General features: G+C 45.2%; 32 non-coding genes across 32 annotated transcripts; 19 read left to right on the top strand and 13 right to left on the bottom strand.

Moving 5' to 3' along the window:
- Positions 1-22,114: 22,114 nt before the first annotated feature.
- On the bottom strand, positions 22,115-22,204 carry trnar-ucg (transfer RNA arginine (anticodon UCG)). The gene is given in 2 exon segments: positions 22,115-22,150; positions 22,168-22,204. It is a non-coding gene; the product is annotated as a tRNA-Arg (tRNA).
- A 6,407-nt stretch (positions 22,205-28,611) lies between these two features.
- On the top strand, positions 28,612-28,701 carry trnap-agg (transfer RNA proline (anticodon AGG)). Its single transcript is given in 2 exon segments — positions 28,612-28,647; positions 28,666-28,701. It is a non-coding gene; the product is annotated as a tRNA-Pro (tRNA).
- Positions 28,702-29,974: 1,273 nt separating this feature from the next.
- Positions 29,975-30,064, bottom strand: trnar-ucg (transfer RNA arginine (anticodon UCG)). The gene is given in 2 exon segments: positions 29,975-30,010; positions 30,028-30,064. It is a non-coding gene; the product is annotated as a tRNA-Arg (tRNA).
- A 1,811-nt stretch (positions 30,065-31,875) lies between these two features.
- On the top strand, positions 31,876-31,965 carry trnap-agg (transfer RNA proline (anticodon AGG)). The gene is given in 2 exon segments: positions 31,876-31,911; positions 31,930-31,965. It is a non-coding gene; the product is annotated as a tRNA-Pro (tRNA).
- Positions 31,966-35,137: 3,172 nt separating this feature from the next.
- On the top strand, positions 35,138-35,227 carry trnap-agg (transfer RNA proline (anticodon AGG)). The gene is given in 2 exon segments: positions 35,138-35,173; positions 35,192-35,227. It is a non-coding gene; the product is annotated as a tRNA-Pro (tRNA).
- Positions 35,228-45,479: 10,252 nt separating this feature from the next.
- On the top strand, positions 45,480-45,569 carry trnap-agg (transfer RNA proline (anticodon AGG)). Its single transcript is given in 2 exon segments — positions 45,480-45,515; positions 45,534-45,569. It is a non-coding gene; the product is annotated as a tRNA-Pro (tRNA).
- A 1,266-nt stretch (positions 45,570-46,835) lies between these two features.
- On the bottom strand, positions 46,836-46,925 carry trnar-ucg (transfer RNA arginine (anticodon UCG)). Its single transcript is given in 2 exon segments — positions 46,836-46,871; positions 46,889-46,925. It is a non-coding gene; the product is annotated as a tRNA-Arg (tRNA).
- A 1,542-nt stretch (positions 46,926-48,467) lies between these two features.
- trnar-ucg (transfer RNA arginine (anticodon UCG)) lies at positions 48,468-48,557 on the bottom strand. Its single transcript is given in 2 exon segments — positions 48,468-48,503; positions 48,521-48,557. It is a non-coding gene; the product is annotated as a tRNA-Arg (tRNA).
- A 1,811-nt stretch (positions 48,558-50,368) lies between these two features.
- Positions 50,369-50,458, top strand: trnap-agg (transfer RNA proline (anticodon AGG)). Its single transcript is given in 2 exon segments — positions 50,369-50,404; positions 50,423-50,458. It is a non-coding gene; the product is annotated as a tRNA-Pro (tRNA).
- A 4,804-nt stretch (positions 50,459-55,262) lies between these two features.
- On the top strand, positions 55,263-55,352 carry trnap-agg (transfer RNA proline (anticodon AGG)). The gene is given in 2 exon segments: positions 55,263-55,298; positions 55,317-55,352. It is a non-coding gene; the product is annotated as a tRNA-Pro (tRNA).
- Positions 55,353-58,526: 3,174 nt separating this feature from the next.
- Positions 58,527-58,616, top strand: trnap-agg (transfer RNA proline (anticodon AGG)). The gene is given in 2 exon segments: positions 58,527-58,562; positions 58,581-58,616. It is a non-coding gene; the product is annotated as a tRNA-Pro (tRNA).
- A 1,543-nt stretch (positions 58,617-60,159) lies between these two features.
- Positions 60,160-60,249, top strand: trnap-agg (transfer RNA proline (anticodon AGG)). The gene is given in 2 exon segments: positions 60,160-60,195; positions 60,214-60,249. It is a non-coding gene; the product is annotated as a tRNA-Pro (tRNA).
- Positions 60,250-61,790: 1,541 nt separating this feature from the next.
- trnap-agg (transfer RNA proline (anticodon AGG)) lies at positions 61,791-61,880 on the top strand. The gene is given in 2 exon segments: positions 61,791-61,826; positions 61,845-61,880. It is a non-coding gene; the product is annotated as a tRNA-Pro (tRNA).
- A 1,272-nt stretch (positions 61,881-63,152) lies between these two features.
- Positions 63,153-63,242, bottom strand: trnar-ucg (transfer RNA arginine (anticodon UCG)). Its single transcript is given in 2 exon segments — positions 63,153-63,188; positions 63,206-63,242. It is a non-coding gene; the product is annotated as a tRNA-Arg (tRNA).
- Positions 63,243-65,052: 1,810 nt separating this feature from the next.
- trnap-agg (transfer RNA proline (anticodon AGG)) lies at positions 65,053-65,142 on the top strand. The gene is given in 2 exon segments: positions 65,053-65,088; positions 65,107-65,142. It is a non-coding gene; the product is annotated as a tRNA-Pro (tRNA).
- A 1,272-nt stretch (positions 65,143-66,414) lies between these two features.
- On the bottom strand, positions 66,415-66,504 carry trnar-ucg (transfer RNA arginine (anticodon UCG)). The gene is given in 2 exon segments: positions 66,415-66,450; positions 66,468-66,504. It is a non-coding gene; the product is annotated as a tRNA-Arg (tRNA).
- Positions 66,505-69,677: 3,173 nt separating this feature from the next.
- Positions 69,678-69,767, bottom strand: trnar-ucg (transfer RNA arginine (anticodon UCG)). Its single transcript is given in 2 exon segments — positions 69,678-69,713; positions 69,731-69,767. It is a non-coding gene; the product is annotated as a tRNA-Arg (tRNA).
- Positions 69,768-71,586: 1,819 nt separating this feature from the next.
- On the top strand, positions 71,587-71,676 carry trnap-agg (transfer RNA proline (anticodon AGG)). Its single transcript is given in 2 exon segments — positions 71,587-71,622; positions 71,641-71,676. It is a non-coding gene; the product is annotated as a tRNA-Pro (tRNA).
- A 6,438-nt stretch (positions 71,677-78,114) lies between these two features.
- On the top strand, positions 78,115-78,204 carry trnap-agg (transfer RNA proline (anticodon AGG)). Its single transcript is given in 2 exon segments — positions 78,115-78,150; positions 78,169-78,204. It is a non-coding gene; the product is annotated as a tRNA-Pro (tRNA).
- A 1,272-nt stretch (positions 78,205-79,476) lies between these two features.
- Positions 79,477-79,566, bottom strand: trnar-ucg (transfer RNA arginine (anticodon UCG)). Its single transcript is given in 2 exon segments — positions 79,477-79,512; positions 79,530-79,566. It is a non-coding gene; the product is annotated as a tRNA-Arg (tRNA).
- A 3,174-nt stretch (positions 79,567-82,740) lies between these two features.
- On the bottom strand, positions 82,741-82,830 carry trnar-ucg (transfer RNA arginine (anticodon UCG)). Its single transcript is given in 2 exon segments — positions 82,741-82,776; positions 82,794-82,830. It is a non-coding gene; the product is annotated as a tRNA-Arg (tRNA).
- A 1,811-nt stretch (positions 82,831-84,641) lies between these two features.
- Positions 84,642-84,731, top strand: trnap-agg (transfer RNA proline (anticodon AGG)). Its single transcript is given in 2 exon segments — positions 84,642-84,677; positions 84,696-84,731. It is a non-coding gene; the product is annotated as a tRNA-Pro (tRNA).
- Positions 84,732-86,273: 1,542 nt separating this feature from the next.
- Positions 86,274-86,363, top strand: trnap-agg (transfer RNA proline (anticodon AGG)). The gene is given in 2 exon segments: positions 86,274-86,309; positions 86,328-86,363. It is a non-coding gene; the product is annotated as a tRNA-Pro (tRNA).
- A 1,272-nt stretch (positions 86,364-87,635) lies between these two features.
- Positions 87,636-87,725, bottom strand: trnar-ucg (transfer RNA arginine (anticodon UCG)). Its single transcript is given in 2 exon segments — positions 87,636-87,671; positions 87,689-87,725. It is a non-coding gene; the product is annotated as a tRNA-Arg (tRNA).
- Positions 87,726-89,536: 1,811 nt separating this feature from the next.
- On the top strand, positions 89,537-89,626 carry trnap-agg (transfer RNA proline (anticodon AGG)). Its single transcript is given in 2 exon segments — positions 89,537-89,572; positions 89,591-89,626. It is a non-coding gene; the product is annotated as a tRNA-Pro (tRNA).
- Positions 89,627-92,530: 2,904 nt separating this feature from the next.
- Positions 92,531-92,620, bottom strand: trnar-ucg (transfer RNA arginine (anticodon UCG)). The gene is given in 2 exon segments: positions 92,531-92,566; positions 92,584-92,620. It is a non-coding gene; the product is annotated as a tRNA-Arg (tRNA).
- A 1,810-nt stretch (positions 92,621-94,430) lies between these two features.
- trnap-agg (transfer RNA proline (anticodon AGG)) lies at positions 94,431-94,520 on the top strand. The gene is given in 2 exon segments: positions 94,431-94,466; positions 94,485-94,520. It is a non-coding gene; the product is annotated as a tRNA-Pro (tRNA).
- A 1,272-nt stretch (positions 94,521-95,792) lies between these two features.
- trnar-ucg (transfer RNA arginine (anticodon UCG)) lies at positions 95,793-95,882 on the bottom strand. The gene is given in 2 exon segments: positions 95,793-95,828; positions 95,846-95,882. It is a non-coding gene; the product is annotated as a tRNA-Arg (tRNA).
- A 1,811-nt stretch (positions 95,883-97,693) lies between these two features.
- Positions 97,694-97,784, top strand: trnap-agg (transfer RNA proline (anticodon AGG)). Its single transcript is given in 2 exon segments — positions 97,694-97,729; positions 97,749-97,784. It is a non-coding gene; the product is annotated as a tRNA-Pro (tRNA).
- A 1,272-nt stretch (positions 97,785-99,056) lies between these two features.
- On the bottom strand, positions 99,057-99,146 carry trnar-ucg (transfer RNA arginine (anticodon UCG)). Its single transcript is given in 2 exon segments — positions 99,057-99,092; positions 99,110-99,146. It is a non-coding gene; the product is annotated as a tRNA-Arg (tRNA).
- Positions 99,147-100,957: 1,811 nt separating this feature from the next.
- Positions 100,958-101,047, top strand: trnap-agg (transfer RNA proline (anticodon AGG)). Its single transcript is given in 2 exon segments — positions 100,958-100,993; positions 101,012-101,047. It is a non-coding gene; the product is annotated as a tRNA-Pro (tRNA).
- Positions 101,048-104,220: 3,173 nt separating this feature from the next.
- trnap-agg (transfer RNA proline (anticodon AGG)) lies at positions 104,221-104,311 on the top strand. The gene is given in 2 exon segments: positions 104,221-104,257; positions 104,276-104,311. It is a non-coding gene; the product is annotated as a tRNA-Pro (tRNA).
- The last annotated feature ends 37,641 nt before the right edge of the window (positions 104,312-141,952 follow it).

Here is a 141,952-nt window from a genome sequence, read left to right as displayed (position 1 = left end):
GAGAACTTGCACTCCTATAGCAACTTTCACGACCTTGGGACGTCCTAATGCTCACCAATGCTCAGTTTGAGTCCCGACAGGACCATTAGTTTCCAGACCTCATTACAGCCTTGATCCTAACATGGACAAAGGAGCTGGATTCTAAAGGCGAGGTGAGAGTGATTGTTCTTCGCAGCAAAACAGCATTAGACCAAGTGTTGCATCAAGGAGCCCGAGTAAAATTGAAGTCAATGGAACCTGTGGGTGGACACGGGGGAAAGTCCACTGTTAGAGACATACCTAGCATAAAGGAAGATGCTTGTGGTTGTTGGAGGTCAATCATGTCAGCACCAGGACATCACTGCAGGAGTTAATCTTCACCTGCTTCATCAATGACCTTCCCTCTATCATAAGGTCAGACGTGGGGATGTTCAGCGATGATCGCAAAGTGTTCAGTTCCATTCTCATCTCATCAGATAATGAAGCAATCCTGGCCTGCATGCAGAAAGACCTGCACAACATTCCGGCTTGGGCTGATATGTGGAAAGTAAATATCGCGCTGCACAAGTGCCAAAGCTTCTTCCACAGCACCTCCCAAAACCGCGACCTGTACCTCCTAGAAGGTCAAGAGCAGTTTGCGCATGGGAACACCACCACCTGTAAGTTCCCCTCCAAGGCATGCACCATCCTGACTTGTAAATATATCGTCATTCCTTCATTGTCGCTGGGTCAAAATCCGGGACATCCTTCCCTAACAGCACTCTGGGTCCCTTCACCTCACGGACTGCAGTGGTTCAAAAAGGGGCTCATCACCACCCTCTCAAGGGCAAGTGGGATTGTGCAATAAATGCTGATATTGGTAGCGACATCCACATCCCATGAATGGTGATTTTTGTTTAAATTGCTTTACAGAAAATGAAGTACTTTTTGAAGCGTAGTCACTGCTTATAATATAAGAAAATACGGCGGCCGATTTCTACACAGAAAGATCCCACTGTGATGTTGTTCCTGTCCCTGTTTGGGCGCTGTTTTATGGCGCCGATGAAGATGGCTGCCGTCCTTGCGGGCTCCGTGTGTACCAGGTAGCAAAGTGTCCTTGCTGCTTGGTGCGCTCGGTTTGTTAAGGAAAAAGCATTTCACTTACTGGATTTCACTTGTTGTATTTGGTTACGTGACAAATAAAATTGAAATTGAATTGATGTTGGCTGTCGGACACAGCTATGCCCAGGGCACCTAGGAAAATCAGTACCTGTTAGAATCATAGAATCTTTGAAATTTGCAGCACAGAAGGAGGGTCATCGGCTCTGGTCGAAAGAGCTATCCAGCCTAATCCCACTTTCAAGCTATTGGTCCATAGCCTTGCAGTTTACGGCACATCAAGTACATATCCAAGTACTTCTCAAATATGATGAGGGTTTCTGCCTCTACCACCATTTCAGGTAGTGAGTTACAGACCCCGCCACCCTTTGGGTGATAAAAGTTCTCCTCAACTTCCCTCTAATTCTTCTACCAATTACTTTAAATCTATTCCTCCTTGTTATTGGCCTCTCTGCTAACTAAAATGGGTGCTTCCTATCCACTATAGTTCGGCCGCTCATAATTTTATACACTTCAATTAAGCCTCCCCTCCGCCTCCTCTGTTCCAAAGAAAGCAACTCCAGCCTCTCCAATCTTTCCTTAGAGTCAAAATCCTCCACTCCTGGCAACACCCAGACGACAACAGACGACATCGAATTGGAAAAGATCCAGAGGGGAGATGAGGAGATTTTCTTTTTTACATTACAAGTTATTATCATCTTAATGCTCTGCCTGAAATGGTGGAGGAAGCAGATTCAATAGTAACTTTCAAAAGGGAATTGGATAAATACTTGAATTGGAAAAATTTGCAGGGGTATGGGGAACGAACTGGGAATAATTGGATTGCTCTTCCAAGAGCACGACGGGGCAAATGGCCTCCTTCTGTGATGTAGGATTCTCTGATTCTCTGAAAGGTTTTATGAAAAGATTCATCTAAATGAGGCGGTTATTTGCTGGCTCCACCATCTCATTTTATTCCTGTATACAAGTGTCTGTTCTGCCTTCCCTCAACCTCAAGGCAAAGGCTGATGTACGGCGTGGTGGCCAGGTGGTAAGGCCATCTGTCACATAAGCCGAATATCATGGGTTCGACCCCCAACTGCGCCTGGGTGGATTTTATCATATTTTTTTAACATTTTTAAGGTTTCTCCTTTTTTATCTCTATCAAAACCATTCATAATTTTGAATATTTCTATCAAATCTCCTCTTGACATTCACTGCTCTAAGAAGAAAAATCCCAGCTTCTCCAGTCTCTTCCCATAAATGAGGTCCCCCATCCCTGGTACCATTCCAGTAACTCTAGTCTGCACTCTCTCCAAGGCCTTGACTTCTTTCCTAATATGTGGTGCCCAGAATTGAACGCAATACACCAGTGCTTTATAAATGTTTAGCATAATTTCCTTGCTTTTATGCTCTATTCATCTATTAATAAAAGAAAGGAACCCTAATCATTTTTAACATCCTTCTCACCTTGTCCTCCCACCTTCAAAGATTTGTGTGCACACAGCCAATGTCTCCCTGTTCCTGCACCCTCTTTAAAATTGAACCATTTAGAGCTGGTTAATAAATTGCAGGGGAGAGCATTGTGAGCAGTTTCGGGGCCAGTGATCTCCAGAGGGAGCCGATAAAAGGAAATAATCGGCCCCATTAAATTAGTACCATTTAGTTTACATTGCCTCTCCTCATTCTTCCGACCAAAATATATCACTTTGCACTTCTCTGCGTTAACTTTCATCTGCCATGTGTCTGCCCATTTCACCAGTCTCTTTCTGTTCATACTCCCTCTTTGTAGCTATTACTATCTGCTCTTACTCTCTGTTCTTTGTATCTTTCCCATTCGCCAGGATCTGTGCTATGTTTAGCATTTTTGTATGCTTTTTATTTTATTTTAACGCTGTCTGTCTCTTACCTCTTTAGTCGTCCATGCCTGTTTTTTTGTCCAGTAGAGTTCTTGCCCCACAGGGATATAAACTGATTCCGTACCATGTTAAATTTATTTTGAACACCTCCCGCTGATCTTCTGTCATTTTACCTATTAACAGATTTGCCCAGTTTAATGTGGACAGTCTCTTCCTCATCCGTTGAAGTCGGCCCCACCCAAATCTAGAATCTTAGTAGTTGTGTCGCGTTTCTCCCTTTCAAACACTACGTTGAACTTGATCATGTTATGATCACTATTAAATAAATGTTCATGCACCTTTAGTCTGTTGAATAAATCTGACTCATTACTCATTCCTAAATCAAATATGGCCTGCCCGTGTGTTGTTTCTAAGGCATATTGTTGTCGAAAACTATTCCGGATGCACTCAATAAATTAACTTTCTGATAGGTGCTAGTCTGCTTATCCCTATCTATATGAAAATTTACATCCTCCATTAAAACCACTCTGCTTTTCCTACACGCTTGTCTAATTTCTGCTTTTACTAGAACTAGGGGGCATAATCTTAAAATAATGGGCTGCTCATTCAAAACTGAGATGAGGAGAAACTTCTTCACTCAGAGGGTGGTAGGTTTGTGGAATTTGCTGCCCCAGAAAGCTGTGGAAGCTACATCATTAAATAAATTTAAAACAGAAATAGATAGTTTCCTAGAAGTAAAGGGAATTAAGGGTTACGGGGAGCGGGCAGGAAATTGGACATGAGTCTAGGTTCGGAATGGTCATGGCCCTGTGGGTAGTCGAGTGGGCCCAGGGGCCGTGTAGCCTTGTTCTGCACCTACTGTGCTCTAATTCTGTGTTAGATTTCAGGAGATGGTTTTATTCCTGTTCCTGGCTGGGGTGGAGATCGCCTTTACAGAAGGTAAGTACTGTAGAAAATATAGGGACAGAGTGATCTCCTGGAAGAATTTCGATCGCCTAGATGGGTCGGAGAGGAATTTCCCAGATTTTTTTCTCCCAAATTGGCCATTGGGTCTTTATCTGGTTTTTCGCCTCACATGGGTTCGGGTGGATGCAGAGTGATAGAAGATTTGAGGTTAGGATCAGATCAGCCATGATCTTATTGAATGGTGGAGCAGGCTCGAGGGGCCGATTGGCCTACTCCTGCTCCTATTTCTTATGTTCTTATGTTCTTTATAAAATCTAGCACTTCACAGCTGCGATCAGAGGGCCTCTACTCAACTCCCACTGCAGTCTTAAATTTTTCCTAGCTCTTAATTCTAACCATAAAGTCTCCATTGCCTGCTTGTCTCTCATTATAGTCTCTCTTATGATTGAAGTCATTTCACACTTAGTCACTAAGACTACTGCTCCCCCCTGTACCATTTCCCTATCTTTCCTGTAGACGTCCAGCAGACCTTCCACCACTCTGTATTACTGCCAACTTGAGATGAAGGCTACAATTCCATGAACCTTTCATCTTCTTTTGTACCTGTCCAGCAGTTTGAAGTAATTAATGTACGTAGACTTTTAACACTTTCTGCTCCTCCACGGTTCCTAAATTCTCACCTTTTTGAATATACTCTGATCTATATTTCTCAGGTCTAAAGTGGATGATCTCACGGTTCTCCACTTTGAACTCAATCGGCCACAGTTTTGCCCACTCATTTAATCTATCAATGTTCCTTTGGAACTTTCTGCTCCCACCTACACTACTTACTTTGCCGCCTAACTTAATGCCATCAGCAAACTTGGTTATAGGGTGGACGTCATCGAAATTTGAAAAAGGGCTGGGAATGGGAATAGATCAGCGGGCTGAGCTGACAGGGCATTGGAATTCGGAATGTATAAAATGCAGTCTCCAATGCTCCGCTTATCTGCATCAGACTGAAAGTAATTTGTAATACATCATCGATCCATACTGGTCGCTGTAATCTGAGGTTGTAGCTCGGTGTTTCAGTTTGGAAAGGGTTGGGTCTCGTTGGCACAATCGGTTGACAAGGTCAGCTGTCAGCTCAAATAACTGATGGTTCCATTAACGATCGAGTAATCTTTACCTTATTGTCTCACTGTTTCAGGTTTCAACGAATGAACACAAATGTGCTGCAAACATTGCCAGCTGGGCCCGGCTGATATTCCCAACATTTACCCTGCGGTCGGATAGCAAGCACATCAAAAATATATAAAAGCCTGAGACTGGCTTCACGGAAATCAGAATTCATCTTAGCAGACTAGGCCCCGAAAGGACGGATGGGAGGCCGCACTGGTTGCAGGAGAGCTGGTTCACTGTGACATGGATATTTCCGCAGTGAGCCACACCAGACTCTCTCCATGTTTCCACAATGAATGTCACACCGTTTATTTTAGAAAAGCAAAATGATATTCACATCCTCACTGGCTTCAGTTGATTTGTGAGAGATCATTATAAGATCCTGCAGGGCTGCCTCGGTTAATAACAACTGTTTTAATCTACATTTCAGACACGGCAACAAATCTATCGTTTGGTTGCTGTTTTCTAGAGCCTGGAATGAGTGAGGCCGCGAAAGCAGCTCTCTTCAATAACCCGCTGCTGGCAAATAGCAGCGAATGTGGCCTCAGACAGCGCATTACAGCCCATTTCTGGGGAACAAGATACCACTGAAGCAGAGTTCTGCAGAGCTTTGCATCTCTCGCCTATAGGTGACACCATGGAGATCGATAACATAGAATCATAGAATATTACAGCACAGTAGGGGGCATTCGGCCCATCGAGCCTTTGTAAGAGTGAACCAATTAGTCCCACTCCCCTGCGGGTTCCCCATAGTCCAGCATATTTTTTTTATTTCCAAGTGTTTATCTAATTACCTTTTAAATGTTAGTATTGAATCAGCTCTGCACCTAACTGAAGTCTTTCATCACTGGTACCATTCCAGTAAATCTCCACTGCACACTCTCTGAGGGCTTGACATGATTCCTCACTGTGGAGCCCAGAATTGGCCACAATACTCCAGCTTGTGCCTAATTAGTATTTTATGAAGTTTGAACATAAATTCCTTGCTTTTTCCTCAATTCCTCGATTTATAAAGTCATGGACTGCGAATGCCCTCCTTACAGCCTTCTCAACTTGTCCCACCACCTGCAAATACATGTGAACGTACACCCCCAGGTCGCTCTGTTCCTGCCCCCACTTTAAATGAAACACGTGGTTTATTTTGACTCTCCTGATACTTCCTACCAAACTTAATTAATTTGACAAATTTCCTCTGCCATGACCATTTCGCCGGTCTGTCTATGTCCTCCTGAAATCTGCCAATAACATACTCACTACTTATTACGTTGCCAACACATCCACAAACTTTGAAATTTGACTCGCTATACCCAACTCCAGGTCATTTATATATAACAAGAAAAGAAATAATCCGAATACCCATCGCTGGGGGACCCACTGCAGCGAAAGCAGCGCATTACTGCCAGTGAAGCAAGATACCACATGGCCCAGCGAGGCCTCCTCATACACAGAACACATTGACAGTGAAATCCCAGGGCCTTCCAGCAACAGTTCGCGTTTTGTTTACCTCAGTGTGTAACTGCAGGGTCATTAGGTTTTGAATCAGGAGGTCAGAATGACCGAATGGTCTAAGGCGCTCTGTTTAGGTTGTAATTTCCTTTCGAGGCGAGTGTTCGAATTCCACTTCTGACAATTTGTCCTTTACTTATACAGAACGATTTTATCTAGATTTTTTGGAGGTAATTTTTCAGCCCAGTTGATTTATTCCTTCCAGAAAACGAAGCCCACTTCCATCCAAGGCAGGTTTGTTTCATTGGTTGTAAGTATGTATTGTGTTGGCAGTCAGCAGAACAGGGCAAGTGGAATCAATCCATTGTGCTTCAAACTTGCAGTTCCACATCATAAATTATCAGATAGGGCCCATATCATTCCACAGCAATCTCCAGTGGCTTTGGAAGAAGGCTAATGTAAACTAGCATATTTACTTCAGGACTTAAAGACACTCAATTAAAGTCTTTTTTTAGCAATCAATAACCTGTGATCCTTTTAAATATATTTAGGTGTGCCCATGTTAGATACACGTGTATTTGCGAGTTGCTAATGTGTTGAATGTAACTGATTTTGCGTCTCTGTTATTTACTAATATAGTTAGATGTGTCTGTATTATTATTTTTGTATTGGGTGGGGGATCTGTGTCAGTAATAAATGTAATAAATGTATATCTGAGCGCTGCAAATGTCCAGTCCGACACCATTCTATCTTCCCATTGTCCCTGTTATGTTCATTAATAAATAGACATTCTTATTATGAACACAGCTAGCTTTTGCTAGTTACTTTATTGAGCTCATGTGGACTGGTACAGTATCTGTAGAGGCTTCCATCTTGACTGCTGCCTTGTGGGTAGCCTAGTGCCTCATGGGTAATGTAGTCTTAATATATATACAGCTGAGTAGTGTAGTCTTATATACAGCTCTACACAGCTCTACGGCTCCACCTAGTGTCCACTATAGAATGACATGTTATTGATCGTTACATCCCTCTTTCTTTGAGGTTTAACAAAATCAATATCAATCATCTTTCAAGAAAACAATTAAGATAATATAAGTAACACTTTTGTTAGTGCTCTATAAACATAAACATTTTCAAAACAGTCAGCCCTATTCAAAGCTTTACATTGTACTCAAAGATTAAGTCTATCAGGCTCTTTTACTTCACGTGTGGATCTTCTCAACACGGGTAAGTCTGATGTGTCTTCATGAGATTGTTCTGGAGGTGAATGACAAGATGCAGTTGCGGCATTCTCATCAATCTGGTCTTGAATAGATCGAGGTCTCCTTGCAATCTTTGCTTGGAGAGGGTTTCAGTGTTTCCTTCACTCTTCATGCCATAACTCTCAATGTAGTCAATGCACTCTCGAAAAACTGCTGGCAGCTGGATCCCATCATACAGCATAGTCCTCTCAGCAGCCTCGGCTAATGGAACACCAAAGATTGGCCTGAGGGAAGAATGAGTATCGCCCGGAACTGCTTCCTGCTCTGGTGCAGGCTTCTTCTTTTTCTTTTTCTCTTTCCACTGCTTAACAACATCTGCTGCGGTTATATCTTTGGACTTTTTCTCCTTTTGTTTTCCTCTTTGTGCTTTTCTTCCTTTGGCTTCTCTTTGACCATAAAGTATTTTTCCTTCTTCTTGGAGAAACTAGGCTTTTTGAAGACATGGATACCTTTCGCCTTTTCATCCTTGATGGGCTCTCTGCTTCATCACCTGAGTCATCTGGTCTGCTTATGGCACAGTTTATACGGTAGTCTCTCTTGACCAGTTCTAAGTCTTCACAAGCTTTGTCACCTAGTATCGAATCAAGTCGATCAGCCACAACAGAAAACAAGAGATGATGCACTTTTGTAGTGTCCGTGTGTAGATAAAGACACTGAAGACAGGAGTTGGTTCATAGGTATTTACTAAGCAAGTCTGGGGGGGGTTCTAAAGGATATACACAATACACAGGCTTATATAGCCCAAGTGGCAATTACCGGCATTGCGCACACCTGGGGCTCTTAAAGGCACATACACCACAATTGCTTTTAAAGGCACATACACCACAATTCCTCCCCTTCTAGCTAACTAGTACATCATATTTTAAGTAATTATTAATTACATGTTATATGCAAAATAATATACATTGCTGTATTAATTAATTATAAGTTAGTCTCTCAGGAGGCTTCCTGACTCGGTCCGGATAACGCCTCGGGGGTGTAGTCGTTTCTGGTGGTGTAGTAGGTTCTTCTGGTAAGGCTGATTCAGCTTGAAGGCCAGTGTCGGGTTCATCGGGTTCCGGTATCACCGGATCGGAGGTAGATATGGGTATCTCTACTTCATCGTTAGATGTATAGCGTGGTGGTGTAGGTTGTCCCTTTTCGGATGACTTGATGATTTGGTCAGCATGGTGCCTTATTATGCTTTCTCCGATGTCCACGGTATACATCAATGGTCCTAGTCGTGTGCAGATAGTTCCAGGCTGCCATTTCTCGGTACGGTAGTCCCGGGCCAAAACCGGTTGGCCTATCTGGAAGGCCCTAGTTGGCCTTTCATTCATGCCCTGAAACTGCCGGTTCTCCACGTCCCTTCGGATGTTGGGCTTGACCAAATCCAGCCGGCATCTTAGGTTTCTATTGTAGAACATCATGGCGGGAGTTTGGTTTGTAACCATATGTGTTGCATTCCTATATGCAAATAAGAAGTTATCCACCTTGTGCTGAAGTTTTATTTTTTCATTACCCATGGCCTTTATGGCCTTCTTAAAGGTCTGGACAAACCTTTCAGCCAATCCATTGGTGGCGGGATGGTATGGGGCGGACGTGTAGTGCTTTACCCCATTGTTCTTTAAGAACTTTCTGAATTCTTCGGACACAAATTGCGGTCCATTATCAGAACATATCTGTTCCGGCAGCCCATTCCTGGCAAATATGGTCCTTAATACTGTGATGGTTTTTTCCGTGGTGGTGGAGGACATCTTTATTACCTCCGGCCACTTGGAGTGTGCATCAACTGCGATTAAGAACATTGAGTCCATAAATGGACCAGCAAAGTCGATGTGCACCCTTTGCCAGGGAGATGAGGGCCACTCCCATGGATGTAGAGGGGCCTGTGGCGGAGCATTTTGGACCTTCTGGCATCCTAGGCAGCTCTTGGTCATGTCTTCGATGTCTCCATCGATACCTGGCCACCATACAAACGCCCTAGCTAGGTTCTTCATTTTCACTCCACCCAGATGCCCCTCGTGAAGCTCCTTTAGCACTTTATCCTGGAGTTTGGGTGGAATCACCACTCTGGATCCACACATCAAGGTTCCTCGGCACACTGACAGCTGTTCTCTTCTTTGCGAGAATGCTGGCAACAGTGGTTCGCCGTGTGCTGGCCATCCCTTCATTGTTAAATCGTAGACCCGTGAGAGAGTAGGGTCATTTCTGGTCTCCCTTTCAATGGCAGACTTTGTCACCGGTAGACATTCCACTATGGTAGAGTGGAATATCTCTACTGGGTCTACTGTAGGTGCCTCTTCTATCGTTGGCAACGGCAGGCGCGATAAACCGTCAGCATTCCCATGCTGTTTTGACCCTTTGTATTCAATGTTGTATTGGTGTGCCCCTAGAAAAAGGGACCACCTCTGGAGTCTTTGTGCCGTCATAATGGGGACACCTTTCTTAGGGTTGAATATGGAGATGAGGGGTTGATGGTCAGTCAGCAAGGTAAATTTTTGTCCGTGTAGGTAATGGTTGAATTTCTTCACTCCCCATACCAGGCTGAGGGCTTCCCTGTCTATCTGGGAATAGTTACGCTCAGCTGAGTTCAATGAGCGTGACGCAAAAGCTATCGGCCGTTCCGAGCCATCAGGGAATCTATGGGACAATACCGCTCCTATGCCGTAAGGGGATGCATCGCACGCCAGTCTGATTGGTAGTGATGGGTTGTAATGAGCCAAAACTTTCTCGGATGTGATTAAGTCTTTACATTTATGGAAGGCACGTTTACAGTCTTCGTTCCATTTCCAAATCACTCCTGTGCGTAGAAGATCATTAAGAGGGTGTAGAATAGTTGATAAGTTCGGTAAAAATTTATGATAGTAATTTATTAATCCCAGGAATGACCTCAATTGTGAAACATTTTCAGGTGCTGGGGCTTTTATAACTGCTTCAATTTTTTCAGGTGACTTATGCAACGCTTCCTTATTAATTATGTGGCCACAATACGATATCTGATTTTGGAAAAATTCGCACTTGTGGCGATTTGCTCGTAGGCCCCGTTCTTTCAGCCTAGTGAGCACCTGCTCCAAATTGGCAAGGTGCTCGTTGTCGTTTTCTCCTGTTATAAGGATGTCGTCTAGGTAACACTGAGTCCCCGGAATCCCTTGCAGGACTTGCTCCATAGCTCTTTGCCAGATAGCTGGAGCTGATGCTACTCCAAAAACCAGTCGATTGTACTGGTACAGGCCTTTGTGTGTGTTTATTGTGAGATACTTTTTAGAGGTCTCCTCAACCTCCATCTGTAGATATGCCTGGGCCAAGTCAATTTTTGTGAAACGTTTTCCTCCGGATAGTGAGGTGAAAAAATCTTCTATCCTCGGAAGAGGATACTGTACCGTGTGAAGGACCGGGTTTACAGTCACCTTAAAGTCCCCACAGATGCGAATTTTTCTCTGTTCTTCAGAGTTATTTTTCAATGCTTTTTTCATGACTGGAACGATGGGCGTTGCCCATTCGCTCCAATCTATTTTGGATAATACGCCTGCCTTTTCCAAATTCTCCAGCTCTGCCTCGACTGCCGGACGTATTGCGTATGGCACCGGTCTTGCCTTAAAAATTTTTGGTATTGCTGCATCTTCCACTTTTATTGAGGCGGTGATGCCTTTCAAGGTTCCTAGTTTCTCTTGAAACACTTCTTTGGCGTTGGCCAAGATGTCTTTTAATCGTTCAGGTATGATGTCATCATTGTTTTTTTCCTTACTGGTCACCGTCAGTGCCTGAATGGAGTGCCAGTCTAAACGTATCTTCCTTATCCATTCACGTCCCAACAACGGTGGACCACCATCTTGTAGAATGTATAAATACAACTTTTGTATTTCTTTGCCGTTGTATACCACAGGCACCTTTATTTTTCCTTTGGGGTATACTTTCTGCCCCGTATATGTTTTTAAGATAATGGATGTGTCTTTTAGAGGTATATGCGAAAATAGCCTCTCGTAATCTCGTCGATTTATTACGGTTAGAGCTGATCCTGTATCTAGCTCCATTTTAACTGGGGACCCTGCTATTATGAGGGTAACCCAAATGGTCTGGTAATCTTCATTGGCAATTACATTATGTAATTTGAGAGAGCTTAGTCTCTTGTTCCCGGAGTCGCTATCGCTCTTCTGGTCTTTGAAGCTACTGTCCATCATCATTTGTACCTTTCTGTGCTTTTCCTTATTGACTCTTTTCCCATTAGTGGATTTTTTATTTTCAGATCGGCATACACGTGGAATGTGTCCCATCTTTCCGCATCGCCTGCATGCTTTTTCTTTGAACCAGCAATCCCTCTGGTCATGGTTGGATCTGCCGCAGCGATAACATCTCTTGAAACCCCGTGTCATTTCATGGGTGCCGAAGTCCTGTGGCCTTTGCTGTATCTTTGCCGCTCCTATTGCACTGAAAGCCTTGTCCAGTGTTAAATCTTTTCCAGAAGATACCTTTTTTTGTGTTTCTACACTTAGGGGATCGCAGATGAATTTGTCTTTCAGAGAATCTGCCAGTCCTGCCTCGAATTGGCAGTGTAGGGTATCAACAATCTCCTCAAAATTCTTGTCCATCGGTTCGGCTGGAGTGATTAAGTTGCGTAACAGCTTGTATGTTTCTGCGCCCATTAGATCCAGAAGCACTGAAGCTTTTTTTTCATCTTCTATTCCATTTGCGGTGCAAAACACCTCCACTCTTTCTACATATGTGGTCCAATCCTCTATCTTGTTATCAAAAACATCAATATTGCCAAAGTTAGGCTCTGTTTCGTTATCAAAAGCATCAATATTGCCAGACTTAGGCATTTCAAAAAAAAGATATGGCGCTTCCCGCGCTTTTTTTTTTCTCTCTGTAGCAACGATATGGCACTTCCTGCGCTTTCCCGTCGCTGCTACCGATAACAATGCTGTTTTACTGTGGTTTCCGTTTATTCACTGTTGGAGACTCGTTCCCGATGGAGGTCTAAACACTGACCTGCTTGCCGCGCCGGCCGTCTCCCGAGTGCACCCTCCCAGTCCGTTATTGCTTGCCTCCGATTTCGCTGCCTGTCTCAGCTGTAGAGCCCGCCGCTGGAGCCCCAGCCTGATGCCCAGGAAGGATTAGCGCAGTACCTGCCACCAGCTTGGCCAGCTGGTGAAACCACAGTTTCTATTACTTCCTTGAGTCTTCTGGACGCTGGAGGAATCGATGTCCTTGAAGTGCTGCCGAATTGCAGGTAAGTCCGTTTCCACTTCGTCGCCACTGTAGTGTCCGTGTGTAGATAAAGACACTGAAGACAGGAGTTGGTTCATAGGTATTTACTAAGCAAGTCTGGGGGGGGTTCTAAAGGATATACACAATACACAGGCTTATATAGCCCAAGTGGCAATTACCGGCATTGCGCACACCTGGGGCTCTTAAAGGCACATACACCACAATTGCTTTTAAAGGCACATACACCACAACTTTGTCTTTGACTGTCACTTTAAGTCTGCATACACCTAAGCTATCTATGTTCTGTCCGTTATAGCTCTTCAGTAGTACTGACTTTTTCTGTATTTTCGGCTTTTCTTTCATATTTTTTATGTCACTCATACTGATTAAGTTTGCTTTTGCCCCAGTGTCCAGTATCAATGTAACTAATGCTCCATTTATCTGCAGTGGGCTCATCCATTTGTCCCCTTTTACTGCATTGACTTTATGTTCAGCATTGTCCATTTCTGAGGGCTGCACATTTTCTGTATTTTTTTTGATATCGTCACATGACACCATTCCTACAAAAAATGTCTCACTTAAATCATAAGAACATAAGAACATAAGAAATAGGAGCAGGAGTAGGCCAATCGGCCCCTCGAGCCTGCTCCACCATTCAATAAGTAATGGCTGATCTGATCCTAACCGCCAATCCACTATCACAGAACCATCTCCTGAATCTAACAGAATTAGACACACGAAATAGGAGCAGTATCAGGCTACACGGCCCCTGGGCCCGCTCCGCTACCCACAGGGCCATGACCGATTCGAACATAGACTCATGTCCAAATTCCTGCCCGCTCCCCGTAACCCTTAATTCCCTTTACTTCTAGGAAACTGTCTATTTCTGTTTTAAATTTAAGTAATGATGTAGCTTCTACAGCTTTTTGGGGCAGCATATTCCATGGACCTACCACCGTCTGAGTGAAGTAGTTCCTCCTCATCTCAGTTTTGAAAGAGCAGCCCCTTATTCTAAGACTATGCCCCCTAGTTCTAGTTTCACCCATCATCGGCAACATCTTCCCCGCATCCACCCGATCCAACCCCTTCACAATCTTATATGTTTCAATAAGATCGCCTCTCATTCTTCTGAACTCCAATGAGTAGAGTCCCAATCTACTCAACCTCTCCTCATATGTCCATCCCCTCATCCCTGGGATTAACCGAGTGAACTTTCTTTGTATTGACTCGAGAGCAAGTATGTCCTTTCTTAAGTATGGACACCAAAACTGTACACAGTATTCCAGGTGCGGTCTCACCAATACCTTGTACAACTGAAGCAATACCTCCCTATTTTTATATTCTATTCCCCTAGCAATGAAAGCCAACATTCCATTGGCCTTCTTAATCCCTTGCTGCACCTGCATACTAACCTTTTGAGTTTCGTGCATCAGGACGCCCAGATCCCTTTGTATTTCAGTACTTTCCAGTTTCTTGCCATTAAGATAATAACTTGCTCTACGATTTTTCCTGCCAAAATGCATAACCTCACACTTTCCAGTATTGTATTCCATCTGCCAAATCTCTGCCCACTTACTTAGCCTGTCGATGTCCCCTTGCAGGTTGTTTATGTCCTCCTCGCTCACTACTTTCCCTCCCATCTTAGTATCATCTGCAAACTTTGATATGTTACACTCGGTCCCCTCCTCCAAATCGTTAATATAGATTGTAAAGAGCTGGGGCCCCAGCACTGACCCCTGCGGAACACCACTAGTTACTGATTGCCAGTCTGAGAATGAACCATTTATCCCAACTCTCTGCCTTCTGTTAGATAGCCAATCCTCTATCCATGCCAGAATATTACCCTCAATCCCGTGATTTTTTATCTTAAGCAATAATCTTTTGTGTGGCACCTTGTCAAATGCCTTTTGGAAGTCTAAATACACTACGTCCACTGGTTCCCCTTTATCCACCCTATATGTTACTTCCTCAAAGAACTCCAGCAAATTTGTCAAACATGACTTCCCCTTCATATAACCATGCTGACTTTGTCCTATTAAATTATGATATTCTAAATGTCCTGTTACTGTCTCCTTAATAATGGACTCCAAAACTTTACCTACCACAGATGTTAGGCTAACCGGTCTATAGTTTCCAGCCTTCTGTCTACTGCCATTTTTAAATAAGGGTGTTACATTAGCAGTTTTCCAGTCTGCCGGGACCTTTGCCGAGTCCAGGGAGTTTTGGAAAATTATTACCAATGCATCCACAATCCCTACCGCCACTTCCTTCAAGACCCTAGGATGTAAGCCATCAGGTCCAGATGATTTATCCACCTTGAGTCCCATTATTTTACCGTGTACCACTTCCTTAGTGATTTTGATCGTGTTTAGCTCATCCCCCCCTTTAGCCCCCTATTTATCCAGTGTTGGGATATTCTTAGTGTCTTCTACTGTAAAGGCTGATGTAAAATATTCATTCAGTGTTTTTGCCATCTCCATATTTCCCACCATTAATTTCCCGGTCTCATCCTCTAAGGGACCAACATTTACTTTAGCCACCCTTTTTCTTTTTGTATAACTATAAAAACTCTTACTATCTGTTTTTATATTTTATGCTAATTTACTTTCATAATCTATCTTCCCTTTCTTAATCAATCTTTTTGTTATTTTTTGCTGTCTTTTAAAGTTTTCCCAATCCTCTATCCTCCCAATAGATTTGGCTACCTTATATGCCCTTGTTTTTAGTCGAATGCTATCCTTAATTTCTTTACTTAGCCACGGATGGCTGTCTTTTCTTTTACACTCTTTTCTTCTCAGTGGAATATATTTGTTTTGGAAGTTGTAAAATAACTCCTTAAATGTACACCACTGATCATGTATCGTCTTACCCTTTAATCTATTGTCCCAATCCACTCTACTCAATCTGCTCTCATACCTTCATAGTCTCCTTTATTCAAGCTTAGCACGCTTGTTTGAGATCCAACCTTCTCACCCTCTAATTGAATATGGAATTCAAGCATGTTATGGTCACTCATTCCAAGGGGATCCTTTACTAGGACATTTTTAATTAATCCCATCTCGTTACACAGGACCAGATCTAAGGTTGCTTGCCCCCTGGTCGGTTCAGTTACATACTGCTCAAGAAACCCATCCCTAATACACTCAATGAACTCATCCTCAAGGCAGCCCTGCCCAATTTGATTTGTCCAATTAATATGATATTTTAAATCCCCCATAATTATAGATGTTCCCTTATTACAAGCCTCAACTATTTCCTGATTGATACGCCATCCAACAGAGTTGCCACTGTTCGGAGGCCTATAGACTACGCCCACTAGTGTTTTTTCCCCTTATTATTCCTTACCTCCACCCAAACTGTTTCATTATCCTGATCTTTTGACCCAATATCATTTCTCTCTATTACAGTGATTCCTTCCTTTATTATCATAGCCACCCCACCTCCCCTTCCTTCCTGCCTGTCCTTCCTGATCGTTAAATAACGTGGTATGTTTAATTCCCAGGCATTGTCACCCTGCAGCCATGTTTCTGTAATGGCCACAAGATCATACCCATATGTAGTTATTTGTGCCATTAACTCGTCTATTTTGTTACAAATGCTACGTGCATTCAGATAGAGAACTTTCAAAGATGTTTTGTGACACTTAGTTCCTGCTTTTCCCCTTTTTAGTTCTTTACCTTTTACTGCATACCTTCTGCCCCTTCCTGACACGCTCTGATTTTTAATTTCCCCACTGCAACCTAAGTCTATGACCTTCTCTGTTGTCATTTTTATTATTTGCTCTCTAGGAATCTCCCCCCCACTAGTTAGTTTAAAGCCCTCTCTACAACCCTAGTTATATGATCCGCCAGGACTCTAGTCCCAGCACTGGCCAAGTGAAGCCCATCCCAATGGAACAGCTCCCTCCTGCCCCAGTACTGGTGCCAGTGCCCCAGGAAGCAAAACCCATTTCTCCCACACCTGTCTTTGAGCCACGCATTTAACTCTCTAATTTTATTTGTCCTAGCCAAATTCGCTCGTGGCTCAGGTAATAATCCAGAGATTATTACCCTTGTGGTTCTGCTTTTTAATTTGACCCCTAGCTGCTCAAACTCCCTCAGCAGTACGTCCTTCCTTGTCCTATCTATGTCGTTGGCACCAACATGGACCACGACAACTGGATCCTCCCCCTCCCACTCCAAGTTTCTCTCCAGTCCAGAGGCGATGTCCTTAACCCTGGCACCGGGCAGGCAACACAGCCTTCGGGACTCTCGCTCTCGGCTGCAAAGAACTCTATCTATCCCCCTAACGATACTATCCCCTACCACTACAACATTTATTTTAACTCCCCCCAATTGAATGGCCCCCTGTCCACGGTGCTGTGGCCAGGTTGCTCATCCTCCCTGCAGTTCCTGCTCCTGTCCCCACAGGGAGTAAGAGCCTCGAACCTGTTGGACAAGTGCAAGGGCTGCGGCTCCTCCAACACTACCTCCTTGGTCCCCGCACCTGCCTCACTTCTAGTCACACCATCCTGACCCTGGCCACGGACTACATCTGAATTAATTAATCTAATTGGTGTGACTACCTCGTGATACACAGAGTCCAGGTAACTCTCCCCCTCCCTGATGTGTCTCAGTGTTTGAAGCTCGGACTCCAGCTCTTCAACACGGAGCCGGAGTTCCTCGAGCAGCCAACACTTACTGCAAATGTGATCACTTTGAGCATCAATGTCCTCAATCACATTAACTTGATGCCCTTTCGTTGTTTTTACTTTTGAAAAGCATTGCTTGGCAAAGTGATTCTTTCCATTACACTTTGTGCACATTTTTCCAATCGCTGGGCATTGTCTTAACTGGTGTTTGTAACCACAGCGTTTACAATTAAAAATTTCATCCTCCGATTGCTTTTCATTTCTGTTCTGCCCACGTTTCTTCCCCTTGTAGTCCACAGCACCGACAGCAGCATTATCACTCATTGCAATCGCATCATTATTGATTTCACTGAAAGTCTTCGTGTGCTTTCGAGCTAGCTTGCTGGCTTGGCATATTTTCACCGCATTTTCCAAATTTAGTTTGGTTTCTCTCAACAGAGGTTCCCTGACTTTTTTATCATGAATACCAAACACAATCTGGTCACGAATCATGGATGCTTTGAGCTCAGAGAAATTACATGTCTGTGCTTTCAGTTTCAGATCAGTTATAAAGCTAGCAAAAGTCTCATTTTGTTGCTGTGTCCGAGAACGGAAGATGTATCTTTCATACGTCTCATTCCTTTTGGGAGCGCAAAGTGCATCAAATTTTTTTAGCACATCTCCTCATTTTTCTCTGTTCTCCACTGGATTAAATACAAATGTATTAAATACCTCTATCACCTGTGGGCCTGCAACCGTAAGCAGCAATTCTATCTTCCTTGCGTCTGGCTTCGTACCGAATCCGATGGCTGCAATGCAGAGTTCGAATTACTGTTTAAAAGTCTGCCAATTGTAGTCGATTTTTTCTGTGAGATTCAAACGCTCTGGTGGCTTCAAATTCTCCATGTCGCTTTTCACAATTTTCAGCAGATCTTCACCATCCTGGTACCATGTTATGTTCATTAATAAATAGACATTCTTATTATGAACACAGCTAGCTTTTGTTAGTTACTTTGTTGAGCACATGTGGACTGGTACAGTATCTGTAGAGGCTTCCATCTTGACTGCTTCCTTGTGGGTAGCCTAGTGCCTCATGGGTAATGTAGTCTTAATATATATACAGCTGGGTAGTGCAGTCTTATATACAGCTCTACACAGCTGTACGGCTCCACCTAGTGTCCACTATAGAATGACATGTTATTGATCGTTACAGTCCCCACTTAGGACACGGCAGACCAGCTGTTACATTCGGATTCAACTTTGCTTTCATTAACCATGTTGATATTTAGACAATGTGAAGTTTACACGATAAAAACTCATGTTCCACCAGACTCACTGCTACCACCTAAGCGTTCCTCAATCTTTCTGATAAAACCTGAGTGTTCATTTCTCACTCTGATATCTCCAGAGTATTGCTTACTCTCACTGATAGCTCCTCAGCGTCCCATACCCTCTTCGATACATTCTGAGCGCCCCTTACACACTCTCATACCTCCCGAGCGCTCATTAAACCTCTCTGATACCGCCTGAGTTCCCTTTCCCTCTATAATACCTTCTGAGTGTCCGTTACTCTCTCTGGTATCCATTTAGAGCCCTCATACCCACGTGATACTATCTCAGAAACCCTTCAATTCCCTCACAGCTTCTGAGCTCCCCATTGCTCTGGCAATCCCCTCTGAGAAACTCTGAGACTCCCTGATGCCAGGAGCAACGTGTGTTTGGAATGTTGCGGTGCAGGAGAAAGTGGGCAGAAACAGCTGCCTTTACATCGTGTGCGGGGAAAGGTAAGTAGATCTTGTATGTGAGAAGAGCGCAGAAACGTTTTGCCTGAAACTGCGCCCTTGAGGCAAGTTTTGTGTTGTCGGGTAAACTGCTACAGTGAAAGCACAAAATTAAAACAGAACATATTGGAAATATTCAATAGATCAGGCAGCATCTGAAGAGAAATTTTCCTTTTACCAGACGTCACTGTCCACTTTCAATTACACTTCACGTAACTTATAGCTTACAATTTCAACTCCTCCGTGCAAGAAAAAGTTTGGGCTGAAACGAGGACTTTGCTGATTTGTGCAAATAGAGTGAGGCAGCAAAACAAAACTTCCCACTGCGGATTGGGCAAGGAAAGGACTCAGGAGTCTTGGATGCTTTGAAAAAGATCTAGTCTTAAATACAATAACGGTAGAATTCAAAACAATGCGTGTAGAGCACAGATGATTAGCGACCCACCGCCTTAACCCCTCAACCACCTCGCTCCATAAACAGAGCTCAGAAAGCTCTTTGTTTCCTTCTTTCTCAATGCAAAGCCCTTGACTCAATGCCGACTTTCAATTATCAGTCACCAGTATCAGAAATAAAATCGCAGGAGAGTGGTAGCGTGGCCGAGCAGTCTAAGACACTGAATTTAAAACTCCATTCTTTTCGGGGGCGTGGATTCGAAACCCACTCCTGTCATAAAATTGTATTGATTTTGTTGTTGCCCGAAGAAATGCTCGCTGCAAAGTTCAAAATAAAAAATATATGATGGAGCGAACGTTGATCAGGTCAAGTAGCATCTAGTGAAACAGGCACTTCATCAACAATCCCTTTATTAAGCAACATCATGCGCGAAAAAACTGTTCTTTTTATTCCTTCCTGGAACGTGGGCCTCGCTGGCAATCCCTATCAAACGTAATAACGACGAGGATGGGATCCAGAACCCACGCGTACAGAGCCCAATAGATTAACAGTCCATCGCCTTAATCTCTCGGCCACCTCGTCTCCACCATACACTGCTGTCAGCCATTCCATTTCCGGCTTTTTGCTTTTAAGCAGAAATACCCTGAAAGAAAGTTCACTTCACCGCTTATTCTGCCCGTGCACACAGATCTACAATGTTGAAAATGTGCAATCAGCTTAGTGTAAGCAAAAGGCCTTCCGCTGCTTCAGTTGAGGGACTGTCAAAAATGGTCGGTTTGCAGCCAGATTCAGAAAAGAAAAAGCGTCTCCCAGTTAATTAAACGACCGCGGCAGGACTCCAACCTGCAATTTTCGATAACTGAAAAACTCGCAACCGAATTCAGACGCCTTATCCATTAGGCCACGCGGCCGCTGAAGCTGCGGAGCCTCTTTTTATGGGGAGAATTGTGAGCAGATTCAAGGAAACTGCTCGCAAAAACAAGCGGATTGAGGAAAAGATAAACATATTTTAACTGAATGAACAGGACTTCTGCGAGCTGGGTTTGCACCAGCGCAGGGAATCGCAATGCAACTTAAACCATAACATCGGCGGCTCGTTGGTCTAGGGGTATGATTCTCGCTGAGGGAATTTCTGTGGTTTAAAATGCGAGAGGTCCCGGTTCAAATCCCCGACAAGCCTAGTCACATTTAGTTAAACTCAACACCTCAGTCATGAAAGCTGAAATCGCTCTACTTTTAAAAAAAACGGAATGATCCGGCACTGTGAGCTCTGGCATTTTAAACAGACACAGAATGATCCGGGACTGTGAGCACTCCCGGTTTAAACAGACCCAGAGTGATTAACAACTGACCACGACCCATTCCATTAAAGACAGGCCTGATTTTCAATGCTTATGAAATCGATGGCAACATATATCGGACTGTTTCTATAACAGGCGGCCGATTACGATGCCCGCTTTTCTGTTGGGTGACAAATTGAAGGTTTACTCCATTGTAATTTTCCCTTTATCTCCGTCATTTCTCTCCAGCCAAATGAACTGAGTCTAGGTGTCAGCCGTGGCTCAGCGGCAGCAAAGTCAAGCACCACTCCAGAGACTTGAGCACATAATCCAGGCTGACACTCCAGTGCAGTAATGACGTAGTGCTGCACTGTTGGTGCCTCCGTCTTTCTAGTAAGACGTTAAACCGGGCCCTCCGATCCCATGAGAGTATGCCGAAAAGAACGAGGATGTCTCGCCCATTATTTATATCTCAACCAAAGACACTAAAGCAGAAAATCTCGTCATTAAGGTTGATAAATATTTTTGAAATTACATTGCCTCCTAAAGGAGAAATTTATGTTTCTGCTCCCTAATCATTTGGCTCTGGTCCCGTTACTCTTTAATTCGGTGACAATCTCAGCAGAAGAAAGGAGGAGTTCGACAATCTCCGAATCGCGATCACTGCTCCAACTTCATTCAAGAAGTTGAAGAATTGCAGTGGTCTCTTTTAATTTTAACAAGATATGAGTAATGCATGGGGCACAGGCCAGGAGCACCAGAGCGCCTCTGCCGAAATTGCATTTGAAAGCTTATTTTAGGCAAGATTCAGTTAAATGCTCGGAAAGTGTACCAGTATCAAACGTAATAACGACGAGGATGGGAGCTGAACCCTCGCGTACAGATCGGCAATAGATTAACTGTCTATCGCCTTAACCTTTCGGCCACCTCGACTCAACCAAATACTGCTCTCAGCCATTTCATTTCCTGCTTTTTGCATCTAAGCAGAAATACCCTGAAAGAAAGTCCACTTCACCGCTTATCCTGCCCGTGCACCCAGATCTACAATGTTGAAAATGTACAATCAGCTTAATGTAAGCAAAAGGCCTTCCACTGCTTCAGTTGAGGGACTGTCAAAAATGGTCGGTTTGAAACCAGATTCGGAACAGAAAAAGTGTCGCCCAGTTAATTAAACGACTGCGGCAGGACTCGAACCTGCAATCTTCTGATGACTAAATAATTCATAACCGAAGTCAGACGCCTTATCCATTAGGCCACGCAGCCGCTGATACTGCTGGGTGTCTTTTTATGGGGAGAATTGTGAGCAGATTCAAGGAAACTGCTCGCAAATAAGCGGATTGAGGAAAAGTTAAACATTTTAACTGAATGAATAGGACTTCTGCGAGCTGGGTTTGCACCAGCGCAGGGAATCACAATGCAACTTGAAGCAGAGCATCGGTGGTTCGTTGGTCTAGGGGTATGACTCTCGCTTAGAGAATTTCTCGTGGCTTATAAATGCGAGACGTCCCGGGTTCAAATCCCGGACTGAGCCCCGCCGCATTTAGTTAAACTCAACACCTCGGTCATGAAAGCTGAAACCGCTCTACTTTAAAAAATACGGAATTAATCGGGACTGTGAACTCTGCCATTTTAAACAGAAACAGAATGATCCGGGACTGTAAGCACTCCCGGTTTAAATAGACCCAGAGTGATTAACAACTGACCACGACCCATTCCATTATGGACAGGCCTGATTTTCAATGCTTATGAAATCGATGGCAACATAAATCGGACTGTTTCTATAACAGGCGGCCGATTACGATGCCCGCTTTTCTGTTGGGTGACAAATTGAAAGTTTACTCCATTGTAATTTTTCCCTTTATCTCCGTCATTTCTCTCCAGCCAAATGAACTGAGTCTAGGTGTCAGCCGTGGCTCAGCGGCAGCAAAGTCAAGCACCACTCCAGAGACTTGAGCAGATAATCCAGGCAGACACCCCAGTGCAGTAATGAGGTAGTGCTGCACTGTTGGTGCCTCCGTCTTTCTAGTAAGACGTTAAACCGGGTCCTCCGATCCCATGAGAGTATGCCGAAAAGAACGAGGATGTCTCGCCCCTTATTTATATCTCAACCAAAGACACTAAAACAGAAAATCTCGTCATTAAGGTTGATAAATATTTTTGAAATTACATTGCCTCCTAAAGGAGAAATTTATGTTTCTGCTCTCTAATCATTTGCCTCTGGTCCCGCTACTCTTTCATTCGGTGACAATCTCAGCAGAAGAAAGGAGGAGTTCGACAATCTCCGAATCGCGATCACTGCTCCAACTTCATTCAAGAAGTTGAAGAATTGCAGTGGTCTCTTTTAATTTTAACAAGATATGAGTAATGCATGGGGCACAGACCAGGAGCACCAGAGCGACTCTGACGAAATTGCATTTGAAAGCTTATTTTAGGCAAGATTCAGTTAAATGCTCGGAAATTGTACCAGTATCAAACGTAATAATGACGAGAATGGGAGCTGAACCCTCGCGTACAGATCGGCAATAGATTAACAGTCTATCGCTGTGGTAAACCACTTTATCGTTACACTATATTTATCACTGTTGTATTGTTATCACCGTTGTATCACGATACGAGGTCGCCTCTTGTCGCGCTGTTATACCTGGGCTGACCACCTCCGACTCCGCCCATGGCTCCACCTACCTGCCCAGGTATAAAGGTAGTCGACTGGCTGGTATTCCTCCTTGTTGGACCCGATCACCCACGAGGGTGGGCTCTGTTATTTAGTCAATAAAAACCTTTAGTTACGTTCCTAACTCGTCGCCTTTTATTGGACGAATTGATACGTATATCAATTTTATTGACTAAATTTTAAAGATGTCTACTACTGGCCAGCCAGAAGCCCTCCCAGAAGCACAGCCACACCAGCCGGCTTGGCTGCAAGCCCTCAAACCACCGTACCTGGATCTAAACCCACAGGCAGCAAACGCAGCCCTCAACTTCAAACACTGGCTGGACTGCTTCGAATCCTACCTGGAAGAATCCGGCGCCCCGCAGAGATCCAAACTAAGACTTCTGAATGCCCAAGCGAGCCCGAGAGTATACGCACTCATACAGGACACGACTACGTACGAGGCCGCTATCAACCTACTGAAACAGCAGTACCGCAGCCCGGTAAATTACATGTACACCAGGCACCTCCTAAGATCCCGCCCGCAACAGCCAGGAGAGTCTGTAGCTGAATTTTTACGGGCGCTAAGAGCACTCGGCAGGAACTGTGACTTTAAAGCGGTGACGGCTGTTGAAAATACGGGAGATAATATCCGCGATGCCTTTGTGAAAGGCCTACGGTCCGACTACTCACGGCAAAGACTGCTTGAAGCTAAAGACCTCGACCTGGACAAAGCTGAAGCCCTCGCTCTCTCCCTGGAAGTGGCCCATCAGGACCAGGAGGCGTTTTCCAGGTACTGCTCGCGACCCTGGGACTCGGGCCCGACCCCTACCGCAATACCCTTCGCAGCGCCGCCCCCGGGACCTACCTCAGCGTCGGCGTCCCGGACCCGACCGGGCCCGCCACCCCCGGTACCGGCTCCGACATCGGGCACCCGCGATCGGGCCGCCGGCTGCTTCTTTTGCGGCCAGGAGAAGCACCCGAGGTCGCGCTGCCCAGCCAGGAACTCTACCTGCACAACCTGCAGGAAGAAAGGCCATTTCTCTAAGGCCTGCAGGAGCGGATCTTCAGAGGCCAGCAGTGCCTCATGCGAACTGTGGGGGCGGCCATCTTCTTTCACGGCAACTGAGGCCAGTATCCCCACACGTGAGTCATGGGGGCGGCCATCTTTGATCAAGGCAACCGACCCCAATAGTGCCTCATGTGAGTTATGGGGGCAGCCATCTTCTCCGCCATTTTGTCCTACCTCGTGGGAGACGCCATTTTACCCACCACGCCCGACTGCCACCGGGCCCCCGGACCCGACGACCGCCTCGCCCGCAGACGACAACGACTCGCTTACCTACACGCTAGCCTCCGTCACTCTGGATCAAGCCCGCCCACACCACCTGTCCAAGTCGATGATGGACATCAAAGTAAACGGCCACGCCACGACCTGCCTGTTCGACAGCGGAAGCACGGAGAGCTTCATCCACCCAGACACGGTGAGCCACTACTCCCTCCCTGTCCTGCCAACGCGCAACCGAATCTCGATGGCATCGAGGTCCCACGCCACGGACATTAACGGCTACTGTGCTGTGACCTTGTCGGTTAAGGGTACAGAGTATAAAAACTTTAAACTCCTCGTCCTCCCCCAGCTCTGCGCTGCCGTCCTACTAGGGCTGGACTTCCAATCCCACCTCCAAAGTGTAACCCTAGCATACGGTGGACCCCTCCCCCCACTCACAGTCGACAACCAGCAAAGGTTAAACCGCCCACCGTGTAACACCTGCAGCCTATCCACCCTCAAGGTGCCGCCACCTTCCCTGTTCGCTAACCTCACCCCCGACTTCAAACCCGTCGCTACCAAGAGCAGGCGGTACAGCGCTGGGGACAGAGCTTTCATTTGCTCTGAGGTGCAGCGTCTCCTGAAGGAGGGCATCATCGAGGGGAGCAACAGCCCCTGGCGTGCCCAGGTCGTGGTCGTTAAGACCGGCGATAAAAATCGCCTGGTCATCGACTACAGCCAGACCATAAACAGATACACCCAGCTGGACGCATACCCCCTTCCCCGCATATCTGACATGGTCAATCAGATTGCACAATACCGCGTATTCTCGACCATCGACCTTAAGTCGGCCTACCACCAACTCCCTATCCACCCCGAGGACCGCCAGTACACCGCCTTCGAGGCGAATGGGCGCCTATACCACTTCCTTAGGGTCCCCTTCGGTGTCACCAACGGGGTCTCGGTCTTCCAAAGGGAGATGGACCGGATGGTTGACCAGAACGGACTGCAGGCCACATTCCCCTACCTAGATAACGTCACCATCTGCGGCCGCGACCGGCAGGACCACGACGTGAATCTGGAGAAATTCCTCCGTACAGCCCAACGGCTGAACCTCACCTACAATAAGGAGAAATGTGTGTTTAACACCTCGCGCCTTGCCATCCTTGGCTGTGTAGTAGAGAACGGACTCATTGGCCCCGACCCCGAAAGAATGCGCCCCCTCATGGAGCTACCCCTCCCCCGCTGCCCTAAGGCACTTAAGAGAACCCTGGGGCTCTTCGCCTACTATGCCCAATGGGTGCCCAATTATGCGGACAAAGCCAGACCCCTCATGAAGTCCACATCCTTCCCCCTTACGGAGGAAGTGTGCGCAGCCTTCTCCCTCATTAAGGGAGACATTGCCAAGGCCACTATGCACGCAGTGGATGAGTCCATCCCCTTCCAAGTCGAGAGCGATGCATCCGACTTCGCCCTAGCCGCCACCCTTAACCAGGAGGGGAGACCGGTGGCCTTCTTCTCAAGGACCCTACAGGGCCCTGAGATCCGACACTCGTCGGTCGAGAAGGAGGCTCAGGCGATTGTGGAGGCGGTACGACGCTGGAGGCACTACCTGGCAGGCAAACGATTTACCCTCCTTACCGACCAACGTTCGGTCGCTTTTATGTTTAATAACAAGCTGAGGGGCAAAATCAAGAATGACAAGATCTTGAGGTGGAGAATCGAGCTCTCCACCTACGATTATGATATCTTGTACCGGCCAGGTAAGCTGAACGAACCCCCCGATGCTCTGTCACGAATTACATGCGCCAGCGCGCAAAGTGATAGACTTCAGACCCTCCACAACGACCTCTGCCACCCCGGGGTCACCAGACTTTACCACTTCATTAAGGCCCGCAACCTGCCCTACTCCATCGAGGAGGTCAGGACCATAACCAGGAACTGCCAGACCTGCGCCGAGTGCAAACCGCACTTCTTTAGGCCGGACAGAGCAAGCCTGATCAAGGCCACCCGCCCCTTCGAGCGCCTGAGCATCGACTTTAAGGGGCCCCTCCCGTCCTCTGACCGTAATGTGTACTTCCTCAACATTGTTGATGAGTACTCCCGTTTCCCCTTTGCCTTCCCCTGCCCAGACATGACCAGTACCACGGTCATTAAATGCCTGAACGACCTCTTCGCCTTGTTCGGGTTCCCAAACTATATACATAGTGACCGGGGCTCCTCTTTCATGAGCGAGGAACTCCGTCAGTTCCTACTAGCGAGAGGTATTGCAGCAAGTAGGACCACCAGCTACAACCCCCAAGGGAACGGCCAGGTGGAAAGAGAGAACGCGACGGTATGGAAGGCCGTCCTCTTAGCCTTAAAGTCTAAGGGCCTCCCAACCTCCCGCTGGCAGGAAGTCCTCCCGACAGCGCTGCACTCCATCCGGTCACTACTTTGCACTGCCGTTAACGCCACCCCCCATGAACGAATGTTTGTTTTCCCCAGGAAGTCGACTACGGGAACCACTCTACCAACCTGGCTGACCTCTCCGGGGCCCGTCTTGCTGCGAAAGCACGTGAGGGCCCATAAAACAGACCCCCTGGTCGAAAGGGTGAACCTCCTGCACGCCAACCCCCAGTACGCCTACGTGGCTTACCCAGACGGGCGGGAGGACACTGTCTCCTTACGAGACCTCGCACCCTCGGGCACTCCGGAGACACCACCTTTACCCCCCCCACCACCCCCCCAATTCCAGCCCAGGTAGACGGCATGCCGGAACCCCACGAGCCTTCGCCGACCACGCAGACACCAGCACTAACACCGGATAATGCAGCACCGCCGCTGCGACGATCGGAGAGGCTTACGAGGCCTCCGGACAGACTGACATACCAGAACTGGTAGTACACTTCACCCCGCCGGACTCAAATCTAAACAAGGGGTGAATGTGGTAAACCACTTTATCGTTACACTATAGTTATCACTGTTGTATTGTTATCACCGTTGTATCACGATACGAGGTCGCCTCTTGTCGCGCTGTTATACCTGGGCTGACCACCTCCGACTCCGCCCATGGCTCCACCTACCTGCCCAGGTATAAAGGTAGTCGACTGGCTGGTATTCCTCCTTGTTGGACCCGATCACCCACGAGGGTGGGCTCTGTTATTTAGTCAATAAAAACCTTTAGTTACGTTCCTAACTCGTCGCCTTTTATTGGACGAATTGATAGGTATATCAATCGCCTTAACCTTTCGGCCACCTCGACTCAACCATATACTGCTCTCAGCCATTCCATTTCCTGCTTTTTGCATCTAAGCAGAAATACCCTGAAAGAAAGTCCACTTCACCGCTTATCCTGCCCGTGCACCCAGATCTACAATGTTGAAAATGTACAATCAGCTTAATGTAAGCAAAAGGCCTTCCACTGCTTCAGTTGAGGGACTGTCAAAAATTGTCGGTTTGAAGCCAGATTCGGAACAGAAGAAGTGTCGCCCAGTTAATTAAACGACCGCAGCAGGACTCGAACCTGCAATCTTCTGGTAACTGAAAAACTCGCTAACCAAATTCAGACGCCTTACCCATTAGGCCACGCAGCCGCAGATGCTGCTGAGTTTCTTTTTATGGGGAGAATTGTGAGCAGATTCAAGGAAACTGCTCGCAAAAAGAAGCGGATTGAGGAAAAGTTAAACATTTTAACTGAATGAACAGGACTTCTGCGAGCTGGGTTTGCACCAGCGCAGGGAGTCGCAATGCAACTTAAAACATAACATCGGCGGCTCGTTGGTCTAGGGGTATGATTCTCGCTTAGGGAATTTCCATGGCTTAAATTGCGAGAGGTCCCGGGTTCAAATCCCGGACGAGCCCCGCCACATTTAGTTGAATTCAACACCTCGGTCATGAAAACTGAAATCGTTCTCCTTTTAAAAAAAACGGAATGATCCGGGACTGTGAGCTCTGCCATTTCAAACAGAAACAGAATGATCCGGGACTGTGAGCACTCTCTTTTTAAACAGACCCAGAGTGATTAACAACTGACCACGACCCATTCCATTATAGACAGGCCTGATTTTCAATGCTTATGAAATCGATGGCAACATATATCGGACTGTTTCTATAACAGGCGGCCGATTACGATGCCCGCTTTTCTGTTGGGTGACAAATTGAAAGTTTACTCCATTGTAATTATCCCTTTATCTCCGTCATTTCTCTCCAGCCAAATGAACTGAGTCTAGGTGTCAGCCGTGGCTCAGCGGCAGCAAAGTCAAGCACCACTCCAGAGACTTGAGCAGATAATCCAGGCAGACACTCCAGTGCAGTAATGAGGTAGTGCTGCACTGTTGGTGCCTCCGTCTTTCTAGTAAGACGTTAAACCGGGCCCTCGGATCCCATGAGAATATGCCGAAAAGAACGAGGATGTCTCGCCCATTAGTTGTATCTCAACCAAAGACACTAAAGCAGAAAATCTCGTCATTAAGGTTGATAAATATTTCTGAAATTACATTGCCTCCTAAAGGAGAAATTTATGTTTCTGCTCCCTAAACATTTGGCTCTGGTCCCGCTACTCTTTAATTCGGTGACAATCTCAGCAGAAGAAAGGAGGAGTTCGACAATCTCCGAATCGCGATCACTGCTCCAACTTCATTCAAGAAGTTGAAGAATTGCAGTGGTCTCTCTTAATTTTAACAAGATATGAGTAATGCATGGGGCACAGACCAGGAGCACCAGAGCGCCTCTGACGAAATTGCATTTGAAAGCTTATTTTAGACAAGATTCAGTTAAATGCTCGGAAAGTGTACCAGTATCAAACGTAATAACGACGAGGATGGGACTTGAACCCTCGCGTACAGATCGGCAATAGATTAACTGTCTATCGCCTTAACCTTTCGGCCACCTCGACTCAACCATATACTGCTCTCAGCCATTTCATTTCCTGCTTTTTGCATCTAAGCAGAAATACCCTGAAAGAAAGTCCACTTCACCGCTTATCCTGCCCGTGCACCCAGATCAACAATGTTGAAAATGTACAATCAGCTTAATGTAAGCAAAAGGCCTTCCACTGCTTCAGTTGAGGGACTGTCAAAAATGGTCGGTTTGAAGCCAGATTGGGAACAGAAAAAGTGTCGCCCAGTTAATTAAACGACTGCGGCAGGACTCGAACCTGCAATCTTCTGATGACTGAATAACTCATAACCGAAGTCAGACGCCTTATCCATTAGGCCACGCAGCCGCTGATACTGCTGGTTGTCTTTTTATGGGGAGAATTGTGAGCAGATTCAAGGAAACTGCTCGCAAAAAGAAGCGGATTAAGGAAAAGTTAAACATTTTAACCGAATGAACAGGACTTCTGCGAGCTGGGTTTGCACCAGCGCAGGGAATCACAATGCAACTTGAAGCAGAGCATCGGTGGTTCGTTGGTCTAGGGGTATGACTCTCGCTTAGGGAATTTCCGTGGCTTAAAATGCGAGACGTCCCGGGTTCAAATCCCGGACTGAGCCCCGCCGCATTTAGTTAAACTCAACACCTCGGTCATGAAAGCTGAAACCGTTCTACTTTAAAAAATACGGAATTAATCGGGACTGTGAGCTCTGCCATTTTAAACAGAAACAGAATGATCCGGGAATGTGAGCACTCCCGGTTTAAATAGACCCAGAGTGATTAACAACTGACCACGACCCATTCCATTATAGACAGGCCTGATTTTCAATGCTTATGAAATCGATGGCAACATAAATCGGACTGTTTCTATAACAGGCGGCCGATTACGATGCCCGCTTTTCTGTTGGGTGACAAATTGAAAGTTTACTCCATTGTAATTTTTCCCTTTATCTCCGTCATTTCTCTCCAGCCAAATGAACTGAGTCTCGGTGTCAGCCGTGGCTCAGCGGCAGCAAAGTCAAGCACCACTCCAGAGACTTGAGCAGATAATCCAGGCTGACACTCCAGTGCAGTAATGAGGTAGTGCTGCACTGTTGGTGCCTCCGTCTTTCTAGTAAGACGTTAAACCGGGTCCTCCGATCCCATGAGAGTATGCCGAAAAGAACGAGGATGTCTCGCCCCTTATTTATATCTCAACCAAAGACACTAAAACAGAAAATCTCGTCATTAAGGTTGATAAATATTTTTGAAATTACATTGCCTCCTAAAGGAGAAATTTATGTTTGTGCTCCCTAATCATTTGCCTCTGGTCCCGCTACTCTTTCATTCGGTGACAATGTCAGCAGAAGAAAGGAGGAGTTCGACAATCTCCGAATCGCGATCACTGCTCCAACTTCATTCAAGAAGTTGAAGAATTGCAGTGGTCTCTTTTAATTTTAACAAGATATGAGTAATGCATGGGGCACAGACCAGGAGCACCAGAGCGACTCTGACGAAATTGCATTTGAAAGCTTATTTTAGGCAAGATTCAGTTAAATGCTCGGAAATTGTACCAGTATCAAACGTAATAATGACGAGAATGGGAGCTGAACCCTCGCGTACAGATCGGCAATAGATTAACAGTCTATCGCCTTAACCTTTCGGCCACCTCGACTCAACCATATACCGCTCTCAGCCATTCCATTTCCTGCTTTTTGCATCTAAGCAGAAATACCCTGAAAGAAAGTCCACTTCACCGCTTATCCTGCCCGTGCACACAGATCTACAATGCTGAAAATGTACAATCAGCTTAATGTAAGCAAAAGTCCTTCCACTGCTTCAGTTGAGGGACTGTCAAAAATTGTCGGTTTGAAGCCAGATTCGGAACAGAAGAAGTGTCGCCCAGTTAATTAAACGACCGCAACAGGACTCGAACCTGCAATCTTCTAATAACTGAAAAACTCGCTAACCGAATTCAGACGCCTTACCCATTAGGCCACGCAGCCGCAGATGCTGCTAAGCTTCTTTTTATCGGGAGAATTGTGAGCAGATTCAAGGAAACTGCTCGCAAAAAGAAGCGGATTGAGGAAAAGTTAAACATTTTAACTGAATGAACAGGACTTCTGCGAGCTGGGTTTGCACCAGCGCAGGGAATCGCAATGCAACTTAAACCATAACATCGGCGGCTCGTTGGTCTAGGGGTATGATTCTCGCTTAGGGAATTTCCATGGCTTAAATTGCGAGAGGTCCCGGGTTCAAATCCCGGACGAGCCCGCCACATTTAGTTGAATTCAACACCTCGGTCATGAAAACTGAAATCGTTCTCCTTTAAAAAAAACGGAATGATCCGGGACTGTGAGCTCTGCCATTTCAAACAGAAACAGAATGATCCGGGACTGTGAGCACTCTCTTTTTAAACAGACCCAGAGTGATTAACAACTGACCACGACCCATTCCATTATAGACAGGCCTGATTTTCAATGCTTATGAAATCGATGGCAACATATATCGGACTGTTTCTATAACAGGCGGCCGATTACGATGCCCGCTTTTCTGTTGGGTGACAAATTGAAAGTTTACTCCATTGTAATTTTTCCCTTTATCTCCGTCATTTCTCTCCAGCCAAATGAACTGAGTCTAGGTGTCAGCCGTGGCTCAGCGGCAGCAAAGTCAAGCACCACTCCAGAGACTTGAGCACATAATCCAGGCTGACACTCCAGTGCAGTAATGACGTAGTGCTGCACTGTTGGTGCCTCCGTCTTTCTAGTAAGACGTTAAACCGGGCCCTCGGATCCCATGAGAGTATGCCGAAAAGAACGAGGATGTCTCGCCCATTAGTTATATCTCAACCAAAGACACTAAAGCAGAAAATCTCGTCATTAAGGTTGATAAATATTTCTGAAATTACATTGCCTCCTAAAGGAGAAATTTATGTTTCTGCTCCCTAATCATTTGGCTCTGGTCCCGCTACTCTTTAATTCGGTGACAATCTCAGCAGAAGAAAGGAGGAGTTCGACAATCTCCGAATCGCGATCACTGCTCCAACTTCATTCAAGAAGTTGAAGAATTGCAGTGGTCTCTCTTAATTTTAACAAGATATGAGTAATGCATGGGGCACAGACCAGGAGCACCAGAGCGCCTCTGACGAAATTGCATTTGAAAGCTTATTTTAGACAAGATTCAGTTAAATGCTCGGAAAGTGTACCAGTATCAAACGTAATAACGACGAGGATGGGAGCTGAACCCTCGCGTACAGATCGGCAATAGATTAACTGTCTATCGCCTTAACCTTTCGGCCACCTCGACTCAACCATATACTGCTCTCAGCCATTTCATTTCCTGCTTTTTGCATCTAAGCAGAAATACCCTGAAAGAAAGTCCACTTCACCGCTTATCCTGCCCGTGCACCCAGATCAACAATGTTGAAAATGTACAATCAGCTTAATGTAAGCAAAAGGCCTTCCACTGCTTCAGTTGAGGGACTGTCAAAAATGTTCGGTTTGAAGCCAGATTCGGAACAGAAAAAGTGTCGCCCAGTTAATTAAACGACTGCAGCAGGACTCGAACCTGCAATCTTCTGATGACTGAATAACTCATAACCGAAGTCAGACGCCTTATCCATTAGGCCACGCAGCCGCTGATACTGCTGGCTGTCTTTTTATGGGGAGAATTGTGAGCAGATTCAAGGAAACTGCTCGCAAAAAGAAGCGGATTGAGGAAAAGTTAAACATTTTAACTGAATGAACAGGACTTCTGCGAGCTGGGTTTGCACCAGCGCAGGGAATCACAATGCAACTTGAAGCACAGCATCGGTGGTTCGTTGGTTTGGGGTATGACTCTCGCTTAGGGAATTTTCGTGGCTTAAAATGCGAGACGTCCCGGGTTCAAATCCCGGGCTGAGCCCCGCCGCATTTAGTTAAACTCAACACCTCAGTCATGAAAGCTGAAACCGTTCTACTTTAAAAAATGCGGAATTAATCGGGACTGTGAGCTCTGCCATTTTAAACAGAAACAGAATGATCCGGGAATGTGAGCACTCCCGGTTTAAATAGACCCAGAGTGATTAACAACTGACCACGACCCATTCCATTATAGACAGGCCTGATTTTCAATGCTTATGAAATCGATGGCAACATAAATCGGACTGTTTCTATAACAGGCGGCCGATTACGATGCCCGCTTTTCTGTTGGGTGACAAATTGAAAGTTTACTCCATTGTAATTTTTCCATTTATCTCCATCATTTCTCTCCAGCCAAATGAACTGAGTCTAGGTGTCAGCCGTGGCTCAGCGGCAGCAAAGTCAAGCACCACTCCAGAGACTTGAGCAGATAATCCAGGCAGACACCCCAGTGCAGTAATGAGGTAGTGCTGCACTGTTGGTGCCTCCGTCTTTCTAGTAAGACGTTAAACCGGGTCCTCCGATCCCATGAGAGTATGCCGAAAAGAACGAGGATGTCTCGCCCCTTATTTATATCTCAACCAAAGACACTAAAACAGAAAATCTCGTCATTAAGGTTGATAAATATTTTTGAAATTACATTGCCTCCTAAAGGAGAAATTTATGTTTCTGCTCCCTAATCATTTGGCTCTGGTCCCGCTACTCTTTCATTCGGTGACAATCTCAGCAGAAGAAAGGAGGAGTTCGACAATCTCCGAATCGCGATCACTGCTCCAACTTCATTCAAGAAGTTGAAGAATTGCAGTGGTCTCTTTTAATTTTAACAAGATATGAGTAATGCATGGGGCACAGACCAGGAGCACCAGAGCGACTCTGACGAAATTGCATTTGAAAGCTTATTTTAGGCAAGATTCAGTTAAATGCTCGGAAATTGTACCAGTATCAAACGTAATAATGACGAGAATGGGAGCTGAACCCTCGCGTACAGATCGGCAATAGATTAACAGTCTATCGCCTTAACCTTTCGGCCACCTCGACTCAACCATATACTGCTCTCAGCCATTCCATTTCCTGCTTTTTGCATCTAAGCAGAAATACCCTGAAAGAAAGTCCACTTCACCGCTTATCCTGCCCGTGCACCCAGATCTACAATGTTGAAAATGTACAATCAGCTTAATGTAAGCAAAAGGCCTTCCACTGCTTCAGTTGAGGGACTGTCAAAAATTGTCGGTTTGAAGCCAGATTCGGAACAGAAAAAGTGTCGCCCAGTTAATTAAACGACCGCAGCAGGACTCGAACCTGCAATCTTCTGATAACTGAAAAACTCGCTAACCGAATTCAGACGCCTTACCCATTAGGCCACGCAGCCGCAGATGCTGCTGAGTTTCTTTTTATGGGGAGAATTGTGAGCAGATTCAAGGAAACTGCTCGCAAAAAGAAGCGGATTGAGGAAAAGTTAAACATTTTAACTGAATGAACAGGACTTCTGCGAGCTGGGTTTGCACCAGCGCAGGGAATCGCAATGCAACTTAAAACATAACATCGGCGGCTCGTTGGTCTAGGGGTATGATTCTCGCTTAGGGAATTTCCATGGCTTAAATTGCGAGAGGTCCCGGGTTCAAATCCCGGACGAGCCCCGCCACATTTAGTTGAATTCAACACGTCGGTCATGAAAACTGAAATCGTTCTCCTTTAAAAAAAACGGAATGATCCGGGACTGTGAGCTCTGCCATTTGAAACAGAAACAGAATGATCTGGGAATACATAGAAGAAGATAGGAGCAGGAGTAGGCCATTCGGCCCTTCGTGCCTGCTCCGCCATTCGATGAGATCATGGCTGATCCTTTAATTCAGTATCCCGTCCCCGCCTTCTCTCCGTAACCCTTAACCCCTTTTGCCCGTAGAAATATATGTAATTCCCTCTTAAATATATTTAATGAGCTGGCGTACACTGCCCTCTGTGGCAATGAGTTCCACAGGTTCACCACTCTCTGAGTGAAGAAATTCCCCCTCATCTCTGTCCTAAATGGTTTAGCCCTTATCCTTAAATTATGTCCTCTAGTTCTGTTCTCACCCGCCAAGGGAAACATTCCTTCTGCATCCAGTCTGTCTAGACCTGTCAGAATTTTATACACTTCTATGAGGTCCCCTCTCAATCTTCTAAACTCCAGTGTGTACATCCCTAAACTACATAGTCTCTCCTCATAGGTCATTCCCGCCATTCCTGGTATCAGCCTGGTGAATCGCCGCTGCACCCCCTCCATGGCAAGAACATCCTTCCTCAGATGAGGCGACCAAAACTGTACACAGTACTCGAGGTGTGGTCTCACCAGTGCCCTGTACAGCTGCAGCAAGGTATCCCTGTTCCTGTATTCTAACCCTTTTGCTATGAAGGCCAGCATACCGTTTGCCTTCTTGACCGCCTGTTGCACCTGCATGCTCGCCTTCAGTGACTGGTGTACAAGAACACCCAGGTCTCTCTGTACTTCCCCCTCTCCCAATCTATTGCCATTTAAATAATAATTTGCCCTCCCGTTCCTGCACCCAAGGTGGATAACTTCGCACTTGTCCACATTATAGTGCATCTGCCATTTATCCGCCCAATCGCCCAGTCTGTCCAAATCGCTCTGGAGCTTCCTGGTCTCTTCCTCTGAGCCCACCCCCCCTCCTAGTTTAGTGTCGTCTGCAAATTTGGAAATGCTGCATCCGACTCCCTGATCCAGGTCATTAATGTAAATTGTGAACAGCTGGGGGCCCAGGACAGATCCCTGTGGTACCCCACTTGTTACTGCCTGCCATTCAGAAAATGAGCCGTTTATTCCAACTCTCTGTTTTCTATCTGACAGCCAGTTCCCTATCCACGCCAAAACTTTCCCCTTTATCCCATGAGCCTCAATTTTCCATGCTAATCTTTTATGTGGGACCTTATCGAAGGCCTTTTGGAAGTCCAGGTACACCACATCTACTGGCTCTCCCCCATCTATTCTACCAGTTACTCCCTCAAAAAATTCCAATAGATTAGTCAAGCACGATTTACCCTTTGTAAATCCATGTTGACTCTGTCCTATCCTGTCCCCATTTGCTAAGTGCTCCGCTATTTCATCCTTAATGATGGACTCCAGCATTTTGCCCACAACTGATGTAAGGCTTACAGGTCTGTAATTACCTGCTTTTTCCCTACCCCCCTTTTTGAATAGTGGGGTAACGTTAGCTACCCTCCAATCCATCGGCACTGTTCCCGAGTCTAATGAATTCTGAAAAATCATCCTTAGTGCATCCGCTATCTCTAGGGCCACCTCCTTCAGTACCCTAGGATGCATGTTATCAGGCCCTGGGGATTTGTCCACCTTCAATCCCTTTAGCTTCCTTAACACCATATCCTTAGAGATATTGATTTGCGTCAGTTCCTCCTTTGCCAATGTCCCTATTTTTCCCGATATCCCAGGGAGGTTTTTTGTGTCTTCCTTCGTAAAGACTGACCCAAAGTATGCATTTAGTTGATCTGCCATTTCCTTATTTCCCATTATATATTCCCCCGTATCTGACTGCAATGGACCAACTTTGGTTTTCACCAGTCTTTTCCTTTTGATATATTTATAAAAGCTTTTGGAGTTAGTTTTTATATTTTCCGCCAGCTTGTTTTCGTAAGCTATTTTGCCCCTCTTGATCATGCCCTTTGCCCTCCTTTGCTCTATCTTAAACTGTTCCCAATCTTCCGCTCTGGTGCTTTTTTTGGCTATTTTATACGCCCTATCTTTGGATTTTATGCTGTCTCTAATTTCCCCTGTTATCCACGGTTGAGTCACCTTTTTAGATTTCCTTTTATGGTCCATTGCAGTCAGATACGGGGGAATATATAATGGGAAATAAGGAAATGGCAGATCAACTAAATGCATACTTTGGGTCAGTCTTTACGAAGGAAGACACAAAAAACCTCCCTGGGATATCGGGAATGTGAGCACTCTCTTTTTAAACAGACCCAGAGTGATTAACAACTGACCACGACCCATTCCATTATAGACAGGCCTGATTTTCAATGCTTATGAAATCGATGGCAACATATATCGGACTGTTTCTATAACAGGCGGCCGATTACGATGCCCGCTTTTCTGTTGGGTGACAAATTGAAAGTTTACTCCATTGTAATTTTCCCTTTATCTCCGTCATTTCTCTCCAGCCAAATGAACTGAGTCTAGGTGTCAGCCGTGGCTCAGCGGCAGCAAAGTCAAGCACCACTCCAGAGACTTGAGCACATAATCCAGGCAGACACTCCAGTGCAGTAATGACGTAGTGCTGCACTGTTGGTGCCTCCGTCTTTCTAGTAAGACGTTAAACCGGGCTCTCGGATCCCATGAGAGTATGCCGAAAAGAACGAGGATGTCTCGCCCATTAGTTATATCTCAACCAAAGACACTAAAGCAGAAAATCTCGTCATTAAGGTTGATAAATAATTCTGAAATTACATTGCCTCCTAAAGGAGAAATTTATGTTTCTGCTCCCTAATCATTTGGCTCTGGTCCCGCTACTCTTTAATTCGGTGACAATCTCAGCAGAAGAAAGGAGGAGTTCGACAATCTCCGAATCGCGATCACTGCTCCAACTTCATTCAAGAAGTTGAAGAATTGCAGTGGTCTCTCTTAATTTTAACAAGATATGAGTAATGCATGGGGCACAGACCAGGAGCACCAGAGCGCCTCTGACGAAATTGCATTTGAAAGCTTATTTTAGACAAGATTCAGTTAAATGCTCGGAAAGTGTACCAGTATCAAACGTAATAACGACGAGGATGGGAGCTGAACCCTCGCGTACAGATCGGCAATAGATTAACTGTCTATCGCCTTAACCTTTCGGCCACCTCGACTCAACCATATACTGCTCTCAGCCATTTCATTTCCTGCTTTTTGCATCTAAGCAGAAATACCCTGAAAGAAAGTCCACTTCACCGCTTATCCTGCCCGTGCACCCAGATCAACAATGTTGAAAATGTACAATCAGCTTAATGTAAGCAAAAGGCCTTCCACTGCTTCAGTTGAGGGACTGTCAAAAATGTTCGGTTTGAAGCCAGATTCGGAACAGAAAAAGTGTCGCCCAGTTAATTAAACGACTGCGGCAGGACTCGAACCTGCAATCTTCTGATGACTGAATAACTCATAACCGAAGTCAGACGCCTTATCCAGTAGGCCACGCAGCCGCTGATACTGCTGGTTGTCTTTTCATGGGGCGAATTGTGAGCAGATTCAAGGAAACTGCTCGCAAAAAGAAGCGGATTGAGGAAAAGTTAAACATTTTAACTGAATGAACAGGACTTCTGCGAGCTGGGTTTGCACCAGCGCAGGGAATCACAATGCAACTTGAAGCACAGCATCGGTGGTTCGTTGGTCTAGGGGTATGACTCTGGCTCAGGGAATTTTCGTGGCTTAAAATGCGAGACGTCCCGGGTTCAAATCCCGGGCTGAGCCCCGCCGCATTTAGTTAAACTCAACACCTCGGTCATGAAAGCTGAAACCGTTCTACTTTAAAAAATACGGAATTAATCGGGACTGTGAGCTCTGCCATTTTAAACAGAAACAGAATGATCCGGGAATGTGAGCACTCCCGGTTTAAACAGACCCAGAGTGATTAACAACTGACCACGACCCATTCCATTATAGACAGGCCTGATTTTCAATGCTTATGAAATCGATGGCAACATAAATCGGACTGTTTCTATAACAGGCGGCCGATTACGATGCCCGCTTTTCTGTTGGGTGACAAATTGAAAGTTTACTCCACTGTAATTTTCCCTTTATCTCCATCATTTCTCTCCAGCCAAATGAACTGAGTCTAGGTGTCAGCCGTGGCTCAGCGGCAGGAAAATCAAGCACCACTCCAGAGACTTGAGCAGATAATCCAGGCAGACACCCCAGTGCAGTAATGAGGTAGTGCTGCACTGTTGGTGCCTCCGTCTTTCTAGTAAGACGTTAAACCGGGTCCTCCGATCCCATGAGAGTATGCCGAAAAGAACGAGGATGTCTCGCCCCTTATTTATATCTCAACCAAAGACACTAAAACAGAAAATCTCGTCATTAAGGTTGATAAATATTTTTGAAATTACATTGCCTCCTAAAGGAGAAATTTATGTTTCTGCTCCCTAATCATTTGCCTCTGGTCCCGCTACTCTTTCATTCGGTGACAATCTCAGCAGAAGAAAGGAGGAGTTCGACAATCTCCGAATCGCGATCACTGCTCCAACTTCATTCAAGAAGTTGAAGAATTGCAGTGGTCTCTTTTAATTTTAACAAGATATGAGTAATGCATGGGGCACAGACCAGGAGCACCAGAGCGACTCTGACGAAATTGCATTTGAAAGCTTATTTTAGGCAAGATTCAGTTAAATGCTCGGAAATTGTACCAGTAGCAAACGTAATAATGACGAGAATGGGAGCTGAACCCTCGCGTACAGATCGGCAATAGATTAACAGTCTATCGCCTTAACCTTTCGGCCACCTCGACTCAACCATATACTGCTCTCAGCCATTCCCTTTCCTGCTTTTTGCATCTAAGCAGAAATACCCTGAAAGAAAGTCCACTTCACCGCTTATCCTGCCCGTGCACCCAGATCTACAATGTTGAAAATGTACAATCAGCTTAATGTAAGCAAAAGGCCTTCCACTGCTTCAGTTGAGGGACTGTCAAAAATTGTCGGTTTGAAGCCAGATTCGGAACAGAAAAAGTGTCGCCCAGTTAATTAAACGACCGCAGCAGGACTCGAACCTGCAATCTTCTGATAACTGAAAAACTCGCTAACCGAATTCAGACGCCTTACCCATTAGGCCACGCAGCCGCAGATGCTGCTGAGTTTCTTTTTATGGGGAGAATTGTGAGCAGATTCAAGGAAACTGCTCGCAAAAAGAAGCGGATTGAGGAAAAGTTAAACATTTTAACTGAATGAACAGGACTTCTGCGAGCTGGGTTTGCACCAGCGCAGGGAATCGCAATGCAACTTAAAACATAACATCGGCGGCTCGTTGGTCTAGGGGTATGATTCTCGCTTAGGGAATTTCCATGGCTTAAATTGCGAGAGGTCCCGCGTTCAAATCCCGGACGAGCCCCGCCACATTTAGTTGAATTCAACACCTCGGTCATGAAAACTGAAATCGTTCTCCTTTAAAAAAAACGGAATGATCCGGGACTGTGAGCTCTGCCATTTCAAACAGAAACAGAATGATCCGGGACTGTGAGCACTCTCTTTTTAAACAGACCCAGAGTGATTAACAGCTGACCACGACCCATTCCATTATAGACAGGCCTGATTTTCAATGCTTATGAAATCGATGGCAACATATATCGGACTGTTTCTATAACAGGCGGCCGATTACGATGCCCGCTTTTCTGTTGGGTGACAAATTGAAAGTTTACTCCATTGTAATTTTCCCTTTATCTCCGTCATTTCTCTCCAGCCAAATGAACTGAGTCTAGGTGTCAGCCGTGGCTCAGCGGCAGCAAAGTCAAGCACCACTCCAGAGACTTGAGCAGATAATCCAGGCAGACACTCCAGTGCAGTAATGATGTAGTGCTGCACTGTTGGTGCCTCCGTCTTTCTAGTAAGACGTTAAACCGGGCCCTCGGATCCCATGAGAGTATGCCGAAAAGAACGAGGATGTCTCGCCCATTAGTTATATCTCAACCAAAGACACTAAAGCAGAAAATCTCGTCATTAAGGTTGATAAATATTTCTGAAATTACATTGCCTCCTAAAGGAGAAATTTATGTTTCTGCTCCCTAATCATTTGGCTCTGGTCCCGCTACTCTTTAATTCGGTGACAATCTCAGCAGAAGAATGGAGGAGTTCGACAATCTCCGAATCGCGATCACTGCTCCAACTTCATTCAAGAAGTTGAAGAATTGCAGTGGTCTCTCTTAATTTTAACAAGATATGAGTAATGCATGGGGCACAGACCAGGAGCACCAGAGCGCCTCTGACGAAATTGCATTTGAAAGCTTATTTTAGACAAGATTCAGTTAAATGCTCGGAAAGTGTACCAGTATCAAACGTAATAACGACGAGGATGGGAGCTGAACCCTCGCGTACAGATCGGCAATAGATTAACTGTCTATCGCCTTAACCTTTCGGCCACCTCGACTCAACCATATACTGCTCTCAGCCATTTCATTTCCTGCTTTTTGCATCTAAGCAGAAATACCCTGAAAGAAAGTCCACTTCACCGCTTATCCTGCCCGTGCACCCAGATCAACAATGTTGAAAATGTACAATCAGCTTAATGTAAGCAAAAGGCCTTCCACTGCTTCAGTTGAGGGACTGTCAAAAATGTTCGGTTTGAAGCCAGATTCGGAACAGAAAAAGTGTCGCCCAGTTAATTAAACGACTGCGGCAGGACTCGAACCTGCAATCTTCTAATGACTGAATAACTCATAACCGAAGTCAGACGCCTTATCCATTAGGCCACGCAGCCGCTGATACTGCTGGTTGTCTTTTTATGGGGAGAATTGTGAGCAGATTCAAGGAAACTGCTCGCAAAAAGAAGCGGATTGAGGAAAAGTTAAACATTTTAACTGAATGAACAGGACTTCTGCGAGCTGGGTTTGCACCAGCGCAGGGAATCACAATGCAACTTGAAGCAGAGCATCGGTGGTTCGTTGGTCTAGGGGTATGACTCTCGCTTAGGGAATTTTCGTGGCTTAAAATGCGAGACGTCCCGGGTTCATAATCCCGGGCTGAGCCGCGCCGCATTTAGTTAAACTCAGCACCTCGGTCATGAAAGCTGAAACCGTTCTACTTTAAAAAATACGGAATTAATCGGGACTGTGAGCTCTGCCATTTTAAACAGAAACAGAATGATCCGGGAATGTGAGCACTCCCGGTTTAAATAGACCCAGAGTGATTAACAACTGACCACGACCCATTCCATTATAGACAGGCCTGATTTTCAATGCTTATGAAATCGATTGCAACATAAATCGGACTGTTTCTATAACAGGCGGCCGATTACGATGCCCGCTTTTCTGTTGGATGACAAATTGAAAGTTTACTCCATTGTAATTTTTCCCTTTATCTCCGTCATTTCTCTCCAGCCAAATGAACTGAGTCTAGGTGTCAGCCGTGGCTCAGCGGCCGCAAAGTCAAGCACCACTCCAGAGACTTGAGCAGATAATCCAGGCAGACACCCCAGTGCAGTAATGAGGTAGTGCTGCACTGTTGGTGCCTCCGTCTTTCTAGTAAGACGTTAAACCGGGTCCTCCGATCCCATGAGAGTATGCCGAAAAGAACGAGGATGTCTCGCCCCTTATTTATATCTCAACCAAAGACACTAAAACAGAAAATCTCGTCATTAAGGTTGATAAATATTTTTGAAATTACATTGCCTCCTAAAGGAGAAATTTATGTTTCTGCTCCCTAAACATTTGCCTCTGGTCCCGCTACTCTTTCATTCGGTGACAATCTCAGCAGAAGAAAGGAGGAGTTCGACAATCTCCGAATCGCGATCACTGCTCCAACTTCATTCAAGAAGTTGAAGAATTGCAGTGGTCTCTTTTAATTTTAACAAGATATGAGTAATGCATGGGGCACAGACCAGGAGCACCAGAGCGACTCTGACGAAATTGCATTTGAAAGCTTATTTTAGGCAAGATTCAGTTAAATGCTCGGAAATTGTACCAGTATCAAACGTAATAATGACGAGAATGGGAGCTGAACCCTCGCGTACAGATCGGCAATAGATTAACAGTCTATCGCCTTAACCTTTCGGCCACCTCGACTCAACCATATACCGCTCTCAGCCATTCCATTTCCTGCTTTTTGCATCTAAGCAGAAATACCCTGAAAGAAAGTCCACTTCACCGCTTATCCTGCCCGTGCACACAGATCTACAATGTTGAAAATGTACAATCAGCTTAATGTAAGCAAAAGGCCTTCCACTGCTTCAGTTGAGGGACTGTCAAAAATTGTCGGTTTGAAGCCAGATTCGGAACAGAAGAAGTGTCGCCCAGTTAATTAAACGACCGCAGCAGGACTCGAACCTGCAATCTTCTGATAACTGAAAAACTCGCTAACCGAATTCAGACGCCTTACCCATTAGGCCACGCAGCCGCAGATGCTGCTGAGTTTCTTTTTATGGGGAGAATTGTGAGCAGATTCAAGGAAACTGCTCGCAAAAAGAAGCGGATTGAGGAAAAGTTAAACATTTTAACTGAATGAACAGGACTTCTGCGAGCTGGGTTTGCACCAGCGCAGGGTATCGCAATGCAACTTAAAACATAACATCGGCGGCTCGTTGGTCTAGGGGTATGATTCTCGCTTAGGGAATTTCCATGGCTTAAATTGCGAGAGGTCCCGGGTTCAAATCCCGGACTAGCCCCGCCACATTTAGTTGAATTCAACACCATGAAAACTGAAATCGTTCTCCTTTAAAAAAAACGGAATGATCCGGGACTGTGAGCTCTGCCATTTCAAACAGAAACAGAATGATCCGGGACTGTGAGCACTCTCTTTTTAAACTGACCCAGAGTGATTAACAACTGACCACGACCCATTCCATTATAGACAGGCCTGATTTTCAATGCTTATGAAATCGATGGCAACATATATCGGACTGTTTCTATAACAGGCGGCTGATTACGATGCCCGCTTTTCTGTTGGGTGACAAATTGAAAGTTTACTCCATTGTAATTTTCCCTTTATCTCCGTCATTTCTCTCCAGCCAAATGAACTGAGTCTAGGTGTCAGCCGTGGCTCAGCGGCAGCAAAGTCAAGCACCACTCCAGAGACTTGAGCAGATAATCCAGGCAGACACTCCAGTGCAGTAATGACGTAGTGCTGCACTGTTGGTGCCTCCGTCTTTCTAGTAAGACGTTAAACCGGGTCCTCCGATCCCATGAGAGTATGCCGAAAAGAACGAGGATGTCTCGCCCATTAGTTATATCTCAACCAAAGACACTAAAGCAGAAAATCTCGTCATTAAGGTTGATAAATATTTCTGAAATTACATTGCCTCCTAAAGGAGAAATTTATGTTTCTGCTCCCTAATCATTTGGCTCTGGTCCCGCTACTCTTTAATTCGGTGACAATCTCAGCAGAAGAAAGGAGGAGTTCGACAATCTCCGAATCGCGATCACTGCTCCAACTTCATTCAAGAAGTTGAAGAATTGCAGTGGTCTCTCTTAATTTTAACAAGATATGAGTAATGCATGGGGCACAGACCAGGAGCACCAGAGCGCCTCTGACGAAATTGCATTTGAAAGCTTATTTTAGAGAAGATTCAGTGAAATGCTCGGAAAGTGTACCAGTATCAAACGTAATAACGACGAGGATGGGAGCTGAACCCTCGCGTACAGATCGGCAATAGATTAACTGTCTATCGCCTTAACCTTTCGGCCACCTCGACTCAACCATATACCGCTCTCAGCCATTCCATTTCCTGCTTTTTGCATCTAAGCAGAAATACCCTGAAAGAAAGTCCACTTCACCGCTTATCCTGCCCGTGCACCCAGATCTACAATGTTGAAAATGTACAATCAGCTTAATGTAAGCAAAAGGCCTTCCACTGCTTCAGTTGAGGGACTGTCAAAAATTGTCGGTTTGAAGCCAGATTCGGAACAGAAGAAGTGTCGCCCAGTTAATTAAACGACCGCAGCAGGACTCAAACCTGCAATCTTCTGATAACTGAAAAACTCGCTAACCGAATTCAGACGCCTTACCCATTAGGCCACGCAGCCGCAGATGCTGCTGAGTTTCTTTTTATGGGGAGAATTGTGAGCAGATTCAAGGAAACTGCTCGCAAAAAGAAGCGGATTGAGGAAAAGTTAAACATTTTAACTGAATGAACAGGACTTCTGCGAGCTGGGTTTGCACCAGCGCAGGGAATCGCAATGCAACTTAAAACATAACATCGGCGGCTCGTTGGTCTAGGGGTATGATTCTCGCTTAGGGAATTTCCATGGCTTAAATTGCGAGAGGTCCCGGGTTCAAATCCCGGACGAGCCCCGCCACATTTAGTTGAATTCAACACCATGAAAACTGAAATCGTTCTCCTTTAAAAAAAACGGAATGATCCGGGACTGTGAGCTCTGCCATTTCAAACAGAAACAGAATGATCCGGGACTGTGAGCACTCTCTTTTTAAACAGACCCAGAGTGATTAACAACTGACCACGACCCATTCCATTATAGACAGGCCTGATTTTCAATGCTTATGAAATCGATGGCAACATATATCGGACTGTTTCTATAACAGGCGGCCGATTACGATGCCCGCTTTTCTGTTGGGTGACAAATTGAAAGTTTACTCCACTGTAATTTTCCCTTTATCTCCGTCATTTCTCTCCAGCCAAATGAACTGAGTCTAGGTGTCAGCCGTGGCTCAGCGGCAGCAAAGTCAAGCACCACTCCAGAGACTTGAGCACATAATCCAGGCTGACACTCCAGTGCAGTAATGAGGTAGTGCTGCACTGTTGGTGCCTCCGTCTTTCTAGTAAGACGTTAAACCGGGTCCTCCGATCCCATGAGAGTATGCCGAAAAGAACGAGGATGTCTCGCCCATTATTTATATCTCAACCAAAGACACTAAAGCAGAAAATCTCGTCATTAAGGTTGATAAATATTTTTGAAATTACATTGCCTCCTAAAGGAGAAATTTATGTTTCTGCTTCCTAATCATTTGGCTCTGGTCCCGCTACTCTTTCATTCGGTGACAATCTCAGCAGAAGAAAGGAGGAGTTCGACAATCTCCGAATCGCGATCACTGCTCCAACTTCATTCAAGAAGTTGAAGAATTGCAGTGGTCTCTTTTAATTTTAACAAGATATGAGTAATGCATGGGGCACAGACCAGGAGCACCAGAGCGCCTCTGACGCAATTGCATTTGAAAGCTTATTTTAGACAAGATTCAGTTAAATGCTCGGAAAGTGTACCAGTATCAAACGTAATAACGACGAGGATGGGAGCTGAACCCTCGCGTACAGATCGGCAATAGATTAACAGTCTATCGCCTTAACCTTTCGGCCACCTCGACTCAACCATATACTGCTCTCAGCCATTTCATTTCCTGCTTTTTGCATCCAAGCAGAAATACCCTGAAAGAAAGTCCACTTCACCGCTTATCCTGCCCGTGCACCCAGATCAACAATGTTGAAAATGTACAATCAGCTTAATGTAAGCAAAAGGCCTTCCACTGCTTCAGTTGAGGGACTGTCAAAAATGGTCGGTTTGAAGCCAGATTCGGAACAGAAAAAGTGTCGCCCAGTTAATTAAACGACTGCGGCAGGACTCGAACCTGCAATCTTCTGATGACTGAATAACTCATAATCGAAGTCAGACGCCTTATCCATTAGGCCACGCAGCCGCTGATACTGCTGGTTGTCTTTTTATGGGGAGAATTGTGAGCAGATTCAAGGAAACTGCTCGCAAAAAGAAGCGGATTGAGGAAAAGTTAAACATTTTAACCGAATGAACAGGACTTCTGCGAGCTGGGTTTGCACCAGCGCAGGGAATCACAATGCAACTTGAAGCAGAGCATCGGTGGTTCGTTGGTCTAGGGGTATGACCCTCGCTTAGGGAATTTTCGTGGCTTAAAATGCGAGACGTCCCGGGTTCAAATCCCGGACTGAGCCCCGCCGCATTTAGTTAAACTCAACACCTCGGTCATGAAAGCTGAAACCGTTCTACTTTAAAAAATACGGAATTAATCGGGACTGTGAGCTCTGCCATTTTAAACAGAAACAGAATGATCCGGGAATGTGAGCACTCCCGGTTTAAATAGACCCAGAGTGATTAACAACTGACCACGACCCATTCCATTATAGACAGGCCTGATTTTCAATGCTTATCAAATCGATGGCAACATAAATCGGACTGTTTCTATAACAGGCGGCCGATTACGATGCCCGCTTTTCTGTTGGGTGACAAATTGAAAGTTTACTCCATTGTAATTTTTCCCTTTATCTCCGTCATTTCTCTCCAGCCAAATGAACTGATTCTAGGTGTCAGCCGTGGCTCAGCGGCAGCAAAGTCAAGCACCACTCCAGAGACTTGAGCACATAATCCAGGCAGACACCCCAGTGCAGTAATGACGTAGTGCTGCACTGTTGGTGCCTCCGTCTTTCTAGTAAGACGTTAAACCGGGTCCTCCGATCCCATGAGAGTATGCCGAAAAGAACGAGGATGTCTCGCCCCTTATTTATATCTCAACCAAAGACACTAAAACAGAAAATCTCGTCATTAAGGTTGATAAATATTTTTGAAAGTACATTGCCTCCTAAAGGAGAAATTTATGTTTCTGCTCCCTAATCATTTGCCTCTGGTCCCGCTACTCTTTCATTCGGTGACAATGTCAGCAGAAGAAAGGAGGAGTTCGACAATCTCCGAATCGCGATCACTGCTCCAACTTCATTCAAGAAGTTGAAGAATTGCAGTGGTCTCTTTTAATTTTAACAAGATATGAGTAATGCATGGGGCACAGACCAGGAGCACCAGAGCGCCTCTGACGAAATTGCATTTGAAAGCTTATTTTAGACAAGATTCAGTTAAATGCTCGGAAAGTGTACCAGTATCAAACGTAATAACGACGAGGATGGGAGCTGCACCCTCGCGTACAGATCGGCAATAGATTAACTGTCTATCGCCTTAACCTTTCGGCCACCTCGACTCAACCATATACTGCTCTCAGCCATTTCATTTCCTGCTTTTTGCATCCAAGCAGAAATACCCTGAAAGAAAGTCCACTTCACCGCTTATCCTGCCCGTGCACCCAGATCAACAATGTTGAAAATGTACAATCAGCTTAATGTAAGCAAAAGGCCTTCCACTGCTTCAGTTGAGGGACTGTCAAAAATGGTCGGTTTGAAGCCAGATTCGGAACAGAAAAAGTGTCGCCCAGTTAATTAAACGACTGCGGCAGGACTCGAACCTGCAATCTTCTGATGACTGAATAACTCATAACCGAAGTCAGACGCCTTATCCATTAGGCCACGCAGCCGCTGATACTGCTGGTTGTCTTTTTATGGGGAGAATTGTGAGCAGATTCAAGGAAACTGCTCGCAAAAAGAAGCGGATTGAGGAAAAGTTAAACATTTTAACTGAATGAACAGGACTTCTGCGAGCTGGGTTTGCACCAGCGCAGGGAATCACAATGCAACTTGAAGTAGAGCATCGGTGGTTCGTTGGTCTAGGGGTATGACTCTCGCTTAGGGAATTTCCGTGTCTTAAAATGCGAGACGTCCCGGGTTCAAATCCCGGACTGAGCTCCGCCGCATTTAGTTAAACTCAACACCTCGGTCATGAAAGCTGAAACCGTTCTACTTTAAAAAATACGGAATTAATCGGGACTGTGAGCTCTGCCATTTTAAACAGAAACAGAATGATCCGGGAATGTGAGCACTCCCGGTTTAAATAGACTCAGAGTGATTAACAACTGACCACGACCCATTCCATTATAGACAGGCCTGATTTTCAATGCTTATGAAATCGATGGCAACATAAATCGGACTGTTTCTATAACAGGCGGCCGATTACGATGCCCGCTTTTCTGTTGGCTGACAAATTGAAAGTTTACTCCATTGTAATTTTTCCCTTTATCTCCGTCATTTCTCTCCAGCCAAATGAACTGAGTCTAGGTGTCAGCCGTGGCTCAGCGGCAGCAAAGTCAAGCACCACTCCAGAGACTTGAGCAGATAATCCAGGCAGACACCCCAGTGCAGTAATGAGGTAGTGCTGCACTGTTGGTGCCTCCGTCTTTCTAGTAAGACGTTAAACCGGGTCCTCCGATCCCATGAGAGTATGCCGAAAAGAACGAGGATGTCTCGCCCCTTATTTATATCTCAACCAAAGACACTAAAACAGAAAATCTCGTCATTAAGGTTGATAAATATTTTTGAAATTACATTGCCTCCTAAAGGAGAAATTTATGTTTCTGCTCCCTAATCATTTGCCTCTGGTCCCGCTACTCTTTCATTCGGTGACAATGTCAGCCGAAGAAAGGAGGAGTTCGACAATCTCCGAATCGCGATCACTGCTCCAACTTCATTGAAGAAGTTGAAGAATTGCAGTGGTCTCTTTTAATTTTAACAAGATATGAGTAATGCATGGGGCACAGACCAGGAGCACCAGAGCGACTCTGACGAAATTGCATTTGAAAGCTTATTTTAGGCAAGATTCAGTTAAATGCTCGGAAATTGTACCAGTATCAAACGTAATAATGACGAGAATGGGAGCTGAACCCTCGCGTACAGATCGGCAATAGATTAACAGTCTATCGCCTTAACCTTTCGGCCACCTCGACTCAACCATATACCGCTCTCAGCCATTCCATTTCCTGCTTTTTGCATCTAAGCAGAAATACCCTGAAAGAAAGTCCACTTCACCGCTTATCCTGCCCGTGCACCCAGATCTACAATGTTGAAAATGTACAATCAGCTTAATGTAAGCAAAAGGCCTTCCACTGCTTCAGCTGAGGGACTGTCAAAAATTGTCGGTTTGAAGCCAGATTCGGAACAGAAGAAGTGTCGCCCAGTTAATTAAACGACCGCAGCAGGACTCAAACTTGCAATCTTCTGATAACTGAAAAACTCGCTAACCGAATTCAGACGCCTTACCCATTAGGCCACGCAGCCGCAGATGCTGCTGAGCTTCTTTTTATGGGGAGAATTGTGAGCAGATTCAAGGAAACTGCTCGCAAAAAGAAGCGGATTGAGGAAAAGTTAAACATTTTAACTGAATGAACAGGACTTCTGCGAGCTGGGTTTGCACCAGCGCAGGGAATCGCAATGCAACTTAAACCATAACATCGGCGGCTCGTTGGTCTAGGGGTATGATTCTCGCTTAGGGAATTTCCATGGCTTAAATTGCGAGAGGTCCCGGGTTCAAATCCCGGACGAGCCCGCCACATTTAGTTGAATTCAACACCTCGGTCATGAAAACTGAAATCGTTCTCCTTTAAAAAAAACGGAATGATCCGGGACTGTGAGCTCTGCCATTTCAAACAGAAACAGAATGATCCGGGACTGTGAGCACTCTCTTTTTAAACAGACCCAGAGTGATTAACAACTGACCACGACCCATTCCATTATAGACAGGCCTGATTTTCAATGCTTATGAAATCGATGGCAACATATATCGGACTGTTTCTATAACAGGCGGCCGATTACGATGCCCGCTTTTCTGTTGGGTGACAAATTGAAAGTTTACTCCATTGTAATTTTCCCTTTATCTCCGTCATTTCTCTCCAGCCAAATGAACTGAGTCTAGGTGTCAGCCGTGGCTCAGCGGCAGCAAAGTCAAGCACCACTCCAGAGACTTGAGCACATAATCCAGGCTGACACTCCAGTGCAGTAATGACGTAGTGCTGCACTGTTGGTGCCTCCGTCTTTCTAGTAAGACGTTAAACCGGGCCCTCCGATCCCATGAGAGTATGCCGAAAAGAACGAGGATGTCTCGCCCATTAGTTATATCTCAACCAAAGACACTAAAGCAGAAAATCTCGTCATTAAGGTTGATAAATATTTCTGAAATTACATTGCCTCCTAAAGGAGAAATTTATGTTTCTGCTCCCTAATCATTTGGCTCTGGTCCCGCTACTCTTTAATTCGGTGACAATCTCAGCAGAAGAAAGGAGGAGTTCGACAATCTCCGAATCGCGATCACTGCTCCAACTTCATTCAAGAAGTTGAAGAATTGCAGTGGTCTCTCTTAATTTTAACAAGATATGAGTAATGCATGGGGCACAGACCAGGAGCACCAGAGCGCCTCTGACGAAATTGCATTTGAAAGCTTATTTTAGAGAAGATTCAGTTAAATGCTCGGAAAGTGTACCAGTATCAAACGTAATAACGACGAGGATGGGAGCTGAACCCTCGCGTACAGATCGGCAATAGATTAACTGTCTATCGCCTTAACCTTTCGGCCACCTCGACTCAACCATATACTGCTCTCAGCCATTTCATTTCCTGCTTTTTGCATCTAAGCAGAAATACCCTGAAAGAAAGTCCACTTCACCGCTTATCCTGCCCGTGCACCCAGATCAACAATGTTGAAAATGTACAATCAGCTTAATGTAAGCAAAAGGCCTTCCACTGCTTCAGTTGAGGGACTGTCAAAAATGTTCGGTTTGAAGCCAGATTCGGAACAGAAAAAGTGTCGCCCAGTTAATTAAACGACTGCAGCAGGACTCGAACCTGCAATCTTCTGATGACTGAATAACTCATAACCGAAGTCAGACGCCTTATCCATTAGGCCACGCAGCCGCTGATACTGCTGGCTGTCTTTTTATGGGGAGAATTGTGAGCAGATTCAAGGAAACTGCTCGCAAAAAGAAGCGGATTGAGGAAAAGTTAAACATTTTAACTGAATGAACAGGACTTCTGCGAGCTGGGTTTGCACCAGCGCAGGGAATCACAATACAACTTGAAGCACAGCATCGGTGGTTCGTTGGTCTAGGGGTATGACTCTCGCTTAGGGAATTTTCGTGGCTTAAAATGCGAGACGTCCCGGGTTCAAATCCCGGGCTGAGCCCCGCCGCATTTAGTTAAACTCAACACCTCAGTCATGAAAGCTGAAACCGTTCTACTTTAAAAAATACGGAATTAATCGGGACTGTGAGCTCTGCCATTTTAAACAGAAACAGAATGATCCGGGAATGTGATCACTCCCGGTTTAAATAGACCCAGAGTGATTAACAACTGACCACGACCCATTCCATTATAGACAGGCCTGATTTTCAATGCTTATGAAATCGATGGCAACATAAATCGGACTGTTTCTATAACAGGCGGCCGATTACGATGCCCGCTTTTCTGTTGGGTGACAAATTGAAAGTTTACTCCATTGTAATTTTTCCCTTTATCTCCGTCATTTCTCTCCAGCCAAATGAACTGAGTCTAGGTGTCAGCCGTGGCTCAGCGGCAGCAAAGTCAAGCACCACTCCAGAGACTTGAGCAGATAATCCAGGCAGACACCCCAGTGCAGTAATGAGGTAGTGCTGCACTGTTGGTGCCTCCGTCTTTCTAGTAAGACGTTAAACCGGGTCCTCCGATCCCATGAGAGTATGCCGAAAAGAACGAGGATGTCTCGCCCCTTATTTATATCTCAACCAAAGACACTAAAACAGAAAATCTCGTCATTAAGGTTGATAAATATTTTTGAAATTACATTGCCTCCTAAAGGAGAAATTTATGTTTCTGCTCCCTAATCATTTGCCTCTAGTCCCGCTGCTCTTTCATTCGGTGACAATCTCAGCAGAAGAAAGGAGGAGTTCGACAATCTCCGAATCGCGATCACTGCTCCAACTTCATTCAAGAAGTTGAAGAATTGCAGTGGTCTCTTTTAATTTTAACAAGATATGAGTAATGCATGGGGCACAGACCAGGAGCACCAGAGCGCCTCTGACGAAATTGCATTTGAAAGCTTATTTTAGACAAGATTCAGTTAAATGCTCGGAAAGTGTACCAGTATCAAACGTAATAACGACGAGGATGGGAGCTGCACCCTCGCGTACAGATCGGCAATAGATTAACTGTCTATCGCCTTAACCTTTCGGCCACCTCGACTCAACCATATACTGCTCTCAGCCATTTCATTTCCTGCTTTTTGCATCTAAGCAGAAATACCCTGAAAGAAAGTCCACTTCACCGCTTATCCTGCCCGTGCACCCAGATCAACAATGTTGAAAATATACAATCAGCTTAATGTAAGCAAAAGGCCTTCCACTGCTTCAGTTGAGGGACTGTCAAAAATGTTCGGTTTGAAGCCAGATTCGGAACAGAAAAAGTGTCGCCCAGTTAATTAAACGACTGCGGCAGGACTCGAATCTGCAATCTTCTGATGACTGAATAACTCATAACCGAAGTCAGACGCCTTATCCATTAGGCCACGCAGCCGCTGATACTGCTGGTTGTCTTTTTATGGGGAGAATTGTGAGCAGATTCAAGGAAACTGCTCGCAAAAAGAAGCGGATTGAGGAAAAGTTAAACATTTTAACTGAATGAACAGGACTTCTGCGAGCTGGGTTTGCACCAGCGCAGGGAATCACAATGCAACTTGAAGCACAGCATCGGTGGTTCGTTGGTCTAGGGGTATGACTCTCGCTTAGGGAATTTTCGTGGCTTAAAATGCGAGACGTCCCGGGTTCAAATCCCGCGCTGAGCCCCGCCGCATTTAGTTAAACTCAACACCTCGGTCATGAAAGCTGAAACCGTTCTACTATAAAAAATACGGAATTAATCGGGACTGTGAGCTCTGCCATTTTAAACAGAAACAGAATGATCCGGGAATGTGAGCACTCCCGGTTTAAATAGACCCAGAGTGATTAACAACTGACCACGACCCATTCCATTATAGACAGGCCTGATTTTCAATGCTTATGAAATCGATGGCAACATAAATCGGACTGTTTCTATAACAGGCGGCAGATTACGATGCCCGCTTTTCTGTTGGATGACAAATTGAAAGTTTACTCCATTGTAATTTTTCCCTTTATCTCCGTCATTTCTCTCCAGCAAAATGAACTGAGTCTAGGTGTCAGCCGTGGCTCAGCGGCAGCAAAGTCAAGCACCACTCCAGAGACTTGAGCAGATGATCCAGGCAGACACCCCAGTGCAGTAATGAGGTAGTGCTGCACTGTTGGTGCCTCCGTCTTTCTAGTAAGACGTTAAACCGGGTCCTCCGATCCCATGAGAGTATGCCGAAAAGAACGAGGATGTCTCGCCCCTTATTTCTATCTCAACCAAAGACACTAAAACAGAAAATCTCGTCATTAAGGTTGATAAATATTTTTGAAATTACATTGCCTCCTAAAGGAGAAATTTATGTTTCTGCTCCCTAATCATTTGCCTCTGGTCCCGCTACTCTTTCATTCGGTGACAATCTCAGCAGAAGAAAGGAGGAGTTCGACAATCTCCGAATCGCGATCACTGCTCCAACTTCATTCAAGAAGTTGAAGAATTGGAGTGGTCTCTTTTAATTTTAACAAGATATGAGTAATGCATGGGGCACAGACCAGGAGCACCAGAGCGACTCTGACGAAATTGCATTTGAAAGCTTATTTTAGGCAAGATTCAGTTAAATGCTCGGAAATTGTACCAGTATCAAACGTAATAATGACGAGAATGGGAGCTGAACCCTCGCGTACAGATCGGCAATAGATTAACAGTCTATCGCCTTAACCTTTCGGCCACCTCGACTCAATCATATACTGCTCTCAGTCATTCCATTTCCTGCTTTTTGCATCTAAGCAGAAATACCCTGAAAGAAAGTCCACTTCACCGCTTATCCTGCCCGTGCACCCAGATCTACAATGTTGAAAATGTACAATCAGCTTAATGTAAGCAAAAGGCCTTCCACTGCTTCAGTTGAGGGACTGTCAAAAATTGTCGGTTTGAAGCCAGATTCGGAACAGAAGAAGTATCGCCCAGTTAATTAAACGACCGCAGCAGGACTCGAACCTGCAATCTTCTGATAACTGAAAAACTCGCTAACCGAATTCAGACGCCTTACCCATTAGGCCACGCAGCCGCAGATGCTGCTGAGTTTCTTTTTATGGGGAGAATTGTGAGCAGATTCAAGGAAACTGCTCGCAAAAAGAAGCGGATTGAGGAAAAGTTAAACATTTTAACTGAATGAACAGGACTTCTGCGAGCTGGGTTTGCACCAGCGCAGGGAATCGCAATGCAACTTAAACCATAACATCGGCGGCTCGTTGGTCTAGGGGTATGATTCTCGCTTAGGGAATTTCCATGGCTTAAATTGCGAGAGGTCCCGGGTTCAAATCCCGGACGAGCCCCGCCACATTTAGTTGAATTCAACACCTCGGTCATGAAAACTGAAATCGTTCTCCTTTAAAAAAAACGGAATGATCCGGGACTGTGAGCTCTGCCATTTCAAACAGAAACAGAATGATCCGGGACTGTGAGCACTCTCTTTTTAAACAGACCCAGAGTGATTAACAACTGACCACGACCCATTCCATTATAGACAGGCCTGGTTTTCAATGCTTATGAAATCGATGGCAACATATATCGGACTGTTTCTATAACAGGCGGCCGATTACGATGCCCGCTTTTCTGTTGGGTGACAAATTGAAAGTTTACTCCATTGTAATTTTCCCTTTATCTCCGTCATTTCTCTCCAGCCAAATGAACTGAGTCTAGGTGTCAGCCGTGGCTCAGCGGCAGCAAAGTCAAGCACCACTCCAGAGACTTGAGCAGATAATCCAGGCAGACACTCCAGTGCAGTAATGACTTAGTGCTGCACTGTTGGTGCCTCCGTCTTTCTAGTAAGACGTTAAACCGGGCCCTCGGATCCCATGAGAGTATGCCGAAAAGAACGAGGATCTCTCGCCCATTAGTTATATCTCAACCAAAGACACTAAAGCAGAAAATCTCGTCATTAAGGTTGATAAATATTTCTGAAATTACATTGCCTCCTAAAGGAGAAATTTATGTTTCTGCTCCCTAATCATTTGGCTCTGGTCCCGCTACTCTTTAATTCGGTGACAATCTCAGCAGAAGAAAGGAGGAGTTCGACAATCTCCGAATCGCGATCACTGCTCCAACTTCATTCAAGAAGTTGAAGAATTGCAGTGGTCTCTCTTAATTTTAACAAGATATGAGTAATGCATGGGGCACAGACCAGGAGCACCAGAGCGCCTCTGACGAAATTGCATTTGAAAGCTTATTTTAGACAAGATTCAGTTAAATGCTCGGAAAGTGTACCAGTATCAAACGTAATAACGACGAGGATGGGAGCTGAACCCTCGCGTACAGATCGGCAATAGATTAACTGTCTATCGCCTTAACCTTTCGGCCACCTCGACTCAACCATATACTGCTCTCAGCCATTTCATTTCCTGCTTTTTGCATCTAAGCAGAAATACCCTGAAAGAAAGTCCACTTCACCGCTTATCCTGCCCATGCACCCAGATCAACAATGTTGAAAATGTACAATCAGCTTAATGTAAGCAAAAGGCCTTCCACTGCTTCAGTTGAGGGACTGTCAAAAATTGTCGGTTTGAAGCCAGATTCGGAACAGAAAAAGTGTCGCCCAGTTAATTAAACGACTGCGGCAGGACTCGAACCTGCAATCTTCTGATGACTGAATAACTCACTAACCGAATTCAGACGCCTTATCCATTAGGCCACGCAGCCGCTGATACTGCTGGTTGTCTTTTTATGGGGAGAATTGTGAGCAGATTCAAGGAAACTGCTCGCAAAAAGAAGCGGATTGAGGAAAAGTTAAACATTTTAACTGAATGAACAGGACTTCTGCGAGCTGGGTTTGCACCAGCGCAGGGAATCACAATGCAACTTGAAGCACAGCATCGGTGGTTCGTTGGTCTAGGGGTATGACTCTCGCTTAGGGAATTTTCGTGGCTTAAAATGCGAGACGTCCCGGGTTCAAATCCCGGGCTGAGCCCCGCCGCATTTAGTTAAACTCAACACCTCGGTCATGAAAGCTGAAACCGTTCTACTTTAAAAAATACGGAATTAATCGGGACTGTGAGCTCTGCCATTTTAAACAGAAACAGAATGATCCGGGAATGTGAGCACTCCCGGTTTAAATAGACCCAGAGTGATTAACAACTGACCACGACCCATTCCATTATAGACAGGCCTGATTTTCAATGCTTATGAAATCGATGGCAACATAAATCGGACTGTTTCTATAACAGGCGGCCGATTACGATGCCCGCTTTTCTGTTGGGTGACAAATTGAAAGTTTACTCCATTGTAATTTTTCCCTTTATCTCCGTCATTTCTCTCCAGCCAAATGAACTGAGTCTAGGTGTCAGCCGCGGCTCAGCGGCAGCAAAGTCAAGCACCACTCCAGAGACTTGAGCAGATAATCCAGGCAGACACCCCAGTGCAGTAATGAGGTAGTGCTGCACTGTTGGTGCCTCCGTCTTTCTAGTAAGACGTTAAACCGGGTCCTCCGGTCCCATGAGAGTATGCCGAAAAGAACGAGGATGTCTCGCCCATTAGTTATATCTCAACCAAAGACACTAAAGCAGAAAATCTCGTCATTAAGGTTGATAAATATTTCTGAAATTACATTGCCTCCTAAAGGAGAAATTTATGTTTCTGCTCCCTAATCATTTGGCTCTGGTCCCGCTACTCTTTAATTCGGTGACAATCTCAGCAGAAGAAAGGAGGAGTTCGACAATCTCCGAATCGCGATCACTGCTCCAACTTCATTCAAGAAGTTGAAGAATTGCAGTGGTCTCTCTTAATTTTAACAAGATATGAGTAATGCATGGGGCACAGACCAGGAGCACCAGAGCGCCTCTGACGAAATTGCATTTGAAAGCTTATTTTAGACAAGATTCAGTTAAATGCTCGGAAAGTGTACCAGTATCAAACCTAATAACGACGAGGATGGGAGCTGAACCCTCGCGTACAGATCGGCAATAGATTAACTGTCTATCGCCTTAACCTTTCGGCCACCTCGACTCAACCATATACTGCTCTCAGCCATTTCATTTCCTGCTTTTTGCATCTAAGCAGAAATACCCTGAAAGAAAGTCCACTTCACCGCTTATCCTGCCCGTGCACCCAGATCAACAATGTTGAAAATATACAATCAGCTTAATGTAAGCAAAAGGCCTTCCACTGCTTCAGTTGAGGGACTGTCAAAAATGTTCGGTTTGAAGCCAGATTCGGAACAGAAGAAGTGTCGCCCAGTTAATTAAACGACCGCAGCAGGACTCGAACCTGCAATCTTCTGATAACTAAAAAACTCACTAACCGAATTCAGACGCCTTACCCATTAGGCCACGCAGCCGCAGATGCTGCTGAGTTTCTTTTTATGGGGAGAATTGTGAGCAGATTCAAGGAAACTGCTCGCAAAAGGAAGCGGATTGAGGAAAAGTTAAACATTTTAACTGAATGAACAGGACTTCTGCGAGCTGGGTTTGCACCAGCGCAGGGAATCGCAATGCAACTTAAAACATAACATCGGCGGCTCGTTGGTCTAGGGGTATGATTCTCGCTTAGGGAATTTCCATGGCTTAAATTGCGAGAGGTCCCGGGTTCAAATCCCGGACGAGCCCCGCCACATTTAGTTGAATTCAACACCTCGGTCATGAAAACTGAAATCGTTCTCCTTTAAAAAAAACGGAATGATCCGGGACTGTGAGCTCTGCCATTTCAAACAGAAACAGAATGATCCGGGACTGTGAGCACTCTCTTTTTAAACAGACCCAGAGTGATTAACAACTGACCACGACCCTTTCCATTATAGACAGGCCTGATTTTCAATGCTTATGAAATCGATGGCAACATAAATCGGACTGTTTCTATAACAGGCGGCCGATTACGATGCCCGCTTTTCTGTTGGGTGACAAATTGAAAGTTTACTCCATTGTAATTTTTCCCTTTATCTCCGTCATTTCTCTCCAGCCAAATGAACTGAGTCTAGGTGTCAGCCGTGGCTCAGCGGCAGCAAAGTCAAGCACCACTCCAGAGACTTGAGCAGATAATCCAGGCAGACACTCCAGTGCAGTAATGACGTAGTGCTGCACTGTTGGTGCCTCCGTCTTTCTAGTAAGACGTTAAACCGGGCCCTCGGATCCCATGAGAGTAGGCCGAAAAGAACGAGGATGTCTCGCCCATTAGTTATATCTCAACCAAAGACACTAAAGCAGAAAATCTCGTCATTAAGGTTGATAAATATTTCTGAAATTACATTGCCTCCTAAAGGAGAAATTTATGTTTCTGCTCCCTAATCATTTGGCTCTGGTCCCGCTACTCTTTAATTCGGTGACAATCTCAGCAGAAGAAAGGAGGAGTTCGACAATCTCCGAATCGCGATCACTGCTCCAACTTCATTCAAGAAGTTGAAGAATTGCAGTGGTCTCTCTTAATTTTAACAAGATATGAGTAATGCATGGGGCACAGACCAGGAGCACCAGAGCGCCTCTGACGAAATTGCATTTGAGAGCTTATTTTAGACAAGATTCAGTTAAATGCTCGGAAAGTGTACCAGTATCAAATGTAATAACGACGAGGATGGGAGCTGAACCCTCGCGTACAGATCGGCAATAGATTAACTGTCTATCGCCTTAACCTTTCGGCCACCTCGACTCAACCATATACTGCTCTCAGCCATTTCATTTCCTGCTTTTTGCATCTAAGCAGAAATACCCTGAAAGAAAGTCCACTTCACCGCTTATCCTGCCCGTGCACCCAGATCAACAATGTTGAAAATGTACAATCAGCTTAATGTAAGCAAAAGGCCTTCCACTGCTTCAGTTGAGGGACTGTCAAAAATGTTCGGTTTGAAGCCAGATTCGGAACAGAAAAAGTGTCGCCAAGTTAATTAAACGACTGCGGCAGGATTCAAACCTGCAATCTTCTGATGACTAAATAACTCATAACCGAAGTCAGACGCCTTATCCATTAGGCCACGCAGCCGCTGATACTGCTGGGTGTTTTTTTTTTTGGGGAGAATTGTGAGCAGATTCAAGGAAACTGCTCGCAAAAAGAAGCGGATTGAGGAAAAGTTAAACATTTTAACTGAATGAACAGGACTTCTGCGAGCTGGGTTTGCACCAGCGCAGGGAATCGCAATGCAACTTAAAACATAACATCGGCGGCTCGTTGGTCTAGGGGTATGATTCTCGCTTAGGGAATTTCCATGGCTTAAATTGCGAGAGGTCCCGGGTTCAAATCCCGGACGAGCCCCGCCACATTTAGTTGAATTCAACACCTCGGTCATGAAAACTGAAATCGTTCTCCTTTAAAAAAAACGGAATGATCCGGGACTGTGAGCTCTGCCATTTCAAACAGAAACAGAATGATCCGGGACTGTGAGCACTCTCTTTTTAAACAGACCCAGAGTGATTAACAAATGACCACGACCCATTCCATTATAGACAGGCCTGATTTTCAATGCTTATGAAATCGATGGCAACATATATCGGACTGTTTCTATAACAGGCGGCCGATTACGATGCCCGCTTTTCTGTTGGGTGACAAATTGAAAGTTTACTCCATTGTAATTTTCCCTTTATCTCCGTCATTTCTCTCCAGCCAAATGAACTGAGTCTAGGTGTCAGCCGTGGCTCAGCGGCAGCAAAGTCAAGCACCACTCCAGAGACTTGAGCAGATAATCCAGGCAGACACCCCAGTGCAGTAATGACGTAGTGCTGCACTGTTGGTGCCTCCGTCTTTCTAGTAAGACGTTAAACCGGGTCCTCCGATCCCATGAGAGTATGCCGAAAAGAACGAGGATGTCTCGCCCCTTATTTATATCTCAACCAAAGACACTAAAACAGAAAATCTCGTCATTAAGGTTGATAAATATTTTTGAAATTACATTGCCTCCTAAAGGAGAAATTTATGTTTCTGCTCCCTAATCATTTGCCTCTGGTCCCGCTACTCTTTCATTCGGTGACAATCTCAGCAGAAGAAAGGAGGAGTTCGACAATCTCCGAATCGCGATCACTGCTCCAACTTCATTCAAGAAGTTGAAGAATTGCAGTGGTCTCTTTTAATTTTAACAAGATATGAGTAATGCATGGGGCACAGACCAGGAGCACCAGAGCGACTCTGACGAAATTGCATTTGAAAGCTTATTTTAGGCAAGATTCAGTTAAATGCTCGGAAATTGTACCAGTATCAAACGTAATAATGACGAGAATGGGAGCTGAACCCTCGCGTACAGATCGGCAATAGATTAACAGTCTATCGCCTTAACCTTTCGGCCACCTCGACTCAATCATATACTGCTCTCAGTCATTCCATTTCCTGCTTTTTGCATCTAAGCAGAAATACCCTGAAAGAAAGTCCACTTCACCGCTTATCCTGCCCGTGCACCCAGATCTACAATGTTGAAAATGTACAATCAGCTTAATGTAAGCAAAAGGCCTTCCACTGCTTCAGTTGAGGGACTGTCAAAAATTGTCGGTTTGAAGCCAGATTCGGAACAGAAGAAGTGTCGCCCAGTTAATTAAACGACCGCAGCAGGACTCGAACCTGCAATCTTCTGATAACTGAAAAACTCGCTAACCGAATTCAGACGCCTTACCCATTAGGCCACGCAGCCGCAGATGCTGCTGAGTTTCTTTTTATGGGGAGAATTGTGAGCAGATTCAAGGAAACTGCTCGCAAAAAGAAGCGGATTGAGGAAAAGTTAAACATTTTAACTGAATGAACAGAACTTCTGCGAGCTGCGTTTGCACCAGCGCAGGGAATCGCAATGCAACTTAAAACATAACATCGGCGGCTCGTTGGTCTAGGGGTATGATTCTCGCTTAGGGAATTTCCATGGCTTAAATTGCGAGAGGTCCCGGGTTCAAATCCCGGACGAGCCCCGCCGCATTTAGTTGAATTCAACACCTCGGTCATGAAAACTGAAATCGTTCTCCTTTAAAAAAAACGGAATGATCCGGGACTGTGAGCTCTGCCATTTCAAACAGAAACAGAATGATCCGGGACTGTGAGCACTCTCGTTTTAAACAGACCCAGAGTGATTAACAACTGACCACGACCAATTCCATTATCGACAGGCCTGATTTTCAATGCTTATGAAATCGATGGCAACATATATCGGACTGTTTCTATAACAGGCGGCCGATTACGATGCCCGCTTTTCTGTTGGGTGACAAATTGAAAGTTTACTCCATTGTAATTTTCCCTTTATCTCCGTCATTTCTCTCCAGCCAAATGAACTGAGTCTAGGTGTCAGCCGTGGCTCAGCGGCAGCAAAGTCAAGCACCACTCCAGAGACTTGAGCACATAATCCAGGCAGACACTCCAGTGCAGTAATGACGTAGTGCTGCACTGTTGGTGCCTCCGTCTTTCTAGTAAGACGTTAAACCGGGCCCTCGGATCCCATGAGAGTATGCCGAAAAGAACGAGGATGTCTCGCCCATTATTTATATCTCAACCAAAGACACTAAAGCAGAAAATCTCGTCATTAAGGTTGATAAATATTTTTGAAATTACATTGCCTCCTAAAGGAGAAATTTATGTTTCTGCTCCCTAATCTTTTGGCTCTGGTCCCGCTACTCTTTAATTCGGTGACAATCTCAGCAGAAGAAAGGAGGAGTTCGACAATCTCCGAATCGCGATCACTGCTCCAACTTCATTCAAGAAGTTGAAGAATTGCAGTGGTCTCTCTTAATTTTAACAAGATATGAGTAATGCATGGGGCACAGACCAGGAGCACCAGAGCGCCTCTGACGAAATTGCATTTGAAAGCTTATTTTAGACAAGATTCAGTTAAATGCTCGGAAAGTGTACCAGTATCAAACGTAATAACGACGAGGATGGGAGCTGAACCCTCGCGTACAGATCGGCAATAGATTAACTGTCTATCGCCTTAACCTTTCGGCCACCTCGACTCAACCATATACTGCTCTCAGCCATTTCATTTCCTGCTTTTTGCATCTAAGCAGAAATACCCTGAAAGAAAGTCCACTTCACCGCTTATCCTGCCCGTGCACCCAGATCAACAATGTTGAAAATGTACAATCAGCTTAATGTAAGCAAAAGGCCTTCCACTGCTTCAGTTGAGGGACTGTCAAAAATGTTCGGTTTGAAGCCAGATTCGGAACAGAAAAAGTGTCGCCCAGTTTATTAAACGACTGCGGCAGGACTCGAACCTGCAATCTTCTGATGACTGAATAACTCATAACCGAAGTCAGATGCCTTATCCATTAGGCCACGCAGCCGCTGATACTGCTGGGTGTCTTTTTATGGGGAGAATTGTGAGCAGATTCAAGGAAACTGCTCGCAAATAAGCGGATTGAGGAAAAGTTAAACATTTTAACTGAATGAACAGGACTTCTGCGAGCTGGGTTTGCACCAGCGCAGGGAATCACAATGCAACTTGAAGCAGAGCATCGGTGGTTCGTTGGTCTAGGGGTATGACTCTCGCTTAGAAAATTTCTCGTGGCTTAAAATGCGAGACGTCCCGGGTTCAAATCCCGGACTGAGCCCCGCCGCATTTAGTTAAACTCAACACCTCGGTCATGAAAGCTGAAACCGTTCTACTTTAAAAAATACCTAATTAATCGGGACTGTGAGCTCTGCCATTTTAAACAGAAACAGAATGATCCGGGAATGTGAGCACTCCCGGTTTAAATAGACCCAGAGTGATTAACAACTGACCACGACCCATTCCATTATCGACAGGCCTGATTTTCAATGCTTATGAAATCGATGGCAACATAAATCGGACTGTTTCTATAACAGGCGGCCGATTACGATGCCCGCTTTTCTGTTGGGTGACAAATTGAAAGTTTACTCCATTGTAATTTTTCCCTTTATCTCCGTCATTTCTCTCCAGCCAAATGAACTGAGTGTAGGTGTCAGCCGTGGCTCAGCGGCAGCAAAGTCAAGCACCACTCCAGAGACTTGAGCAGATAATCCAGGCAGAAACCCCAGTGCAGTAATGAGGTAGTGCTGCACTGTTGGTGCCTCCGTCTTTCTAGTAAGACGTTAAACCGGGTCCTCCGATCCCATGAGAGTATGCCGAAAAGAACGAGGATGTCTCGCCCCTTATTTATATCTCAACCAAAGACACTAAAACAGAAAATCTCGTCATTAAGGTTGATAAATATTTTTGAAATTACATTTCCTCCTAAAGGAGAAATTTATGTTTCTGCTCCCTAATCATTTGCCTCTGGTCCCGCTACTCTTTCATTCGGTGACAATCTCAGCAGAAGAAAGGAGGAGTTCGTCAATCTCCGAATCGCGATCACTGCTCCAACTTCATTCAAGAAGTTGAAGAATTGCAGTGGTCTCTTTTAATTTTAACAAGATATGAGTAATGCATGGGGCACAGACCAGGAGCACCAGAGCGACTCTGACGAAATTGCATTTGAAAGCTTATTTTAGGCAAGATTCAGTTAAATGCTCGGAAAGTGTACCAGTATCAAACGTAATAATGACGAGAATGGGAGCTGAACCCTCGCGTACAGATCGGCAATAGATTAACAGTCTATCGCCTTAACCTTTCGGCCACCTCGACTCAACCATATACTGCTCTCAGCCATTCCATTTCCTGCTTTTTGCATCTAAGCAGAAATACCCTGAAAGAAAGTCCACTTCACCGCTTATCCTGCCCGTGCACCCAGATCTACAATGTTGAAAATGTACAATCAGCTTAATGTAAGCAAAAGGCCTTCCACTGCTTCAGTTGAGGGACTGTCAAAAATTGTCGGTTTGAAGCCAGATTCGGAACAGAAGAAGTGTCGCCCAGTTAATTAAACGACCGCAGCAGGACTCGAACCTGCAATCTTCTGATAACTGAAAAACTCGCTAACCGAATTCAGACGCCTTACCCATTAGGCCACGCAGCCGCAGATGCTGCTGAGTTTCTTTTTATGGGGAGAATTGTGAGCAGATTCAAGGAAACTGCTCGCAAAAAGAAGCGGATTGAGGAAAAGTTAAACATTTTAACTGAATGAACAGGACTTCTGCGAGCTGGGTTTGCACCAGCGCAGGGAATCGCAATGCAACTTAAAACATAACATCGGCGGCTCGTTGGTCTAGGGGTATGATTCTCGCTTAGGGAATTTCCATGGCTTAAATTGCGAGAGGTCCCGGGTTCAAATCCCGGACGAGCCCCGCCACATTTAGTTGAATTCAACACCTCGGTCATGAAAACTGAAATCGTTCTCCTTTAAAAAAAACGGAATGATCCGGGACTGTGAGCTCTGCCATTTCAAACAGAAACAGAATGATCCGGGACTGTGAGCACTCTCTTTTTAAACAGACCCAGAGTGATTAACAAATGACCACGACCCATTCCATTATAGACAGGCCTGATTTTCAATGCTTATGAAATCGATGGCAACATATATCGGACTGTTTCTATAACAGGCGGCCGATTACGATGCCCGCTTTTCTGTTGGGTGACAAATTGAAAGTTTACTCCATTGTAATTTTCCCTTTATCTCCGTCATTTCTCTCCAGCCAAATGAACTGAGTCTAGGTGTCAGCCGTGGCTCAGCGGCAGCAAAGTCAAGCACCACTCCAGAGACTTGAGCAGATAATCCAGGCAGACACTCCAGTGCAGTAATGACGTAGTGCTGCACTGTTGGTGCCTCCGTCTTTCTAGTAAGACGTTAAACCGGGCCCTCGGATCCCATGAGAGTATGCCGAAAAGAACGAGGATGTCTCGCCCATTAGTTATATCTCAACCAAAGACACTAAAGCAGAAAATCTCGTCATTAAGGTTGATAAATATTTCTGAAATTACATTGCCTCCTAAAGGAGAAATTTATGTTTCTGCTCCCTAATCATTTGGCTCTGGTCCCGCTACTCTTTAATTCGGTGACAATCTCAGCAGAAGAAAGGAGGAGTTCGACAATCTCCGAATCGCGATCACTGCTCCAACTTCATTCAAGAAGTTGAAGAATTGCAGTGGTCTCTCTTAATTTTAACAAGATATGAGTAATGCATGGGGCACAGACCAGGAGCACCAGAGCGACTCTGACGAAATTGCATTTGAAAGCTTATTTTAGACAAGATTCAGTTAAATGCTCGGAAAGTGTACCAGTATCAAACGTAATAACGACGAGGATGGGAGCTGAACCCTCGCGTACAGATCGGCAATAGATTAACTGTCTATCGCCTTAACCTTTCGGCCACCTCGACTCAACCATATACCGCTCTCAGCCATTTCATTTCCTGCTTTTTGCATCTAAGCAGAAATACCCTGAAAGAAAGTCCACTTCACCGCTTATCCTGCCCGTGCACACAGATCAACAATGTTGAAAATGTACAATCAGCTTAATGTAAGCAAAAGGCCTTCCACTGCTTCAGTTGAGGGACTGTCAAAAATGTTCGGTTTGAAGCCAGATTCGGAACAGAAAAAGTGTCGCCCAGTTAATTAAACGACTGCGGCAGGACTCGAACCTGCAATCTTCTGATGACTGAATAACTCATAACCGAAGTCAGACGCCTTATCCATTAGGCCACGCAGCCGCTGATACTGCTGGTTGTCTTTTTATGGGGAGAATTGTGAGCAGATTCAAGGAAACTGCTCGCGAAAAGAAGCGGATTGAGGAAAAGTTAAACATTTTAACTGAATGAACAGGACTTCTGCGAGCTGGGTTTGCACCAGCGCAGGGAATCACAATGCAACTTGAAGCACAGCATCGGTGGTTCGTTGGTCTAGGGGTATGACTCTCGCTTAGGGAATTTTCGTGGCTTAAAATGCGAGACGTCCCGGGTTCAAATCCCGGGCTGAGCCCCGCCGCATTTAGTTAAACTCAACACCTCGGTCATGAAAGCTGAAACCGTTCTACTTTAAAAAATACGGAATTAATCGGGACTGTGAGCTCTGCCATTTTAAACAGAAACAGAATGATCCGGGAATGTGAGCACTCCCGGTTTAAATAGACCCAGAGTGATTAACAACTGACCACGACCCATTCCATTATAGACAGGCCTGATTTTCAATGCTTATGAAATCGATGGCAACATAAATCGGACTGTTTCTATAACAGGCGGCCGATTACGATGCCCGCTTTTCTTTTGGGTGACAAATTGAAAGTTTACTCCATTGTAATTTTTCCCTTTATCTCCGTCATTTCTCTCCAGCCAAATGAACTGAGTCTAGGTGTCAGCCGTGGCTCAGCGGCAGCAAAGTCAAGCACCACTCCAGAGACTTGAGCAGATAATCCAGGCAGACACCCCAGTGCAGTAATGAGGTAGTGCTGCACTGTTGGTGCCTCCGTCTTTCTAGTAAGACGTTAAACCGGGTCCTCCGATCCCATGAGAGTATGCCGAAAAGAATGAGGATGTCTCGCCCCTTATTTATATCTCAACCAAAGACACTAAAACAGAAAATCTCGTCATTAAGGTTGATAAATATTTTTGAAATTACATTGCCTCCTAAAGGAGAAATTTATGTTTCTGCTCCCTAATCATTTGGCTCTGGTCCCGCTACTCTTTAATTCGGTGACAATCTCAGCAGAAGAAAGGAGGAGTTCGACAATCTCCGAATCGCGATCACTGCTCCAACTTCATTCAAGAAGTTGAAGAATTGCAGTGGTCTCTTTTAATTTTAACAAGATATGAGTAATGCATGGGGCACAGACCAGGAGCACCAGAGCGACTCTGACGAAATTGCATTTGAAAGCTTATTTTAGGCAAGATTCAGTTAAATGCTCGGAAATTGTACCAGTATCAAACGTAATAATGACGAGAATGGGAGCTGAACCCTTGCGTACAGATCGGCAATAGATTAACAGTCTATCGCCTTAACATTTCGGCCACCTCGACTCAACCATATACTGCTCTCAGCCATTCCATTTCCTGCTTTTTGCATCTAAGCAGAAATACCCTGAAAGAAAGTCCACTTCACCGCTTATCCTGCCCGTGCACCCAGATCTACAATGTTGAAAATGTACAATCAGCTTAATGTAAGCAAAAGGCCTTCCACTGCTTCAGTTGAGGGACTGTCAAAAATTGTCGGTTTGAAGCCAGATTCGGAACAGAAGAAGTGTCGCCCAGTTAATTAAACGACCGCAGCAGGACTCGAACCTGCAATCTTCTGATAACTGAAAAACTCGCTAACCGAATTCAGACGCCTTACCCATTAGGCCACGCAGCCGCAGATGCTGCTGAGTTTCTTTTTATGGGGAGAATTGTGAGCAGATTCAAGGAAACTGCTCGCAAAAAGAAGCGGATTGAGGAAAAGTTAAACATTTTAACTGAATGAACAGGACTTCTGCGAGCTGCGTTTGCACCAGCGCAGGGAATCGCAATGCAACTTAAAACATAACATCGGCGGCTCGTTGGTCTAGGGGTATGATTCTGGCTTTGGGAATTTCCATGGCTTTAATTGCGAGAGGTCCCGGGTTCAAATCCCGGACGAGCCCCGCCGCATTTAGTTGAATTCAACACCTCGGTCATGAAAACTGAAATCGTTCTCCTTTAAAAAAAACGGAATGATCCGGGACTGTGAGCTCTGCCATTTCAAACAGAAACAGAATGATCCGGGACTGTGAGCACTCTCTTTTTAAACAGACCCAGAGTGATTAACAACTGACCACGACCCATTCCATTATAGACAGGCCTGATTTTCAATGCTTATGAAATCGATGGCAACATAAATCGGACTGTTTCTATAACAGGCGGCCGATTACGATGCCCGCTTTTCTGTTGGGTGACAAATTGAAAGTTTACTCCATTGTAATTTTCCCTTTATCTCCGTCATTTCTCTCCAGCCAAATGAACTGAGTCTAGGTGTCAGCCGTGGCTCAGCGGCAGCAAAGTCAAGCACCACTCCAGAGACTTGAGCAGATAATCCAGGCAGACACTCCAGTGCAGTAATGACGTAGTGCTGCACTGTTGGTGCCTCCGTCTTTCTAGTAAGACGTTAAACCGGGCCCTCGGATCCCATGAGATTATGCCGAAAAGAACGAGGATGTCTCGCCCATTAGTTATATCTCAACCAAAGACACTAAAGCAGAAAATCTCGTCATTAAGGTTGATAAATATTTCTGAAATTACATTGCCTCCTAAAGGAGAAATTTATGTTTCTGCTCCCTAATCATTTGGCTCTGGTCCCGCTACGCTTTAATTCGGTGACAATCTCAGCAGAAGAAAGGAGGAGTTCGACAATCTCCGAATCGCGATCACTGCTCCAACTTCATTCAAGAAGTTGAAGAATTGCAGTGGTCTCTCTTAATTTTAACAAGATATGAGTAATGCATGGGGCACAGACCAGGAGCACCAGAGCGCCTCTGACGAAATTGCATTTGAAAGCTTATTTTAGACAAGATTCAGTTAAATGCTCGGAAAGTGTACCAGTATCAAACGTAATAACGACGAGGATGGGAGCTGCACCCTCGCGTACAGATCGGCAATAGATTAACTGTCTATCGCCTTAACCTTTCGGCCACCTCGACTCAACCATATACTGCTCTCAGCCATTTCATTTCCTGCTTTTTGCATCTAAGCAGAAATACCCTGAAAGAAAGTCCACTTCACCGCTTATCCTGCCCGTGCACCCAGATCTACAATGTTGAAAATGTACAATCAGCTTAATGTAAGCAAAAGGCCTTCCACTGCTTCAGTTGAGGGACTGTCAAAAATGTTCGGTTTGAAGCCAGATTCGGAACAGAAAAAGTGTCGCCCGGTTAATTAAACGACTGCGGCAGGACTCGAACCTGCAATCTTCTGATGACTGAATAACTCATAACCGAAGTCAGACGCCTTATCCATTAGGCCACGCAGCCGCTGATACTGCTGGGTGTCTTTTTATGGGGAGAATTGTGAGCAGATTCAAGGAAACTGCTCGCAAAAAGAAGCGGATTGAGGAAAAGTTAAACATTTTAACCGAATGAACAGGACTTCTGCGAGCTGGGTTTGCACCAGCGCAGGGAATCACAATGCAACTTGAAACAGAGCATCGGTGGTTCGTTGGTCTAGGGGTATGACTCTCGCTTAGAGAATTTCCGTGGCTTAAAATGCGAGACGTCCCGGGTTCAAATCCCGGACTGAGCCCCGCCGCATTTAGTTAAACTCAACACCTCGGTCATGAAAGCTGAAACCGTTCTACTTTAAAAAATACGGAATTAATCGGGACTGTGAGCTCTGCCATTTTAAACAGAAACAGAATGATCCGGGAATGTGAGCACTCCCGGTTTAAATAGACCCAGAGTGATTAACAACTGACCACGACTGACCACGACCCATTCCATTACAAACAGGCCTGATTTTCAATGCTTATGAAATCGATGGCAACATATATCGGACTGTTTCTATAACAGGCGGCCGATTACGATGCCCGCTTTTCTGTTGGGTGACAAATTGAAAGTTTACTCCATTGTAATTTTCCCTTTATCTCCGTCATTTCTCTCCAGCCAAATGAACTGAGTCTAGGTGTCAGCCGTGGCTCAGCGGCAGCAAAGTCAAGCACCACTCCAGAGACTTGAGCACATAATCCAGGCTGACACTCCAGTGCAGTAATGACGTAGTGCTGCACTGTTGGTGCCTCCGTCTTTCTAGTAAGACGTTAAACCGGGCCCTCGGATCCCATGAGAGTATGCCGAAAAGAACGAGGATGTCTCGCCCATTATTTATATCTCAACCAAAGACACTAAAGCAGAAAATCTCGTCATTAAGGTTGATAAATATTTTTGAAATTACATTGCCTCCTAAAGGAGAAATTTATGTTTCTGCTCCCTAATCATTTGGCTCTGGTCCCGCTACTCTTTAATTCGGTGACAATCTCAGCAGAAGAAAGGAGGAGTTCGACAATCTCCGAATCGCGATCACTGCTCCAACTTCATTCAAGAAGTTGAAGAATTGCAGGGATCTCTTTTAATTTTAACAAGATATGAGTAATGCATGGGGCACAGACCAGGAGCACCAGAGCGCCTCTGACGAAATTGCATTTGAAAGCTTATTTTAGACAAGATTCAGTTAAATGCTCGGAAAGTGTACCAGTATCAAACGTAATAACGACGAGGATGGGAGCTGCACCCTCGCGTACAGATCGGCAATAGATTAACTGTCTATCGCCTTAACCTTTCGGCCACCTCGACTCAACCATATACTGCTCTCAGCCATTTCATTTCCTGCTTTTTGCATCGAAGCAGAAATACCCTGAAAGAAAGTCCACTTCACCGCTTATCCTGCCCGTGCACCCAGATCAACAATGTTGAAAATGTACAATCAGCTTAATGTAAGCAAAAGGCCTTCCACTGCTTCAGTTGAGGGACTGTCAAAAATGGTCGGTTTGAAGCCAGATTCGGAACAGAAAAAGTGTCGCCCAGTTAATTAAACGACTGCGGCAGGACTCGAACCTGCAATCTTCTGATGACTGAATAACTCATAACCGAATTCAGACGCCTTATCCATTAGGCCACGCAGCCGCTGATACTGCTGGTTGTCTTTTTATGGGGAGAATTGTGAGCAGATTCAAGGAAACTGCTCGCAAAAAGAAGCGGATTGAGGAAAAGTTAAACATTTTAACTGAATGAACAGGACTTCTGCGAGCTGGGTTTACACCAGCGCAGGGAATCGCAATGCAACTTAAACCATAACATCGGCGGCTCGTTGGTCTAGGGGTATGATTCTCGCTTAGGGAATTTCCATGGCTTAAATTGCGAGAGGTCCCGGGTTCAAATCCCGGACGAGCCCCGCCACATTTAGTTGAATTCAACACCTCGGTCATGAAAACTGAAATCGTTCTCCTTTAAAAAATACGGAATGATCCGGGACTGTGAGCTCTGCCATTTCAAACAGAAACAGAATGATCCGGGACTGTGAGCACTCTCTTTTTAAACAGACCCAGATTAATTAACAACTGACCACGACCCATTCCATTATAGACAGGTCTGATTTTCAATGCTTATGAAATCGATGGCAACATATATCGGGCTGTTTCTATAACAGGCGGCCGATTACGATGCCCGCTTTTCTGTTGGGTGACAAATTGAAAGTTTACTCCATTGTAATTTTCCCTTTATCTCCGTCATTTCTCTCCAGCCAAATGAACTGAGTCTAGGTGTCAGCCGTGGCTCAGCGGCAGCAAAGTCAAGCACCACTCCAGAGACTTGAGCACATAATCCAGGCTGACACTCCAGTGCAGTAATGAGGTAGTGCTGCACTGTTGGTGCCTCCGTCTTTCTAGTAAGACGTTAAACCGGGCCCTCGGATCCCATGAGAATATGCCGAAAAGAACGAGGATGTCTCGCCCATTAGTTATATCTCAACCAAAGACACTAAAGCAGAAAATGTCGTCATTAAGGTTGATAAATATTTCTGAAATTACATTGCCTCCTAAAGGAGAAATTTATGTTTCTGCTCCCTAATCATTTGGCTCTGGTCCCGCTACTCTTTAATTCGGTGACAATCTCAGCAGAAGAAAGGAGGAGTTCGACAATCTCCGAATCGCGATCACTGCTCCAACTTCATTCAAGAAGTTGAAGAATTGCAGTGGTCTCTCTTAATTTTAACAAGATATGAGTAATGCATGGGGCACAGACCAGGAGCACCAGAGCGCCTCTGACGAAATTGCATTTGAAAGCTTATTTTAGACAAGATTCAGTTAAATGCTCGGAAATTGTACCAGTATCAAACGTAATAACGACGAGGATGGGAGCTGAACCCTCGCGTACAGATCGGCAATAGATTAACTGTCTATCGCCTTAACCTTTCGGCCACCTCGACTCAACCATATACTGCTCTCAGCCATTTCATTTCCTGCTTTTTGCATCTAAGCAGAAATACCCTGAAAGAAAGTCCACTTCACCGCTTATCCTGCCCGTGCACCCAGATCAACAATGTTGAAAATGTACAATCAGCTTAATGTAAGCAAAAGGCCTTCCACTGCTTCAGTTGAGGGACTGTCAAAAATTGTCGGTTTGAAGTCAGATTCGGAACAGAAGAAATGTCGCCCAGTTAATTAAACGACCGCAGCAGGACTCGAACCTGCAATCTTCTGATAACTGAAAAACTCACTAACCGAATTGAGACGCCTTAACCATTAGGCCACGCAGCCGCAGATGCTGCTGAGTTTCTTTTTATGGGGAGAATTGTGAGCAGATTCAAGGAAACTGCTCGCAAAAAGAAGCGGATTGAGGAAAAGTTAAACATTTTAACTGAATGAACAGGACTTCTGCGAGCTGGGTTTGCACCAGCGCAGGGAATCACAATGCAACTTAAAGCACAGCATCGGTGGTTCGTTGGACTAGGGGTATGACTCTCGCTTTAGAGAATTTTCGTGGCTTAAAATGCGAGACGTCCCGGGTTCAAATCCCGGGCTGAGCCCCGCCGCATTTAGTTAAACTCAACACCTCGGTCATGAAAGCTGAAACCGTTCTACTTTAAAAAATACGGAATTAATCGGGACTGTGAGCTCTGCCATTTTAAACAGAAACAGAATGATCCGGGAATGTGAGCACTCCCGGTTTAAATAGACCCAGAGTGATTAACAACTGACCACGACCCATTCCATTATAGACAGGTCTGATTTTCAATGCTTATGAAATCGATGGCAACATAAATCGGACTGTTTCTTTAACAGGCGGCAGATTACGATGCCCGCTTTTCTGTTGGGTGACAAATTGAAAGTTTACTCCATTGTAATTTTTCCCTTTATCTCCGTCATTTCTCTCCAGCCAAATGAACTGAGTCTAGGTGTCAGCCGTGGCTCAGCGGCAGCAAAGTCAAGCACCACTCCAGAGACTTGAGCAGATAATCCAGGCAGACACCCCAGTGCAGTAATGAGGTAGTGCTGCACTGTTGGTGCCTCCGTCTTTCTAGTAAGACGTTAAACCGGGTCCTCCGATCCCATGAGAGTATGCCGAAAAGAACGAGGATGTCTCGCCCCTTATTTATATCTCAACCAAAGACACTAAAACAGAAAATCTCGTCATTAAGGTTGATAAATATTTTTGAAATTACATTGCCTCCTAAAGGAGAAATTTATGTTTCTGCTCCCTAATCATTTGGCTCTGGTCCCGCTACTCGTTAATTCGGTGACAATCTCAGCAGAAGAAAGGAGGAGTTCGACAATCTCCGAATCGCGATCACTGCTCCAACTTCATTCAAGAAGTTGAAGAATTGCAGTGGTCTCTTTTAATTTTAACAAGATATGAGTAATGCATGGGGTACAGACCAAGAGCACCAGAGCGACTCTGACGAAATTGCATTTGAAAGCTTATTTTAGGCAAGATTCAGTTAAATGCTCGGAAATTGTACCAGTATCAAACGTAATAATGACGAGAATGGGAGCTGAACCCTTGCGTACAGATCGGCAATAGATTAACAGTCTATCGCCTTAACATTTCGGCCACCTCGACTCAACCATATACTGCTCTCAGCCATTCCATTTCCTGCTTTTTGCATCTAAGCAGAAATACCCTGAAAGAAAGTCCACTTCACCGCTTATCCTGCCCGTGCACCCAGATCTACAATGTTGAAAATGTACAATCAGCTTAATGTAAGCAAAAGGCCTTCCACTGCTTCAGTTGAGGGACTGTCAAAAATTGTCGGTTTGAAGCCAGATTCGGAACAGAAGAAGTGTCGCCCAGTTAATTAAACGACCGCAGCAGGACTCGAACCTGCAATCTTTTGATAACTGAAAAACTCGCTAACCGAATTCAGACGCCTTACCCATTAGGCCACGCAGCCGCAGATGCTGCTGAGTTTCTCTTTATGGGGAGAATTGTGAGCAGATTCAAGGAAACTGCTCGCAAAAAGAAGCGGATTGAGGAAAAGTTAAACATTTTAACTGAATGAACAGGACTTCTGCGAGCTGCGTTTGCACCAGCGCAGGGAATCGCAATGCAACTTAAAACATAACATCGGCGGCTCGTTGGTCTAGGGGTATGATTCTGGCTTTGGGAATTTGCATGGCTTTAATTGCGAGAGGTCCCGGGTTCAATTCCCGGACGAGCCCCGCCGCATTTAGTTGAATTCAACACCTCGGTCATGAAAACTGAAATCGTTCTCCTTTAAAAAAAACGGAATGATCCGGGACTGTGAGCTCTGCCATTTCAAACAGAAACAGAATGATCCGGGACTGTAAGCACTCTCTTTTTAAACAGACCCAGAGTGATTAACAACTGACCACGACCCCTTGCATTATAGACAGGCCTGATTTTCAATGCTTATGAAATCGATGGCAACATAAATCGGACTGTTTCTATAACAGGCGGCCGATTACGATGCCCGCTTTTCTGTTGGGTGGCAAATTGAAAGTTTACTCCATTGTAATTTTCCCTTTATCTCCGTCATTTCTCTCCAGCCAAATGAACTGAGTCTAGGTGTCAGCCGTGGCTCAGCGGCAGCAAAGTCAAGCACCACTCCAGAGACTTGAGCAGATAATCCAGGCAGACACCCCAGTGCAGTAATGAGGTAGTGCTGCACTGTTGGTGCCTCCGTCTTTCTAGTAAGACGTTAAACCGGGTCCTCCGATCCCATGAGAGTATGCCGAAAAGGACGAGGATGTCTCGCCCCTTATTTATATCTCAACCAAAGACACTAAAACAGAAAATCTCGTCATTCAGGTTGATAAATATTTTTGAAATTACATTGCCTCCTAAAGGAGAAATTTATGTTTCTGCTCCCTAATCATTTGCCTCTGGTCCCGCTACTCTTTCATTCGGTGACAATCTCAGCAGAAGAAAGGAGGAGTTCGACAATCTCCGAATCGCGATCACTGCTCCAACTTCATTCAAGAAGTTGAAGAATTGCAGTGGTCTCTTTTAATTTTAACAAGATATGAGTAATGCATGGGGCACAGACCAGGGGCACCAGAGCGACTCTGACGAAATTGCATTTGAAAGCTTATTTTAGGCAAGATTCAGTTAAATGCTCGGAAATTGTACCAGTATCAAACGTAATAATGACGAGAATGGGAGCTGAACCCTCGCGTACAGATCGGCAATAGATTAACAGTCTATCGCCTTAACCTTTCGGCCACCTCGACTCAACCATATACTGCTCTCAGCCATTCCATTTCCTGCTTTTTGCATCTAAGCAGAAATACCCTGAAAAAAAGTCCACTTCACCGCAGATCCTGCCCGTGCACCCAGATCTACAATGTTGAAAATGTACAATCAGCTTAATGTAAGCAAAAGGCCTTCCACTGCTTCAGTTGAGGGACTGTCAAAAATGTTCGGTTTGAAGCCAGATTCGGAACAGAAAAAGTGTCGCCCAGTTAATTAAACGACTGCGGCAGGACTCGAACCTGCAATATTCTGATGACTGAATAACTCATAACCGAAGTCAGACGCCTTATCCATTAGGCCACGCAGCCGCTGATACTGCTGGGAGTCTTTTTATGGGGAGAATTGTGAGCAGATTCAAGGAAACTGCTCGCAAAAAGAAGCGGATTGAGGAAAAGTTAAACATTTTAACTGAATGAACAGGACTTCTGCGAGCTGGGTTTGCACCAGCGCAGGGAATCACACTGCAACTTGAAGCAGAGCATCGGTGGTTCGTTGGTCTAGGGGTATGACTCTCGCTTAGAGAATTTCCGTGGCTTAAAATGCGAGACGTCCCTGTTTCAAATCCCGGGCTGAGCCCCGCCGCATTTAGTTAAACTCAACACCTCGGTCATGAAAGCTGAAACCGTTCTACTTTAAAAAATACGGAATTAATCGGGACTGTGAGCTCTGCCATTTTAAACAGAAACAGAATGATCCGGGAATGTGAGCACTCCCGGTTTAAATAGACCCAGAGTGATTAACAACTGACCCCGACCCATTCCATTATAGACAGGCCTGATTTTCAATGCTTATGAAATCGATGGCAACATAAATCGGACTGTTTCTATAACAGGCGGCCGATTACGATGCCCGCTTTTCTGTTGGGTGACAAATTGAAAGTTTACTCCATTGTAATTTTTCCCTTTATCTCCGTCATTTCTCTCCAGCCAAATGAACTGAGTCTAGGTGTCAGCCGTGGCTCAGCGGCAGCAAAGTCAAGCACCACTCCAGAGACTTGAGCAGATAATCCAGGCAGACACCCCAGTGCAGTAATGAGGTAGTGCTGCACTGTTGGTGCCTCCGTCTTTCTAGTAAGACGTTAAACCGGGTCCTCCGATCCCATGAGAGTATGCCGAAAAGAACGAGGATGTCTCGCCCCTTATTTATATCTCAACCAAAGACACTAAAACAGAAAATCTCGTCATTAAGGTTGATAAATATTTTTGAAATTACATTGCCTCCTAAAGGAGAAATTTATGTTTCTGCTCCCTAATCATTTGCCTCTGGTCCCGCTACTCTTTCATTCGGTGACAATGTCAGCAGAAGAAAGGAGGAGTTCGACAATCTCCGAATCGCGATCACTGCTCCAACTTCATTCAAGAAGTTGAAGAATTGCAGTGGTCTCTTTTAATTTTAACAAGATATGAGTAATGCATGGGGCACAGACCATGAGCACCAGAGCGACTCTGACGAAATTGCATTTGAAAGCTTATTTTAGGCAAGATTCAGTTAAATGCTCGGAAATTGTACCAGTATCAAAAGTAATAATGACGAGAATGGGAGCTGAACCCTCGCGTACAGATCGGCAATAGATTAACAGTCTATCGCCTTAACCTTTCGGCCACCTCGACTCAACCATATACCGCTCTCAGCCATTCCATTTCCTGCTTTTTGCATCTAAGCAGAAATACCCTGAAAGAAAGTCCACTTCACCGCTTATCCTGCCCGTGCACCCAGATCTACAATGTTGAAAATGTACAATCAGCTTAATGAAAGCAAAAGGCCTTCCACTGCTTCAGCTGAGGGACTGTCAAAAATTGTCGGTTTGAAGCCAGATTCGGAACAGAAGAAGTGTCGCCCAGTTAATTAAACGACCGCAGCAGGACTCAAACCTGCAATCTTCTGATAACTGAAAAACTCGCTAACCGAATTCAGACGCCTTACCCATTAGGCCACGCAGCCGCAGATGCTGCTGAGCTTCTTTTTATGGGGAGAATTGTGAGCAGATTCAAGGAAACTGCTCGCAAAAAGAAGCGGATTGAGGAAAAGTTAAACATTTTAACTGAATGAACAGGGCTTCTGCGAGCTGGGTTTGCACCAGCGCAGGGAATCGCAATGCAACTTAAACCATAGCATCGGCGGCTCGTTGGTCTAGGGGTATGATTCTCGCTTAGGGAATTTCCATGGCTTAAATTGCGAGAGGTCCCGGGTTCAAATCCCGGACGAGCCCCGCCACATTTAGTTGAATTCAACACCTCGGTCATGAAAACTGAAATCGTTCTCCTTTAAAAAAAACGGAATGATCCGGGACTGTGAGCTCTGCCATTTCAAACAGACACAGAATGATCCGGGACTGTGAGCACTCTCTTTTTAAACAGACCCAGAGTGATTAACAACTGACCACGACCCATTCCATTGTAGACAGGCCTGATTTCCAATGCTTATGAAATCGATGGCAACATATATCGGACTGTTTCTATAACAGGCGGCAGATTACGATGCCCGCTTTTCTGTTGGGTGACAAATTGAAAGTTTACTCCATTGTAATTTTCCCTTTATCTCCGTCATTTCTCTCCAGCCAAATGAACTGAGTCTAGGTGTCAGCCGTGGCTCAGCGGCAGCAAAGTCAAGCAGCACTCCAGAGACTTGAGCAGATAATCCAGGCTGACACTCCAGTGCAGTAATGACGTAGTGCTGCACTGTTGGTGCCTCCGTCTTTCTAGTAAGACGTTAAACCGGGCCCTCGGATCCCATGAGAGTATGCCGAAAAGAACGAGGATGTCTCGCCCATTATTTATATCTCAACCAAAGACACTAAAGCAGAAAATCTCGTCATTAAGATTGATAAATATTTTTGAAATTACATTGCCTCCTAAAGGAGAAATTTATGTTTCTGCTCCCTAATCATTTGGCTCTGGTCCCGCTACTCTTTAATTCGGTGACAATCTCAGCAGAAGAAAGGAGGAGTTCGACAATCTTCGAATCGCGATCACTGCTCCAACTTCATTCAAGAAGTTGAAGAATTGCAGTGGTCTCTTTTAATTTTAACAAGATATGAGTAATGCATGGGGCACAGACCAGGAGCACCAGAGCGCCTCTGACGAAATTGCATTTGAAAGCTTATTTTAGACAAGATTCAGTTAAATGCTCGGAAAGTGTACCAGTATCAAACGTAATAACGACGAGGATGGGAACTGAACCCTCGCGTACAGATCGGCAATAGATTAACTGTCTATCGCCTTAACCTTTCGGCCACCTCGACTCAACCATATACTGCTCTCAGCCATTTCATTTCCTGCTTTTTGCATCGAAGCAGAAATACCCTGAAAGAAAGTCCACTTCACCGCTTATCCTGCCCGTGCACCCAGATCAACAATGTTGAAAATGTACAATCAGCTTAATGTAAGCAAAAGGCCTTCCACTGCTTCAGTTGAGGGACTGTCAAAAATGGTCGGTTTGAAGCCAGATTCGGAACAGAAAAAGTGTCGCCCAGTTAATTAAACGACTGCGGCAGGACTCGAACCTGCAATCTTCTGATGACTGAATAACTCATAACCGAAGTCAGACGCCTTATCCATTAGGCCACGCAGCCGCTGATACTGCTGGTTGTCTTTTTATGGGGAGAATTGTGAGCAGATTCAAGGAAACTGCTCGCAAAAAGAAGCGGATTGAGGAAAAGTTAAACATTTTAACCGAATGAACAGGACTTCTGCGAGCTGGGTTTGCACCAGCGCAGGGAATCACAATGCAACTTGAAGCAGAGCATCGGTGGTTCGTTGGTCTAGGGGTATGACTCTCGCTTAGGGAATTTCCGTGGCTTAAAATGCGAGACGTCCCGGGTTCAAATCCCGGACTGAGCCCCGCCGCATTTAGTTAAACTCAACACCTCGGTCATGAAAGCTGAAACCGTTCTACTTTAAAAAATACGGAATTAATCGGGACTGTGAGCTCTGCCATTTTAAACAGAAACAGAATGATCCGGGAATGTGAGCACTCCCGGTTTAAATAGACCCAGAGTGATTAACAACTGACCACGACCCATTCCATTATAGACAGGCCTGATTTTCAATGCTTATGAAATCGATGGCAACATATATCGGACTGTTTCTATAACAGGCGGCCGATTACGATGCCCGCTTTTCTGTTGGGTGACAAATTGAAAGTTTACTCCATTGTAATTTTTCCCTTTATCTCCGTCATTTCTCTCCAGCCAAATGAACTGAGTCTAGGTGTCAGCCGTGGCTCAGCGGCAGCAAAGTCAAGCACCACTCCAGAGACTTGAGCAGATAATCCAGGCAGACACCCCAGTGCAGTAATGAGGTAGTGCTGCACTGTTGGTGCCTCCGTCTTTCTAGTAAGACGTTAAACCGGGTCCTCCGATCCCATGAGAGTATGCCGAAAAGAACGAGGATGTCTCGCCCCTTATTTATATCTCAACCAAAGACACTAAAACAGAAAATCTCGTCATTAAGGTTGATAAATATTTTTGAAATTACATTGCCTCCTAAAGGGGAAATTTATGTTTCTGCTCCCTAATCATTTGCCTCTGGTCCCGCTAATCTTTCATTCGGTGACAATGTCAGCAGAAGAAAGGAGGAGTTCGACAATCTCCGAATCGCGATCACTGCTCCAACTTCATTCAAGAAGTTGAAGAATTGCAGTGGTCTCTTTTAATTTTAACAAGATATGAGTAATGCATGGGGCACAGAACAGGAGCACCAGAGCGACTCTGACGAAATTGCATTTGAAAGCTTATTTTAGGCAAGATTCAGTTAAATGCTCGGAAAGTGTACCAGTATCAAACGTAATAATGACGAGAATGGGAGCTGAACCCTCGCGTACAGATCGGCAATAGATTAACAGTCTATCGCCTTAACCTTTCGGCCACCTCGACTCAACCATATACCGCTCTCAGCCATTCCATTTCCTGCTTTTTGCATCTAAGCAGAAATACCCTGAAAGAAAGTCCACTTCACCGCTTATCCTGCCCGTGCACCCAGATCTACAATGTTGAAAATGTACAACCAGCTTAATGTAAGCAAAAGGCCTTCCACTGCTTCAGCTGAGGGACTGTCAAAAATTGTCGGTTTGAAGCCAGATTCGGAACAGAAGAAGTGTCGCCCAGTTAATTAAACGACCGCAGCAGGACTCAAACCTGCAATCTTCTGATAACTGAAAAACTCGCTAACCGAATTCAGACGCCTTACCCATTAGGCCACGCAGCCGCAGATGCTGCTGAGCTTCTTTTTATGGGGAGAATTGTGAGCAGATTCAAGGAAACTGCTCGCAAAAAGAAGCGGATTGAGGAAAAGTTAAACATTTTAACTGAATGAACAGGACTTCTGCGAGCTGGGTTTGCACCAGCGCAGGGAATCGCAATGCAACTTAAACCATAACATCGGCGGCTCGTTGGTCTAGGGGTATGATTCTCGCTTCTGGAATTTCCATGGCTTAAATTGCGAGAGGTCCCGGGTTCAAATCCCGGAACGAACCCCGCCGCATTTAGTTGAATTCAACACCTCGGTCATGAAAACTGAAATCGTTCTCCTTTAAAAAAAACGGAATGATCCGGGACTGTGAGCTCTGCCATTTCAAACAGAAACAGAATGATCCGGGACTGTGAGCACTCTCTTTTTAAACAGACCCAGAGTGATTAACAACTGACCACGACCCATTCCATTATAGACAGGCCTGATTTTCAATGCTTATGAAATCGATGGCAACATATATCGGACTGTTTCTATAACAGGCGGCCGATTACGATGCCCGCTTTTCTGTTGGGTGACAAATTGAAAGTTTACTCCATTGTAATTTTCCCTTTATCTCCGTCATTTCTCTCCAGCCAAATGAACTGAGTCTAGGTGTCAGCCGTGGCTCAGCGGCAGCAAAGTCAAGCACCACTCCCGAGACTTGAGCACATAATCCAGGCTGACACTCCAGTGCAGTAATGACGTAGTGCTGCACTGTTGGTGCCTCCGTCTTTCTAGTAAGACGTTAAACCGGGCCCTCGGATCCCATGAGAGTATGCCGAAAAGATCGAGGATGTCTCGCCCATTATTTATATCTCAACCAAAGACACTAAAGCAGAAAATCTCGTCATTAAGGTTGATAAATATGTTTGAAATTACATTGCCTCCTAAAGGAGAAATTTATGTTTCTGCTCCCTAATCATTTGGCTCTGGTCCCGCTACTCTTTAATTCGGTGACAATCTCAGCAGAAGAAAGGAGGAGTTCGACAATCTCCGAATCGCGATCACTGCTCCAACTTCATTCAAGAAGTTGAAGAATTGCAGTGGTCTCTTTTAATTTTAACAAGATATGAGTAATGCATGGGGCACAGACCAGGAGCACCAGAGCGCCTCTGACGAAATTGCATTTGAAAGCTTATTTTAGACAAGATTCAGTTAAATGCTCGGAAAGTGTACCAGTATCAAACGTAATAACGACGAGGATGGGAGCTGCACCCTCGCGTACAGATCGGCAATAGATTAACTGTCTATCGCCTTAACCTTTCGGCCACCTCGACTCAACCATATACTGCTCTCAGCCATTTCATTCCCTGCTTTTTGCATCCAAGCAGAAATACCCTGAAAGAAAGTCCACTTCACCGCTTATCCTGCCCGTGCACCCAGATCAACAATGTTGAAAATGTACAATCAGCTTAATGTAAGCAAAAGGCCTTCCACTGCTTCAGTTGAGGGACTGTCAAAAATGGTCGGTTTGAAGCCAGATTCGGAACAGAAAAAGTGTCGGCCAGTTAATTAAACGACTGCGGCAGGACTCGAACCTGCAATCTTCTGATGACTGAATAACTCATAACCGAAGTCAGACGCCTTATCCATTAGGCCACGCAGCCGCTGATACTGCTGGTTGTCTTTTTATGGGGAGAATTGTGAGCAGATTCAAGGAAACTGCTCGCAAAAATAAGCGGAATGAGGAAAAGTTAAACATTTTAACTGAATGAACAGGACTTCTGCGAGCTGGGTTTGCACCAGCGCAGGGAATCACAATGCAACTTGAAGCAGAGCATCGGTGGTTCGTTGGTCTAGGGGTATGACACTCGCTTAGGGAATTTCCGTGGCTTAAAATGCGAGACGTCCCGGGTTCAAATCCCGGACTGAGCCCCGCCGCATTTAGTTAAACTCAACACCTCGGTCATGAAAGCTGAAACCGTTCTACTTTAAAAAATACGGAATTAATCGGGACTGTGAGCTCTGCCATTTTAAACAGAAACAGAATGATCCGGGAATGTGAGCACTCCCGGTTTAAATAGACCCAGAGTGATTAACAACTGACCACGACCCATTCCATTATAGACAGGCCTGATTTTCAATGCTTATGAAATCGATGGCAACATAAATCGGACTGTTTCTATAACAGGCGGCCGATTACGATGCCCGCTTTTCTGTTGGCTGACAAATTGAAAGTTTACTCCATTGTAATTTTTCCCTTTATCTCCGTCATTTCTCTCCAGCCAAATGAACTGAGTCTAGGTGTCAGCCGTGGCTCAGCGGCAGCAAAGTCAAGCACCACTCCAGAGACTTGAGCAGATAATCCAGGCTGACACGCCAGTGCAGTAATGACGTAGTGCTGCACTGTTGGTGCCTCCGTCTTTCTAGTAAGACGTTAAACCGGGTCCTCCGATCCCATGAGAGTATGCCGAAAAGAACGAGGATGTCTCGCCCCTTATTTATATCTCAACCAAAGACACTAAAACAGAAAATCTCGTCATTAAGGTTGATAAATATTTTTGAAATTACATTGCCTCCTAAAGGAGAAATTTATGTTTCTGCTCCCTAATCATTTGCCTCTGGTCCCGCTACTCTTTCATTCGGTGACAATGTCAGCAGAAGAAAGGAGGAGTTCGACAATCTCCGAATCGCGATCACTGCTCCAACTTCATTCAAGAAGTTGAAGAATTGCAGTGGTCTCTTTTAATTTTAACAAGATATGAGTAATGCATGGGGCACAGACCAGGAGCACCAGAGCGACTCTGACGAAATTGCATTTGAAAGCTTATTTTAGGCAAGATTCAGTTAAATGTTCGGAAATTGTACCAGTATCAAACGTAATAATGACGAGAATGGGAGCTGAACCCTCGCGTACAGATCGGCAATAGATTAACAGTCTATCGCCTTAACCTTTCGGCCACTTCGACTCAACCATATACCGCTCTCAGCCATTCCATTTCCTGCTTTTTGCATCTAAGCAGAAATACCCTGAAAGAAAGTCCACTTCACCGCTTATCCTGCCCGTGCACCCAGATCTACAATGTTGAAAATGTACAATCAGCTTAATGTAAGCAAAAGGCCTTCCACTGCTTCAGCTGAGGGACTGTCAAAAATTGTCGGTTTGAAGCCAGATTCGGAACAGAAGAAGTGTCGCCCAGTTAATTAAACGACCGCAGCAGGACTCAAACCTGCAATCTTCTGATAACTGAAAAACTCGCTAACCGAATTCAGACGCCTTACCCATTAGGCCACGCAGTCGCAGATGCTGCTGAGCTTCTTTTTATGGGGAGAATTGTGAGCAGATTCAAGGAAACTGCTCGCAAAAAGAAGCGGATTGAGGAAAAGTTAAACATTTTAACTGAATGAACAGGACTTCTGCGAGCTGGGTTTGCACCAGCGCAGGGAATCGCAATGCAACTTAAACCATAACATCGGCGGCTCGTTGGTCTAGGGGTATGATTCTCGCTTAGGGAATTTCCATGGCTTAAATTGCGAGAGGTCCCGGGTTCAAATCCCGGACGAGCCCCGCCACATTTAGTTGAATTCAACACCTCGGTCATGAAAACTGAAATCGTTCTCCTTTAAAAAAAACGGAATGATCTGGGACTGTGAGCTCTGCCATTTCAAACAGAAACAGAATGATCCGGGACTGTGAGCACTCTCTTTTTAAACAGACCCAGAGTGATTAACAACTGACCACGACCCATTCCATTATATACAGGCCTGATTTTCAATGCTTATGAAATCGATGGCAACATATATCGGACTGTTTCTATAAACAGGCGGCCGATTACGATGCCCGCTTTTCTGTTGGGTGACAAATTGAAAGTTTACTCCATTGTAATTTTCCCTTTATCTCCGTCATTTCTCTCCAGCCAAATGAACTGAGTCTAGGTGTCAGCCGTGGCTCAGCGGCAGCAAAGTCAAGCACCACTCCAGAGACTTGAGCAGATAATCCAGGCAGACACTCCAGTGCAGTAATGACGTAGTGCTGCACTGTTGGTGCCTCCGTCTTTCTAGTAAGACGTTAAACCGGGCCCTCGGATCCCATGAGAGTATGCCGAAAAGAACGAGGATGTCTCGCCCATTATTTATATCTCAACCAAAGACACTAAAGCAGAAAATCTCGTCATTAAGGTTGATAAATATGTTTGAAATTACATTGCCTCCGAAAGGAGAAATTTATGTTTCTGCTCCCTAATCATTTGGCTCTGGTCCCGCTACTCTTTCATTCGGTGACAATGTCAGCAGAAGAAAGGAGGAGTTCGACAATCTCCGAATCGCGATCACTGCTCCAACTTCATTCAAGAAGTTGAAGAATTGCAGTGGTCTCTTTTAATTTTAACAAGATATGAGTAATGCATGGGGCACAGACCAGGAGCACCAGAGCGACTCTGACGAAATTGCATTTGAAAGCTTATTTTAGGCAAGATTCAGTTAAATGCTCGGAAATTGTACCAGTATCAAACGTAATAATGACGAGAATGGGAGCTGAACCCTCGCGTACAGATCGGCAATAGATTAACAGTCTATCGCCTTAACCTTTCAGCCACCTCGACTCAACCATATACCGCTCTCAGCCATTCCATTTCCTGCTTTTTGCATCTAAGCAGAAATACCCTGAAAGAAAGTCCACTTCACCGCTTATCCTGCCCGTGCACCCAGATCTACAATGTTGAAAATGTACAATCAGCTTAATGTAAGCAAAAGGCCTTCCACTGCTTCAGCTGAGGGACTGTCAAAAATTGTCGGTTTGAAGCCAGATTCGGAACAGAAGAAGTGTCGCCCAGTTAATTAAACGACCGCAGCAGGACTCAAACTTGCAATCTTCTGATAACTGAAAAACTCGCTAACCGAATTCAGACGCCATACCCATTAGGCCACGCAGCCGCAGATGCTGCTGAGCTTCTTTTTATGGGGAGAATTGTGAGCAGATTCAAGGAAACTGCTCGCAAAAAGAAGCGGATTGAGGAAAAGTTAAACATTTTAACTGAATGAACAGGACTTCTGCGAGCTGGGTTTGCACCAGCGCAGGGAATCGCAATGCAACTTAAACCATAACATCGGCGGCTCGTTGGTCTAGGGGTATGATTCTCGCTTAGGGAATTTCCATGGCTTAAATTGCGAGAGGTCCCGGGTTCAAATCCCGGACGAGCCCCGCCACATTTAGTTGAATTCAACACCTCGGTCATGAAAACTGAAATCGTTCTCCTTTAAAAAAAACGGAATGATCCGGGACTGTGAGCTCTGCCATTTCAAACAGAAACAGAATGATCCGGGACTGTGAGCACTCTCTTTTTAAACAGACCCAGAGTGATTAACAACTGACCACGACCCATTCCATTATAGACAGTCCTGATTTTCAATGCTTATGAAATCGATGGCAACATATATCGGACTGTTTCTATAACAGGCGGCCGATTACGATGCCCGATTTTCTGTTGGGTGACAAATTGAAAGTTTACTCCATTGTAATTTTCCCTTTATCTCCGTCATTTCTCTCCAGCCAAATGAACTGAGTCTAGGTGTCAGCCGTGGCTCAGCGGCAGCAAAGTCAAGCACCACTCCCGAGACTTGAGCACATAATCCAGGCTGACACTCCAGTGCAGTAATGACGTAGTGCTGCACTGTTGGTGCCTCCGTTTTTCTAGTAAGACGTTAAACCGGGCCCTCGGATCCCATGAGAGTATGCCGAAAAGAACGAGGATGTCTCGCCCATTATTTATATCTCAACCAAAGACACTAAAGCAGAAAATCTCGTCATTAAGGTTGATAAATATGTTTGAAATTACATTGCCTCCTAAAGGAGAAATTTATGTTTCTGCTCCCTAATCATTTGGCTCTGGTCCCGCTACTCTTTAATTCGGTGACAATCTCAGCAGAAGAAAGGAGGAGTTCGACAATCTCCGAATCGCGATCACTGCTCCAACTTCATTCAAGAAGTTGAAGAATTGCAGTGGTCTCTTTTAATTTTAACAAGATATGAGTAATGCATGGGGCACAGACCAGGAGCACCAGAGCGCCTCTGACGAAATTGCATTTGAAAGCTTATTTTAGACAAGATTCAGTTAAATGCTCGGAAAGTGTACCAGTATCAAACGTAATAACGACGAGGATGGGAGCTGCACCCTCGCGTACAGATCGGCAATAGATTAACTGTCTATCGCCTTAACCTTTCGGCCACCTCGACTCAACCATATACTGCTCTCAGCCATTTCATTCCCTGCTTTTTGCATCCAAGCAGAAATACCCTGAAAGAAAGTCCACTTCACCGCTTATCCTGCCCGTGCACCCAGATCAACAATGTTGAAAATGTACAATCAGCTTAATGTAAGCAAAAGGCCTTCCACTGCTTCAGTTGAGGGACTGTCAAAAATGGTCGGTTTGAAGCCAGATTCGGAACAGAAAAAGTGTCGGCCAGTTAATTAAACGACTGCGGCAGGACTCGAACCTGCAATCTTCTGATGACTGAATAACTCATAACCGAAGTCAGACGCCTTATCCATTAGGCCACGCAGCCGCTGATACTGCTGGTTGTCTTTTTATGGGGAGAATTGTGAGCAGATTCAAGGAAACTGCTCGCAAAAAGAAGCGGATTGAGGAAAAGTTAAACATTTTAACTGAATGAACAGGACTTCTGCGAGCTGGGTTTGCACCAGCGCAGGGAATCACAATGCAACTTGAAGCAGAGCATCGGTGGTTCGTTGGTCTAGGGGTATGACACTCGCTTAGGGAATTTCCGTGGCTTAAAATGCGAGACGTCCCGGGTTCAAATCCCGGACTGAGCCCCGCCGCATTTAGTTAAACTCAACACCTCGGTCATGAAAGCTGAAACCGTTCTACTTTAAAAAATACGGAATTAATCGGGACTGTGAGCTCTGCCATTTTAAACAGAAACAGAATGATCCGGGAATGTGAGCACTCCCGGTTTAAATAGACCCAGAGTGATTAACAACTGACCACGACCCATTCCATTATAGACAGGCCTGATTTTCAATGCTTATGAAATCGATGGCAACATAAATCGGACTGTTTCTATAACAGGCGGCCGATTACGATGCCCGCTTTTCTGTTGGCTGACAAATTGAAAGTTTACTCCATTGTAATTTTTCCCTTTATCTCCGTCATTTCTCTCCAGCCAAATGAACTGAGTCTAGGTGTCAGCCGTGGCTCAGCGGCAGCAAAGTCAAGCACCACTCCAGAGACTTGAGCAGATAATCCAGGCTGACACGCCAGTGCAGTAATGACGTAGTGCTGCACTGTTGGTGCCTCCGTCTTTCTAGTAAGACGTTAAACCGGGTCTTCCGATCCCATGAGAGTATGCCGAAAAGAACGAGGATGTCTCGCCCCTTATTTATATCTCAACCAAAGACACTAAAACAGAAAATCTCGTCATTAAGGTTGATAAATATTTTTGAAATTACATTGCCTCCTAAAGGAGAAATTTATGTTTCTGCTCCCTAATCATTTGCCTCTGGTCCCGCTACTCTTTCATTCGGTGACAATGTCAGCAGAAGAAAGGAGGAGTTCGACAATCTCCGAATCGCGATCACTGCTCCAACTTCATTCAAGAAGTTGAAGAATTGCAGTGGTCTCTTTTAATTTTAACAAGATATGAGTAATGCATGGGGCACAGACCAGGAGCACCAGAGCGACTCTGACGAAATTGCATTTGAAAGCTTATTTTAGGCAAGATTCAGTTAAATGTTCGGAAATTGTACCAGTATCAAACGTAATAATGACGAGAATGGGAGCTGAACCCTCGCGTACAGATCGGCAATAGATTAACAGTCTATCGCCTTAACCTTTCGGCCACCTCGACTCAACCATATACCGCTCTCAGCCATTCCATTTCCTGCTTTTTGCATCTAAGCAGAAATACCCTGAAAGAAAGTCCACTTCACCGCTTATCCTGCCCGTGCACCCAGATCTACAATGTTGAAAATGTACAATCAGCTTAATGTAAGCAAAAGGCCTTCCACTGCTTCAGCTGAGGGACTGTCAAAAATTGTCGGTTTGAAGCCAGATTCGGAACAGAAGAAGTGTCGCCCAGTTAATTAAACGACCGCAGCAGGACTCAAACCTGCAATCTTCTGATAACTGAAAAACTCGCTAACCGAATTCAGACGCCTTACCCATTAGGCCACGCAGTCGCAGATGCTGCTGAGCTTCTTTTTATGGGGAGAATTGTGAGCAGATTCAAGGAAACTGCTCGCAAAAAGAAGCGGATTGAGGAAAAGTTAAACATTTTAACTGAATGAACAGGACTTCTGCGAGCTGGGTTTGCACCAGCGCAGGGAATCGCAATGCAACTTAAACCATAACATCGGCGGCTCGTTGGTCTAGGGGTATGATTCTCGCTTAGGGAATTTCCATGGCTTAAATTGCGAGAGGTCCCGGGTTCAAATCCCGGACGAGCCCCGCCACATTTAGTTGAATTCAACACCTCGGTCATGAAAACTGAAATCGTTCTCCTTTAAAAAAAACGGAATGATCTGGGACTGTGAGCTCTGCCATTTCAAACAGAAACAGAATGATCCGGGACTGTGAGCACTCTCTTTTTAAACAGACCCAGAGTGATTAACAACTGACCACGACCCATTCCATTATATACAGGCCTGATTTTCAATGCTTATGAAATCGATGGCAACATATATCGGACTGTTTCTATAAACAGGCGGCCGATTACGATGCCCGCTTTTCTGTTGGGTGACAAATTGAAAGTTTACTCCATTGTAATTTTCCCTTTATCTCCGTCATTTCTCTCCAGCCAAATGAACTGAGTCTAGGTGTCAGCCGTGGCTCAGCGGCAGCAAAGTCAAGCACCACTCCAGAGACTTGAGCAGATAATCCAGGCAGACACTCCAGTGCAGTAATGACGTAGTGCTGCACTGTTGGTGCCTCCGTCTTTCTAGTAAGACGTTAAACCGGGCCCTCGGATCCCATGAGAGTATGCCGAAAAGAACGAGGATGTCTCGCCCATTATTTATATCTCAACCAAAGACACTAAAGCAGAAAATCTCGTCATTAAGGTTGATAAATATGTTTGAAATTACATTGCCTCCGAAAGGAGAAATTTATGTTTCTGCTCCCTAATCATTTGGCTCTGGTCCCGCTACTCTTTCATTCGGTGACAATGTCAGCAGAAGAAAGGAGGAGTTCGACAATCTCCGAATCGCGATCACTGCTCCAACTTCATTCAAGAAGTTGAAGAATTGCAGTGGTCTCTTTTAATTTTAACAAGATATGAGTAATGCATGGGGCACAGACCAGGAGCACCAGAGCGACTCTGACGAAATTGCATTTGAAAGCTTATTTTAGGCAAGATTCAGTTAAATGCTCGGAAATTGTACCAGTATCAAACGTAATAATGACGAGAATGGGAGCTGAACCCTCGCGTACAGATCGGCAATAGATTAACAGTCTATCGCCTTAACCTTTCAGCCACCTCGACTCAACCATATACCGCTCTCAGCCATTCCATTTCCTGCTTTTTGCATCTAAGCAGAAATACCCTGAAAGAAAGTCCACTTCACCGCTTATCCTGCCCGTGCACCCAGATCTACAATGTTGAAAATGTACAATCAGCTTAATGTAAGCAAAAGGCCTTCCACTGCTTCAGCTGAGGGACTGTCAAAAATTGTCGGTTTGAAGCCAGATTCGGAACAGAAGAAGTGTCGCCCAGTTAATTAAACGACCGCAGCAGGACTCAAACTTGCAATCTTCTGATAACTGAAAAACTCGCTAACCGAATTCAGACGCCATACCCATTAGGCCACGCAGCCGCAGATGCTGCTGAGCTTCTTTTTATGGGGAGAATTGTGAGCAGATTCAAGGAAACTGCTCGCAAAAAGAAGCGGATTGAGGAAAAGTTAAACATTTTAACTGAATGAACAGGACTTCTGCGAGCTGGGTTTGCACCAGCGCAGGGAATCGCAATGCAACTTAAACCATAACATCGGCGGCTCGTTGGTCTAGGGGTATGATTCTCGCTTAGGGAATTTCCATGGCTTAAATTGCGAGAGGTCCCGGGTTCAAATCCCCGACGAGCCCCGCCACATTTAGTTGAATTCAACACCTCGGTCATGAAAACTGAAATCGTTCTCCTTTAAAAAAAACGGAATGATCCGGGACTGTGAGCTCTGCCATTTCAAACAGAAACAGAATGATCCGGGACTGTGAGCACTCTCTTTTTAAACAGACCCAGAGTGATTAACAACTGACCACGACCCATTCCATTATAGACAGTCCTGATTTTCAATGCTTATGAAATCGATGGCAACATATATCGGACTGTTTCTATAACAGGCGGCCGATTACGATGCCCGATTTTCTGTTGGGTGACAAATTGAAAGTTTACTCCATTGTAATTTTCCCTTTATCTCCGTCATTTCTCTCCAGCCAAATGAACTGAGTCTAGGTGTCAGCCGTGGCTCAGCGGCAGCAAAGTCAAGCACCACTCCAGTGACTTGAGCACATAATCCAGGCTGACACTCCAGTGCAGTAATGACGTAGTGCTGCACTGTTGGTGCCTCCGTCTTTCTAGTAAGACGTTAAACCGGGCCCTCGGATCCCATGAGAGTATGCCGAAAAGAACGAGGATGTCTCGCCCATTATTTATATCTCAACCAAAGACACTAAAGCAGAAAATCTCGTCATTAAGGTTGATAAATATTTTTGAAATTACATTGCCTCCTAAAGGAGAAATTTATGTTTCTGCTCCCTAATCATTTGGCTCTGGTCCCGCTACTCTTTCATTCGGTGACAATCTCAGCAGAAGAAAGGAGGAGTTCGACAATCTCCGAATCGCGATCACTGCTCCAACTTCATTCAAGAAGTTGAAGAATTGCAGTGGTCTCTTTTAATTTTAACAAGATATGAGTAATGCATGGGGCACAGACCAGGAGCACCAGAGCGCCTCTGACGAAATTGCATTTGAAAGCTTATTTTAGACAAGATTCAGTTAAATGCTCGGAAAGTGTACCAGTATCAAACGTAATAACGACGAGGATGGGAGCTGCACCCTCGCGTACAGATCGGCAATAGATTAACTGTCTATCGCCTTAACCTTTCGGCCACCTCGACTCAACCATATACTGCTCTCAGCCATTTCATTTCCTGCTTTTTGCATCGAAGCAGAAATACCCTGAAAGAAAGTCCACTTCACCGCTTATCCTGCCCGTGCACCCAGATCAACAATGTTGAAAATGTACAATCAGCTTAATGTAAGCAAAAGGCCTTCCACTGCTTCAGTTGAGGGACTGTCAAAAATGGTCGGTTTGAAGCCAGATTCGGAACAGAAAAAGTGTCGCCCAGTTAATTAAACGACTGCGGCAGGACTCGAACCTGCAATCTTCTGATGACTGAATAACTCATAACCGAAATCAGACGCCTTATCCATTAGGCCACGCAGCCGCTGATACTGCTGGTTGTCTTTTTATGGGGAGAATTGTGAGCAGATTCAAGGAAACTGCTCGCAAAAAGAAGCGGATTGAGGAAAAGTTAAACATTTTAACCGAATGAACAGGACTTCTGCGAGCTGGGTTTGCACCAGCGCAGGGAATCACAATGCAACTTGAAGCAGAGCATCGGTGGTTCGTTGGTCTAGGGGTATGACTCTCGCTTAGGGAATTTCCGTGGCTTAAAATGCGAGACGTCCCGGGTTCAAATCCCGGACTGAGCCCCGCCGCATTTAGTTAAACTCAACACCTCGGTCATGAAAGCTGAAACCGTTCTACTTTAAAAAATACGGAATTAATCGGGACTGTGAGCTCTGCCATTTTAAACAGAAACAGAATGATCCGGGAATCTGAGCACTCCCGGTTTAAATAGACCCAGAGTGATTAACAACTGACCACGACCCATTCCATTATAGACAGGCCTGATTTTCAATGCTTATGAAATCGATGGCAACATAAATCGGACTGTTTCTATAACAGGCGGCCGATTACGATGCCCGCTTTTCTGTAGGTGACAAATTGAAAGTTTACTCCATTGTAATTTTTCCCTTTATCTCCGTCATTTCTCTCCAGCCAAATGAACTGAGTCTAGGTGTCAGCCGTGGCTCAGCGGCAGCAAAGTCAAGCACCACTCCAGAGACTTGAGCAGATAATCCAGGCAGACACCCCAGTGCAGTAATGAGGTAGTGCTGCACTGTTGGTGCCTCCGTTTTTCTAGTAAGACGTTAAACCGGGTCCTCCGATCCCATGAGAGTATGCCGAAAAGAACGAGGATGTCTCGCCCCTTATTTATATCTCAACCAAAGACACTAAAACAGAAAATCTCGTCATTAAGGTTGATAAATATTTTTGAAATTACATTTCCTCCTAAAGGAGAAATTTATGTTTCTGCTCCCTAATCATTTGCCTCTGGTCCCGCTACTCTTTCATTCGGTGACAATGTCAGCAGAAGAAAGGAGGAGTTCGACAATCTCCGAATCGCGATCACTGCTCCAACTTCATTCAAGAAGTTGAAGAATTGCAGTGGTCTCTTTTAATTTTAACAAGATATGAGTAATGCATGGGGCACAGACCAGGAGCACCAGAGCGACTCTGACGAAATTGCATTTGAAAGCTTATTTTAGGCAAGATTCAGTTAAATGCTCGGAAATTGTACCAGTATCAAACGTAATAATGACGAGAATGGGAGCTGAACCCTCGCGTACAGATCGGCAATAGATTAACAGTCTATCGCCTTAACCTTTCGGCCACCTCGACTCAACCATATACCGCTCTCAGCCATTCCATTTCCTGCTTTTTGCATCTAAGCAGAAATACCCTGAAAGAAAGTCCACTTCACCGCTTATCCTGCCCGTGCACCCAGATCTACAATGTTGAAAATGTACAATCAGCTTAATGTAAGCAAAAGGCCTTCCACTGCTTCAGCTGAGGGACTGTCAAAAATTGTCGGTTTGAAGCCAGATTCGGAACAGAAGAAGTGTCGCCCAGTTAATTAAACGACCGCAGCAGGACTCAAACCTGCAATCTTCTGATAACTGAAAAACTCGCTAACCGAATTCAGACGCCTTACCCATTAGGCCACGCAGCCGCAGATGCTGCTGAGCTTCTTTTTATGGGGAGAATTGTGAGCAGATTCAAGGAAACTGCTCGCAAAAAGAAGCGGATTGAGGAAAAGTTAAACATTTTAACTGAATGAACAGGACTTCTGCGAGCTGGGTTTGCACCAGCGCAGGGAATCGCAATGCAACTTAAACCATAACATCGGCGGCTCGTTGGTCTAGGGGTATGATTCTCGCTTAGGGAATTTCCATGGCTTAAATTGCGAGAGGTCCCGGGTTCAAATCCCGGACGAACCCCGCCACATTTAGTTGAATTCAACACCTCGGTCATGAAAACTGAAATCGTTCTCCTTTAAAAAAAACGGAATGATCCGGGACTGTGAGCTCTGCCATTTCAAACAGAAACAGAATGATCCGGGACTGTGAGCACTCTCTTTTTAAACAGACCCAGAGTGATTAACAACTGACCACGACCCATTCCATTATAGACAGGCCTGATTGTCAATGCTTATTAAATCGATGGCAACATATATCGGACTGTTTCTATAACAGGCGGCCGATTACGATGCCCGCTTTTCTGTTGGGTGACATATTGAAAGTTTACTCCATTGTAATTTTCCCTTTATCTCCGTCATTTCTCTCCAGCCAAATGAACTGAGTCTAGGTGTCAGCCGTGGCTCAGCGGCAGCAAAGTCAAGCACCACTCCAGAGACTTGAGCACATAATCCAGGCTGACACTCCAGTGCAGTAATGACGTAGTGCTGCACTGTTGGTGCCTCCGTCTTTCTAGTAAGACGTTAAACCGGGTCCTCGGATCCCATGAGAGTATGCCGAAAAGAACGAGGATGTCTCGCCCATTATTTATATCTCAACCAAAGACACTAAAGCAGAAAATCTCGTCATTAAGGTTGATAAATATTTTTGAAATTACATTGCCTCCTAAAGGAGAAATTTATGTTTCTGCTCCCTAATCATTTGGCTCTGGTCCCGCTACTCTTTCATTCGGTGACAATCTCAGCAGAAGAAAGGAGGAGTTCGACAATCTCCGAATCGCGATCACTGCTCCAACTTCATTCAAGAAGTTGAAGAATTGCAGTGGTCTCTTTTAATTTTAACAAGATATGAGTAATGCATGGGGCACAGACCAGGAGCACCAGAGCGCCTCTGACGAAATTGCATTTGAAAGCTTATTTTAGACAAGATTCAGTTAAATGCTCGGAAAGTGTACCAGTATCAAACGTAATAACGACGAGGATGGGAGCTGCACCCTCGCGTACAGATCGGCAATAGATTAACTGTCTATCGCCTTAACCTTTCGGCCACCTCGACTCAACCATATACTGCTCTCAGCCATTTCATTTCCTGCTTTTTGCATCGAAGCAGAAATACCCTGAAAGAAAGTCCACTTCACCGCTTATCCTGCCCGTGCACCCAGATCAACAATGTTGAAAATGTACAATCAGCTTAATGTAAGCAAAAGGCCTTCCACTGCTTCAGTTGAGGGACTGTCAAAAATGGTCGGTTTGAAGCCAGATTCGGAACAGAAAAAGTGTCGCCCAGTTAATTAAACGACTGCGGCAGGACTCGAACCTGCAATCTTCTGATGACTGAATAACTCATAACCGAAATCAGACGCCTTATCCATTAGGCCACGCAGCCGCTGATACTGCTGGTTGTCTTTTTATGGGGAGAATTGTGAGCAGATTCAAGGAAACTGCTCGCAAAAAGAAGCGGATTGAGGAAAAGTTAAACATTTTAACCGAATGAACAGGACTTCTGCGAGCTGGGTTTGCACCAGCGCAGGGAATCACAATGCAACTTGAAGCAGAGCATCGGTGGTTCGTTGGTCTAGGGGTATGACTCTCGCTTAGGGAATTTCCGTGGCTTAAAATGCGAGACGTCCCGGGTTCAAATCCCGGACTGAGCCCCGCCGCATTTAGTTAAACTCAACACCTCGGTCATGAAAGCTGAAACCGTTCTACTTTAAAAAATACGGAATTAATCGGGACTGTGAGCTCTGCCATTTTAAACAGAAACAGAATGATCCGGGAATCTGAGCACTCCCGGTTTAAATAGACCCAGAGTGATTAACAACTGACCACGACCCATTCCATTATAGACAGGCCTGATTTTCAATGCTTATGAAATCGATGGCAACATAAATCGGACTGTTTCTATAACAGGCGGCCGATTACGATGCCCGCTTTTCTGTTGGGTGACAAATTGAAAGTTTACTCCATTGTAATTTTTCCCTTTATCTCCGTCATTTCTCTCCAGCCAAATGAACTGAGTCTAGGTGTCAGCCGTGGCTCAGCGGCAGCAAAGTCAAGCACCACTCCAGAGACTTGAGCAGATAATCCAGGCAGACACCCCAGTGCAGTAATGAGGTAGTGCTGCACTGTTGGTGCCTCCGTTTTTCTAGTAAGACGTTAAACCGGGTCCTCCGATCCCATGAGAGTATGCCGAAAAGAACGAGGATGTCTCGCCCCTTATTTATATCTCAACCAAAGACACTAAAACAGAAAATCTCGTCATTAAGGTTGATAAATATTTTTGAAATTACATTTCCTCCTAAAGGAGAAATTTATGTTTCTGCTCCCTAATCATTTGCCTCTGGTCCCGCTACTCTTTCATTCGGTGACAATGTCAGCAGAAGAAAGGAGGAGTTCGACAATCTCCGAATCGCGATCACTGCTCCAACTTCATTCAAGAAGTTGAAGAATTGCAGTGGTCTCTTTTAATTTTAACAAGATATGAGTAATGCATGGGGCACAGACCAGGAGCACCAGAGCGACTCTGACGAAATTGCATTTGAAAGCTTATTTTAGGCAAGATTCAGTTAAATGCTCGGAAATTGTACCAGTATCAAACGTAATAATGACGAGAATGGGAGCTGAACCCTCGCGTACAGATCGGCAATAGATTAACAGTCTATCGCCTTAACCTTTCGGCCACCTCGACTCAACCATATACCGCTCTCAGCCATTCCATTTCCTGCTTTTTGCATCTAAGCAGAAATACCCTGAAAGAAAGTCCACTTCACCGCTTATCCTGCCCGTGCACCCAGATCTACAATGTTGAAAATGTACAATCAGCTTAATGTAAGCAAAAGGCCTTCCACTGCTTCAGCTGAGGGACTGTCAAAAATTGTCGGTTTGAAGCCAGATTCGGAACAGAAGAAGTGTCGCCCAGTTAATTAAACGACCGCAGCAGGACTCAAACCTGCAATCTTCTGATAACTGAAAAACTCGCTAACCGAATTCAGACGCCTTACCCATTAGGCCACGCAGCCGCAGATGCTGCTGAGCTTCTTTTTATGGGGAGAATTGTGAGCAGATTCAAGGAAACTGCTCGCAAAAAGAAGCGGATTGAGGAAAAGTTAAACATTTTAACTGAATGAACAGGACTTCTGCGAGCTGGGTTTGCACCAGCGCAGGGAATCGCAATGCAACTTAAATCATAACATCGGCGGCTCGTTGGTCTAGGGGTATGATTCTCGCTTAGGGAATTTCCATGGCTTATAATTGCGAGAGGTCCCGGGTTCAAATCCCGGACGAGCCCCGCCACATTTAGTTGAATTCAACACCTCGGTCATGAAAACTGAAATCGTTCTCCTTTAAAAAAAACGGAATGATCCGGGACTGTGAGCTCTGCCATTTCAAACAGAAACAGAATGATCCGGGACTGTGAGCACTCTCTTTTTAAACAGACCCAGAGTGATTAACAACTGACCACGACCAATTCCATTATAGACAGGCCTGATTGTCAATGCTTATTAAATCGATGGCAACATATATCGGACTGTTTCTATAACAGGCGGCCGATTACGATGCCCGCTTTTCTGTTGGGTGACATATTGAAAGTTTACTCCATTGTAATTTTCCCTTTATCTCCGTCATTTCTCTCCAGCCAAATGAACTGAGTCTAGGTGTCAGCCGTGGCTCAGCGGCAGCAAAGTCAAGCACCACTCCAGAGACTTGAGCACATAATCCAGGCTGACACTCCAGTGCAGTAATGACGTAGTGCTGCACTGTTGGTGCCTCCGTCTTTCTAGTAAGACGTTAAACCGGGTCCTCGGATCCCATGAGAGTATGCCGAAAAGAACGAGGATGTCTCGCCCATTATTTATATCTCAACCAAAGACACTAAAGCAGAAAATCTCGTCATTAAGGTTGATAAATATTTTTGAAATTACATTGCCTCCTAAAGGAGAAATTTATGTTTCTGCTCCCTAATCATTTGGCTCTGGTCCCGCTACTCTTTCATTCGGTGACAATCTCAGCAGAAGAAAGGAGGAGTTCGACAATCTCCGAATCGCGATCACTGCTCCAACTTCATTCAAGAAGTTGAAGAATTGCAGTGGTCTCTTTTAATTTTAACAAGATATGAGTAATGCATGGGGCACAGACCAGGAGCACCAGAGCGCCTCTGACGAAATTGCATTTGAAAGCTTATTTTAGACAAGATTCAGTTAAATGCTCGGAAAGTGTACCAGTATCAAACGTAATAACGACGAGGATGGGAGCTGCACCCTCGCGTACAGATCGGCAATAGATTAACTGTCTATCGCCTTAACCTTTCGGCCACCTCGACTCAACCATATACTGCTCTCAGCCATTTCATTTCCTGCTTTTTGCATCGAAGCAGAAATACCCTGAAAGAAAGTCCACTTCACCGCTTATCCTGCCCGTGCACCCAGATCAACAATGTTGAAAATGTACAATCAGCTTAATGTAAGCAAAAGGCCTTCCACTGCTTCAGTTGAGGGACTGTCAAAAATGGTCGGTTTGAAGCCAGATTCGGAACAGAAAAAGTGTCGCCCAGTTAATTAAACGACTGCGGCAGGACTCGAACCTGCAATCTTCTGATGACTGAATAACTCATAACCGAAATCAGACGCCTTATCCATTAGGCCACGCAGCCGCTGATACTGCTGGTTGTCTTTTTATGGGGAGAATTGTGAGCAGATTCAAGGAAACTGCTCGCAAAAAGAAGCGGATTGAGGAAAAGTTAAACATTTTAACCGAATGAACAGGACTTCTGCGAGCTGGGTTTGCACCAGCGCAGGGAATCACAATGCAACTTGAAGCAGAGCATCGGTGGTTCGTTGGTCTAGGGGTATGACTCTCGCTTAGGGAATTTCCGTGGCTTAAAATGCGAGACGTCCCGGGTTCAAATCCCGGACTGAGCCCCGCCGCATTTAGTTAAACTCAACACCTCGGTCATAAAAGCTGAAACCGTTCTACTTTAAAAAATACGGAATTAATCGGGACTGTGAGCTCTGCCATTTTAAACAGAAACAGAATGATCCGGGAATCTGAGCACTCCCGGTTTAAATAGACCCAGAGTGATTAACAACTGACCACGACCCATTCCATTATAGACAGGCCTGATTTTCAATGCTTATGAAATCGATGGCAACATAAATCGGACTGTTTCTATAACAGGCGGCCGATTACGATGCCCGCTTTTCTGTTGGGTGACAAATTGAAAGTTTACTCCATTGTAATTTTTCCCTTTATCTCCGTCATTTCTCTCCAGCCAAATGAACTGAGTCTAGGTGTCAGCCGTGGCTCAGCGGCAGCAAAGTCAAGCACCACTCCAGAGACTTGAGCAGATAATCCAGGCAGACACCCCAGTGCAGTAATGAGGTAGTGCTGCACTGTTGGTGCCTCCGTTTTTCTAGTAAGACGTTAAACCGGGTCCTCCGATCCCATGAGAGTATGCCGAAAAGAACGAGGATGTCTCGCCCCTTATTTATATCTCACCCAAAGACACTAAAACAGAAAATCTCGTCATTAAGGTTGATAAATATTTTTGAAATTACATTTCCTCCTAAAGGAGAAATTTATGTTTCTGCTCCCTAATCATTTGCCTCTGGTCCCGCTACTCTTTCATTCGGTGACAATGTCAGCAGAAGAAAGGAGGAGTTCGACAATCTCCGAATCGCGATCACTGCTCCAACTTCATTCAAGAAGTTGAAGAATTGCAGTGGTCTCTTTTAATTTTAACAAGATATGAGTAATGCATGGGGCACAGACCAGGAGCACCAGAGCGACTCTGACGAAATTGCATTTGAAAGCTTATTTTAGGCAAGATTCAGTTAAATGCTCGGAAATTGTACCAGTATCAAACGTAATAATGACGAGAATGGGAGCTGAACCCTCGCGTACAGATCGGCAATAGATTAACAGTCTATCGCCTTAACCTTTCGGCCACCTCGACTCAACCATATACCGCTCTCAGCCATTCCATTTCCTGCTTTTTGCATCTAAGCAGAAATACCCTGAAAGAAAGTCCACTTCACCGCTTATCCTGCCCGTGCACCCAGATCTACAATGTTGAAAATGTACAATCAGCTTAATGTAAGCAAAAGGCCTTCCACTGCTTCAGCTGAGGGACTGTCAAAAATTGTCGGTTTGAAGCCAGATTCGGAACAGAAGAAGTGTCGCCCAGTTAATTAAACGACCGCAGCAGGACTCAAACCTGCAATCTTCTGATAACTGAAAAACTCGCTAACCGAATTCAGACGCCTTACCCATTAGGCCACGCAGCCGCAGATGCTGCTGAGCTTCTTTTTATGGGGAGAATTGTGAGCAGATTCAAGGAAACTGCTCGCAAAAAGAAGCGGATTGAGGAAAAGTTAAACATTTTAACTGAATGAACAGGACTTCTGCGAGCTGGGTTTGCACCAGCGCAGGGAATCGCAATGCAACTTAAACCATAACATCGGCGGCTCGTTGGTCTAGGGGTATGATTCTCGCTTAGGGAATTTCCATGGCTTAAATTGCGAGAGGTCCCGGGTTCAAATCCCGGACGAGCCCCGCCACATTTAGTTGAATTCAACACCTCGGTCATGAAAACTGAAATCGTTCCCCTTTTAAAAAAACGGAATGATCCGGGACTGTGAGCTCTGCCATTTCAAACAGAAACAGAATGATCCGGGACTGTGAGCACTCTCTTTTTAAACAGACCCAGAGTGATTAACAACTGACCACGACCCATTCCATTATAGACAGGCCTGATTTTCAATGCTTATGAAATCGATGGCAACATATATCGGACTGTTTCTATAACAGGCGGCCGATTACGATGCCCGCTTTTCTGTTGGGTGACAAATTGAAAGTTTACTCCATTGTAATTTTCCCTTTATCTCCGTCATTTCTCTCCAGCCAAATGAACTGAGTCTAGGTGTCAGCCGTGGCTCAGCGGCAGCAAAGTCAAGCACCACTCCAGAGACTTGAGCACATAATCCAGGCTGACACTCCAGTGCAGTAATGACGTAGTGCTGCACTGTTGGTGCCTCCGTCTTTCTAGTAAGACGTTAAACCGGGCCCTCGGATCCCATGAGAGTATGCCGAAAAGAACGAGGATGTCTCGCCCATTATTTATATCTCAACCAAAGACACTAAAGCAGAAAATCTCGTCATTAAGGTTGATAAATATTTTTGAAATTACATTGCCTCCTAAAGGAGAAATTTATGTTTCTGCTCCCTAATCATTTGGCTCTGGTCCCGCTACTCTTTAATTCGGTGACAATCTCAGCAGAAGAAAGGAGGAATTCGACAATCTCCGAATCGCGATCACTGCTCCAACTTCATTCAAGAAGTTGAAGAATTGCAGTGGTCTCTTTTAATTTTAACAAGATATGAGTAATGCATGGGGCACAGACCAGGAGCACCAGAGCGCCTCTGACGAAATTGCATTTGAAAGCTTATTTTAGACAAGATTCAGTTAAATGCTCGGAAAGTGTACCAGTATCAAACGTAATAACGACGAGGATGGGAGCTGCACCCTCGCGTACAGATCGGCAATAGATTAACTGTCTATCGCCTTAACCTTTCGGCCACCTCGACTCAACCATATACTGCTCTCAGCCATTTCATTTCCTGCTTTTTGCATCCAAGCAGAAATACCCTGAAAGAAAGTCCACTTCACCGCTTATCCTGCCCGTGCACCCAGATCAACAATGTTGAAAATGTACAATCAGCTTAATGTAAGCAAAAGGCCTTCCACTGCTTCAGTTGAGGGACTGTCAAAAATGGTCGGTTTGAAGCCAGATTCGGAACAGAAAAAGTGTCGCCCAGTTAATTAAACGACTGCGGCAGGACTCGAACCTGCAATCTTCTGATGACTGAATAACTCATAACCGAATTCAGACGCCTTATCCATTAGGCCACGCAGCCGCTGATACTGCTGGTTGTCTTTTTATGGGGAGAATTGTGAGCAGATTCAAGGAAACTGCTCGCAAAAAGAAGCGGATTGAGGAAAAGTTAAACATTTTAACTGAATGAACAGGACTTCTGCGAGCTGGGTTTGCACCAGCGCAGGGAATCACAATGCAACTTGAAGCAGAGCATCGGTGGTTCGTTGGTCTAGGGGTATGACTCTCGCTTAGGGAATTTCCGTGGCTTAAAATGCGAGACGTCCCGGGTTCAAATCCCGGACTGAGCCCCGCCGCATTTAGTTAAACTCAACACCTCGGTCATGAAAGCTGAAACCGTTCTACTTTAAAAAATACGGAATTAATCGGGACTGTGAGCTCTGCCATTTTAAACAGAAACAGAATGATCCGGGAATCTGAGCACTCCCGGTTTAAATAGACCCAGAGTGATTAACAACTGACCACGACCCATTCCATTATAGACAGGCCTGATTTTCAATGCTTATGAAATCGATGGCAACATAAATCGGACTGTTTCTATAACAGGCGGCCGATTACGATGCCCGCTTTTCTGTTGGCTGACAAATTGAAAGTTTACTCCATTGTAATTTTTCCCTTTATCTCCGTCATTTCTCTCCAGCCAAATGAACTGAGTCTAGGTGTCAGCCGTGGCTCAGCGGCAGCAAAGTCAAGCACCACTCCAGAGACTTGAGCAGATAATCCAGGCAGACACCCCAGTGCAGTAATGAGGTAGTGCTGCACTGTTGGTGCCTCCGTCTTTCTAGTAAGACGTTAAACCGGGTCCTCCGATCCCATGAGAGTATGCCGAAAAGAACGAGGATGTCTCGCCCCTTATTTATATCTCAACCAAAGACACTAAAACAGAAAATCTCGTCATTAAGGTTGATAAATATTTTTGAAATTACATTGCCTCCTAAAGGAGAAATTTATGTTTGTGCTCCCTAATCATTTGCCTCTGGTCCCGCTACTCTTTCATTCGGTGACAATGTCAGCAGAAGAAAGGAGGAGTTCGACAATCTCCGAATCGCGATCACTGCTCCAACTTCATTCAAGAAGTTGAAGAATTGCAGTGGTCTCTTTTAATTTTAACAAGATATGAGTAATGCATGGGGCACAGACCAGGAGCACCAGAGCGACTCTGACGAAATTGCATTTGAAAGCTTATTTTAGGCAAGATTCAGTTAAATGCTCGGAGATTGTACCAGTATCAAACGTAATAATGACGAGAATGGGAGCTGAACCCTCGCGTACACATCGGCAATAGATTAACAGTCTATCGCCTTAACCTTTCGGCCACCTCGACTCAACCATATACCGCTCTCAGCCATTCCATTTCCTGCTTTTTGCATCTAAGCAGAAATACCCTGAAAGAAAGTCCACTTCACCGCTTATCCTGCCCGTGCACCCAGATCTACAATGTTGAAAATGTACAATCAGCTTAATGTAAGCAAAAGGCCTTCCACTGCTTCAGCTGAGGGACTGTCAAAAATTGTCGGTTTGAAGCCAGATTCGGAACAGAAGAAGTGTCGCCCAGTTAATTAAACGACCGCAGCAGGACTCAAACCTGCAATCTTCTGATAGCTGAAAAACTCGCTAACCGAATTCAGACGCCTTACCCATTAGGCCACGCAGCCGCAGATGCTGCTGAGCTTCTTTTTATGGGGAGAATTGTGAGCAGATTCAAGGAAACTGCTCGCAAAAAGAAGCGGATTGAGGAAAAGTTAAACATTTTAACTGAATGAACAGGACTTCTGCGAGCTGGGTTTGCACCAGCGCAGGGAATCGCAATGCAACTTAAACCATAACATCGGCGGCTCGTTGGTCTAGGGGTATGATTTCTCGCTTAGGGAATTTCCATGGCTTAAATTGCGAGAGGTCCCGGGTTCAAATCCCGGACGAGCCCCGCCACATTTAGTTGAATTCAACACCTCGGTCATGAAAACTGAAATCGTTCTCCTTTAAAAAAAACGGAATGATCCGGGACTGTGAGCTCTGCCATTTCAAACAGAAACAGAATGATCCGGGAATGTGAGCACTCTCTTTTTAAACAGACCCAGAATGATTAACAACTGACCACGACCCATTCCATTATAGACAGGCCTGATTTTCAATGCTTATGAAATCGATGGCAACATATATCGGACTGTTTCTATAACAGGCGGCCGATTACGATGCCCGCTTTTCTGTTGGGTGACAAATTGAAAGTTTACTCCATTGTAATTTTCCCTTTATCTCCGTCATTTCTCTCCAGCCAAATGAACTGAGTCTAGGTGTCAGCCGTGGCTCAGCGGCAGCAAAGTCAAGCACCACTCCAGAGACTTGAGCAGATAATCCAGGCTGACACTCCAGTGCAGTAATGAGGTAGTGCTGCACCGTTGGTGCCTCCGTCTTTCTAGCAAGACGTTAAACCGGGCCCTCGGATCCCATGAGAGTATGCCGAAAAGAACGAGGATGTCTCGCCCATTATTTATATCTCAACCAAAGACACTAAAGCAGAAAATCTCGTCATAAAGGTTGATAAATATTTTTGAAATTACATTGCCTCCTAAAGGAGAAATTTATGTTTCTGCTCCCTAATCATTTTGGTCTGGTCCCGCTACTCTTTCATTCAGTGACAATCTCAGCAGAAGAAAGGAGGAGTTCGACAATCACCGAATCGCGATCACTGCTCCAACTTCATTCAAGAAGTTGTAGAATTGCTGTGGTCTCTTTTAATTTTAACAAGATATGAGTAATGCATGGGGCACAGACCAGGAGCACCAGAGCGACTCTGACGAAATTGCATTTGAAAGCTTATTTTAGGCAAGATTCAGTTAAATGCTCGGAAATTGTACCAGTATCAAACGTAATAATGACGAGGATGGGAGCTGAACCCTCGCGTACAGATCGGCAATAGATGAAAAGTCTATCGCCTTAACCTTTCGGCCACCTCGACTCAACCATATCCTGCTCTCAGCCATTCCATTTCCTGCTTTTTGCATCTAAGCAGAAATACCCTGAAAGAAAGTCCACTTCACCGCTTATCCTGCCCGTGCACCCAGATCAACAATGTTGAAAATGTACAATCAGCTTAATATAAGCAAAAGGCCTTCCACTGCTTCAGTTGAGGGACTGTCAAAAATGGTCGGTTTGAAGCCAGATTCGGAACAGAAAAAGTGTTGCCCAGTTAATTAAACGACTGCGGCAGGACTCGAATCTGCAATCTTCTGATGATTGAATAACTCATAACCGAAGTCAAACGCCTTAGCCATTAGGCCACGCAGCCGCTGATACTGCTGAGTCGCTTTTTATGGGGAGAATTGTGAGCAGATTCAAGGAAACTGCTCGCAAAAAGAAGCGGATTGAGGTAAAGTTAAACATTTTAACTGAATGAACAGGACTTCTGCGAGCTGGGGTTGCACCAGCGCAGGGAATCGCAATGCAAATCGAAACAAAACATCGGCGGCTCGTTGGTTTAGGGGTATGATTCTCGCTAAGGGAATTTCCGTGGCTTAAAGTGCGAGAGGTCTCGCGTTCAAAGCCCTGACGAACCCTGCCGCATTTAGTTAAACTCAACACCTCGGTCATGAAAGCTGAAATCGCTCCACTTTAAAAAAAACGGAATGACACGGGACTGTGAGCTCTGCCATTTTAAACAGTCACAGAATGATCCGGGACTGTGAGCACTCCCGTTTTAAACAGACCCAGATTGATGAACAACTGACCACGACCCATTCCATTTTAGACAGGCCTGATTTTCAATGCTTATGAAATCGATGGCAACATAAATCGGACTGTTTCTATAACAGGCGGCCAATTACGATGACCGCTTTTCTGTTGGATGACAAATTGAAGGTTTACTCCATTATAATTTTTCCCTTTATCTCCGTCATTTCTCGCCAGTCAAATGAAATGAGTGTAGGTGTCAGCCGTGGCTCAGCGGCAGCAAAGTCAAGCACCACTCCAGAGACTTGAGCAGATAATCCAGGCAGACACCCCAGTGCAGTAATGACGTAGTGCTGCACTGTTGGTGCCTCCGTCTTTCTAGTAAGACGTTAAACCGGGCCCTCCGATCCCATGAGAGTATGCCGAAAAGAACGAGGATGTCTCGCCCATTATTTATATCGCAACCAAAGACACCAAAACAGAAAATCTCGTCATTAAGGTTGATAAATATTTTTGAAATTACATTGTCCCCTAAAGGAGAAATTTGTGTTTCTGCTCCCTTATCATTTGCCTCTGTTCCCGCTACTCTTTCATTCGGTGACAATCTCAGCAGAAGAAAGGAGGAGTTTGACAATCTCCGAATCGCGATCACTGCTCCACCTTCATTCAAGAAGTTGAAGAATTCAGTGGTCTCTTTTAATTTTAACAGCATATGAGTAATGCAAGCGGCACAGACCAGGAGCATCAGAGCGGTTCTGACGATGTTGCATTTGAAAGCTTATTTTAAGCAAGATTCAGTTAAATGCTCGGAAAGTGTACCAGTATCAGACGTAATAACGATGAGGATGGGATCCGAACCCTCGTGTACAGAGCACAACTAAATTAACAGTCCATCGCCTTAATTTCTCGGCCACCTCCTCTCAACCATTCACTGCTCTCAGTCATTCCATTTCCTGCTTTTTGCATCTGGGCAGAAATACCCTGAAAGAAAGTCCACTTCACTGCTTATCCTGCCCGTGCACACAGATCTACAATGTTGAAAATGTACAATCAGCTTAATGTAAGCAAAAGTCCTTCCGCTGCTTCAGTTGAGGGACTGTTAGAAATGGTCGGTTTGAAGAGAGATTCAGAACAGAAAAAGTGTCGCCTAGTTAATTAAACGACCGCGACAGAACTCGAACCTGCAATTTTCTGATAACTGTAAAACTCGCAACCGAAGTCAAAAACTTTATCCATTAGGCCACGCGGCCGCTGATGATACTGAACCACTTTTTATGGGGAGAATTGTGAGCAGATTGAAGGAAACTGCTCGCAAAAAGACGTGATTAACAACTGACCACTCATAACTCTTGTGCCAAATCCTATTGCATTTAATACAGACTTTTTTTTAAATTATTCATTGATGGGATGTGGGCGTCGCTGGCTGGTTGGCCTGCATTTAGTGCCTATCCCCAATTGCCCTTGAGAAGATGGTGATGAGCCGCCTTCTTGAACCGGTGCAGTCCATATGGTGTAGGTACTCCCACAATGCTGTTCGGAAGGGAGTTCCAGGATTTTGGCCCAGCGGCAGTGAAGGAACGGCGATACAGGTCCAAGTACGGATGGTGTGTGGCTTGGTGGGGAACTTGTAGGTGGTGATATTCCGATGCGTCTGCTGCCCTTGTCCTTCTAAGTGGTAGAAGTCACAGGTTTGGAAGGTGCTGTTGAAGGAGCTTTGGCGAGTTGCTGCAGCGCATCTTGCAGATGGTACACACTGCAGCCACAATGTGCCGGTGGTGGAGTGAGTGAATGTTGAAGGTGGTGGATGGAGTGCCAATCAAGCGGGCTGCCTTATCTTGAATGGTGTCGAGCTTCTTGAGTGTTGTTGGAGCTGCACTCATCCAGGCAAGTGGAGAGTATTCCATCACACTCCCGACTTGTGCCTTATAGATGGTGGAAAGGCTTTGGGGAGTCAGGAGGTGAGACACTCGCCGCAGAATTCCCAGCCTCTGGCCTGCTCTTGTAGCCACAGTATTTATATGGCTGGTCCAGTTCAGTTTCTGATCAATGGTAACCCCCAGAATGTTGATAGTGGGGGATTCAGCGATGGTAATGCCATTGAATGTCAAGGGGTGATGGTTAGAGTCTCGCTTGTTGGAGATGGTCATTGCGTGGCAGTTGTGTGGTGCGAATGTTACTTGCCACTTGTCAGCCCAAGTCTGAATGTTGTCCAGGTCTTGCTGCATATGGACATGGACTGCGTCATTATCCAACGAGTCTCGAATGTTGCTGAACAGTGTCCAATCATCAGCGAACATCACCACTTCTGACCTTATGATGGAGGGAAGGTCATTGATGAAACAGCTGAAGATGGTTGGGCCTAGGACACTGCCCTGAGGAACTCCTGCAGTGATGTCATGTGATTGAGATGAATGTCCCCCAACAACCACAGCCAACTTCCTTTATGCTAGGTATGATTCCAACCAATGGAGAGTTTTCCCCTTGATTCCCATTGACTTCAGTTTTGCTAGGGCTCCTTGATGCCATACTCGATCAAATGCTGCCTTGATGTCAAGGGCAGTGACTCTCACGTCACCTCTTGAGTTCAGCTCTTTTGTCCATGTTTGGACCAAGGCTGTAATGAGGTCAGGAGCTGAGTGGCCCTGGAGGAGCCCAAACTGGGTGTCAGTTAGTAGGTTATTGCTGAGTAAGAGCCGCTTGATGGCACTGTCAAGGACACCTTCCATCACTTTGCTGATGATTGAGAGTAGACTGATGGGACGGTAATTGGCTGGGTCGGATATGTACTGCTTTTTGTAGACAGCACATACTTGGGCAATTTTCCACATTGCCGGGTAGATACCAGTGTTGTAGCTGTACTGGAACAGCTTGGCTAGGGGCGCAGCTTGTTCTGGAGCACAAGTCTTTAGTACTATTGCCGTAATGTTGTCAGGGCCCATAGCCTTTGCAGTATCCAGTGTCTTCAGCCGTTTCTTGACATCACGTGGAGTGAATTGAATGGGCTGAAGACTGGCATCTGTGATGCTGGGGACCTCAGTAGGAGGCCGAGATGAATCATCCACTCGGCACTTCTGGCTGAAGATAGTTGCAAATGCTTCAGCCTTGTCTTTGCACTCACGTGCTGGGCTCCACCATCATTGAGGATGGGGTATGTTTGGAGCCTCCTCCTCCTGTTAACTGTTTAATTGTCCACCACCACTCACGACTGGATGTGGCAGTACTGCAGAGCTATGATTTGATCCGATGGTTGTGAGATCGCTTAGCTCTGCCATCTCCTTTACTGCAGCTATCTGTTCCTCCAAGGCAGCCACTTTAACTTTCTGCTGGTTGTCTACCTCGGTCGCCCATCTGATCAGTTCATCAAAGGTCTGCATGGTGACCAAACCAGTTTTCAGTATGGCCTGATGGGCACCACACAGCCCTTCCTTGTACATTTAAAAACATGCCAAATTGTCTTGTTGTGGTGCTATTATACCTGAGTGGGCTACAAAACTAGTCCACTTCCGTTCTCCATAGTCATGGGCGGACTCCCCTTTCCCCTGACTAATTCCCATGACTTGTCCCTACTTTACTTGTACAAATCCTAAAACGTGCGTAACAGCGGTCCTAAATGCTGTATAATCCATATCTCGTTGCTGCTTTGTAGGGGCTACATTTTGATACCATGTTCCGTCCCTATATTGTTGAGGTAATTGACCCCACATACCTCCACTCATCTTTGCCCTCACTACTCCATCAGCATCCCGGTTTTTGAAGTTCTGACCTATTCTCATTTCTCTTAGTTTCTGTCAGAATATGGCATTACTCTGTCGGGGCTTTAGTTCCGGCAGTATTTGAAGCAACTTTAATTTATCTCCTGGGGAGAAAGGTACGTAAGTGTTTTTTATCTGAACTGGTACTGCTGGGATGGTAATGGTGCCTGGGGGTACCCCTACCAGTGTAGGCACCGCCGGGGTGCCCGGAATAAATTCCACCTTAATAGGTGCCGCTTTTATGTCATCATATGGGGGCGGGACATCCCCATCATTATAGTCGAGGTCATGTTCAGCCCCTTTTTCGCTTAGCACCTCCCAGTCTATCCTGTCCTTGAATACTCTTTTCACCTCTGATGGCGCTACAGGATCTGTTGCCATTACTGGTACTTCGGTACAATTTTCGCGCCCATTTTTGGTCCAAATTCGAGCACGGCTACTCAACTCATAATATGCGCGAGCCACTAAATTGATGGCCTTTTCTTCATTTAATTTTGTTTCTTTAGCTTACCATTCTCTTTGTTTGGCTGGTGGGTCATTCGGTTGCCAATGGTTATTAACAATTTTGTCAATTAATCTTTTATTTTTGTCCGCTAAATAGCGTGTCAGAGACCCCACCGGTCCCCACTCGAGTTTTTCACTTTCCATGGTTAATTGTTGTCAGCAGTACGTCCCGTACTTTACTCTCGCAGAGTGAGACAGTACTTGCAACCACAGTTGTCAGAGTTACCATCTTTGCTTTACTCTCGCAGAGTGAGATGTTACTTGCAAACGCAGTTCTCAGAGGTACCTCCCTTATTTACTCTCACAGAGTGAGTCCATCCTGGCAACAATTTTGTTCGGGTAATTTGTTGTCAGATGTATTCTGAGCACTACTTGCAACTGGAGTTGTCAGAGGTATGCTTAAACTTTCTGCATTGCTTGCAACTCGAGTTGTCAGAGTTATGCTTTAGACTTTTTCTCCAAAGTTAACGCACTACTTGCAACACATACCACGCCTACACTTCCGCGCATTTCACCTGCACCCCAAGACCGCTTGACTTATCGATTCAAATATTTTATTTCTTTGATTCAAAAGGGGGCGGTGGACATGAGACGGTGTTGCCTTGCCCTCACTGTATGTGGCTTTTTAAAGTACTCACGTTTTTGGCTCAGCTTCACTCGCCCATGCATCCCGTCCGTGAGGATCCTGTTCATGATGCCAATAGATGTGGAGCATTTTAAACAAACACTTGAAACAAGGTTTTCTGATCGATAATCAAGTCTTCTTTATTACACTGGTGGGGAGACAATCTGCTCTGTCTTAGCCAGACTTCACCAAATTAGTACAGCAAACACTACATTTTTATACATTAAAACACATATGTCCTGCTCGCTCAGAATTCATTCCTGCCACCTGATTGGACCTTGGCCGTATGCATTTTCACTGATTGGTTGCCTATGCTGCATAACATTAAAGTACCACTTTTATTATCGTAAACCTTTATGTCCGTTATCCCCCACGCTGTTGTTGCACCTATGATCTTTGCTTATGCCAGATAGGGTCTCATCAACATTGTACTTCTGACTCATTGTCCTCCTTTCCTGCCTCTCTAGGCCTCTTTACTTCCAACTCATTGTTTTACTTTCCTGCCAGAACAGAACTTACATCCTCTAGGCCTCTTATGGTTTCCACATCTGACTATTTGCAATTGTCTGTAAGTGACACAGTATGCAGTTCTAACACTACTGCTTAGGTTATCTCAACTGCCAGTTCAGCAATTTAGAAAAAGCTTACTACTGCAATGACTTATTAGATTATTTTCTTTATTACACCATTCAGTGAAACTGCCAGCGATGTCACTTTAACTCTTTCCCCACTGCAGAAGGAACCATTTATTTAATATCAACGTTTATAAACGGGCCATGCTGGGACATCCTGGCAGGATCTGTGGGGAGAGGAAGGCAGAGTTAAGGTTTCAGCTCGATGACCATCTGTTCCTACAAATAAACATCACGCATATGTTAGTAGCTTTTAAACAGTAAAAAAGAGAACTTGCCCTGCTATAGCACCTTTCCGACCGTCGGACGTCCCAGTTGCTCACCAATGCTCAGTTTGAGTCCCGACAGGACCACTAGGTTCCAGACCACATTACAGCCTTGATTCTAACATGGACAAAGGAGCTGAATTCTAAAGGCGAGGTGAGAGTGATTGCTCTTAGCAGCAAAACAGCATTAGACCAAGTGTTGCATCAAGGAGCCCGAGTAAAATTGAAGTCAATGGAACTTGTGGGTGGACGCAGGGGAAAGTCGACTGTTGGAGACATACCTAGCATAAAGGAAGATGCTTGTGGATGTTGGAGGCGTATCATGTCAGCACCGGGACATCACTGCAGGAGTTAATCTTCAGCTGCTTCATCAATGACCTTCCTTCTATCATAAGGTCAGACCTGGGGATGTTCAGCGATGATCGCAAAGTGTTCAGTTCCATTCTCGTCTTATCAGATAATGAAGCAATCCTGGCCTGCATGCAGAAAGACCTGCACAACATTCAGGCTTGGGCTGATATGTGGTAAGTAACCATCGCGCTACACAAGTGCCAAATCTTCTTCCACAGCACCTCCCAAAACCGCGACCTGTACCTCATAGAAGGACAAGAGCAGTTAGCGCATGGGAACACCACCAGCTGCAAGTTCCCCTCCAAGGCATGCACCATCCTGACTTGGAAATATATCATCGTTCCTTCATTGTCTCTGGGTCAAAATCCGGGATCTCCATCCCTAAAAGCAACGTGGGTACCTTCACCTCACGGACTGCAGTGTTTCAAAAAGGCGCTCATCACCACCTTTTCAAGGGCAATTAGGGATGTGCAATAAATTCTGATGTTGCCAGCGACACCCACATCCCATCAATGGTGATTTTTTTTAAATTGCTTTACAGAAAATGAAGTACCTTTTGAAGCGTAGTCACTGCTTATAATATAGGAAAACACGGCAGCCGATTTCTACACAGCAAGATCCCACTGTGATGTTAGCTGTCGGACACAGCTATGCCCAGGACACCTAGGAGAACTCAGTACCTCTTAGACTCAAAGAACCTTAGAAATTTACAGCACAGAAGGAGGGTCATAGGCTCTGGCTGAAAGACCGACCCAGCCTAATCCGACTTTCCAGCTATTGGTCCGTAGCCTTGCAGTTTACGGCACATCAAGTGAATATCCAAATTCTTTTCAAATATGACGTGGGTTCCTGCTCTACCACCATTTCAGGTAGAGAGTTACAGACCCCCACCACCCTTTGGGTGAAAAAAGTTCTCCCCAACTTCCCTCTAATTCTTCTACCAATTACTTTAAATCTATTCCTCCTTGTTATTAACCTCTCTGCTAACTGAAATGGATGCTTCCTATCCACTCTAGCTTGGCCCCACAATATTTCATACACCTGAATTAAGTCTCAACTCCGCCTCCTCTGTTCCAAAGAAAACAACTCCAGCCAATCCAATCTTTCCTCAGAGCCAAAATTCTCCAGTCCTGGCAACACCCAGAGGACAACAGTCGAAATGTAATTGGCAAAAGAACCAGAGGGGAGATGAGGAGTTTTTCTTTTTTACATTACGAGTTATTATAATCTGTAATGCTCTGCCTGAAATGGTGGTGGATGCAGCTTCAATAGTAAGTTTCAAAAGGGAATTGGATAAATACTTGAATTGGAAAATTGTGCAGGGGTATGGCGAAAGAGCTGGGAATAATTGGATTGCTCTTTCAAGAGCGCGACGGGGCAAATGGCCTCATTCTGTGATGTATGATTCTGTGATTCTCTGAAAGGTTTTATTAAAGGATTCATCTAAATGAGGCGGTTATTTGCCGGCTCCACTATCTCATTTTATTGCTGTATACAAGTGTCTGTTCTGTTTTCCCTCAACCTCAACTCAAGCTCTGAGTACTGCGCGGTGGCCAAGTGGTAAGGCGTCCGTCTCATAAACCAAATATCACCCCAACTGTGCCTGGGAGGGTTTTATCATATTTAATTTGACATTTCTAAGGTTTCTCCTTTTTTATCTCTATCAAAACCATTCTTAATTTTGAACATATCTATCAACAATCTTCTTGACATTCACTGCTCTAAGGAGAAAAATCCCAGCTGCTCCAGTCACTTCGCATAAATGAGGTCCCCCATCCCTGGTACCATTCCAGTAACTCTATTCTGGACTCTCTACAAGGCCTTGAGTTCTTTCCTAAAGTGTGCTGCCCAGAATTGAACGCAATACTCCAGCTGAGGCTTCACCAGTGCTTTATACATGTTTAGTATAATTTCCTTGCTTTTATGCTCTATTCATCTATTAATAAAAGAAAGGAACCCTAATCATTTCTAACATCCTTCTCGCCTTGTCCTGCCACCTTCAAAGATTTGTGTGCACACACCCAATGTCTCCCTGTTCCTGCACCCTCTTTATAATTGTACCATTTAGAGCTGGTTAATAAATTGCAGGGGAGAGCATTGTGAGCAATTTAGGGGCCAGTGATCTCCAGAGGGAGCCGATAAAAGGAAATAATCGGCCCCATTAAATTAGTACCATTTAATTTATATTGCCTCTCCTCATTCTTCCGACCAAAATATATCCATTTGCACTTACCTACGTTAACTTTCATCTGCCATGTGTCTGCCCATTTCACCAGTCTCTTTCTGTTCATACTCCCTCTTTGTAGCTCTTACTATATGCTCTTACTATCTGTGCTTTGTATCTTTCCCATTCGTCAGGATCTGTGCTATGTTTAGCTTTTTTATATGCTTTTTATTTTATTTTACCGCTGTCTGTCTCTTACCTCTTTAGTCATCCATGCCTGTTTTTTTGTCCAGTAGAGTTCTTGCCCCTCAGCGGTATAAACTGATTCTGTACCATGTTAAATTTATTTTGAACACCTCCCACTGATCTTCTGTCATTTTACCTATTAACAGATTTGCCCAGTTTAATGTGGACAGTCTCTGCCTCATCCCGTTGAAGTCGGCCCCACCCAAATCTAGAACCTTCGCAGCTGTTTCGCGTTTCTTCCTTTCAAACACTATGTTGAACTCGATCCTGCTATGATCACTATTAAACAAATGTTCATGCGCCTTTAGTCTGTTGAATAAATCTGACTCATTACTCATTACTGAATCAAATATGGCCTGCCTGCGTGTTTTTTCTAAGGCATATTGTTGTAGAAAACCATTCCGGATGCACTCAATAAATTAATTAACTCTCTGACAGGTGCTAGTCTGCTTATCGCTATCTATAGGAAAATTAAAATCCTCCATTAAAACCACTCTGCTTTTCCTACACGCTTGTCTAATTTCTGCATTTATAAAATCTAACATTTCACAGCTGCGGCCAGGGGGCCTCTACCCAACTTCCCTACAGTCTTAATTCTTTTCCTAGCTCTTAATTCTACCCATAAAGTCTCCATAGCCTACTTATCTCTCATTATATCCTCTCTTAGCATTGTAGTGATTTCATGCTTAATCACGAAGACTACGACTCCCCCTGTACCATTTCCCTATCTTTCCTGTTGACTTCCAACAGAACTTCCACCACTCTGTATTACCGCCAACTTGATATGAAGGCTACAATTCCATGAACCTTTCATTTTATGTTGTACCTGTCCAGTAGTTTAAAGGAATTACTCTACGTTAAGTTTTAATATTTTCTGCTCCTCCAGAGTTCCTAACTCCTCACCTTTTTGAATAGACTCTGATTTGTATTACTCAGGTCTAAAGTGGATGATCTCACAGTTCTCCACGTTGAACTCCATCGGCCACAGTTTTGCCCACTCACTTAATCTATCAATGTTCCTTTGGAACTTTCTGCTCTCACCTACACTACTTACTGTGCCACCTAACTTAATGCCATCAGCAAACTTGGTTATAGGATGGACCTCATCGAAATGTGAAAGAGGGCTGGGAATGGGAATAGATCTGCGGGCTGAGCTGACAGGATATTGGAATTCAGAATGTATAAAGTGCAGTCTCCAATGCTCCACTTATCTAAATCAGACTGAAAGTAATTTGTAATACATCATCGATCCATATTGGTCGCTGTAACCTGAGGTTGTAGCTCGGTGTTTCAGTTTGGACAGGGTTGTGTTTCTGTGGCACAATCGGTTGACAAGGTCAGCTGTCAGCTCAAATAATTGATGGTTCCATTAACGATCGAGTAATCTTTATCTTATTGTCTCACAGTTTCAGTTTTCAACGAATGAACACAAATGTGATACAAACATTGCCAGCTGGGCCCGGTTGATATTCCCAACATTTACCCTGCGGTCGGATAGCACGCACATCAAAAATATTAAAAAGCCTGAGACTGGCTTCACGGAAATCAGAATTCATCTTAGCAGGCTAGGCCCCGAAAGGACGGATGGGAGGCCGCACTGGTTGCAGGAGAGCTGGTTCGCTGTGACATGGATGTTTCCGCAGTGAGCCACACCAGGCTCTCTCCGTGTTTCCACAATGAATGTCACACCGTTTATTTTGGAAAAGCAAAATGATATTCACATTCTCACTGGCTTCAGTTGATTTGTGAGAGATCATTATAAGATCCTGCAGGGCTGCATCGGTTAATAATAACTGTTTTAAGCTGAATTTGAGACACGGCAGCAAATCTATCATTTTGTTGCTGTTTTCCAGAGCCCAGAATGAGTGAGGCCGCGAAAAGCAGCTCTCTTCAATAACCCGCTGCTGGCAAATAGCAGCGAATGTGGCAACACAGTGCATTACAGCCCATCTCTGGGGAACAAGATCCCACTGAAGCAGAGTTGTGCAGAGCATTACATCTCACGCCTATAGGTGACGCCATGGAGGTCGATAACATAGAATCATAGAATGATAGAATATTACAGCACAGTAGGGGGCATTCGGCCCATCGAGCCTTTGAAATAGTGAACCAATTAGTCCCACTCCCCTGCGGATTCCCCATAGCCCAGCATATTTTATATTTCCAAGTGTTTATCCAATTACCTTTTAAATGTTAGCATTGAATCTGCTTCCACTACCCCTTCAGGCAGTGCATTACAGATCATAAAAATTCACTGTATTAATGTTTCCTCCTGTCACTTCTGTTTCAGTTCCAAATACCGTAAATCTGTGAATTCAGGTAACCCACCCTCTGGTCACTTGAAACAGATTGTTCTTCTTAACTCTCCCCAAATCCTTCAAGCTTTTAATCACCTCCCTCAAATCTCCCCTTAAGCTTCTCTGCTCTAACGAGAACAACCCAGCTTCTCTAGTCTCTGCACGTAACTGAAGTCTTTGATCACTGGTACCATTCTAGTAAATCTCAACTGCACACTCTCTGAGGGCTTGACATCCTTCCTCACTGTGGAGCCCAGAATTGGTCACAATACTCCAGCTTGGGCCTAATTAGGGTTTTATGAAGTTTGAACATAAATTCCTTGCTTTTTTGCTCTATTCCCTGATTTATAAAGTCAAGGACCGCGAATGCCCTCCTTATAGCCTTCTCAACTTGTCCTACCACCTCCAAGTACTTGTGACCGTACACCCCCAGGTCGCTCTGCTCCTGCACCCACTTTAAACGTAGCATGTGGTTTATTTTCACTCTCCTGATACTTCCTACCAAAATTACTTCGTCAAATTTCATCTGCCATGACCATTTCGCCGGTCTGTCTATGTCCTCCTGAAATCTGCCAATAACATTCTTGTGACGGGTCCACCGGGTGTCCCTTACATATATTATACATAATTCACTTTAACATATTTAAGTATGCATATAACTTACCAGTTTGGGCCGTTACCCCTTTAACTTACCTGTTTGGGCCGTTGCCCCTTTAAGGACACGACATAACGCGCTGACGTCACGCCACGCTTCACGTTACGCACATAAACGCGTCGGCTGCCGCCCTAGTTCGGCCGTCCGCTCCCTCGACGGTCGCAACGGCCGGCCACAGTGCCGGGTGCCTCTCGCGCTGGTGACTTCTGCCGCAACGGCCAGCCTCAGTGCCGGGTAAACGCGCCGCCATATTGGCGGAGGTCACGTGATCGCCCCAAGCGCGGGCGAACGCGCTGGCGTCACAAAGCGGTCACCTGACACCCGAAGCGTGGGAAAACACAGCCGAGCGTGATGACGTCATCACGGAATACACAGGACTGCGGACTCAGTCCTCGTGGCATCCCCACTGGGTTAAGACGTACCTCCCGGCTCTCCTGCATCCAACTCCATTGTCTGCTGTATAACATCTGTTTCCTGCATTAAATAACTTATTGATTGTTCTCCTGCAGTCCAATTCGATTATTTAGTAGTCATTCGTCCAATACCTACCTAGGTGAACACGATCTGCTACATTGGTGACCCCAACTACAAAGACTCGTTCCCCGCCGACGATACAACAGCCCGTCAGCCTGCTGGTTGTGTTACCGACCACACTTTTCAGCGAGACGGAGAAGCGTGCTGCCCTCTCAGCAGTTTTTCCAACAAGTCAACAACAACAAAAAGCTTTGCCGCCCTCCAGGCAGTTTACCGCTACCGAAATTCACAACAACCCGGACCATTGACGCCCTTTCTCCAGTTTTCTCCTTAACATGTGCAAACATCTACTGACACTGCAAACATCGAGGACGGGTCCAACGGGCATCCCGTGGCCGTGATCTGCCATGGTAAAGTTGCTGTTCTCACCGAGCACTGATCAACGCAGCAACTTTTCACCCTCCATTGTGTTATCATCGTAGCACTATGGCATGCAGCATTCTGTGCGTTCCAGCCTCCCGAAGGTTTTGCTCACCTGTCGGCGAGTTCACTGACCTTGCCTGTCAAGTCCTTCTGGATCGATCGTTTGGAGTTCCTGCAGAGTTTGTCAGAACAAGGACTTGTTTAAACATCAACGGAGACATTGCCCGCATCCGCCCAACCTGCCCATCACTCTGATAAGGCCTGCTGTTTCGCACGTCTCCACGGTCCTTCACCTGATGGATGCATTTCATTTGCCACGACACGCGTAAGGATCCGCTTATGACCAGCACCTTCAAACCTGGCCTGCCAAGTCGAGACAGCACGCCCACCAAGGCCACTAGCTCGTCAGACCATCTCATATTTTAACTTGCATTAAAGCGAATTCTGGGGTGGAGCATGTGGCGGTTCCACCGGGTGACCCTTACTATGTATATACATAATTCCCTTTAACTTACCTTTGTATGTACATAACTTACCTGTTTGGGCCGTTGCCCCTTTAACTTACCTGTTTGGGCCGTTGCCCCTTTAAGGACGCGTCCTAACGCGCTGACGTCACGTCACGCATCACGTGACGCACGGGCGGCGGCCGCCGGCCCGGCTCGCCCTCCCGTGACGGCTGCCAGCACAGCTCGTCCTACCGCGCCCGCGTCCTTGGCCGCATCGGGCAGCCACAGTGCGAACTTTGAAATTTGAGTCCCTATACCCAAGTCCAGGTCATTTATAAATAACAAGAAAAGCAATTATCCTAATACCCATCGCTGGGGGACCCACTGCAGCGAAGGCAGCGCAATACTGCTAGTGAAGCAACATACCACACGGCCCGCCGAAGCCTCCTCATACACAGAGCACGCTGACATTGAAATCCGGGGAGTTTGTATCCCGATCACTCGGCCTTCCAGCAACAGTTCGCGTTTTGTTTACCTCAGTGTGTCAGTGCAGGGACATTGGATTTTGCATTAGTAAGTCAGGATGGCTGAGCAGTCTAAAGTGCTCATTTCAGATCGCAGACGTGTGTTCAAATCCCACTTCTGGCATTTTGTCCTTTACTTATACTGAACGATTTTATCTGGATCTGCTGAAGGTCATTTTTCGGCCCAGTTGACATATTCCTTCTAGAAAACGAAGCCCACTTCCATTCAAGGCAGGTTTGTTTTATTGGTTGTAAGTATGTATTGTGTTGAGAGTCAGCAGAACAGGGCCAGTGGAATCAGTCGAATGTGCTTCAACCTTGCAGTTCCACGTCATAAATTATCAGATAGGTCTCAAATCATTCCACAGCAATCACCAGCGGCTTTGGAAGAAGGTTAATGTAAACTACCATATTTACATCATGGCTTTAAAGACACACAATTAAAGTCATTTTTTAGCAATCAATTACCTGTGATCCTTGTAAATATATTTGGGTGTGTTCATGTTAGATACACATGCATTTGCGAGTTGCTAATGCGTTGAATATAAATGATTTTGCGTCTCTGTTAGTTACTGATATGCTTAGATGTGTCTATTGTTATTTAATGTATTGGGTGGGCGATCTGTGTCAGATATAAATGTATTCCTAAGCGCGGAAAATGTCCAGTCCGACTCCATTCTACCTTATCTTTGTTGTCCCTGAGGACACGGCAAACCATCTGTCACATTCGGATTCAACTTTGCTTTCATTAACCATGTTGATATTTAGAAAATGTGATGTTTAGAAGATAGCACCTCCTGTTCCACCAGCCTCGCTGCTACCACCTAAGCCTTCCTCAATCTTTCTGATAAAACTTGAGTGTTCATTAACCACTCTGATATCTCCAGACCATTGGTTACTCTCACTGATAGCTCCTCAGTTTCCCTTACTCTCTTCGATACATTCCGAGCGCCCCTTACTCTCTCTCATAACTCCCGAGCGCTCATAACCTCTCTGATACCTCCTGAGTTCCGTCATCCTCTGCGATACCTTCTGAGAGTCCGTTACTCTCTCTGATATCCAGTTCGTGCCCTCATACCCACGTGGTACTATTTCAGAAACCCTTCAATTCTCTCAGAGCCTCTGAGATCCCATTGCCCTCGCAATCATAGAGTCATAGAGTCATAGAGTTTTACAGCACAGAAAGAGGCCCTTCGGCCCATCGTGTCTGCGCCGCCCATCCATCCCTGTCCAGTCTAATCCCATTTTCCAGCATTTGGTCCATAGCCTTGTATGCAATGGCATTTCAAGTGCTCATCCAAATGCTTCTTGAATGTTGTGAGGGCTCCTGCCTCCACCACCCTTTCAGGCATTGAGTTCCACATTCCAACCACCCTCTGGGTGAAAAAGTTCCTCCTCAAATCCCCTCTAAATCTCCTGCCCCTTACCCTGAATCTATGCCCCCTTGTTATTGACCCCCCCACTAAGGGGAAAAGTTCCTCTTTATCTACCCTATCTATGCCCCTCATTATTTTGTACACCTCAATCAGGTCCCCCCTCAGCCTTCTCTGCTCCAAGGAAAACAACTCCAGCCTGTCCAGCCTCTCTTCATAGCTGAGGCGCTCCATCCCAGGTAACATCCTGGTGAATCTTCTCTGCACCCTCTCCAAAGCAATCACATCCTTCCTACAGTGAGGCGACCAGAACTGCACACAGTACTCCAGCTGTGGCCTCACAAGTGTTTTGTACAGCTCCATCATAACCTCCCTGCTCTTATATTCTATGCCTCGGCTAATGAAGGCAAGTATCCCATATGCCTTTTTAACCACCTTATCTATCTGCTCCGCTGCCTTCAGGGATCTATGTACATGTACACCAAGGTCCCTCTGACCCTCTGTACTTCCTACGGTCCTACCACTCATTGTGTATTCCCTTGCCTTATTTGTCCGTCCAAAATCCATCACCTCGCACTTTTCAGGGTTAAATTCCATTTGCCACTTTTCCGCCCATCTGACCAACCCGTTTATATCGTCCTGTAGCCTGAGGCTTTCCTCCTCGCAATTTACCACCCCACCAATTTTCGTGTCATCTGCGAACTTACTGATCATACCTTTTACATTCTCATCCAAATCATTTAAGTAGATCACAAACAATAAGGGACCCAGCACCGATCCCTGAGGTACCCCACTGGACACAGGCTTCCAGTCACAAAAGCAACCTTCGACCATCACCCTCTGCCTCCTGCCACTCAGCCAGTTTAGGATCCAACGCGCCAAGGCACCCTGTATCCCATGGGCTCTTACCTTCTTGACCAGTCTCCTATGCGGGAGTTTGTCAAAAGCTTTACTGAAGTCCATGTAAACCACATCCACAGCATTTCCCTCATCCACCCCACTAGTCACCCCCTCGAAAAATTCGATCAGATTTGTTAGACATGATTTACCCTTGACAAAGCCATGCTGACTATCCCCGATTAATCCTTGCCTCTCCAAGTGGAGATTAATTTTGTCCCTCAGAATTTTTTCGAATAATTTCCCCACCACAGATGTTAGACTCACTGGCCTGTAATTCCCTGGTTTATCCCTGCTATCCTTCTTGAATAATGGTACTACGTTAGCTGTTCTTCAGTCCTCTGGTACATCCCCTGTGGCCAGAGAGGTTCTGAAAATTAGTGTCAGAGCCCCTGCAATCTCCTCCCTTGCCTCCCACAGCAGCCTGGGATACATCTCGTCCGGGCCTGGGGATTTATCCACTTTTTGGCCCGCTAAAACCGCTAGCACCTCCTCCCTCTCGATGCTAATATGTTCAAGTATGTCACAGTCCCCTTGCCCGATTTCTATGTCTGCATCGTCTTTCTCCAGAGTGAACACAGATGCAAAAAATTCATTTAAAACCCCGCCTACATCCTCTGGCTCTACACACAGATTGCCACTTTGGTCCCTAATGGGCCCTACCCTTTCCCTGGTTATCCTCTTCCCCTTAATATACTTATAAAACACCTTAGGATTTTCCTTTATTTTGCTCGCCAGTGTTATTTCATGGCCCCTCCTCGCCCTCCTAATTTCTTTTTTAAGTATGCCCCTGCACTTTTTATACTCCTCTAGGGCTTCTTCTGTCTTTAGTCTTTTGTAACTGCCAAAAGCCCCACTTTTATTTCTAATGCATTTTTGTATATCCCTTGTCATCCAAGGTTCCCTTTGCTTGTTGGTCCCACCCTTGACCTTTACAGGAACATGTTGGCGTTGTACTCTCTCTATTTCCCTTCTGAACGTCTCCCACTGTTTTGATGTGGATTTTCCTATAAGCAGCTGCTCCCAGTCCACTTTGGCCAGATCCTGCCTTATCATATTAAAATCGGCCTTCCCCCAATTTAGAACCCTTATTTCCGGGCCGTCTTTGTCTTTTTCCATGACCACCTTAAATCTCACCGAATTATGGTCACTGTCGCCAAAATGCTTTCCTACTGACACTTCCACCACTTGCCCGGCTACATTCCCCAGAATTAGGTCCAGTACCGCCCCCTCTCTTGTAGGACTTTCTACATGTTGGCTCAAAAAGCTCTCCTGGATGCACTTTAAGAATTTTGCACCCTCTAAGCCTTTCACACTCTGACTGTCCCAATTTATATTGGGGAAGTTGAAATCCCCCACTATTATTACCCTATTATTTTCGCACTTCTCTGAGATTTGCCTACATATCTGTTCCTCTATCTCCCCCTGACTGTTTGGGGGCCTATAGTACACTCCCAGCAAAGTGCTTGCCCCCTTTTTGTTTTTAAGTTCTACCCATATGGCCTCATTAGAGGAACCCGCTAATATATCATCTCTCCTTACAGCAGTAATTGACTCCTTAATTAATATTGCAACACCCCCTCCCCTTTTACACCCCCCTCTGTCTCGCCTGAAGATTCTATACCCCGGAATATTGAGCTGCCAGTCCTGACCCTCCCTCAACCATGTCTCCGTGATAGCAACAATATCGTACTCCCATGTGTTCAACAACAACTTCAGTTCATCCACCTTATTTGCAAGACTCCTTGCATTAAAATAAATGCCTTCCAGCCCTGCCATATTCTATTTTGCCTTCACATATTTGCTCTGCCTTCCCAGCTGACTTGTTTTTCCCTCTGTATTTGACCGTAAATCACCCCCTACTATAGCTCCACTCTGTACCCCAACCCCCTGCCAAGTTAGTTTAAACCCTCCCCAGCAGTGCTAGCAAACCTCCCCGCAAGGATATTGGTTCCCCCCTGGTTCAGGTGTAAACCGTCCGACTTGTACAAGTCCCACCTTTCCCAGAATCCCCACTGAGAAACTCTGAGACTCCCTGATACCAGGAGCAAAGTGTATTTGGAATGTAGCGGCGCAGGACAATGTGGGCGGAACCGACTGACCTTACAGCGTGTGTGGGAAAGTTAAGCGCGATCTTGTGTGTGGGAAGAGCACAGGAACGTTATGCCTGAAGCTGCGCCCTTGAGGCAAGTTTTGTGTTGTTGGGTAAACTGCAAAAGTGAAAGCACAAAATTAAATAAAGAAAATGTTGGAAATATTCAGCAGCTCAGGCAGCATCTGAAGAGAAATTTTCGTTTTACCAGGACATCACTATCCACTTTGATTGATACAACACGTAACTCATATCTTACAATTTCAGCACCTCCGTGCAAGGAGCAGTTGGGGCCGAAATGAGGACTTTGCTGATTTAAGCAAATAGAGTGAGGCAGCAAAACAAAACTTCCCACTGCGGATTGGGCAAGCAAAGGACTCAGATACAGGAGTCTTGGATGTGTTGAAAAAGGGGAAAAAGATCAATCATAAATGCAATAATGGTAGAATTCGGAACAACGCATGTAGAGCATAAACGATTAGCGACCCTCCGCCTTAACCTCGCAACCACCTGCCTCCATGAACACAATTGCAAAGCCCTTGACTCAATGCAAAATCAACAGGCGAGCCGGCTTTCAATTATCAATCAATAGTATCAGAACTGCAGCAGCGTTGGCGTGGTAACATGGCCGAGCCGTCTAAAATGCTGGATTTAGGCTCCAGTATTTTCGGGAGCGTGGGTTCGAATCCCACCGCTATCATAGAATTGTGTTGGTTTTGTTGTTGTCCGAAGAAATGCTGGCTGCAATGTTAAAACTAAAAAAAGATAATGGAGGGAACGTTGATCAGGTGACGCAGCAATTAGTTAGACAGGCACTTCATCAACAATCCCTTTATTAAGCAACATCATGCGTGGAAAAACTGTTCTTTCTATTCCTTCTTGGAATGTGGGCCTTGCTGGCAATCCCTAATTGTCCTTGAGAAGGCGATGGTGAGCCGCCTTCTTGAACCGCTGCAGTCTGTGTGAAGAAGGTACTCCCACAATGCTGTTATAGAGGCTGTTCCAGGATTTTGACCCAGCGACGATGAAGGAACGATGATATATTTCCAACTCAAGCTGGAGTGTGACTTGGAGGGGAACTTGGAAGTGATGGTGTTCCCATGCGCCTGCTGCCCTTGTTCTTCTAGGTGGTAGAGTTCTTGGGTTTGGCAGGAGCTGTTGAAGAAGCCTTGGCGAGTTGCTGCAGTGCATCTTGTAGATGGCATACACTGCATCCGGGTACACCACTGGTGAAGGGAGTGAATGTTTAAGGTGCTGAATGTGATGCCAATCAAGCGGGCTGCTTTGTCCTGTATGGTGTCGAGCTCCTTGAGTGTTGTTGGAGCTGCACTCATCCAAACAATTGGAGAGTATTCCATCACACACCTGACTTGTGCCTTGTAGTTGGGGGAAATGATTTGGGAGTCAGGAGATGAGACAATCGCGGCAGAATACCCAGCATCTGACTTGCTCTTGTAGTCACTGTTTTCAGCGGCTCCCAGGCATGGCTCCAGCCGGGACTGGCAGCTCTCCACCGGTAGTGGCTGGATTAGAGAGCGGCAAGCCTGGCTGCTGCTGTTTCCACCTTTCGCAGTCCGAGAGCCGGGTGGCGGTCCACACTGATCTACCTTCTCTGGATTCGGTGTCACTTGTAAACTGTGGACCTAGTGGTGGAACACCAGTGTATCTGCATTCACAGTAAAATGCTGTGTGTTTGAATCATGGCGGGATCACTGAGCTTTCACAGTGTGCGGTCCTGAGTTTATATCAGGGCAGTGTTTGAAGGATTGAATGTCCAGTTTTGGGGCAATAATTATTTTCAGAATTAAGTGCGCTATTATCTGTTACTTTTGATTACACTCTCAGGTTTTCTGTTAGAGAGTATTTTTTAAATTTTATATCTGAACAATGTTGAAGGGATGTGCTGCGCTCACTGATTGTAGTATAACTCTCTCACCCACTTGATATAGATTTCTGATGAGGTAAGAGAGAGGGTTGATGAGTGCAATACGATTGACGTGGTGTAGATGGACTTCCAAAAGGTTTTCGACAATGCGCCACATAATAGGCTTGCCAGCAATGTTAAAGCCCATGGAATAAAATGGACAGTGGCAGCATGAATACGAAATTGGCTAAGCAGAGGAAACAGAGAGTTGTGGTGAACTGTTGCTTTTCAGTCTTGAGGAAGGTTTACAGTTTTGATCCCCAGTGTCGGATCTAGGACCACTGCTTTTCTTGATATATATTAATAACTTGGGCCTGGGAGTTCAGTGCAGTTTCAAAAGTTGCAGCTGATGCAAAACTTGGAAGTACAGTAAACAGTGAGAAGGATAGTGATAGAGTTCATGTCGTCATAGACAGTCTGGAGGAATGGGCGGACACGTGGCAGGTGAAATTTAACGGAGAAAAGTGTGAAGTGATACATATTGGTGGAAAGAATGAGGAGAGGAATCGTAAACTAAAGGGTACAATCCTAAAGGGGATGCATGAACAGAGAGACCTGGGGGTGTATGTGCACAAATCGTTGAAGGCGGCAGGGCAGGTTGAGAAAGCAGTTAAAAAATAAGCTGACGGGGTCCTGGGCTTCATGAATAGAGCAATAGATTACAAAAGAGTGGAAATTATGCTGATCCTGTATAAAACACTGGCTTGGCTCCAACTGGAGTATTGTGTCCAATTCTGGGCACAACAATTTAAGAAGGATGTGAAGGCCTTAGAGAGGGTGCAGAAAAATATGTACGAGAATGGTTCCTAGGATGAGGGACTTCACTTACGTGGATAGACTGAAAAGCTCAGGTTGTTTTCCTTAGAGCAGAGAAGATTGAGAGGAGATCTGATAGAGGTTTACATAATCATGAGGGGTCTGGATAGAGTAGAGATAAACTGTTCCCATTGGCAGAAGTGTCGAGAACCAGAGGACACAGATTTATGATTGGCGAAAAACCAAAGGCGACTGAAGCAAAACCATTTTTTATGCAGCAATGATAAGGATCTGGAATTCACTGCCTGAAAAGGTGGTGGAGGCAGATTCAATCATGGCTTTCAAAAGGGAGTTGAATAATTATCTGAAGGAAAAAAATGCAGGGCTATGGGAATGGGCGGGAGCGTGGGACTAGCTGAAGTGTTCTTGCCGAGAGCCGGCACGGCCTCTCCGGGCTGAATGGCCTTCTTCCGTGCTGTAACCATTCCATTCTATGATTCTATGAAAGGCGCTACATATATTCAAGTTGTTGTTGTTTTACATTTTGTTATAATGTTCGTAACATGCGAAATCTAAACTTTACAAAATTAGATCCACACAAAATGTATGGTGCAATTACTTTGAAAGACATCGATTGCACCTTTGCACTGGGGCGGAGTAACACATCTTTCTGGTTATTTGTCTTTTTTCGGTTTGCTGATTAAGTTTTAACTCGCGGCCTGTTCCCGTTAATGGTCACAAGCAGCAACAGACAGACAGGACGTGTCTGACCGTCCCGAGATGTGGAAAAGGCATCAGTTTAGGACAAATGCATCAAATCCAATGTTCACCCGGCACCGAGTGAGAAAAAAAACAGAAAAAATTGCAGAAGGAGATAGAAAAATCAAAGCTAAATACAGAAAATTAAAATATTTCCCATCTTTGATTTCTCTCTATTTCAACGAAACCCTTCAGTGGCGATTAATTAACTTCAGTTTACATCCTTCAGTTCGAGAATCAGACGAAAGAAAGACACAAAATAATACAAACGGCCGAAACAAGGGACCTTAAGATCTTCAGTCGAACGCTCTCCCAACTGAGCTTTATGGCCCAATGTTAACGAAGCTTTGTGTCACTCTTTTGGAAGAAAATCTAACCCCGGTTGGAATTGTCTCTTCGTTCATTCCTCACTTTAGGGGAATGGGACACAACCAGATCTCAAAGATCAGGTTATGTTAATGATCTGCTGAAGCGTTTATAATCACAGAAAGCTGACACACCAGGGGAGACCTCACAGGGTTGGACACGGAGTGAAATACACTGAAGGGTTTTTTGTAAAGTTTACAGAACAGACTAACCCCGAGCTGCAGATGAAATTATATGAACTTCAATGTTTAGCAACGGGATACTAGGGAGAGATAAGTTTCCAGAATCAGGGAGAGACTTTCTGATACCGCTGTTAAATTTCATTTGTGTCAAACACTCCCTGAACTTTCTGCAGCAAATCAGAGCAGGGAATCGCATGTGAAATCAGCTGAAAATTAGAAAAGATGCTTCGCCCAACGTGGGGCTCGAATCCACGACCCTGAGATAAAAAGTGTCATACTCTACCGACTGAGCTAGCCGGGCTCACATAAACTAGCCCTCTCTGTCTGTTATTACAGAGCGGCAGCTGGTGGCTCCGTCCCAGGGGCTCGTCTTGTTCTACAAACCATGAACCAGCTTTCTCTCAATTCCCAGGTTTATCAGTAAACTGACCCACACAAGCCCGGGAGAGCGATGGATTCCTCTCACTGATCGATAATAAAACTCAGATCCTCTGTTCTTTTCACCTTCCAAACATTCACATCCTTTTTGTTCAGTATTTATTTGACTCTTCTTTTTATTGTTCGTGCTTTTCCTTGCAAACATTTCATTGTAATTATTTATGAGAGGGAAGAAATAAACAGAAAAGATTTACGCATTGGTTCCAGGGCTGAAGGATTTAAGTTATGTGGAGAGACTGGGGACGCTGGGGTTGTTTAGAGCAGAGATGGAGAAGAGGAGATTTGAGAGAGGTTTTCATAATCATGACCGGTTTTGTTAACGTAAATAATGAGAAACTGTCTCCAGTGGCAGAAGGGTCGGTAACCAGAGCAAACAGATTGAAGCTGATCGATAATAGATCCAGAGGCGACATAAGGGACCATTGTTTCATACAGGGAGTTGTTGTGATCTGGAATGCAATGCCTGAAAGAATGGTGGAAGCAGATTCAGTAATAAATTTCAAAGGGAATTGGATGAATACTGGAAGAGAAAACTATACATTGCAATAGAAAAGCTCAAGTGATGGAACTAATTGGATAACTCTACCAAAGAGGCAGTACAGGCGCGATGGGCCAAATGGCCTCCTTCTGTGTTTTCTCCTTCTGTGAACATAAACTTAGCACAACTCTCTCTGACTCAAAGTGGGATGGAACCCTGAGAACTATAAACACCGCACTTTAAACAACTAGACTAACCTGCCATTCGTTCGCTTGTCTCCACACCGGCTGATCCTCACTTGTTCTTTGTTTCCAGCCTGTTCTGGTCTTCTTATCTTCACTCGTTCGGCCTTATCGACCTTGGGCGAGTCACTGCTCTTTTCACTCCCCCCGTCTACCAGCCCTTTCCCCCTTTCAAACCTCTTGGCTGAACAGCACCTCGCATCTAATCCTCCGCTCCCCTAATGTAAGAGGAAAAGTTTACACTTTCCCGCAAGCCCTGCCGGTGCATCCAGATCCGCACTGCTAAAAATGTGTAGTCAGTTTCTGTCAGCAAAAGTAATTCAGGTATTTCTGTTACATGAGATCAGTGATTTCTAGAAATGGTCGGGTGTGAAACAGTTGGACGTTGGAACCCAGTGTGCAAACCGACCGTGAGAAGACTCGAAACTGCAATTTTCCGAAACATTATGTAACACACCGAACTTAAACACCTCACCCATTATGGGACACGGTCGCTGACAAAGCGACGCTGATTTCTTATTGTTCTTGAAATGTCACTGACATAACTGTTTGGAGGAATTGCTTCAGCTCCACGTGATCGGCTCGGCTCATCCTTGGGCCGAGTGGCGACTGGTGCAAACAAATTCTGCAACTGAATCATGAATGTTCTTCAAGGAAGGGAAACTGCCCCCTACACTTCCTGTTATACAAGTGGCCCCAGTCCCATCCCACTTTCATGATGTTTAATCCCCTCTGAGCTGGACTGACAAACCATTTTCAAGAAGGAGTCTCATCATCGGCTCGGCAGATAATTCGATCTACTGGATGTCCAGCTCTGCCGGACTACATGTTCTTTCAGCCTTTCTTTATCTTTTCCTGCCCTGTTGCGGGTTAGATTAGCACTGGCGATCGATGTAAATGCAGCCCGGCAGCTCCAGCTCTTATTTATTCGAGCATTGAATGAAGCTTTAAACAGTAATGCAGCGAGCTGGAAAACCCGAGTGGATTTCAAGCCCAACGCATTAATCCTTCCGGCCATCGCAGCTACAAGCGGCTGGTGCTGCGCGGCCGGAGAGCATCGCTGCGTGTATCGCTGTGTTATAATTGTACTTTCGTTTATTTATGATTTATTTACAAGTAACATAATTACAAACATATACAGAAGAAATACATTTATAACGAGTACAGATGTGCCGCAGTGCAATTTTAAATAAAACTGTTGCATTAAAACACATAAACACTAACACAAATAAACAAATATATTTCTATACAACAGAAAATCACACAACTACATTTGTTACTAACACAGAGACAGCAAAGATATTTACAACTATCACAGATAAAAGAACATTTTACTCACTCCGGTTCCTCGGCAAAAGCTCCTGTGCCTGTTTTTTCTGTGCTTGTGCTCGGTGTGTGGGGAGGTTTGGCCGGGCCGCTGGATATCGTTTCCCAGAGATGGGCTGTAATGCGCTGTCTGAGGCCACATTCACTGCTCTATTTGATGTACAATAATGAACTGGACTTGGATCTACAGGGCATCATTTCTAAGATTCTATGATTCTTTCGATCCAGCTCTCGTTATAGACATTGCATGATTTTCATTGCTTATGAAATCGATTGCAACATAAATTGGGCGGTTTCTATAATGGGCAGTCGATAACAATTTCCGGTTTATTCTTGGGTGCCAAGTTGAACATTTACTCCACTGTCATCTTTCTCTTTATCTTCGTCATTTCACTCCAGCCGAATGAACTGAGTTTAGGTGTCAGCCGTGTTCCAGCGGCAACAAACTCAAGCCCCACTCCAGAGACTTGAGTTCATAATCCAGGCTGTCACTCCAGTGCAGTACTGAGGGAGTGCTGCACCGTCAGCGGTGCCGACTTTCTGATGAGATATTAACCGGAGGCCTCAGTTCCCATGGCAATATTTCAAAATGACCAGAGTATTCTTCCTAATGTAGTGCCCATTATTTATCACTCAACTAACGACACTAAACAGATTATCTGGTCATTAAGATTGGCCAAATTGTTTGAAGTTAAATTTCTTCTCAAAATATTGGCCCAGAAATTCGGCTCGGGGGCTTCCCATGGGTGCAAACCCCCGACCTGCATTTACCTAGCGCACTGGCCGTTGAGGCCTGGGCCTGCATGCATTTCCGGTCTGTGGCCCACTCCAGCTCCCGGCGCGCTGTGCTTGCGTGATCCAGCGGCGTAGTTAGTGCGATGTGTTGGCTGGATTCATGTGAGCACTGGGCAACCAATCGAAGGAGGGAAAAGCCCATGCATGAGTTTGACAGAAAGAACTGTCAAACTCATGAAAACTCCGGCCGCCCAAAACAGTACCTAACCTTAAAATAAATTTGAAAAAAATCACGCTATTTAAATCAACTATGGTGTGGAGATACCGGAGTTGGACTGGGGTGGACAAATGTAAGAAGTCACACAACACCAGGTTATAGTCCAACAGCTTTATTTGAAATCGCAAGCTTTCAGAGTGCTGCTCCTTCGTCAGGTGAAGTGGAGAAATGCATAAAGACACTGATTATATAGTCAGAGAATCATGTCAGATGTTTACAGGTAATCTTACCAACTGCCATTTATCACACCTCGGCAGAGAGATAATTACAGCAATCAAAGGTGTGAATGGTGTCCAAACAGGTCAGTCAGGAAAACATTACATCAAAGAACAATGAGGTGGGGTCACAAGGGGTCAAATATTGCAGATGCTGGGGTCTGTATGAAAAACAGAAAAACAGGCTAAAAACATTTTTTTTGTCAACTATAAATAACATTAAATAACTATTTTAAACAATAATTTATATTTTTGAAAAAAATAATTTTATAATAAATCAGGGCTAAAAATAAACTTACCTTACTGTAAAGTATTTAAAAATAATAAACCTGTGGAAAAAAATTTCTAATTTTAATTAATGGACCACTTACCTTTTAAAATGAAGTCCTTATGTCTGGTTTTTAAATGTGTAAAATGTAGAGGCCATCACGCACGGGCAAACTGTAAAAAAAAGCAGAAGTTCAATGCGCACGCGCAGACTCCTGCGCACATGCGTTCGACCTCTGAACCCTTTGGTTCAGAGGATCGGAAATGCCGGTTTCCCGCGCATGTGTAGTGCATGCAAGAAACCAGCACTTCCATCGGGACAACGCGTGGGTACTCCGTCCGTACTCACGTGTTGGGACCCGAATTTCTGGGCCAATATCTACAGGCCGGTCAATTTAACATCAGTGGTGCGTAAACTTTTATAAACAATAAACAAGGAAAAAATTAACGGATACTTGGAGAAGTTTAAGCTAATTAAGGAAAGCCAACACAGATGTGTAAAATTCCGAACGTGCTTGACTAATCTAATTGAATTTTTGATGAAGTAACAGAGAGGATCGATGAAGTGAATGCAGTGGATGCTGGCTACATGGATTTTCAGAAGGCGTTTGACAAAGTACCACATAAAAGGCTGGTTAACATAATAGAGGCTCATGGAACAGGTGAGTCAGTGGCAGCTTGGATAAGGAATTGGCTTAAGGACTGAAAACAGTGAGTTGTGGTAAATGGCTGTATTTCAGATTGGAGGATGGTAGACAGTGTTTTTCCCCAAGGGTCAGTGCTGTGCCCACTGCCTTTTTCATATATATCTAAATGACCTGTATATTGGAATACAGAGTAGATTTTCTGAATTTGCCGATGACACCAACCAAACCTGGGGGTATGGCAAACATTGATAATGATGCCAACCGACTACAACAGGACATAAAAAGGCTAGCAGAATGGACAGAAAAGTTGCAAATGGGATTTAAAACAGAGAAGTGTGAGTTGATGCATTTTTGGCAGAAGGAACAGGGAGCGACAATATACACTTAAAGGCACAATTTTATATAGTGTGCAGGGACAGAGGGACATGGGAGTTAATGTGCATAGGTCCCTGGAGGTGGCAGGGCACATTGAGAGAGTGGTTAGCAAAGCATTTGTGAACTTGGGCTTCATAAATAGAGGTATTGAGTACAAAAGTAGAGAAGTAATGCTGAGTCTTTATAGAGCACTGATTTGACCACAACTGGAGTATTGCGTCAAATCTGGTCACCAAACTTTAGGAAGGATGTGAAGGCCCTTGAGCGGGTGCAGAGGAGATTTACCAGAATGGTTCTGGGGATGGGGGTTCTTAGCTACAAGGACAGCATGGAGAAGCTGGATTTGTTTTCATCAGAGTAAAGGAGGTTAAGGAGTGATTTCATAGAAGTGTACAAGATTATGACAGGTTTCGATGGCGAGACGGGGAACGGCTTTCCCCACTAGTTGATGGTACAAGGACTAGGTTATTTAAGATTTTGGGCAAGAGATACAGGGGGGATGTGAAGAAAAAAAATTACACTCTGTGCGGTGATGGCCTGGAATTCGCTGCCGAATTCACTCAATGTATTCAAAGGGAGACTGTTTAGGCACTTAAGGGAAATAACCTTGCAGGAATACGGCAATAGTGGGAGAGAATGGTACTGGCTTGATTGTTCTACAGAGAGCCAGCATTGGCTCGATGGGCCGAATTGCCTCCGTCTGTGTCATAATGACTCTATGAATAAACCAGGTGAGCGCGCACTCACGGATCATCAACTGTATAAGTCTTTTTAACAGGAGTGCGATTTTAGCTGTGATGACCGAGTTGTTAATGTTGGCGGTGTCCGGGATTTTTATGTAGCGAAATTCCCTGAGCGAGAATCATACCCCTAGACCAACGAGCCGCCGATTTTGTGCTCGAAGTGGCATTAGGTTTCCCTGAATCTGCTCACAATTCACCCCATAACAAGAGCATCGAAGTAACAGCGGCTGCGTGGCCTAATGGATAAGGTGTCTGATATTGGTACACTTTGCTCAGTTATCAGATGACTGCAGGCTTGAGTCCTGCTGCGGTCAATTAAGTAACAGGGCGAAAGTTTTTCTTCCCTGTCCTGAATCTGGCTTCCAACCGACCATTTCTGACATTTCCTCACCTGAGGATAACGGAAGGCCTTTTGCTTACATGAGCTGATTATACATTTTCAACATTGTACATCTGTGTGCACGGGCAGGACAAGCGGTGAAGTGGACTTTCATTCAGAGTATTTTTGCTTTGATGCAAATAGCAGTGAATAGAAACATAGAAGACAGGACGAGAAGTAGACCATTCGGCCCCTGGAGCCTGTTCCGCCACTTAATGAGACCTTGGCTGATCATCCAAATTCAGTACCCTGTCCTTGCTTACTCGCCATATCCCTTGGAATGGTTGAGCGCAGTGTAATCCATTGTGCTCTGCACACGTGGGTTCGTAATCCCATCCTCGTCGTTATTCCTTCACACATTTGATGCTGATAAACATTCCGAGCATTTCACTGAATTTTGCATAAAATAGGCTTTGTAATCGCAAACTTGTCAAAATCACACTGGTGATTCAGGCCTGTGCCCCTGCACTCTTCATATCTTGTTAAAATGAAAACAGACCACTGGAGTTCTTGAATGAAGGTAGAGCAGGAATCAAAGATTGAGAACCGCCCCTACCTGCCATCCTTCCTCTGCGATTGGCACCAAATGAAAGACAAGCGGGAACATAGACTAGGGAGCAGAAACATAACTTTTTCGTTTAGGAGGAAATGTAATTTCAAAAATATTTATCAAACTTAATGAGGAGATTTTCTGTTTTAGTGTCTTTAGTTGAGAGATAAATAATGGGCAGTACAATGGGGAGAAATCCTTGTTCTTTTCGGCATACTCTCATGGGATCTGAGGCCTCGGTTGAACGTCATACCTGAAAGATGGCATCACCGACGGTGCAGCACTACCTCAGTACTGCAATGGAGTGTCAGCCTGGATTATGTGCTCAAGTCTCTGGAGTGGGGCTTGAGTTTGCTACCGCTGAGCTACGTCTGGCACCTGAACTCAGTTCATTTGGCTGGAGTGAAATGACGGAGGTAAAGGGAAAAATGATAATGGAGTAAAACTTCAACTTGGCGCCCTAGAAAAATCGCGCATCGTAATCGGCCGCCCTTTATAAAAACCAGTTATGTTTCCATCGATTTCATAAGCAATGATAATCAGGCCTGTCTATAATGGGCGGGGTCGTGGTCAGTCAAGGATCACTCTGTGTCTGGTTAAACCGGGTGTGCTCACAGTCCGGGATCATTCAGTGTGTTCATCTTTTTTAAAGGAAGGCGATGCCAGCTGTGATGCCCGAGTTGTTGAGTTTAACTAAATGTGGCGGGGCTCATCCGGGATTTGAACCCGGGACCGCTCGCATGTTAAGCAGTGAAATATCTCTTGCGAGAATCAGATCCCAAGGACAACGAGCCGCTGACTTTAGTATGACGTTGCATTAGGTTTCTCTGCACTGGTGCGAACACAGTTCGCAAAGGACCTGCTCATTAATTTGAAATATGTTTATCTTTTCCTAAATCCACTTCTTTATATGAGCAGTTTACTGAATCTGCTCAAAATTCTCCCAATAACAAGAAGGTCGGCGACAACCTAATTGTGGATATGTTGTTTGGGCGATTGTCTGTATGTAACTTCCGTCCTTGTAACTCTTAACATCATGTTCAGGTAAATCGCTGTTTGTGTTCAACATGATGTTGGAAACATGTACAGATAACTCGTGAGTTTACTCATCTTCTCGCTTGTGCCAAAGACTTAGTCACTGCTTTGAAATCGAATCTATTTGCTGCACATTATTCTTTGCCTGATAGTTGCTTGTTTAACAGTTAAAACTGGCCCCACCTTCCCTCCTGTCAATACGTCACACTGAAGGAATCCTTTAAAACTCCTATTATTTATTGTAACACGGTTGGCCTGAGTAACCTAAGAGCCCACGTGGAACAGCTAACAAGCATATAGTTTGCGGAAACACCAATTGTACCTTCTGCTCCGGTCGAAATATCACACCGCAAAAGCATTGGCTGCTTTAGGTGAGGCTCGAACTCACAACCTCGGCACGTCTCGGAGCCCGTACTAGTTATATAAGTAGCGCGCGCTAACCAATTGCGCTATTAGAACCATGCTTGAATAGTCTTACTTATCCGTGCTCATTTACTTGCACATTTCAGGTTGTCTAATCGTGCAGGGGTGCAATGTTGTTTAATTGAGGCGCATTGGCTGGGTTTATATGAAAGAGTGAAGCAGGAGTTACTCTCATGTATTAGCGAGCTGGTGAATTTACCAAAGGCTGCACCAGATCCTGGTGTCATAAGCACTGAACATTTTGATCCAACTCCTAAAATACAGCCTGCAAAATGAGAACCGATGAAAATTCATCACTTCCAAAACGCAAAAAACGTTTTAAAATTTGGCCCATGATTCGTTAACCATGTGAGTTACCGGTTGATTAATGACGATTACAACAAAGGTTTCACACAGTCTAATGAGTTTTACGTAATAGAGTAAACAGTTTTCTTAAAGTTAACTCCTTGACGTGGATTTGGATCCGTATCGCATGGTAAGGTTATTTGTAGATGACAATTGCTGTTCTGAGCTGTTTCTCCAATTATTTAAAGAGCAGTGGCTTCTGAAGTGTAGCGGTTATCACTTCCATCTAAAGTACAACAGGTCCCTGGTTCAATCATCTCTTGCAGGTAGAGATTAATAAAAACTCTACAGAGATATCGACAGTGTGAGAGATCATTACAGGATCCGGCAGCGTTGACTCGGTTAATAGCAACAGTTTGGAGCCGCATTTCAGATGCGGCAACAAACCCATGAGTTCGTTTGCTGTTCCCCAGCTCCCGGAGTGCGTGAGGCCGAGAATGGAGCAACGTTTAGGCCACCTTTCCGGCCCCGCTCTCTCCAAGCACCCTCTGCCAGCGGAAAGCAGCAATTGCAGCCTCAGAGAGCACAAATTGCCCATCGCTGCAAAACAAAATGTCACTGAAGCAGGGGAGCGCAGAGATTTGCATCTATATCGTAGTTAAGGATGGTCGAGGTTGATATCGATCGACTCATTGTTGTTGGAACCGCTGAAATTGAATCTTTCTCTGGCAGATGTTGCAGGTTTACATATGAAATGTGCCCTAGAGGTGCAATGGACAAATTTGGAGATGCCGTCTAGTGGGGCAATTTAAAGGATCAGCACAGTTAATGCTGAGAACTAATTAAAAAGTAGCTCAAGCTGATGAAGCTTGCACTGGTGAAAATCCTGGATGGAGATTTAGAGGAAGCGACAATGGGAAGGGCTGTACTGCGATTCTAACACTTCTCCAAGCACATTCCGGGCAAGTCATCGACAGTAAACAGAGGGTTTGGAACGGGAATGGAACTGCGGGCACACGTGTCAGTCAAAATGGAATGGACAGTACATGACAAATCCATTTGATTTTACGCTTGATAACCAGTTGATTGGGCCTGTATTCTAGACAGCGTGACTATTTAGTCTAGGTGTAAGAATCTCGCTTTGGGGATGGTAGATTGCGATTTGCGAAAGGTCCCACACGAGCCCGTTTTAAACGTCGACTTCTAATATTGGACTTGCACTCAAACTTGTTTTAATCCGCCTAAGAAATGATCGTTCAGGACCCAAATCATTCTCCATCAATCTCCAGCGGCTTTGGAGGAAGGTCAATGCAGCTGCCATGTAAATATAATGGCTTTAAAGACAAACAATTAAGGTATCTTTTCAGCAAACAATCACGAGTGATGGTTATAAATATATTTGTGTGTGTCCATATTAGATACAAGTGTATTTGTGAGTTGCTATTGTGTTAGATGTAAATGCTTTTGCACCACTGTTCGTTACAAATATATTTTGATGTATCTGTATTATTTATTACTGTATTGGGTGGGGGAATCTGTGTCAGTTTAAATGTATTTCTGAGCTCTGTAAATGTCCAGTGCGCCCCCATTCTACCTTCTCATTGACCCCACGTGGGACACGGCAGAGCAGCTGTTACATTCGGGTTCAACTTTTGCTTTTATTGATACTTAGAAAATGTGAGCTGTAGAAAGTAATAACTCTGAATCCATCAGCCTCTCTGATAACTCCTGAGCGTCCCTTACTCTATCTGATAGGCCCTGAGCATCCCTTACCCGGTCCAGAACCGCTTGAGCATCCCTTACCCTGTCTGGTACATCCGGAGTGTCTATTACACTGTCTGGTACATCCGGAGCATCCCTTACACTATCTGATACATCCGGAGCTTCCCTTACACTGTCTGGTACATCGGGAGCGTACATTACCCAGTCTGGTACATCCGTAGCGTCTCTTACCCTACCCGATACATCCGGACCGTCCCTTACCCTGTCTGATCCAGCGGGTGCCGCCCTTACACTGTCGGATACATCCGGAGCGTCCGTTACACTGTCGGATACATCCGGAGCGTCCCTTACCCTGCTTGGTACATCTATAGCGTGCCATACCCTGTCTGGTATATCCAGAGCGTGCCTTACCCTGTCTGGTACAACAGAAGCGTCCCTTACCCTTTCTGGTAATTCCGGAGCATCCCTTAAACTGCCTGGTATATCCGGAGTGTCCCTTACACTTTCTGTTACATCCGGAGAATCCCTTACTCTCCTTGATAACTCCTGAGCGTCCATTTTACTTTATGATAGCCAATTTGCCAAAATTGCATATTTCACCCTTCATCCGCAGCTATGTAGTGCTTCCTGTCGCTCACGCTCCTCAACTGCTTACGGAAAAGCGCCAACTACCAGTTGAACAAACCCAATTCTTCAGTTAGCCTCCCCAGTGCACTTCATTTCGCGATGAATTTTCTTGTGCAATCGGGCTGCTTTGGTTCCAAAGGCCGGCCCTGCTTTCTCAGAGCTTGTCTGTCGAGGGGTCCCGCAGGTCTAAATCTATCGACTGGTTTCAATGCACCAATTCAGATTTGGGCGAATGGGACATGTGCCCCAGGATCAGCGGTGGGAGCAGAGCACACTTAGCAGTTTAAGTGGCTGAAAGTGAATGTTAGATTAAGGTAATACCGCAGGAAAGTTACAATGATATTGAAGGAGGAAAGTAATGGAGGGCTATTGATTGTGGGAGGAAGAAAAATTTCTGCCATGACTAGGATTCGGACCGAGGTGGCTCCGGCCACAATGCAGAATACTAACCACTATATGATCGCGGTGCCACAGATCAACTACTGTAGCTCTGCTCTGACCACAACAAAGTAACGCACGGCACTGCTTAGAAAAGATGGATTTTTTGGTGAAGAGGCCAAAATCAGCACCACCAGAAAGCAGGAAGCGGTGAAATTCAAACTAGGCACCGCAGTGACTGGAGCCTTCAACCAGAATGGGAACTAGTGCAGCCGCAGTTACATTTAAAATAATTTTAGCCTTTGCACATGAGAAGAAAGTCACGCCTGGAGATTCATTAAAGAAACGGCCCTGCTGGGTGTCGAACCTAGGATCTCCTGTTTACTAAACAAACGCTTTGACCAGCTAAGCCACGGGGCCGAATCTCGACCCAATTCCTCGCCTCCACTCACTGATATCTATCAGCTACTGGCCACTGTCTTCTGGACTCTCAGGCCGTTTTCTATGTCTCCAACTCTCTTGTCTATTCCACCATGTGTCACGTTGCTGTCTGTAAAAAAATAAAATGGCGGCGCGCATGGGCGCAGCGGCTTTGTCTCTCCCGAGACTGAGCGTTTTTACCCTCTTTCTGAGTCTCTTCTGGACTCTGCTAATACGGGAATTGAGAGCAGACCTACTGTACAGCCGGCAGACGCTCCTCAATATCTGGGCCGACTGCGTGTGGCTCACACTTGGCGCCGTCGATCTGCCTCCCGACATCGCCCGATCCCCGGGACCAGCGTGGCGTCCTTCCCCAGCTGGAAGTCGGCGCAGACCGCGCAGAGACCGCAAGCAGAAGCGGGGCAAGAGGGCCGGAATCCAAAATAGGCTGAAGAGGGCCCCACACAAACCCTCCCTCCCAAGTATTTTCCTGGCCAATGTCAGGTCACTGGTAAATAAAATGGATGAGATCAAACTTGATCACTCCTCACAGAAAAGGACAAAGGAATGCTGTGCCATGATCTTCACAGAGACCTGGTTGAACAACGGCATCCCTGACACCACCATCCAGCTAGAAGGACGCACGGTCTTCTGCGCCGACAGAACTGCAGACTCCGGGAAGAGCAAGGGAGGCGGTTTGTGCATTTACTCTAACAATGCCTGGTGCACTAACACAGACATAATCGATAGATCCTGTTCAGCTGCTTTGGAATTCCTCATGGTAAGGTGCAGACCCTTCTACCTGCCTCGGGAATTCACGGCTGTTATCATCACTGCGGTCTACATCCCACCACACGCTAATGCCAAACTAGCACTGATGGACCTCTACAGGGCCATCAGCGAACAACAAACTGCGCACCCAGACGGAGCTTTTATCATCGCGGGGGACTTCAATCACAAAAACCTAAAATCTGTACTCCCGAAATTCCACCAGAATGTTTCCTGCCCCACAAGAGGGGAGAACACACTGGATCAAGTCTACACGAGCATTGTAGATGCTTATAAGGCCATTCCCTGCCCCCACCTTGGGAAGTCTGACCACCTCTCCCTGCTTCTAGCCCGGGCATACAAACCGCTCATCAAAAGAGTGAAAACATCAGTGAGATCAGTGAAAGTATGGCCAGAGGGGGCAGTCTCGCAGCTTCTGGATAGCTTCGAATGCACTGATTGGAGCATGTTTGCCCATAATGACATCGAGGAATACGCATCCACAGTGCTATTCTACATTAACAGTTGCATCGAGGTCGTCACGACCCATAAAAATATCAGGACATACCCCAACCAGAAACCCTGGATGAACAGGGAGGTCCGCTCGCTGTTGAAAGCATGCAACGCAGCATTTAAATCTGGCGACGCGGCGGCTTACAGTGCAGCTAGGACGAACCTAAAAAAAGGGTATCAGGACTGCCAAAAGGAAACAGACACTGTGGATAGAGGATCATTTCCACAACAACTCGGACCCCCGGCGCATGTGGCAAGGCATCCAGTCCATCACTGACTACAAGAGTAAAAACACCAGCGATGCCTCCCTTCTGGAGGAGCTTAACAACTTCTATGCTCGTTTTGACAAGGACAACAGGGAGCCGGCAACCAAAGCCTTGCCACCCCCGGAAGACCAGGTGCTCATTCTGTCGACCTCCGACGTAAGGGGTGTTCTACGCGGAGTGAACACACGTAAGGCTGCTGGACCTGATAGCATCCCTGGTGGGTACTCAAGGAATGTGTTGATCAGCTGGCTGATGTCTTCACCTCCATCTTCAATCTGTCATTGGCCCAGGCAGTAGTCCCTACATGCTTCAAGACTGCTACCATTATTCCTGTGCCAAAGCAAACGGCTGTGACGTGTCTGAACAAGTAGCAACCTGTCGCACTCACACCCATCATAATGAAGTGTTTCGAGAGACTGGTCCTGGCTCACATCAAAGCCAGTGTTCCCACCTCTCTTGACCAACACCAGTTTGCCTATCGTGCAAACAGATCATCGGAGGATGCAATCACAACTGCTCTACACTCTGCACTGAATCACTTCGACGGTAAAGAGACCTACATCAGAATGCTGTTCATAGACTACAGCTCAGCATTCAACACTATCGTCCCCAACAAGCTGGCCACCAAACTCCACACTCTTGGCCTGAACACTTCCCTCTGGACCCTGGACTTCCTAACAAACAGATCCCAGTCTTTCAAATTAGGTAACCACACCTCCGCCCTACTGACCCTGAACACGGGCGCCCCACAAGGATGTGTGCTGAGCCCCCTCCTCCATTCCCTCTTCACCCACGACTGTGTGGCTGTTCATGGTTCCAACACCATCATCAAGTTTGCGGATGATACCACGGTAGTAGGCCAGATCACCAACAACGATGAGTCAGCCTACAGGGAGCAGGTCCAGCATCTCGTGAAGTGGTGCGCCGATAATAACCTGGCCCTTAACATCAAGAAAACCAAAGAAATAATTGTGGACTTCAGGAAGTCTAAAGGCGGAAGTCACACCCCCATCCACATCAATGGGGCTGTGGTGGAAAGGGTGGACAGCTTTAAGTTCCTCGGAGTCCACATCACGGAAGAC

Source organism: Somniosus microcephalus, unplaced genomic scaffold (genome assembly GCF_052327205.1).
Source record: "Somniosus microcephalus isolate GS21.2 unplaced genomic scaffold, FLI_Smic_1.0 unresolved_chr1, whole genome shotgun sequence".
Lineage (NCBI taxonomy): Eukaryota > Metazoa > Chordata > Chondrichthyes > Squaliformes > Somniosidae > Somniosus > Somniosus microcephalus.
This window is presented reverse-complemented; position numbering and strand designations above follow the sequence as displayed.